General features: G+C 40.0%; 6 protein-coding genes and 1 pseudogene across 11 annotated transcripts; 2 read left to right on the plus strand and 5 right to left on the minus strand.

The window, feature by feature from the left end:
- Nucleotides 1-25,344: 25,344 nt before the first annotated feature.
- Nucleotides 25,345-40,096, minus strand: nomo (nodal modulator). Its single transcript, XM_041278561.1, has 31 exons — nucleotides 39,830-40,096; nucleotides 38,667-38,756; nucleotides 38,476-38,521; nucleotides 38,241-38,341; nucleotides 37,766-37,872; nucleotides 37,586-37,658; nucleotides 37,117-37,269; nucleotides 36,764-36,901; nucleotides 34,443-34,532; nucleotides 34,192-34,297; nucleotides 33,805-33,955; nucleotides 33,324-33,501; nucleotides 33,008-33,149; nucleotides 32,121-32,252; nucleotides 31,788-31,924; nucleotides 31,443-31,530; nucleotides 31,281-31,344; nucleotides 30,942-31,037; nucleotides 30,624-30,833; nucleotides 30,442-30,524; nucleotides 30,154-30,313; nucleotides 29,787-29,913; nucleotides 29,365-29,478; nucleotides 29,063-29,190; nucleotides 28,598-28,739; nucleotides 28,436-28,519; nucleotides 27,727-27,837; nucleotides 27,479-27,580; nucleotides 27,044-27,163; nucleotides 26,815-26,907; nucleotides 25,345-26,625 (listed from the first exon to the last, which is right to left on the minus strand). Exons 1-31 carry the CDS (start codon nucleotides 39,956-39,958, stop codon nucleotides 26,494-26,496), a joined length of 3,627 nt encoding a protein of 1,208 aa, XP_041134495.1. The 5' UTR covers nucleotides 39,959-40,096; the 3' UTR covers nucleotides 25,345-26,493.
- A 568-nt stretch (nucleotides 40,097-40,664) lies between these two features.
- LOC121331280 (dentin sialophosphoprotein-like) lies at nucleotides 40,665-49,240 on the plus strand. The gene is made up of 10 exons (XM_041278568.1): nucleotides 40,665-40,819; nucleotides 41,040-41,118; nucleotides 42,255-42,446; nucleotides 42,683-42,735; nucleotides 42,848-42,962; nucleotides 43,248-43,316; nucleotides 43,687-43,725; nucleotides 44,568-44,680; nucleotides 44,806-44,888; nucleotides 45,100-49,240. Exons 1-10 carry the CDS (start codon nucleotides 40,773-40,775, stop codon nucleotides 46,836-46,838), a joined length of 2,529 nt encoding a protein of 842 aa, XP_041134502.1. The 5' UTR covers nucleotides 40,665-40,772; the 3' UTR covers nucleotides 46,839-49,240.
- Nucleotides 49,241-51,825: 2,585 nt separating this feature from the next.
- On the minus strand, nucleotides 51,826-61,184 carry LOC121331281 (transmembrane channel-like protein 7). Of its 2 annotated transcripts, XM_041278569.1 has the most exons (17): nucleotides 61,026-61,184; nucleotides 59,720-59,999; nucleotides 59,226-59,288; nucleotides 58,691-58,839; nucleotides 58,130-58,285; nucleotides 57,933-58,018; nucleotides 57,442-57,587; nucleotides 56,964-57,111; nucleotides 56,403-56,564; nucleotides 55,819-55,973; nucleotides 55,561-55,672; nucleotides 55,352-55,449; nucleotides 54,673-54,856; nucleotides 54,306-54,436; nucleotides 53,931-54,086; nucleotides 53,552-53,630; nucleotides 51,826-53,061 (listed from the first exon to the last, which is right to left on the minus strand). In XM_041278569.1, the coding sequence occupies exons 1-17, from the start codon at nucleotides 61,039-61,041 to the stop codon at nucleotides 52,891-52,893; spliced, it is 2,292 nt and encodes a 763-aa protein (XP_041134503.1). In that variant the 5' UTR covers nucleotides 61,042-61,184; the 3' UTR covers nucleotides 51,826-52,890. The 2 variants fall into 2 exon arrangements, with proteins under 2 accessions (XP_041134503.1, XP_041134504.1); XM_041278570.1 differs by lacking the exon at nucleotides 59,226-59,288 and having other exon boundaries at nucleotides 61,026-61,183.
- LOC121331279 (transmembrane channel-like protein 5) lies at nucleotides 61,182-89,019 on the plus strand. Of its 5 annotated transcripts, none has more exons than XM_041278566.1 (23): nucleotides 61,182-61,265; nucleotides 67,496-67,661; nucleotides 68,164-68,390; nucleotides 69,662-69,820; nucleotides 70,635-70,760; nucleotides 70,996-71,098; nucleotides 73,014-73,098; nucleotides 73,312-73,563; nucleotides 73,863-74,035; nucleotides 74,748-74,892; nucleotides 75,390-75,545; nucleotides 75,848-76,017; nucleotides 76,231-76,312; nucleotides 77,334-77,431; nucleotides 77,714-77,809; nucleotides 77,993-78,068; nucleotides 78,301-78,434; nucleotides 78,704-78,880; nucleotides 79,222-79,300; nucleotides 79,884-79,994; nucleotides 80,164-80,367; nucleotides 81,706-81,751; nucleotides 88,654-89,019. In XM_041278566.1, exons 2-23 carry the CDS (start codon nucleotides 67,588-67,590, stop codon nucleotides 88,758-88,760), a joined length of 2,880 nt encoding a protein of 959 aa, XP_041134500.1. In that variant the 5' UTR covers nucleotides 61,182-61,265; nucleotides 67,496-67,587; the 3' UTR covers nucleotides 88,761-89,019. The 5 variants fall into 5 exon arrangements, with proteins under 5 accessions (XP_041134500.1, XP_041134499.1, XP_041134496.1 ...); XM_041278565.1 differs by lacking the exon at nucleotides 61,182-61,265 and adding an exon at nucleotides 63,768-63,851; XM_041278562.1 differs by lacking the exon at nucleotides 61,182-61,265 and adding an exon at nucleotides 63,799-64,022.
- Nucleotides 89,020-90,878: 1,859 nt separating this feature from the next.
- On the minus strand, nucleotides 90,879-94,755 carry wfikkn1 (WAP, follistatin/kazal, immunoglobulin, kunitz and netrin domain containing 1). Its single transcript, XM_041277380.1, has 2 exons — nucleotides 93,900-94,755; nucleotides 90,879-93,155 (listed from the first exon to the last, which is right to left on the minus strand). Exons 1-2 carry the CDS (start codon nucleotides 94,173-94,175, stop codon nucleotides 91,605-91,607), a joined length of 1,827 nt encoding a protein of 608 aa, XP_041133314.1. The 5' UTR covers nucleotides 94,176-94,755; the 3' UTR covers nucleotides 90,879-91,604.
- Nucleotides 94,756-97,849: 3,094 nt separating this feature from the next.
- Nucleotides 97,850-111,526, minus strand: LOC121331012 (ras-related protein Rab-40C-like). Its single transcript, XM_041278106.1, has 6 exons — nucleotides 110,607-111,526; nucleotides 105,211-105,271; nucleotides 103,166-103,226; nucleotides 102,711-102,788; nucleotides 101,449-101,671; nucleotides 97,850-98,437 (listed from the first exon to the last, which is right to left on the minus strand). The coding sequence occupies exons 1-6, from the start codon at nucleotides 110,758-110,760 to the stop codon at nucleotides 98,163-98,165; spliced, it is 852 nt and encodes a 283-aa protein (XP_041134040.1). The 5' UTR covers nucleotides 110,761-111,526; the 3' UTR covers nucleotides 97,850-98,162.
- A 7,810-nt stretch (nucleotides 111,527-119,336) lies between these two features.
- Nucleotides 119,337-125,452, minus strand: LOC121294102 (annotated as a pseudogene).
- Nucleotides 125,453-131,609: the final 6,157 nt, after the last annotated feature.

Below are 131,609 nucleotides of genomic sequence, written 5' to 3' on the forward strand. Positions count from 1 at the left end.
CCCTCTGCAATAAACAGTGCCTGTCCACCAAAGCACAGAGCTCTGACAAACTCATTAACACTGGATTGCTTGTCTCAGTTCACTTTCTTCTTTTAGTTTAATGTGTCGCTTACTTTCAGTACGTTTTAGTTTCTTAGTTTCTTATAGTTTCTTATAGTTTTCCCTTAGCATTCTGAGAGAACAATTTGAGGCTATGGATGGTACAACAACGGCATAGCAACGGTTCTGTACAAAGGGGCAATTGTAGCATAAGGGCAGCTACAATACAGGTTTTAGTACCATTACAGTACTGTGGTACAAAATCAGTAACAGTAAATGCAATGCGCTGCTGTGTTTGCAAATGGATTTGCTGGCATTTCTTCAGGCTAATACACCTGTATAAGTCCCAATTGGACTTAAAGGACATCCAGTTAACCCACAGTTAAGCTGCTGTTTAACTGCAGTAGTTTTGTAGCATTTCAACAGAAACAGGCAGTTGTGTGTGGAGCTGTAGTGACACTCTAGCCAGCAGCCTCCATCTCACTTCAACCCAGCTAATTAATTCAAGCTAATTAAACACTATCAGCAGAGACACGGCAAGGCGACCCACGATTGAAAATCCTCACTCTCACCCTTCATTAACCGTATGCTTAAAATAATGTCAAATAATTGAAAGGATAAATGATGTGTGCGTTTTTTTTCTTCTTTTTTTAAATGGATGTTAAACAGAGACCACAGAAGAGAGACTCCCTGGGTGTCGAGGAAGTTCAGAAAGGTGTGTTATGACCCACAGCTATGGCCAAACCTTTTGCATCACCTGCTGAATAATGTTACGTTAACATATTAAATTACATACCACTTTGTAGGTTTCCATATGCTTAACAAAAAACTGCCAAAATTGAAAAACTGACATTTCAAAATCTAACGTGAAATACTGTACTACTATTACGGCTTCCGGTAGACTTTTCCAATATCGTTTTATAGTTTCTTTGATTACATGATGTTAAATAGAATATATAAATTATGTTTAGAGGGGGTTTTTTTTGTATTTATTTATTTTTTAATGCTGTCTCAATCCAAACATTCTAGGTGATGCAAAACTGTATGTGATAAATTTTACTGGACTAACACTATACACTGCTTACCATATGTACTCCTGAGAACACTATGCACTGCTTACTGTAAGAACTCCTTGGAACATCGGCTCCAAACACACCTGGCAAGTGTGGTTCCCGGCAAAGCAACCTGCCCCATGCCCAGACTTGCCCAGGCTCAGCTTTTGTTTTAGAGAAGGAAACAATAGGGTGTTAACCTGTTGGCATGGCAACTCACCCATGACAGAGAAAGCCCTGCCATTGGTTCTTGTACAAATGTGTGCAGCTGGGACGCAGAATAGGAGACGCGTTGCTAGGCAACTAATTAAGCAGGTAGGATCCACTGGCGCTGAGCTGATCGGGAAGTCAGGATAGGCTGGGGGGTGTGCCCAGGGAGGCTGCACATCTCGAGACGACTGCACCGTCATTCTACACAGGTGCTTTGTTGACATCGAGGAGGAGACTGTCCACTCCCCAAACTACTATGAAACCCTTTAACTGGAAGACGGTGCCTGTGAAGGCTCTGCTCAGCCAGGACCGTCACAATGACCCAGAGTCGCTGGGAGGCTGGGACTTCGGGAGTAAGGTCAGTAGGTTAGTTTAGGGGATACTGATCAAACAGTATGGAGAGGGTTTGCGTAGTGTAGTAGGTTCCTGGATTGGGACGTCCCTTTTAATGAGGCTAGCACTCACCTTGTGTGACAAACTTTTATTTTTAGTTTGTTTTGTTTTATTTATTAATTCTGACAATAGGGCTACCATTGCTGGTACCCTAGTGGCAGCACTTGTATTGAATAAAATCTGCGCGTGTGTGCAGTGTGTCAACACCCAATGTAATGCTCTCTATCTTCCTGTCACGGATAGGCTTTGTGGTGACGTCAGACCAGGAAGCGACACACACAGTACTGAGAGGTATGAAGCGCTGAGGCGCATATTTATTATTAAATAAAACGTTTAAACAAACAGAACACTTATACGAAAACAAAACAGCACAGTGGCCAAAACAAACAGACAAACACAGTGAAGTATCGTGCTGGTGTAAAGCCAGGACCAGTAGCAAGTGTTATGTATATTTGTACCTTTAATTTCCGTTCCTCCTCTGAACTAAACCCAACTCCAGTAAGAGATCCCTGCCTCTTTTATGCAGCTGTTGCTGGGCTCAATTGCTCGTTAATCATTCAATTGGACCCTAACACATTTTGTACATTAACTGTTTTGGCAGGGAAGGCAATTAATCTGTGCACCCAAACATACATACAAATACTGGTAATAATAACACAACACAAAATAATACAAACTAAAACTAAATACCCACAGGGGAGGGGTGTAGCCCATCACACTGCCTCATTATTATTCCGTGACGACCCACACAAGTAACAAATCACCCTGTTACAGCATCACTTGCACTTTATTTACTATGTCACAGTTAATTAAAAACGCATTGGCATTTCAGATGTATTGACTGTGAAGTCAGCTGCCATTGGATTAAATTGGTGGATCGATTCTGCTGGCTTTACCAGCTCTGAATGCGCACGACAAACTCACTTCGAGCAGCCAGAATGACATTTATTCTGAATATCTTTTCCCCAGTCACAAAACCATTCTCTCCTGTTCATTTTTTTTAGTAACATTAAAACCTGCTAGATTCAAAACAGAGATCACAAAGCAGAAAACCCCAAACAGCATCAATAGGATATGGGGCTACCAGTGGCATCCAGGACAGAATAATCAACTTTCCTACATTTTGGAATGATATGTACTCTGTGGGGCAAGCAAATACAATGTTCACTTAGGCCTGACTGCAGCTCATCCCAGAACAAGGCAGCTATGCTGGGGGTTCCCATGACAACTGCTCAGTTCCATCTCCATAGATACAAGCCCTATGTCGTCAAAGAAGCAAGAGCCAGAGATAGCAGACCTTACAGAGACAAATACAAATATTAAAAAAATAAATAATGAAATGCCCTGCTTTTTAAAACACCAACACACATAAACACACACCGTGTGACTGAAAATGTCTGGATGGTAATTCAACCCTTAGTTTATAGAATGTGCCTCATATTTGATTGATTCTGATTTGATTTCAGGTCAGTTTGTGTCCCCTTTCCTTTATATACTAAATAGCTCAGTTGTCACTGTTGGTGAAAAAGCTTCCTTACAATTTTCTGACTGTACTTTAAAATTAGTTGTAACCAACAATTTATCAATAATTAACTCAATTAATTGCTACTTGACTTCATCTTGCATTCTGATCCTAATTATGGCATTTATTTTCTGGTTACATAGAACAGGCAGTGGTCATTCAACAATGCATACGTATTTTTAAGTAGTAATATAGTTTATCTGCAACAAAAACATGAAATGGTATAACATATATACTTTTTTCAAATATATACAGTAGTTATATGCAGTAGTTTATTTTAGTTGTACTAAATATAGTTTTAGCTGCCTAACTTTATTACTTTTGAGTGGGAGTAGTGCATGTGTACCTGGTAATTTAATATTACCAGAACTTCTAAAAATAGATTTTTATTTCCAAATGTGTGTGTGTGTGTCTACATACATACATACATATATATATATATATATATATATATATATATATTATATATATATATATATATATATATATATATATATACACACACACACACACATTTGGAAATAAAAATCAAGGAAGTGTGAACATCAGGTCATCCAAGTATATGCACCAAGCTATTCAGATGAAGAAGTAGAAGGTTTTTACGAGTACAAGAACTACACGAAAATGGGAAGAGCCACTATAAGTTAATCATTGGTTGAATTCATGAATTCGGTTGGCAAATTTGGACATGGCAACAGGAATGAGAGGGGCAACAGATTAATCGAATTTGTAGAGAACTAACTTATTTATCGTGAACATCTTCTTCCAGAAGAAACCCATCAGGAAATGAACATGGAGAGGAACCAACAGAGTGAAGAATTAAATTGACTACATACTCGCCAATAAGAAGCACACCGTACAAGATGTCTCAGTAATAAACAATTTTAACACAGGAGGTGACCACAGACTTGTAAGATGCAAAATACACCTAAACACAGCACTGGAGAGAGCAAAACTCATGATGACGAAATCCAACACAATCAACGTGCTGCAGAAGGAAAACCTGGTGTTTCAACTTGAACTGAAGAATAGATTCAGCGCTCTTCAAGATCTGCAATAAGACAAAGCAATTGAGGTGAACAACGTCTATGAGGAAGTGACACAACTAATTGTAGAAACAGCAAAAAAAACATTGCTGGAATACAACAGTGCAAAATATGACCAGAAGATCATACAAGACACAAAAGACCTCATGAGTTAAAGGAGGGAAATGAAACAAACAGCAGCTCTGAAGATTGAATACATTGAGCTCTGCAACACAGTAAGAAAGCACATGAGGATATATAGTCCTTCAACTGTAGGTTGGTAAATAAAACTACTGAAAACAACCAAAGCATGAAGAAAGCAAAACAGACTAATCTTTGGGAAAAAAACTGACAAACAAGAGGACAGGACTGTCATCAAGAACTGCAAATTGATTTTGAAGAGAGTCGAAGACATACAGAAAATTATATCAGGATGAAAAGAGCAACGTAGCAGTTGATGGACATGAGACGGAAAACTAGAGACGGCAACTCGAGGAAGAAGTTCCAGATGTTCTACCGGAAGAAGTTAAACATGCTATCAAACATATGAAGACAGGAAAGGCACCCGGAGAAGACAGCATAATGATTGACATTGTTAAATAACTGACTAAAATACTGTTGCATATTTTTAAAGATTGAAAGAAAGTGTCAAACGATTGTAACATCGCATCATTGATATTTTTACACAAAAAAGGAGATAACGAAGACCTCAGGAACTACAGACCTATTAGCTTACTTCATATAATCTACAACATTTTTACCAATATACTCACCAACAGACTTCAAGATAAATTTGACTCGGCACAATCAAATGAGCAAGCAGGATTCAGGAGTGGGTTTAGCACAATGGATCATCTTTAAGCTGTATGGCAAGTGATTCATTGACTATGAAAAAGCCTTTGACTCTGTTTACACAAGATCTGTATTAAACTCTCTGAAAAAACAAGGAATTGAGAAAAGGTACAGAGACTTGATCAGCACCATATACAAGAATGCAACATCCACAGTAAGACTCCATAAAAACAGCGACAAAATAAAAATTGAAAAAAGGAGTTTGTCAAGGAGATACAATTTCCCCAAAGCTCCTCCCGGCTACTCTAGAAACATTTTCAAAACACTGGATTGGGAAAATAAGGGGCTGAAGATCAATGGAGCCTACTTGAATCACCTACAATTTGCTGACGACATCCTCATATTTACAACATGCCCAGAAGAATTACAAACAAGAATAGAAGAACTACATAAGGCTAGCATCAAAGCAGGTTTGAAAATGAATCCGAAGAACAGTTATGTTCAATAAATATACCACTTCACAGGCATATAAAATCAATGGGATCAAGCTTGAAGAAGTCAATTACTATGTATACTTAGGACAGAACCAAATGTACAAAATCAATAGAAGAGCAAATATTGGGCTGGAGTGCCTTTGGAAGATTAAGCATGGTTCTGAAAGGGAAACTACCCTTATGCCTCAAGAGGAAAGTCTTCAACCAATGTGTGCTGCCATTGCTAACTTATGGAATGCGAAACCTGGACCCTCAATGTTAAAATGATTCAGAAATTACAAACGACTCAATGGGGTATAGAAAGATGCATGCTGGGAATAGCAAGAAGAGACAGAAAAAGAAAAGGATGCAATGTTGTTATAAGAGTGAAAAAAATGAAATGGCAGTGGGCTGGACATGCAGCAAGAAGAACAGACCATCGCTGGACCAAGGAGATACTAGACTGGATCCCAAGAGATATAAAGCCACCAAGGAGAAGAACTCCAGAAAGAAAGATGAAATTAGGACAAGCCGGAGCAACGTGAATGAGGGACACAGCAGACAAGCTTTTGTGAAAAAATCTTGGGGACGCCTTCACCCAGCAGTGGATTGAAAAAAGATGATCATGGTGATGATATATTTTAGCTCAGAGAGCCAGCTGCCCAATGTTTTGATATGTTGTACATATCTTTCTCAAGGGAGCATTGTGTTTGAATCAAAACATTGGACATATTTATAGGTTTTTGACAGCATGACAATGACTGCTTGTTTATATTCAAGTCCATGATTTATTCTTACATGGTGTAATGGTGTTCTATATATTATGACATCATGTTACTTATGTCTCTGAATCTGTATTAATTCTAACTAATATATATATATATATATATATATATATATATATATATATATATATATATATATATATATATATATATATATATATATAGTGCTTTGCAAAAGTATTCAGACCCTTCCTATGGTCTCCCATTTTCTAAAATTACAAAATGATGCACACACATTTTTTTAAGCATTTAACTTGAATGCTCAAACTGAAGCACCTTTGGCAGGAATTATAGAAAGTCTTTTTGGGAAAGTCTCTACCAACTTTACACAGGCTTGGTGCAATTTGTGCCCATTCTTCTTGTCAGATTTGCTCAAGCTCTCTCAAGTTGCTTGGGGATTGCTTATGGACAGCAGTTTTCAAGTCTTTCCACAGATTCTCAATAGGTTTCAAGTAAGGACTTTGACTGGGCCACTCGAGGACATTCACTTTCTTATTCTTAAGCCACTCCAGTATAGCTCTGGCCTTGTGCATTGTCCAGCTGAAAGGTGAATTTTCATCCCAGTTTTAAGTCTTTAGCAGACTAGAAAAAGGTTTTCCTCTAGCATTTTCCTGTACTTTGCTCCATCCATTTTTCCTTCAATCCTAACAAGCTTTGCAGTCCCTGCTGAGGAGAAGCATCCACACAGCATGATGCTGCCACCACCATGCTTGACTGTAGGGATGTTGTTGAATGGGAAATGTGCTGTGTTGGGTCTGCACCAAACGTAACACTTGGCATTTAGACCAAAAAATTCCAATTAGGCCTCGTCTGACCGCAACACCTTTTGACACATTTTTGCAGAATTACTCAGGTGCTTTGTTGCAAACTCCATGTGGGCTTTGAGATGGCTTAATTTTAGTAATGGCTTCCTTCTTGCCACCCTGCCGCCATACAGGCTCATTTTGTGAAGTGTTCTGGATATTGTTGACTGATGCACATTTTCTCCCATCTCAGCCATTGAACTCTGTAGCTCTTTCAAAGTTGTCGTTGGCCTCACAGTGGCATCCCTCACCAGTTTCCTCCTTGCCCAGCTGCTCAGTTTGGAGGGACGGCCTGATCTAGGCAGTGTCTGGGTGGTACAATGCACCTTCCATTTCTTGATGATTGAGTAGACTGTGCTCACAGGGATATTCAGAGACTTCGATTTTTTTTTTTTTACCCTTCTCCTGATCCGTGCTTTTCAATGACTTTATCCCTAACTTGCTTTGAAAGTTTCTTGGTCTTCATGGTTGAGTCTTTGCTTGAAATTCATTACCTGACCAAGGAACCTCAGAGAGAAAGGTGTTTTTTATTCTGAAATCATGAGAACCACTAATATTGCACACAGGCAGAGGCCATTCAACTAATTGTGTGGCTCGTTAAGGTCATTTTGTGCACTTGAATTAATTTAGGTTTGCCACAGCAAAGGGTTTGAATACTTATGCAATCAAGACTTTTCCATTTTTATTTCATATTAATTATCTATTTACTTCTTTTTGTTTTTGCTTTGAATGTGTGGAGTAGGCTGTGTATATAACACATATAAATTCCTATTTCAAAGTGTCATGACTGCAAGCTTTAAAACAACAAAATGTGTAAACTGAGAGGGTCTGAATACATTTGCAAGGCATTGTATATATATTAATCAACATTTTTTTTTACAGTTTAATAATGCAGAACTTTTTTTTGTATATAAAATAAAGCCAACCAAGATCTGCATTTTCTCTGTGGCAGTCCAATCATAAGTGAGCGGACATAAACAGTTGAAGGTATTCTCTGTCTCAGCTGATGGTCTTGGGAGTTTAACCAATGGGAATGTCAAAGATCTGCCCTGGTTTTGCAGCTGTCAAATCATTAGTGAGCAGTGGCGGGACATACATATGCTATGGTAAACGATGTAAAAATAGTTGAATTTTGCGTGATACTGCTTATTATAGTGTTACTGAGAATTGTATTGAGAACGTCAAAGTAATATTTTGAATTACTGTTTACAAATTAAAAACAAAATGTTATCAGACAACTGAGGCATCATAGTCAATTTGGTTACAAATCAATTTTCAAGAAGAACTTTCTCAGAAAATACCTGAACTGACACAGGAAGTGAAGGGATATACTCACCACTTCCAGTAGGTGTCAATTAAAAAAATAATATTGCTGGAACTGTATTTTGTTCAGTACAGAAAAGGTGATATGGAACAACACTGGCTACAGCAATCTAGAATATCTAATAAAGTCAGCACAAAAACATGAGTGTTCCCAAAGTCACTTGCGAGCCACTGTTACACTCAAAACTATTGGTCAAACCCAGATTGATGTTCAAATAGATAAGAAGAAGAGTTGATACAATACATCACAATGAGCAAACAAGAACTGGCTTTCAGAGGGTACAGTGAAGGCACCAAATCCTCAAATAGAGGTAATTATGTGGCATTAGGTTAAGCAATCACTTGTCAATAGCCACAGTATTCTCGGGTACCTCTAACAAGATTCAGACTGACTTCATCTCTTTGGTGTCTCAGGTTTTTCTAGACGCAATGAAAAGGAAAAGTACAGGAAGCCAAGTATGTAGATGTAATGGGAAACGCAGCTCAGCTGTCTCGTGTTTTCAGGTATGTGACTGACAGTGGCCCGAATGAATGGTTGTTCTGTGAAAATTTTTTACATGTACAAAAAAAAAAAAAATGCTTTTAAAAAGACCATATTCCCATTGGGCTTTTTTTTAAGATTCTATTTATTTAGAAATTTTACTATGCAGGACAGCCGCTATAAGATCTTTATCTTTATTACAAAGGTGGATAGATTAATCAGCCAATCAACTAATGCCCATAAATTATCCGATCAAACATTTTATTCTAGTGACAGCCCTAATATATATATTATAATGCTGTAATTGGGGGCCATAGTTAAGAGACCATGCTATTTGTGTTCCACCTTATAACGAGAATACTAGTGTTAGTGTAAATGGGAGCCATGACTGTACCACCTTATAACCTGTTCCGCAGTATAAAGGGTCACCTTATCATGGGGGCGTCATTGTGGTGTGTTGTGTGTGACAGTACACTCGCCACACCACACACCACACATATATATATATATATATATATATATATATATATATATATATATATATATAGATATATATATATATATATATATATTACAGACATTAAAATATATATATAGTACAAATAATACCTCTAGTGTTGTCTCTCTCGCAGTGCCTGCTCTGTTGATAAAGAGACAGACACATTGACAGGCTAGCACAACCATATTACAAACTACAAACATAGTTTCAACCCTCAGTGGTGTCAGTTCATCTCCTTAAACAGATACCGAATTCACCATGGGTTCAACTCTACCTGTATTGCTGATAAAGGAATGAACAGAAAAACAGGGGGCTTCAGTCCTTCACTCCTGATCCTCTTTAATTTTAAAATGTGTTTAATAAAATATATGGAACGGAATGGTCCCATGTTCTCAATTACAGCAAGTCATAAGGAGTTTTAAATATTAAATAGATTCATTATAGGACCTAACCTGATGCTCAGCTCCTCCAGACAGTTCTAAACCTAATCCTGGCCAGTATGTATCTCGCTTAGACACACATATGTCTGTACATCACATTTATAGTATTATCCATAACTTCAGATAAACATTTCAACCATTATAACATTTTGCTGTGAGATACTGTGGGAAAAGGACAACAAAACACAAGATAGTTTGATAAATCAGATACAGTATATATGGGAATTGTTAACCACACTACGGTAAGCATTGAGCATATGCATTGCAAAAGAAAGGGGGATGCAATATTGCCATGCAAGTTTAAAAAGTGAGGGAGGGAGATGGAGAGAGGAGTGAGTGACGGCAGCTGTCAGGACATTGTAGAAACCACAGCAGATGGAAATGTACATCTGTGCTTTCATGGATGAAAACGCAGAGTGCCCCATTTGGGCATGCGTTCAAAGCCATAGTTGCTAGCTGTTCCAGAACAGATTCCACACAGCTGACTGGACCACATCTGAGTGCCATGACTCACTGCACAGCTCCATCTTCTGCTGAGTCACAGAGCTGCAGCACATTACGTTCCAAGTCTGATTCTCAGGGAGATGTAGGCATGCTAAGGCGGTGATTTCTTTCCACATTAGACTCTGAAATGCACCATTTAACCACTTGCAGTAGTTGGATCGTGCAGTATTTGACTCACAAGTTTGAAAACTACCTTGGGGAATGTAAACAAACTAGAAAATCAACTGATAAAGTAAAATGCACAGAAGGCTAATCTATGTTGGACACAAATTAATTGATTTTTTATGTACAGTCAATTGAATGTGAAAATGAGTTTAGTGAAACTCTCTTCCAGACCCCAGAGTTTTAAAGCAGGAAAGGGTATGTGAAATGCAGTGAAGCCGTGTTGAAATCCGCATCCTCCAGTCACCTAGCCTGTCACTCATTGAATCTTTTTGCTGAGATCTCGGAGGCCACACAGTGCTGAGCTGGAAGGCTGTTGGCTTTAATTGTCTGAAGACAGTCTTTGGAAAGTGATTGATCGAATCGGGTCTTGTATCTGCTGAGCTGTCATTCAAACCAAGGGCAGCTGTTTTATGGCAAAGCTAAAAAAGGCACTGTGGAACTGTTTTGATGATTTAGATTATCTTTACTAGCCTCAAGCAGTTGTTCCAAAACTCAAGGCTGCTAGTGGTGAACCTATAAAACCTTCTGGTGTCTAAACCTAAATCGATTATTTTTTTTTACAACAAAAACACATCGAATCTCAAGCTTTATGAGAACCTGTCTCGGGTCCTGAAAATCCCTGGATTTTAAGTCCCTTAGATGTCAATGAAGGAAACTGATTATCTATTAACCAGCTTCACATACTGTACACACACACACTTCCACAAACACAGTTCTGCACAACAGGTATGTAGACATTGCATTGGACTGCAGTGCCGAGGTGCTGATTAATGTCTGACAGCTCCTAACAGCCAGGCCATTGCGATAAGATCCTTGCCAAAGATAAATCTCCTATCATCTCCCCGGCACATGAAGTGCTATCGGACAGCTGTCAAATCAGCTCTGATGGGGAAGCAACGAAGCACAATTAGAGCCTTTCAATTGATTTCAATCTCCTTTTTTTTATGAAGCTCTGCCACAATACTCAAGTTGTATGAATTTAAAAAGGATAATTACTGTTTTATTTTGGTAACTGGTATTTTGCCTATTGCATTTAAGTAGTATTTATCCTTCAGGCTGAAAGTATGCTTAAAATCCCAAATGACCAGTGCTTTTGTGTTAAAAATAGAAGGGGTTTCTTTTATGTAGCTAGAAATGTAACATTATTATGATTAAATTGTGAAACCACAGAAATACAATTGGTGCAATGGTACTACAGTTGAATAGCAACACAAAAGGAATGAGCTATTAGTAGTAAGATGCCACAGTAGCCAAAACACAGGGGGAGATGCACTTTTAAATGTTCCCTATAAAAAACATTGAAGCGTTTACATTGAAATAGGAAAACAAATAATAAATTGCTAAAGACTGACTGGAGGGCTGCCCTACATTACTGTTCTGGAAATTCCCAGCGTTGTTTAAGGATGAGAAGCTATTTTAAAGATGTCGTCAGGAATATATTCAGGTCAGTCCCAGGCTTGCAGCACGTTGAGTGCTCCAGTGGGCCTGTATGGAATAATCTGCATGTGCCAGGGTCTGTTCAACTAGGAAGCAATCACTTCCATCAGACCACATGGGCCTGTCACTATGAGTCTGTCTTATTGATTTACAGCAAAGAGCTATGCAATAGGGATGGGAATTTTAAATGTTTAAACATATAAACTCTAAAGAAGTGGTTAAACGTTGAATAATATGCTAGACGTATAACCGGTCACGTGACAAATTTCACCAAATGCATATTTGTTTAATGTATTCATTTTAGTATTTTATCATCATATACAGCAGTCCGTCGCACATCCGCTTGCTGTGGTGCCACAGTAAGGGCAGATATTATTAAAAGGAAGGGGTTTGGCAATTGCCTCCAAGTAGCTTTTCTAATTGGTGCAACAGAAAGATTGACACTGGGGCGGGTTTTATTCTCGATCTATCTGGCGCGTCATTGGTGCACTCTGTGTTCATGCTGCAGTAGGTGTGGTATGACAGCCCTCCAGTCCATGGGGGAAATACAGTTAGACAGTCGTTTTTTCTGACATTTGTTATATATTTTTTATAAAATGGCATCTCTAAACAAAGGAACGAGGCAAAGGCACGTTTGGAAGTATTTTGAGGAACTTACAAACCGTGGTATGTAAATAATTATGCTTCACCATTTGAAATCTTTACAATGTTAAAATGTCAATTGCTTATGTAGGGTTTATTTGCTTAGAAAATGTTAACCAGGCACAAAAAGTACTTAAAGCACATCTCTACTACTGTATGCGAATGTCTTTTAAATTACTTAAAATAAGGGAGAGGGCTACAGCAAACCATGATGGACAATATTTGGAGTTGAATATGGCAATGGAAAATAAAAGCTCCAAGGTCAAAGGTGGAAGTCTGAAAATACCAGATACACAGAAAATGTTTTACAGAATGGCATCCTTTTCATGCCTTGCCTTCCAGTCGATTCCTTCTGCAGTCTACAATGTACAAACCAGTCTGCAACCAGGACAGGATTTGTCTACTGCTATTTATTAATTCACCAACTTCTAGTATTACCCAGACATTAAAATATATTCACATCATTTTGTCCCCTGCAGTATGAGGGTTTTAATCCTGCCTTACTTACACACTAGACACTGATAAGTAACTTCGACAAAAAGTCGGAGATGGAGTTCTGTCAGCCAGCAACCCTATACTGTTACATCCGCTTTATTCCTTTTAGAAAATGTGTGTTTGCACTTGTTTTCAAATGGAGCCAAGGTTGTGAGTGTTGGAAAAAAAACAGGCAGAATGACAGTAAAGGAGACAGAAAGACAGGGGTGACAAAAATGACTGAGAAAGCAGGCAAGAGGTACAAAGAGGAGGATGAGATGCCATGTGAAGCGTTTAACCGGCTGCCTCATGTTTTTTGTGTGTTGGTTTTTGTAAATCAATTCTGTGTCAAAGCTGATAAAAATGTTAATATAGTGAAACTAAATCTGTGGCGATGCTTAGATGTTCAATAAAAATGTTAATAGAATGGAATCTCATGCTATGCTCACTTGTCCAGTCCTATCGTTCTAACATTTTAATCAATACATTTTACAGTTAATTATGAACTATTGTGAACTGCTCCTAGAATCTGTCATAGTTATTTGCTAGTTAAAATATGTTTATCTTGCATTCTTCTATGTTGTGTTGAACTGGACAAGAGGTCGATCAATAAAGGAAAATGTATCCTTAGCAACTCACAATCCATTGGGAAGGTTCAGGTGCAACTAAAGATTTAAGTGGAATAAACCATTAATATTTGGAATTTAGGCCAGATCCTTACCAAGTTCGGTATGGTACTCAGTTCAGGATCATGCACTTGCTAAATTATTTTGAACATTCAGTCCATTTGAATCTCCTGGAAACCATATTAAAACTCATATTCATCCCTTGACAGACTCAAGGGCAGGTAAATTTATCTTGTTGCACCTATAGTACCAGTGACTAGTAACCCTAATGATGGGACATTGGGGAATAGGTTTTAATAATAAAATCCCCCTTTTTTTTTAAGGGGGCATAATGTTGGCATTAAAAGTTCATAACCTGTTTAAAGCACATGTCCTACCTTTCATTAGCTTTAGTACTGTACCATCTTGACATCTCTGAAAAGCTTGACCATTGATAGAAGCTGCACGCATGTAATAATAATGATACTAAAACAGAAAATACTGATTCTTCTAAGATACCATAATTCTGTTATACATGCCTAAAATGTATTTGCAAGAATCTACTTGTTTATTTTTTAATAAGGTAGATAACTAAGTAAAGTAACAAAGCTAATTTCAGATTATTATTATTATTATTATTATTATTATTATTATTATTATTATTATTATTATTGATCAGGGGAGCTAGTATATCGATTTCAAATGCCAGGGGCAGATCGTGCAGTGAGGGCTGCTGAGAAATCATAAACAAGGACTGAAATGAAACAGTAGTTTAACTGCATAGAGACTATACTGGAACAGAAGAGCAAAATCACAAGCATAACTTCCTTGCACCTGCTACAGTTTGCTGCTGGAGTCTGTGCCAATGCAATGCTCTTTGGGTTTCCAGTGGGAATACAGCCAGTTACCTATTTATTTCTTAAACCTGCAGATTAATGTTCTGAGTCTGATCGTTATTAATGGCATTAGCAGAGACAGTTAATTAAGTCTTTCATTAAAAAGAGGCTCTTGTCTCATGTACTGCAATTGTGATGTCATTTTGGAATCTGACAGTGAGAGGAAGGGGTTGATGTTTAGGTGCCCTTGAAAAATGCCTGACTGAACTGCTTGAAAAACATCCATTCCAGGATCACATTTGAAGCCTGGCTTCAGCCACTGTAGGGACCCTCCCTGATGTGCTTCTAAAGTGCTCGTTTTGAAGTGTGGTACAGGCAGCCATGTTCTTCATGGCTGTTACAGACAGAAAGGGGCATGGAGCAATATGCAGTTTGTCTTCTAATGAAATTAGCACAACCACCAGGAAATACCATCGGCCAAGAATGTAAAAAAGGAAGCTGGGTTAGTCCTTCAGAATAGCATTGTACAGGGCTTTATACATGGTTTAAAAGCCTGAATTATTTAAGGTTAAATTTGAACCACTTATTGAAATGGGATTTTTAGCTGAACGCAACAAGAAATGATAATTCTGTTTTCTCCAGGCACACCTCGCCTCCCCCCCCATACTATTCCATCAATCTTTCTTTCTTAAACCCCTTTGTCTACAGCATTACCAAAACATTTGTCTACTTGACTTCATTTTTTGTTTTACTTTAGAAGCTGTCCTTGCTTACCAACTAAGAAATTGTGAACAAAAACTTAATCTAGCAGGTATATAAAACCCCAAAAGGCATGTCAGCAAACAGATTAATTTAGGAGTGTGGACAATAAACAATTGACTATGCACAGTTTTTAGACGGAAACAGATAGATACATAGATACCCTAACATAGACAGACAGATAGACGGAGAGACATTTATATGAGATGGCTGCAAACATTTCTTGTAAAAGGAGCCTGTCTCCAGGGTTTTTTCCGGCACGGACCTCTCCAGGGATTAAACATTGGAAAGTCATTATCCCTGATGTACAGAACCCAATCATCTGTCACATGCACATCCCATGTCAGGGCAAGGTGTAATTGGGATGCAAGATGGATTCGTCTTCATTAATCTCTCTTTATTTCTCACTGTGACCGAGAAAATTCCTTCAGCTGTATTCTGAACAAGCACTAATGGGCCATCAAAAAATATAGGTCTCAAGTAGGCAATTCCTCATCAGGATTACTTTACCAGTAAGTGGGTGTATTTTAGGTTATTTTCTAATAGAATGCAACCCTATTGAGTTAAACATTCCACTTAAATTACAATATTCAACCACCAAGTGGCGCTATCCCCTATGACAAGATTCTATTCAAATACAGGTAAATGAAAGTGAAAGACAAAATACGGTGTATCTAATTTTTTTCCCGACATGTCAAATTCAACTGTGAAAAACACGCAAAAATACTGGGGAAATGTATACCTCGAGGTCCACACTGCGAACTGTTGTGCACCTCCGAAGCATCTAAAAGGTTCGTCCCTACCTTTCCTTGCCAGATGCAGAGATACTCTGTCATGCATTCATCTCCTCTTGACTCGACTATTGCAACTCTCTCTATGGTGATCTTCTGCCATGCGCCATAAACCGATTTGCAGCTGGTTCAACATGCTGCTGCTAGGATCCTTACCAGATGTAAACAACATGATCACATTACCCCCTGTCTTGCCCAGCTGCACTGGCTACCTGTAAAGTTCAGGATTACTTAAAAAAATTCTCCTGCTTGCCTGCAAGGCCTTTCATTACACATGTCAAGAGTATCTCTCCAGCCTGCTGACCCACTGTGTCCCTGCACCTAAGCTGAAGCAAAAGTGCCCCACACTCGGAGAGCGCTCTTTTAGCTTCATGGCCCAGACTCTCTGGAACTCTCTCCCAGCTTTAGTGAGTGCAGCTCCCACAATCACTTGCTTCAAATCAGCTCTCAAGATGCACTTATTCTCTTTTGCTTCCAATGCTCTTTAAGCCTGGTATCTGTTATTAGCTGTTGTCTAAATTGCTATTCAGGTTTTTCATTTCATCTTATTCATGTGATTTCTGCATGACATATGCATCCACCATGTTTTGAATTTATATCCTGTCCTTGTATTTGATGTATTTAATGTATTTGCATTGCTTTTTACTGTTTGTATTTAATGTACTGTGTCCTTGTGTCAGAGATCGAATTATTCTTCGTGTTAGATCTCCCTCCTGTAAAAGGAACAGAGTACCCTTAACTAAATGGCATGACAATTTATTCCTTAGGGTAGGTGGAAGTCAGTCATTTAGGAAGGGGGCGAAGCTACAGCACCCAAGCTCAATGACTCGGACGGGAGACGGTGTGGCATCCAAGGATTGGAGGATCGGATGCACTCGTTAATCTAGGGGTCATGAGCGAGGGTATAAATAGGGGATCGTAGTGTAAGTGATCTGTTCCTTGGTAAATTTTTAGTGTTAACCTACAAGGAGTCTGTGTTGCTGTATTGTGAACCGTGAGTTTTGCCTTGTGTCTGTCAGTGTTTATTAACTGTTGTCTGTTTCTTAATAAACTACCAGTAGCACGATCGGGAGCTGTAACAAAAGCCAGCATAAACCAGGACATCACTCTCACCCCTTCGTTTTCAGGAAGAACTGTAATACACCACAAGCACTTATTCACTCTCCTTAAGAACTGTGTTTGTGTTCTGTGTTCAGTGTTGGTGTGTTAAACTGGACTTTTGGTTCCGTGTCAAACCTGTGAGATTTTTACAAACAAAGTGATACACGCCGCTGTATTCACTTCCATCATTTATTATTTACAGGTGTTTGCCATAAGGCTCTGGACATTGCATTAACTTCAGCAAACACCCTTGCGCCTGTTTGTAATTGTCTGTGTGATTCTTACCTGCACTGCACTGCACTACTCGCCACTTTGCCACAGTCCTGTATTTAATGTATTATGCATTGTTCCTTACTATCTTGTAAAGCGCTTTGCGATGGTGGTCCACTATGAAAGGCACTATATAAAATAGGTTGACTGATTGATTGATTGAAGTATTCCAATTGACGTGGACTATGTTTTTTTGTAAATGGCACATAAGAAAAAGAGTGAGGGGCATGCGACATCAAGCCTTGATATAAACAGGACTAGATTAAATAACAACGGGAAGTCATTTTAGCCATAATAATCAAACTAGAATCATTTGTACGAGTGGGGCTCTGACCTTGATCGAGAAATCTTTCCCTTTAATTCCAGTCTAACAGCCTTTACATCTGTCAAAGGGGTTCTGAAATACAAAAGAAGAAAGAAAGAAAACCACTGTCACATTGGTCTCTCGCAGCGGGAAGCCAGTGACTAGGGACAAACCTGCCTTTGCTAATTTGTCAAAAGCTTCTGTTGCTAACGACAACCAAACCCCTGCCGGGCCATCATTCAGGAAATGTATTATGTTATCATTTCACCCCTACCTACACTCAGATTCTTTCCACATAGCAGGATAGAGGGCTTAGGCGTGCCCAATATATTTACACAGACAAACCTACCTGACCGATTGGACACAAGCTGCGTGAGTGGACGGCGGATTCGAAAAGGACAGACTAGCTTTGGCGTACTTTAAACTAACTGACCATGTAAACCAGCCTGGATGTTCTGCACATGGTTAAGCTCCTGGCTTGGGGAGTGCGATGGTCAGTGGTTCACATCTAGCTGTGGCTTAATATAAACTGAATCCTAGTTTCCATCTTCTTCTGCCTCGGAATGAGAAACGAGTTTAACCCGAGAGGAAATTCCAGCTGCGCCAAAGAGGTTTTTTTTAAAAATTAAAACTCATCAGGCTTTGTTTTATTACCTGACACTGGGGTCTGACATGGCTGGGCTGAGCAGTGCAGGATGAGGAGTTGATTTATGAGAGGCCACTGGCTGAGCTCTGCAATATGGAGGAGACGCTAGTTCTCAATTTCATAAAGACTCAGACCAGAGGGGCACTGTGCGCTGAGCCTGGCTGTACTACACTGCTCTGAACACATCACCAACACCTTCAACAGTATCAACTACAGCTGTGACCAAACGTTTTCCATCACCTAGAAATTCAGGATTGAGACACTTAAAAAAAAAAAAAACTTATGTGAACATAATTTTGATATTTTATTTAACATCGTGTAATCAAACAATCTTCAAAATGATATCACAATTATACTGGAAGACATAATAGTAGTCGGTTTTTCATTAAATATATGGAAAACTACAAATTAATACGTCATTCTGTTAACGTAACATTATTCATCAGGTTTCATTCACAAAAATGAGTCTATAGCTGTTCATTATTCCTGCTGTCAATATTTAGAAACACTACTGAAACGTACTGCACGCCAGACAAATCCACCTTTCTACATATCTTTTGTACAAAAACAAGAAGTCAGAAACCAATCACTGATAGTAAGGAAGAGTTCTGGCACAGAGGAAATATCATTAATCTGAAATCCTCTTCCACATTAACAATAAAGAAAAAAATATCGCAAGAAACACTACTTTCAGCTAAAACAAAACAAAGAGGTTGAGAAGAGGAACAAAATACAGAAACAAAGTGGTCACATGTCTAATAAACAGATTCTCATTAGAATTGCAAGGAAGCTTATTAAAAAGAACATTTCTCCAGACAGTTTCATGGCAGCAGATAATCTTCAGCTTTGTGACCGGGGAGCATCTCTCTCGGATTGCTCTTGTTACTCTCAGCTCTGACATTTCTTTTCAGACAGAATGAATGTGCAGAGATGTCCCAGCAGCACCTGGCACAGTGCTCAGCTGCCACCCCAACCTCCTCTAACAAAATACCCGAGAAAGAAACTGTCCAGGAGAAAATATCACAGATATCGAAGCGCTGCAGAGGTGGGATTTGAACACTCAGGATGATCCAGGGGAAAATTTGACTCAATCTCCAAGACTGAATATTCTCTATATGTTTGAATCAGAGACACCTCCATTATTGCACAAATTTCTGTGTGCTGTATCGTGTCCTGTGACGTGTTCAGTGTCCATTCAAGTCAACAGGATCTTTCTGAATTCCGACTAGATGAGATGATCTCAGTTTCCATTCCCCTACAAGAAGCATCCCTGTGTACATGTGTGAGAGTGATCCAGGCGTGTGCATCTCTAATCTAGGAAAAGAGATTACTTGAGGGTTGAGTCTTTCCCCAGCGCTTTCATTCATTAGAAGTCATGTTGTCTTCAGACATCCCTACAGGTGACTTTACAGCACAGAAAGACGATTAATCCTGCCTGTTATAACGGCACTGCATTCCCAAAGCAAATTTAGACTGGCTCGTTTGTTCCTGCATGCAATATAAATATAAATTAGCCCTTAAATTGTCTATTCACTTCAGGGTACCATCTGTTGGATAGACATTACTTCTATTCAATTACAAAGAATCTCGTTGGAAATCGCTGAAGTGAAAGGAGGCTGTTGTTAGGCTATTTTTTATGCTATCATTCATGAAAATTATAGTCCAAAGGACAACAGAAATGTACTCCTCAAGTGAGCAAGTTGTTCCCAGTTCTACCACTAAATGGGAATTAGGCTTGAGATAAAAAATTTGCTCAATATTTCTCTATTCACTCTATACTCTATACTCACCACACTGCATCCCAATCCCCCAGCATTAACCATGTAGTCAAACTCATTCCCAGTCCCTCACATATTAGGCTACATTGCATCTCAATCTATCTGTTACTAGTATCATATAAAACAAACCGTAAATTGCAGTATAATCTGGTAACAAGCAATCCCAGATTATTGCATTTGCTTGGCACTAAAATCATATAGTATACCAAAGGCCACGTCAAGAGAGATAATTTGTTTCCATTATGAACTATAATTCAATATTGAACTATATTTAATTCAGAATGTTAGCATGTATGAAACAGTAAGTAATTTGAACCTTTTCTACTCCCCTACTTTATTTTATTTTGTCAAAATCTTTACATCCAACACTACACTATTTTTATTCATAAACTAGCAGGTTTAATCATTAACCCTACCAGGATTCTCCAGTTCTGCGATCACAGAAATTATTACAGAATTCACAATTCTGCACAGACATTTCCAGAAATTGTCTCATATAGGAAACCATTTATTATTATTATTATTATTATTATTATTATTATTATTATTTATTATTATTATTATTATTATTAATAAATCAGAAATGCAGGCATGTTGATTTGCTGTAATTTATTTTGGTGCCCGCAGCAGCTTCCAACAGCTTCTGTCTATACAGGATGAATTGTGCACACAGAATACAGCTGCAAATGTCTGTTCTGAATAGTACCCCAAAACCTTCCATGAAGAAGTGGCTCGTAACAGCCTCCGGGAGAAAAAAGTTAATTGAAGATTAAAAGATAATTAAGACAATAGCGATACCTGTTGTGAGGGAGGACACAATCTGAATTACTGGCACCGCACACCGGCAGCTACAGTGATACAAATGTGTAACATCTGCAAATATAAACGCAAAGGATATTATCATTGTTAAAAACAAAACAAAACAGGCCCATGTGCAGCTGTACCTGCTGCACCTGCTATTGCTCCACCACTGTAGGCCAATGCTCTTAAAGGCGAAGGGCAGCAAGTAACCCACACAGGTGTTTTGATGAAAAATCAAGACTTTGGTTGGATTCAATTGATACACCTTGGTATATCTTGCCCAGAGCATTTGTAAACGTCACATCCTGTAGCAGTGTACTTGTGTAATAAATGTCTCAGATCCATCATGTATAAACAAGAAACAGCAATGCCATTGATTAGAAGTTACTCTGGGAGCAATCTGACATGTGAATACAAATATCAAAAAATAAATCTGTGAAAAAAGGGACACAGTCAGGAGGTAGCCACAGAAAGCAGGAAGAAAGTTACGAGGTGTTTGCCAGCTCAGAAATATTGTGATTTATGAATGCCGGCCTTAGTTTCTAATTAACACTGATTACCAATTAACATGACTGTTACACTTGCACTATAACATATACCCAGCTAAGACTCTATAGACAACCCGGTCCCCGCCTGCCAAATCTGAGCTCAATATCCAAAGTGAAAATGACAGATACACAAATGTGCTGACTGTTCCATTTATTATTTAATGCTTCCAATAAATATTTGCCTGACCTGACACAGTGAGTAATAACTCAGGGCATCCAGCTTGACAAATTATACAACCCTGGAATTTCAAATCAGTCTCTCTCTCTCTCTCTCTCTCTCTCTCTCTCTCTCTCTCTCTCTTTCACACACACACTCACAAAGTGTCTTCATAACCCTTCACTGTTTAATATGTAGGTCTCCATACTACACAGCGCTAGGGGAATAGAGACTGAACTCTGCATGTCAGCAATCAGACTTCTCAATCTGCACAAGGCACAGACAGCAGTAATGCAAGGAGGCAGGCAGGAAGGCATTTTGAGGTGCAGAGCACGGCCATCACCTCCGCTAATGAATGTAAAAAGATACAGGGAGGGATTAGGAGCAGGCCACTTAACACGGCATACCAGCAAATGTACTGTTCATATGAATGTAAATCTTGTTTAATACAGCCAACCTAAAGTATCTGATGGAGATACATTAACAGTATTTAAAAAAAAAAAAAAAAACGGTGTCAGATTAGCTTGATGAATTCACAACATTACACTACACAATCTGTCACCTATTGTAATTCAATACACCTTAAAGGGTGTATCATATCCAGAATACTGCCTAATACAGATTTGTTTGGTCTTGAATTATCAGCACTTAGAATTGGGCTTCAGGCAACAAGAACTAGACCAAATGGTTGCTTAAAGATATACTTTATATTGACTTGAATTCTATTTTCAGGATTTGCAATTGACCTTGACCCCCCAACACCTGAATGTACACCAAACACACCTATGGATTTTATAAAAGTTTTGGAAAGGTTCTTAAGCACTTCTTGGAATTCCACTATACTATCTGCAACATCAGTGCTACATAGCATATCTATTCAGTACTTATATGGAGCCACTCCAATACTAGTGTTTTCCTTGTATCCTTCAATCAATTTGCATTGTCTAGCACAGCCCAGGCAGTATGGATCCTCCACGGAACAATGTCAGCTTTTTGGGTCTTACTCTGCCTTCTCAGCCTGCCAGCTGGTTACAGGAAATCTTTTAACACCTAAATGCAGCAGAGACTTAAGCGTTGCTGAATTACATTGCAGCAGGCTTTATAGCATGTACATTATGTTCGCTACAAACCAGCTACCTACACAACCTTGGCACTGTGACAGGAGTAATGCAGTTATGGAGTATATTGGCTCATACTAGTGTTGAATAAGTGCTGCAAAGACACAGCCAGATTAGGAAACCATAGAAACTACATTATTGTGCCAGGAATGTAGGTTTGGATCGCTTTACTCAGAAATGTGATGCAGTTCATCCAACAGGGACTCCGATTGCGAGTCCCTACTGTGCTTTTCAAACCAGTCTGTATCCATGTTGGTTAGTTCACATCCCCTTCCAGAAAAAACCCTGACAAAGAAAATTATTCACAATTCCTATACAACAGGGCACCTAATATATGTAAGCAAAACACACGGGAACTCTTCTCCTGCATGAGCCCGGAGCACAGTTATTCTATTGACACAAACTTAACCACAGCCTCGAGCCTGCTAAACATTCCCTGCATGAACATTATATTCTTGCAGGACTGTGTAGATTTTGATGTGCTATATGACTCATAGTGATCTTACTGTACAGCAGTTGATCCTTACAGAATTACTGAAATGTAGTTTAAAATTATTCTTAAAAGCTACTTTACTTAAATCATATAAAGGTATCATGTAGGTCATCATTTAAAATTATTGCAAAGACACGATTTTTTTTATTTTAATATCTTTATCTAGACAGGCACGTACAGCTGTCAGGTCAGTCTATAACAGCAACACTCTCTCTCCCTACTCAATATGTAGCAGTAGATACAATTACTGTTTCAGATCAAGTTTCTCGCCTCTAAAATCCATCTTATTATTCCTATGAATATTTTATGAATCATTTTTTACCACAACCTTAAAGGTGTCACCACCTAAGCTGAACATTGCCATTTCTATATTCCATGGCAATTTTCATCTTTAATGTTTATGTGACTGACAACCTGCAGCAATGCATAAGGCTTATTATCATAGCAATCCAACAGATATGAAAACATGCTTTTCAGTCAACAGTGCTGAAGTTTCAGTGGTGGTGCCTGACACTCATTTCTGACAACCCCCACCCTCCAGAAGTTTAAAACACATTCCAGCTAAGATCTGCCTTTTTGCCGTTGGGCAGTCAAATTACTTATCTGCTTTAACTCTTACGACAAAATCATAGAAGTGGAACAAACAGATAAGTATTAAGAAGTGGGAAGGAAAGAAACAGTTAATAAAAACAGTAAAATAAATTGAGAAAAAGTCAAAACATTATGTGGATAGATATAACTATCACATAAATAATAATAAAACAAAACACAAATATTTGATCTGGAAGAGGTAACTGGCCACCTATGAAGATGCAGGAGTAAAACTAGACAGGCAGTATTTATGTTGTGCAAGCTTGGGGATCGATCGTTAGAGGAAGGTGTCAACACTGCCTCCTGTAAACAGAGCACTGGTGGTGTTGGAGGATGTTTGATGCAACCAACACATCTGTAGCTTCTATAGAGACACCCTTGTGTCTTTCAAAGGATGAATTTAACATTTACACCTTAGATACCACCATCTTGTTTTGAAATGTAATAATTCGTCCCCCAATTCCAACCAAGTTTCCAAAAAAAACAGAGCGAAAAAAACAAACAGTTCTTATGGAGAAAGATGCCTCAATACCGTGCTTGAAAAATAACCTGTTCTTGCAATGAATGCTGGTTACTGTTTTTAGTAAAGACCCTCCTAATGGTTTCATGGAAAGCATTGCATTGTTTTGTACACACAGAAGCACTTAAACAACACACAATATGAATAAACATTCCAGAACATTTTTTCTGCCATGGCTGGAACATTTAAATACATGGCATGACTTGCAGACAAACACCAAGTCCACATGTTCATCTACACTGTATGTGTCCACCATGACACGTCTACTTCTAAACGTGAAACGAAAACATAAAACAGACATGCTTTAGAAAACACTGTTTTTTCTTATGGTGTTAATTTTAGGAAGCACCCTGTATGTACATTTTTAGCTGGTGCAAAGATAAACAGGTTTATTTAAGTCAGGAATAATCAGATATGAACACGGAAAACAATTACATTAATTCATGTTCAGATTCACAAGTGGTAACACCTTTGAAATAGTTGGACAGCCCCATTGTGGAAGGTGTGATTTTTAAACATGTTGTGAGGGGAGGATTCTGAAGCATTCAGTTGTTTTACACATTCCAGTGCACCGTCAACATTTAAGCATCATGTTGAAATTACAACTGAATATTCAACTGATTCAGCACTGTATTTTGAATCTGATAACACAAAAAAACCTTCTTTAGAAGTACTAAAACGTAGTGACTCAAGCAGTAACATGGATGAAACAGCCTTTTATAACTCATCCTGAAAACACTTGTTTTCAGCACAACACTGCCACCTAAAGGGGGTTTTGAGAAAGGTCAATTGGTTCATTGGCATTGCTACAGCTCCCTATTGTTTAGCTCAACTAAAATAGGTCTCATTTAGAACATGCCAATTTTCTTAAGTGGTACACCAAGAGCAGAGCACTATTCACGATGCAGAATGTTTCACACTTAAAGTAACATTTTCTAAAACAATTAAAAGATAAAATAACACCAGCTGAAAACCAAGGTCATTTTTATTGAGTTCAATATTACTCACATTCTTTCCCAAACAACCCCCTCCCCAAAAATGTGTTTTACACCAGTAAATCTTCAATGATCCCCTAGATAAAAAAAAAAAAAAAAACTTTCACATTAAATATTCCATGATCAATTTCCTTTACTGAAAAAGCAGGCCAAAAGGATATCAAATAAAGATCTGATCATTAAAAATCCATACAAACTGAAATTGAGGAAACTGAGTAAGCACAGTGGGTAATAGGAAGTGATTATACATTGATGTTGAGTTTTATTGAGTTCCTAGAAAGTTTTCCTGCAGGTTGGGACTTTAGAAAATATAAATATTTCATAACAAAAGCAGTAATGGCCCACCAAATTATTTTATTTATTTATGTTTTATTTCTTAAATCAAGGCTACTTCTCCAGTCCCATCCAGTCCTAGGAATACAAAGGTTTTAATGCCCCCACATAGAACCCTTTTTGAAAGGGCTTTCACTCTTTGACTTTAAGCAACATTATTCACCTCTATACTCACAAATACACGCACACACTATGGAGCAGTGAGCTAAATCATTAGCCTCTGAGACATTAGTATAAATTAGTTATGTCACTAAACTCAACACAATTGGCTGCCAGGTTTGAAATGGTCTCTAGACTAAAATGGCAAAGAGGTGACAGGAATGATGTACGCAACACATCATTCATGGAAAGCTCTGGTCTGACTATTTAAGAACAATAAATAAAAATAATAAAATATATAGACTAAAATACAGAACACGGGCTTGCAGTGCACAGGATCACCAATGCTGTGTGCACTGCAACACCGTTCATGACATGGACAGGAAGACCCAATACCACATTTTGGTCTATACACAAAAATTTGAATTAGAATGCACTGGAACACACTGAATACAGTAAAAAGAATTCACCTCACTGTGAGGTTTTGGGCAAGGTCAACAAGACAGATTAGAGGAACATTCAGTGTCAAACAGTCTCTCCAATACTACCGATCTCAACACAGGAATTCTCACTGTCACAATGGTGATATGTTCCCCTGCTTGGTGCAATGGAGAGGCAGAGGCTCCAGGCTCTGCCAAGTCTAGGCTGGGGGGGTGGGTGTGTGCGTGTCTCTTCTCCAAGCCCCCTTCTCATGTGCGCCTGATTTTCGCTCTCTTGGCCTGGCGTTTGGCGTCCTCAAGGGCGGCGCTGTCTCCTCCTGCCTGACCGAGCCCTCGCACCCCCTGAGCACGGCTCGCTAACTGGAGTAACACTGGGATCACCTGAAACAAATTTAAAAAACCATGATGCTGAGATGGAAAGATCACATCGCATCGTGGAAAAAACAATATTACAATGTCACAGTATCACCCTTGGAAACGGTAATATTGTACTCTCAACAGAAACATGTTTGCAAGAATAGCCATAGGTGACATGGATAATATAAGCGGTACTGAAGGAGACTGAAGTACCTTCTGATGGTTGTAGGCAGCCAGCAGAAGCAGCAAGGTGAGGGGCAGTGCAATATAGGAGCCCTGGGCCACATCCTGGTCAGGCAGTTTACGCTGGGGGAAACACACAAAACAGTGTTAAAACAATTCAAACTTACATTTGGACAACAAAACAACAGAGCTATCCTTGCAAAATAATCCGACCCCCCCCCCTTGAGTCAATCGGAGGGAAGGTCACTGGACAGCTCACCGTGGGGTTGAAGGTCAGTGTGAGATGCTTGTGGTAACCAGAGGAGGTGAAGGAGACCTGAGGCAGAGAGAAGTCGTACTGCGAACGAGAGAGTGTGGAGTCCAGCAACATCACATAGTTCTGCAGAGAACAGAAAGAGAGAGGGTCAAACAGGCGGTTTAGTGTACCTTAAAGTCACTTAGCAACTTCACATCAAGTGGTTTCTTGCAACCAAGAAGCTACAATTATGGTACATTGTTTGTCAACATAAGCTGTATTGAGCAATCGTTTTCCTGCAGTCTATTGAAAGCCACCCATTGGAGTGGAAACCTGGAGGGTCATTTTCTTCTAAACACTGGAGGAGCCATCTCCGCTGTACCCAGTTATTGACACGTGAAAAAAAAGAATAATCAAAAACAAAAAGGGCATGAGTGCAAGGTGTGTACTGTACTGTACCTCTCCGTCACGTAGCAGTGGTGGAAAATGGAAGAACAGAGACTGTCCCAAAGACACAGTCTGAACAGGATTATCCAGATTGTCACTTTTGTAAAGCTTCACCTGTTTGGGGATCAATAAGATATACATGATGAGTCATTCTTTTGCATTCTGTTTCAGTTGTTGTCTTGCAAATTAAATTGAAACTTAAGAGCACTGACCTCAAGTTAGCAGTCACAACTACAAAAAAAAAGAGGGGGTCCACTTACCCAGAGTGTGGGGAGGAAATCAGGAGAGGTGATCACATTGCCACTCAGATCAAATTGGTTGATCTGTCGGAAGGCAATGATGTTCACACCCTCAATGTCGCTGTTGCCAACCTGCAAAAATGTACAGCAGTCAGCTTAATGGCAAACTAAACCAATCCTGTATACAGAATGTTAGTTAAAAATATGAACATCCTATTACTTAAAAGTCTACATGGAAACTGTACTGACTATAAACTCAACCAAATAAAGTGTCATATACACCATACCAGACATATCCGGTCACAGTATGCAACTCAAGCATCTTTAGAATATCTGAAGTGACAGTTTCCGACTAACAGGTTCAGAGAAGGGTGTTAATAATTAACACAGTCTTTTGAATCTAACCGAGTTCATACAGAGTACAAACAATACCACATAGGCATTTTTTAAACTTTATTTGAACTCAATTTCACAGTCAGAATTGCTGCATACATTGTTGAATATCATCAGTCAGTTTAATTATTGCCTTAACATTCTATTGACAATCACTGCTGCCATTGTCAAACAAGTGATAATAGGCTTGTGATCCACAAGTTTGAGCTCAAATGCAGTCTTAGAAATGAGGGTCGTCCTTAATTTATTATAGCAGGTGGTGGGCAGAATTTCCCAATCTTTTTCATTACCTTTAAAGGGTACTTGGCTCTGGTATAGAAATGATTTTTGTACTCACCTCGATGGCTCGGTGCTGAGGCAGCGCTCTCTCAATGTGGTCATTGCCCTCCGTTCGCAGCTGGATCAGATACTTGCACCCTGGCTGTAGACACAATGTATTAAGTTAGAGGTCTGCGTTGCATCTCAGACTGTGACCTGTGCAAATGTCCCGTGTTCTCACCAGCAAGCCACGCAAGCGAAACTTGCCCTCCTCGTCCGTGACCGTGTCTTCAGCATATAGGCTGCAGTCACCCTGCCCCACCGCCTCCACAGACACACCCTGCTCAGCATCACCGCTCAGAGACGACACTGTGCCATAACAGCTGGGGGAGAAACAGGGGCAGAAAAGTGTTGGAGCAAGGACTTTAATATGAATTCATGATTACTCCTGTGGAACAAACAAAAGGAGATTGCAGTTCAGTCCCCTCCCCACACAGATTTGGTGTACAAAGGTACAATATAACCCTTTCAGTTCTGGGGTGATGTATTAAAAACAACTACATGTTTCAGGCAGGTTCCAGGAAACCAAACTTTGTTGTGCTACGGCCTCACATGGACTTGGATTCCTGCCATCTACTGTAAAGTGTTACTAACTCAGAAACACAAAGAAGACCTTGTCTGTGCTTGCCTCAGGTCTCCTGCTCACCTGTATGCAGTCTTGTACCCAGTGATGGCTATATTCAAAGTCTGCCCCTCCTCCACCTCGATCGACTGGGAAGCAGGTTCGAATCGGTACTCCTTCATCATGGGCTTGAAGTAATACTGGCCGGGGCTCTATGCGCACACAAATTGCAAGGACAGCTCAGCTCCCCATGGCATTTAAACACTGCAGCACATTAATATATCTCTAACAGTTAGTTTTAACTTGTTAAGCATGATCTTGGATAGGCTCTGGTCTCAATGGTCCCTCTCTTACTGGACACTAGAATTCAGTGCATGTCTACGTACCAGGTTGTTGAAGGTGAGGACTCCGCTGTCCTGGGTTAGCAGATTGGAGCGGAACTGCCCTCCACTCAGAGACAGTAGAACCCCTGAGAGAGGCTGGCTGTCCTCGGACTTGATCTGGGGGGGGGTAAATAAAGCAAATATTATCCACTAGGAGAAAAGAACATTGCTGTTTACTCTAAATGACCTTTTCTATTTCCAATTTGACAATTCTTTATATTTTTGACCACTTTAATCTCTATAGAGGCAAAGTCTGTAGGTTGATAGATATTTGCATGTGAGCAAACTTAAAAACAATACCTGTGTATAACTTTAAAACAGCCAATCCAGACTAGTAAATGTGTCTTTAGTCGAACGGACATTGGATTACACTAATCTTTGTTGTGATCCCTCTTTCCCATTGAGGTTGGGGTGCAGCTCTTTACCTCAAAGGCAACACCCGCCAGTGCAAAGGCCTTAAAGCCCCCCTGTGTGCCCTCGACCGGGCTGAGCACAAAGCCCTCCTTGCTGGCAGTGATACTGTACTCTAGGTCCCGGTGCAAGGGGCCCACACTGTGGAAAAAACAGCATGCAGCATTAGCTTGGAGTACCGATAAGGAAAGGAACAATTACACTGTAACAAAAATGCAGGGAAACATCCCAGATATGATATTTGTTTATATTTTATTTTGCATCTCAAGAGCGTTGCTTGCAGAAGCACGAAGGTTTGAAAAGATCTGAAACTACCAAGGAATTCTCGATTACTATAAACTGAACAACACTGTGGTGCACTGCATCTTTAAAACCTGATACCTGTAGGATCCCCCCTCGTTGGTGACGACAGTAATTAGCGGCGTGGCAGCCCCCTTCTCAGAGATGGTGATTTCCACTCCCTCTAGCTCTGGGTGGATCTGACCCTCCAGGAAGAGACCTGCCTTCCCCTCCACCTCCACCAGCTGACCTGGGCAGCTCTCTGGAAGGGCATCACGTACACAGGGAATAAGTACAATAGTACAACGCAATACAGGAGTCATCCCAATAAAATATGAACTAGCACTCGAGGGACAATATAATTGTGGAATGGTGGACATTATTCTTCACCTCCAGTGATGGTGGCCTCCACCTCAGGAGGGTAAAACAGCAGCTCTTTGGATGAAGGGGTTACAGTGATCTTCTCACCAGCCCTGAGAAACAAATACAAGAAAAATGACTGTCAGTTTTTTATCCTACTAGTAATTGAATGAGTTAAAACACAGGCACACAGACAATGACAACCTCGGTACCTAGCCCAGTAGGAGAACTCATAGCTGAAGGGGCCGTGCAGATCCTCGGCTCTCTCCTGGACGGGAGGGCTCTCCTTGCCTTCCCCCTCCCCTCTCCGCTCCCGCTCCTGTCTGCGCAACATAATCTCCTGCAGCTGCTGCTCCTGACGCTGCTCCTGGAGGGACTTGAGAGGGCCGAGCACTAGGGCTGGCTCACTCTCAATAGAGGACCTGAGACAGAGATAGAAACTGAATTACTACAAACGCGGACAGGGCTGCCCAGTTTGTGAACCAATGTGACAGAGGACTATATGGATTCCAGCTCTAGTTGGCACTCACTTGATGGTAACAGTGACGTCCATTAACTTGTCCGTGGTGATGACCCCAGTCACATGGTGCCGAATGGCAGTCAGAGTCAGGATACTTGGAGCAGACCTGAGGAAACACACAAAATCAGAGAATAGCAAAGTGCAATTACAATTTATAATGGTTAAAAACTATTGGGAAAACTTTTTTTTTTTTTTTTTTTTACTATTTTTTTATTTTTATTTTGTAGTTTTAGTTTTGTGATTCAGTACTTAGTCATTATAAAGCCTGTGCACACACACACAGAAACTCTTATTACTATAATCTTAACCCCTGGTTTGGTAATGTTACTGGAAGCAAAAGGATTCTTACGTGTCATAAGTGTAGAAGTCCTGCTCAAACTGATGACATGAGCGTGGAGTGACCTTGTACACACCTGAGAGGGAGCAGAGTGGGGACAGGTTAGTGAAATCAGTGCAGATGGAAATACCTCTGCAACATTACATTAGGAAGCAGGGGTGACTGCGGCAGTACCTGGCTTGGACAGACAGAAGCGATTGACTCCCTTGGACAGGTTGTAAACCCCCACATTCTCAGGACCACTGCCATCCTGGTAAAACTCCTGAAACAGATCAATGGGGGACCCAGTCAGAGTAAGAAAAGACAGCAGCATACATTACACTCAAAGTGCAACAGTGGCACTCACATTGCTAATCAACAGCCTACTCGGGATCCATCATTTAGCTGATGCTACGATAACGACCCCACTCACACAAGATGACCTATGCTACTGTTGCTGCCTATCAAGTTACAGAATATATAATATATAATTTCTGTGGCATACCCAGGAATCTGTCAAAGTAGTTTGCACGTACTGACCAGTGTGATGGCGTGGGACAGCGAGCAACGCAGCATGTATCCAGTCTGCTTAAACTCCACCCCCAGCAAGTCCTCCTCTAGCACCTCCACCTCCACGGACTTGTGTTTCCAGCACCACTCCTCGTGTCCAATACTCGCTGGAAAAAAAAGAAAAAAAAAAGTGAGAAAATCCTTCCCAATCCCGTCCCTTATGAAAATAGTTTTACCTGGGATAAACAAATGTTTACTTGCTGTGGCCTTGACTCTTCAATCAAGTACACAAACAACTAACCCTGAGCAGGTGTTTATAAAAAAATAAACAAGAACACTTGTACATCTAAATCGGGACCGTACCTTTGTATTTGCCAGGTAGGACGCTGTCGAAGGAGAACAGGATGGAGTCCCCTTTCCCAGAGAGCTGAGCGCTGCGCCTTTCACCCTGACGGCTCACTGATTGCAAGGTCACTGTGAGGTCACCGCAGATAGCTGCGAAAGAGGGCCAGTTATTACACAGATCAGCCTAGAGAACATTTCATTTGGACAAACATGGACAACCCTGGTCTACAGCAGCAATGTTCCAGTGATATATTAACCCTTTGCGGTTCATTTATTCAGTGCTCATCAGGCGCGTCAGGTCCAATTTATTTTCACACACGCTGTTTATTTTACATGTGCTGTAAATATTTTCTTTCAGAGTAAAACAGGTTTAAAAGGCATTGAATCGCAAAAAAACTCAGTACTGTATCTATAGCCAAGCCCTATGACTTGTTCGCTGTATTTTTCACATACCTCTTTATAGACATGCATACTGATAAATCCTCTCCTGATCACTCGTTTTACCACCAAACTCCTCAATAATGCGATCCAAGTCATTATTTTATTACTATAGCATCTCAAAAAGCTCTGCAAAATATCTGCAACATTTGATATCCTATATGCAGAAGCAGATACCTCCACTGTTATGTCTGTGTTATTTCTGTAATGCACGGGCCTATGAGATACACCCTTTTTTTTTGGTTTCATTTCAGCTCCTATCGGTCTCACTTGGCCATTGAAAGGTTTTCTCTGCTGTTTCCGAAAAAAACTACTACAGACTTGTGCTTTACGTCTTTTTGATGATGTCGGTCAGGGTCCGACATTGGACTGGTAGGGAAAATTGTAATGTGGGACCTGGTCTGACATAGGACTGCAAAGGGTTAAACTAGAATGGCTGTTCTTGACAGTTCTGGAGGCTAACTCACCCAGGCACGAGATCTTTCCAGAGACAGAGGCCATGAACTGAGTGAAGCGGAGATCCTCCAGGGGCCTGTCGACCAGAGACACAGACAAGGACTTGGGAAGCAGAGCCAGACCTGCCTTCACCTCTGACTCAGGCAAAGACACCTGAAGAGAGAGAGAAAAAAAAGAGGGTTAGAGAAGGGCACAGAATGAAAAGGGAGAAACAGAGTCTATAAAGGGCTAGGTATTGAGAATGAGTTGAAATGCCAAGATTTCTTGCATTGTGATACATAGAGACAGATAATAATGAAAGAGCAAAAGCATGTGCTCTCTGGTTACCTGGATGCTGTACTCTCCTGGCTTGGCCTGGAAGCAGAAGGCCCCCTGGGGGTCAGACTCGACGGTGCGGGAGCTTGTCGTCTCCTTGTCCTGGGAGGTCAGTGTCACCCTGTAGCGGCCCTGCTGCTTCATCCCCTCGGCCAGGAGCGAGATAGAGATCTGGCCACACACACTGAATCTGCAATGAGAGAGGGAGGTCAGGGCGGAGTACAGAATATACCTATCTTCCCTTTTCAAATGTGCTTCACCTCACAGTGATAAAATAATAGTGGTGGCACCCCTTCAATGATGCTTTGCCTTACAAGGACAAATCCCTTTGTAGTAACTTCACCAGTGGCCTACCTGATAATATACCCGTTTTTACTTGTTACATTCTAAATTAACCATATAAAATTTAACTGGCAACACCAAGTTTCCAGTACAATTATTGTTTCTGGTAGCTCCTATACTCCAGTTTAATCGCACTCTTTTAGTATCTCACCCTGCAGTGATGATGTCAGGGAGCTGGGGTGTGTTTGGAGCGATTTTGACAGTGATTGGCTCAAAGAACATACTCTTCTTGTTGGTTCGGATGGTGTAGGTCCCTGTAGTCATATTCTCCAAGCGGAAAGAACCGTCTCCCTTTGTCAGTACTGAAGGGCAGGGAGAGACAGGTGGCTACGTCAACCAATCACTTCTGCACACATTCTTTTCAATGACATCAATAGAGTGAAATGCATTCACACAGGGGTACAGGGCAATTCAATGAAAAATCTTCTCTGTAAAAATGCTCCAATCTGACGTTAAGGGGATTGCAATGAAGGAACTTAATGTCTTTACTGCCCATATTTATCATGTATTGCAATATAGGGGTCAGCAACCTGCTCACCTTTGATTTGGTCATTGAGGGTCACAGTGGCATCTGGTACACCCTCTCCTCCTGGGCTGTTCAAAACCCTGCCAGTCACAGAGAATCCCATCACACGAAAAATGGGCTGCAATTTAAAACAACAAAATATTTGCGGATGTACATTACATGGCATAGATCCATTCAACCTTCTAATCTGGTATGACATGGTAGTCAACTCAACTCTAGAAACCTCTGTAGTTCAGAACATAACATTTAGCACTGACACTCACCTCTAGTTTTAAACTGTTGTGCTCTACTTTGAAGTCCATCCGTGATGGAGCAACATCAAAGGTAATTCTCTCTCCTCTGTAGAAAGGTACCTATAAAATAATTTAGATCTGTTTATAAAGCATGTCTCAATTATCACCCTGTAGCACTTGACAATATCAGAATCACACCATTAACACTGTAAATTGCTGTCTTGCACATCCAAGAATTTCTCTGCTCTCCCAAGAAAGCATTCAGTTATTCTCTCTTGGTGTTAATATCTGAATGTATCAAATCAATCTCCAAAGTTTGAACTAATTGCTTTGTTGACATTGCCCTTTTAACTTGAAGGTCATGAAGGCCTATTCACTAGGGGTGCAACAATTAATCAAGCATCAATTAGATCATCTGTCCTTAAATTTCCAGAGCTTCAATTACATATTGGTGAATCGATGCATCAAATTAGAACCCAGTTTGAAGTCTCCTGTTGCCGGTTTCCATCAAAGTGAGTGTGTGAGAGTGGGCTTCTTTTAGTGCTAGTACGGTAGATTAACGTGTTGCTAGGATACACACTTTAGGCCTCTACATTCACGCCTGATAAACCAAATCAGAAGTAGGCCTATTGTATTCACGTTTTCTTGATTTAAAAATTAAGGCAATACTTTATGTTTGTTTTGTTTTAAATCAGTTAAATCTACCGATCACCTGAGTGTTTTTTGCGATTCAGTGTCTTTCAAACCTGTTTTATTCTGAAAAAAAAAAAATTTTAAACAGGATGTGTGAAAATAAATTAGACCTGACATGCTTGACAAGCACTAACAAATGGACTGCAAAGAGTTAAATTAAGGCAATACTTTTTTTTTGTTTTAAATCAGTTAAATCTACCGATTACCTTATTTTGTTTTAACCCTTTGTGGTCCTATGTCAGACTAGGTCCGACATTACAATTTTCCCTTTCCAGTCCGATGTCAGACCCTGTCCGAAGTAAAGCACAGGTCTCTAGTCGTTTTTAATCCGGAAAAAGCCGAGAATACCTTTCAATGGCCGAATGAAGCAGAAAAAAAAAGTGTGTATCCGATTGCTCCATGCAACACATAGATAACACAGACATAAACAAAGGAGCTAGCTGCTTCTGCATCCAGCACTCAAAGAATATCACAGACATTTGCAGGGCTTACTGAAATGACGCGCCTGATGAGCACTGAATAAATGAACTGCAAAGGGTTAAAGTATGTTGTGTTTGGATTTGGATTGGCAATATTATATAAAAAGCTAAATTTAGTACGATAGTTAAATTAGTCAGGAGGATTTGTGAGATTAATTCAAATGTTTTGCTTTTAGACATAAAATGTTTTACCGTTAATGAATAACCATAGTTCAGATAAAAATTACTTAAATACAGTATTTTTTACCATTATAACAATGTTAAAGGCCTTTGTAGTTCTTTTTTATAATCAGAAATGTTCTAATTTGAATGTAATTTGTGCCTTTTTGTTTAACAATTATGCACAACAGTGTTTATATTTATTCTATCTTCTGTTAAAAATGAATGTTCGTTCTTTATTTTGAAAAATAAAACGTCAATGCATCAATTATCGTTGATAAATGCCTATACTGCAATCCAATACAAAATGAGTGGAGCCGATTGCACCACTACTATTCCCACTGTAATTTTAAGTCACCTGGAGTAGATGACGGCAGTAACTGATGGTGTGCTCAGGGAGTCTGGTTATCTTATTAGGCACACATGGTTTAGGGCTGTTGTAAAACAGCAAATGTAGTCTAGCAGTGATCCCCCAAAGTGGTGCCCGCGAAGCCAGGCCATTGTGCCCGCTGCAGCTGTTCTTAAATTATGGATTGTACATTTCGGGATGTAGAATTTAATTTTTTATCTCTTTTTTTTTATTTCACCAGACAAGGGAAACGCTGTAGTATATTTAGTTACCTTCTCTGAATAATTGTACTGGAGATTAGCAATCTTTTGAAACAAAGCGAGACGCTATCTATCCTCTCATTTTAGTTTATTCACAGTTATCTGTGTAAGCATGCCATTTAAAAATATTTGCATTGCATATTTTTTGTAAATTATTTAAAGAATAAGCGTAGCATACACAATTACTGCCTGAGACATTGCTTTATCAGTGAGCCAAGAATAATTCCCATTAAAACTCATATACATATGTCATGAAAAGACACTGTGTACGATAAGAACCTATGCAATAGTCAGCGTGCCCGCAAAACAGCCAAGTAAGATCAATTTATCCCTGTGCCAAAATTACTTTGAGGACCACTGGTGTAGCAGAACCCTGAGACAGGCGACCATAGTGCCCAATGCTGTACTCACCACAGTGTACTCTCCACTGGGGAGGGTTGAGAAAGTGAAGGTGCCATCCTCTCTGGACAGCACGCTGCAGAGGTAGGCTAGTGAGTCTCCTTCAGAATCATAGCCTTCGACCGAGGCCAGGCTGCAGCCAGAGATATCCTGGGAATGAGCAGCACAGCCAGTTATACTCACTATAGCAGAAATAAACCACAACATTATACACTCATACTACAAAAAGTTATAAAGTTATAATTCCTACATAATGGAAATTAACCTATGTAAGCAAGCAAGCTAAAGACATTTTTGAAAAAGAGCAGTACCATGGCTCAGGTGACATCCTGCAGAATCTGAGCCAGTGACTCACGTATTCTCACCTCTTTCTTGACGGTGGAGGAGAAGAGCAGGAAGGTGACTTCCTTCATGGGCTCCCCATCACTGCGCACGGCTCCCGAGACATCATACCCGCCTACCACCAGGGGCGCTGCGGCCTGGGCATTGGCATTAGAAACACGTACAGAGGTGGTACCCTGCAAGAGAGAACCAGGGAGAGGGTTAAACACCCAGAATCAGGTGACCACGTTACTTCATTTGAAGCAAAGAGTTCTGGAACATCTGAAAAATTAAATAATTCTTTTTCTTCTACACTTTGGCATATGGAATATGCTATCCACGACTGGAGAGATGTGTGTTACTTTGGACATTAATAAAGACCAGTGATTACTTTCTTGATGCTAATAATGGCAAGCGTTCTCTCTCTTTGAATGGTTCATGCAGCCTAATATTTATGAAAAGTGAGTTGCATGCACTTTCTCCACTAGGGGGCAGAAGTTTGCAATCTCTTACCTGCTGCAGGGTCCATGTGGGGTGAGATGCAAAGATATCATAGTTACCAGGCAGCACCTTAGAGAATGTGTACCTGTTGGAGAAACAGTGTTACTGTATGCTTTCAAAACCCCATTTTTATTAAGTTGTTATTTAAGTCCATGTAACTGTGCTAGGTGGGTTGCTGGCTGGACTACTCACTTGCCCCCTGGCTGCGTCTGGATGGTTTGCAAGTCAGCTTCATCTCCAGACTTCCTCAAGGACACTCGAACCCCACCAGGCCCAGACTCCTGGCCCTTGCTCAGCACCTGAGGGTTACAATGGAAGAACACTCCACATTCACAAGGCATTCTCTATCCAATAGAAGGAAATAAACATTTTGTCTGTGGATGGCAGTACTTGCTGTGGACTTCTCTGTCAACAGATATCCAGCTATACAGGACTGGGCATGCAATACCATTTTTTGGTAAAAGCATATTTCTTCTCATTAATGTTACTATATGTGATACCACATCACCATGATTTAACTATTGACCTTCAAAAGCTTGAATGACATTGAAGGTCAATGTAATATGTGCTAATACTTTAAATTCTAAAATATTATCACTAATATTTTGAACATAATGATTCAAATGTTATGTTCCCTTAGTGTATTTTGTACCACACTACAACTTACCGTTCCAGAGACAGAGAAGCCAGTGAAGACAAAGTTGATGTCCTCTCCTTTGGTGCAGATATCAGTCACCCCATCCACATGGAGAGCAACACTGGTAGGCTCTGTAGTCAGTCAGTGAGAGTGAGCGAGTGAGTGAGGTTGAACACTGGTTGAAATGTATTGAGCATATATGACAAATCGGGGAGAAGCTTGAATATCACCTTGCAGAACATACAGATCTCAGTGCATTACTTACCGAAACTCCACCCAAGTGGAGGCTCAATCTTCAAAACAAAATCGCCCTTAAAATGAAAGTGAGAGAATTATTGTTTGAGAATGTGGAACTAGAATACGAATGCCAGGGACAGCAGAAATCGTAATACAGTATCGCTTTCTACCTGTAGCCATGTTTCTCAAATCCTACTCTCAGTCCTCGTTTTAGCTCACCTTGTCATAGAGTGGTATCATGAAGTATCCGTTAATGGGGGCACAGTCTGTCTGGTACTTCAGTGATCCCTGCTTAGTGTACAGCTTTATCTGAAACAGAGCCAAAACAAACAATGAAGCTAATGTACAGCAATAAACTGTGCAGAGAAGTAGCTGAGAGAAAGGGGATGTGAGGCCATCTCTCTCTGTATAAATATTAACAATAATAAAAAGAAAAGGTTGCTGACCACCCCATTTTTACTGGACTCGGGCACTTCAACAATAACTTCTAGCACTGACAAAACTTGAAGCTGGTTTCTTTTTAGCTTTATCATACCCAGCATGCTTGCATTCCTCCAGCAGTGAGGTACCCACACACAAGCACATCTGAATAAATCTTAAGACCCTTAGCAACTAGATAATTCTGGAAATGCTGTCAAACGTTGCCTATTTATTGACTCTGAAACCTAATCAATCTGTGAAAAGGGACTGCTTTGGAAAAAGCAGTAAGTGTACTGTTTAAGTCATGTGACATATTGGAACTGGACTAAGAATCCAGCTAATACCTGCACTAGACAACAGACCTAGTTAATATCAATTGTGTTACAGGAGCTCATAACGTGAAATAGATATAATAGCATTGGGACCAACGATCCATTGACTTTTAGATTTAGCCAGTTCCCCGCCCCCAGTGTAATCCCAGTACAGTTTAACTCCCTTACTCAGCACTCATTTGACACTATTGACGGTTGCGCAAAATCCCTTTACTGAATTCATACAAACATCGAGCCGTTGATTGAGGTAACGCAAACTGGCATGACATGGTTAACCAATTCAGGTTTGCTTACTTGCATTTGAGCTAATCAATCGTGATCGTAGCGTATGAAACGCAGACAAGAGACAGTGATAAAAAACAAACCAAAAAAAAAAAAAAAATCAACATTGAATTTATCACACCCGGGCTTTAGCTTGAATATAATAATAGAGCTACTAAGAAGGAGTCATTATCGTTGTTTCCCGAACTGGGGATACACAATCTGCACTCCCACCGTATTAAAACGGGTTGTTCTCTTAGTTTTATAATTAAAATAAACAACGTGGCCTTTTCTCATTCAAGCAGGGGCAAACACTGGGAGTCAGTGAGCGATGACTCGCTCTTGTTGACCCGCTGCGGGTACACGCACCTCGATTAGGGAATAATTAATCTCCAGGTCCGACTTCACGAATCCCCCGCAGCCAACGACGATATCCTCGCCTTTAATAAGAGCTAACTGTGTGCTCAGAGCCACCAAAAACACCCACGACATCGCCATCTCTACCAGTCTGTCTGTATTAATCTGTGCTGAATTTCCTTTCGGTGTTGCCCGTGTAGCCACTGCCAATCTCCGCGCTGTGCCTCTTGTCACTCGCTGTTGTGCATGTCCGAGTTTGCCGGTTCCACTCCTAGACAGTACCTTTCCGGGGCAGAAAGAGAGGAGTATGTGCGTGGTCTCTGTGTGAAATAGCGACATCTACAGAGCTGGAGTCAGCACTACATGCCAGATGCCTTAACTGGCAAGTGAGACATTAACAAACATCAGATTTCATTAAATTACATTGTTTCCTGTTAGTTCAGTGTGACAGTTGTTAATCTTTATGATGCGTGTGTAAAAGAAAAACCAATGGGTTACATGTTTGTATTTCTGCTGCAGGACCGATACTGAGAACATGTTGTGATACTGGTACTATCTTTATCATGTAAACGTCCATCCGTGTCATTGTTGTCCACTTTGTCTCCACAGTTTACAATGTCTGTTTTTTTGAAAAGGTGGAGCACACGCAAGGGCAAACAGACGCAAAGGAATTACATGTTAAAGTCTACATTTCAATTTAATAGTGAGACAGCCACAGCCAACACTAATTACAATGGCAGTGTTCAGGCAGGCAGTGACTGGTTAGCGTGAATACCCTACCCACTGTACTGTTGATACTTGGCAGCTTGTGCAGGCATTCAGTGTCTCCTAGGCCACACCTGGATACTGTGCAGGCAGGATAGAAACATCTGAGGGAACAACTTCTACACACAGCCATATATATTACTGGACTACAAAGTGTGCTAGTGACCTGTATCAAAGAATAGGCAGAGATATGCCATTGTCATCAAGGGATGTTACCTGTTCAGTGGCCAAGAGACTGTGAGTTTAACTGTGATTTTAACAAATACATCTCTATAAATTTTCCTTAAAGCTAATATTTCCTAGCTGATTGCTGAGGGGAGTTTATTTTAGCAGTGTTATTGAGATATGTTTGCTGTAGTCCCATGTATTTCTGTTATTGGAAGTTATCATGCCTCATAAAAGTCTGTGGCTTAATCCTATTATATCATTCATATTTTATTAATTTTTATCTTTATAGAAAATATTACATTGACATTGAGAGAAAAGAAGATGGATTTGATCTTTCTGTTGCTGACAGGACAGCTGTGAGGACCGGGGTAAGTTTGGGTAACCGTGCCTGACCTGAATGATTCCTAATATTAACAAAATAAGTCAATATAGACGTATATAGACATGATGTTAGTTTGCACTGCTGTTGTGGATAAACCTGCACCACAAAGCAATGAAACAAGCAAAGTCAGCTTTATAATCATCCAGTATGTGTGTGTGTGTGTGTATATATATATATATATATATATATATATATATATATATATATATATATATATATATATATATATATATAATAAATAAGGTAACACTGCATTATGGGTCTATAAACCAGGGATTGACAACAGGGCATATGACCAGTTTAAATTATACACTGTAAATCTTAGAATTTGACTTCAATCTGCATTAAAGGAAGTAAGCTGAGCTTACATTTTTATTGCAGCTATCCCCAGGTCCTCTGTATTACATTGCCTTATAGGAGCTGTAGTCTGGTGATGTCAGCGTAGTGCTTGAGCCCACAGCATGAGTCACACCCTACTCCTTAAGCATGTTCCTACACGTCTTAACATTTAACAAAATAAATGATTGGTTTACTTTCCTGAAAGACTTACTGGTGTATAAGTTATTGTTGCATGACAACATGTAACTGTTTATTCAAGGCACATACTGTGGTGTATGCGTGTTAGCTGACTTATACTGTCTATCATTCTGAATTATTGCCTCGTCAGTTGGGTAGTTGGAGAGGTTCTTGGAGTTTATTAATAGGAACTTTGTTATGCAGGCATCCTTTACGTATGCCACATGTACATTTTTACCTATATCTTTAAATATGCCTATCAAATTGTAATGGAACATGGATAGGGCATTCTTCAGTGCGTAACTTATTGAGTGTCAGAATGTGATGGGAAAATTATTAATGGATCCATCTATTTGTCTATCTGTTGGGGCAGTGGTGACTTTTTAACGATACTGGAGGCTCTAAATGTATATTTACAGCAGGGGATGATGCAAAATGCTTGCTTCTACTGTGTGGTGTATTAAAACCCTTGCCATGTACCATATACAAAGAGAACTTAAATTTGGATACATTTTAATGGCACCCCTTCTTATTTTTTTTGGAGAATTTCAATTAGTTTTTTCTTAAAGGGAAAATAAAAAAACTAAAAAAGAAATGTTTTCACAGTGCACTCTTCTGGCCCCGGGGAAGCAGCGTGACCGCAGTCTGAAGCATTACTTCAGGGACCCAGGGGAGAGAGCAACGCTGCGGCTGGACTTGGAGAGAAGCGGAGAGAGCAGAAAACCGGCTCTTAGTCTTGTCAGGCAGCAATCAGTCAGGAAGAAAATCCAGACTGCAATGACCAAGATTCAGTTCACTGTAAGACTAGGATTGCATTGCACACTGAATAATTGATTTTAATAGATCCAGTATGGCAGCAAACAGTCAAGTATTTAAAGTAACAGTGGGAGGTGTCAGAAAGCGTCTGTAAATGGTGCTTGGCCCCTAGCGGGTTCTAACTACATTACACTGGAAATCCTGAAATATCTGAGTAGGTGTACACAGTTTAGCAGTTTTTATATCTGCTTTTTAATATTTTATATCTTTTCTCTCAGAATGTTGTTCCCTTTGGTGCATACAAAGAGCAACCTTACACTGGCAGGAAGAGGTAAAATGATTGTGTATGTGTGTGAGTGAATTAGGATTCTGTGTGCCGTGTGAATTGACTTGCCACTACAGCTAATGCCACTGTAACAAACTGATTCTGTGCCCTGTTCCAGAGTACCAAGCCATTGGCCAGAGGCCTTATCTGTCTCGCGAGTCCCTCCCCCTTACGTCACAAAGGGGGAGCTGGCCAGGCTGGTTTCCTCAGCTTCCAAACTCATTGTGGCCACAGTAAGTTCAAGTCAACCATTCCTTACCTCTGCAGTAGGCTATGCATTGAGTAAACTTACAAATAAAACGCATGCATACTTTTTTAAAGGTGCAAGATATTCAATTCTAATGTCCTACCTTTTAGCTTCTATTTTCACTACTACCCCTACCTCTAATACAATTTTGTCTGTGTTTCCTTTATTGTACTTTAAGAAGTTTACTATGATTGTAAAATATAACTCAGCAAAGCTGAGTGGCCAGTAAAAAGAGATCTAAAGCCTTTTTTTATTATGTTAATTGAAACAGGAAGTGCTGACGCTTGGCTCTGGTGACCGAGGTGTTACCCATCTCTCAGCGGAGAGAGACCAATCAAAGGTTTGCCATTTTTGTATTTAATGTTTTGCTAAACGTGGTATGCAGATGAAAGGCGTTCTCTGATTTGCTAGAAGTGCACAGTGAGCATTGAGATAGGTTATGGTGGCAATGCCATGGTTCAAATTGCCTAAAACTTCAGGAGCACCAAATGCATACCCCCAAAACATCATTTTTAACAATAAACAAAGAGATAATGGTAAGACGAAATCAAGAAAGTAAAGGCCAGTGTATTAACGATGCTAGTGCACTGTGTGGAGACTTTCACTGTAATCTAGAATCAAATTAATCTAGGGCTATTTCTGTATATCACAAAACCAACTCTGATGTTACACACAACACTGAGATTTATAAAACTTCTTTTGTGTTTCAGAATTGGAACTCCTTACCACAAATACATATAAGGAAACAGGTACAGTTTCTCTCTCTCTCTCTCTCTCTCTCTCTCTCTCTCTCTCTCTCTCTCTCTCTCTCTCTCTCTCTATATATATATATATATATATATATATATATATACGAGTAATGTGATGGTCTGAATCAGGCAAGTTAAATGCAGCTTTATGACACTCAGGTGTTTCAAAGGTTGATGGCATTCAGGCTTTAATTTGGATCCACAAGTTACTGCTATATGTTCACCCACAGAGGGTCAGATCTGTGTGAGATAGTCAGTTACAAAATCAAAAGTAATAATATCCTTTGAGGGGCTCCTGAGTGGTGCATCCTGTAAAGGTACTCCGCGTGGAGTGCAGGATGCACCCTATAGCCTGGAGGTCACCAGTTCGAGTCCAGGCCATTCCACTGTCAACCGTGGAAGGGAGTTCCAGGGGTCGCACACAATTGGCTGAGGCGAGGGCTTAGGTTGGCTAGGGTGTCCTCAGCTCACCACGCAGCAGCGACCCCTGTGGACTTGCCTGTAAGCTGCCCAGAGCTGCATTATCCTCCAACACTGTAGGTGGCGGCATGGTGGGCCTGCAGTGTGAAAAAGCATACACTTCGGAAGTCAGGTGTGTTCGTCTTCACCACTCCCAAGTCAGCGCATGGGTGGTAGCAGTGAGCTGAGCCTTAAAATAATTGGCCATTCCAAATTGGGAGGGAAAAAAAGATAAAAACAATTGCGACTACAAAGTTTTATATATTTTTATATATAGGTATGTGTGTGTGTATCCTTGTGACCACAAACCTTGAAGAGAGCATGCGTGTTGTGGGTAGAGATTGCTACTTGCTAATCTCTTATTGCTATTTAATTTACCCTAGAGGTCAGACACAGCCTCTTCTGTGAGGAGTGAAGGTGAGGCTGCAGAGCAGAGGTGTCACCGCTCATCTCTCACCTCAACCCCCTGCACTCATGACAACACAGAAGAGGATAGGTGAGGGGATGGGGGATCACTTTTTATGCTCTTTTGTCAGTGTGTATATGCAATTCTAATAATCTTAAGGAGTCTGGTGCCTCTTTCTAATAATAATGTTCCCTGTTTTTTTTTTTTATTAAAAGAATTCAAGATTCACGTTTTTTGGTTGAGAATGGGAGTAAGAAAGATTATAGTGTACCGACCCAGCACAGAGATGATGGAGGAGGTAGGGTCTGTCATTCTTGTACGGTGCTTGTATAGACTGGATGGGATAGCATTAGATCAAGGATGAAGTATGTATAAAGGTTATAGCTCCATATGAATTGGGTGTATGGGGCTTGTCATACTGCTTTGTTCATCCTGTTTTCCCATTGAATGTCATCCACGAATAGCTCTGATGGCCCTACTTACTGTACTGTCTTTTTTGTTTTTTTTAGAGTTCAACAAGAAGGACAAACAAAAGCAAGTGGTGAAGAGGAGGGAGAGAACTGCAGCAGACACCACCAGGGCTCCATTGAGCTCATTTTCCCACTGCAGCTCAGATTCCAGCTATAATGCGCTAAGTGGGGCACCCCCAAGTACCGGGAGGGTTCACAGCAAACAGAAACAAAGAAGGCAGAGGGAGAGAAGCCTTGGAAAGGATGGGGTGAATCCCCATAGTGAAGGAAAGGGCAGTGGCCTGGCTGGGTCGGAGCAGAGAAATGCCCCTAGATCCAGAGCTGGATTCAGAAAGGGATCGGATCACAGATCCTGGCAGGGGTCACGAGGCAGAGTGGTGAACACTAAGGATGAACCGTGGCAGGAGAGTTATAATAGAGCTGGGGGAGAGGGTGGGGAAAGGGGAAGCGAGAGAGAGAAGCCATCAGGCGAAAAAGCGGAGGTGGCCAGGTCAGAGAACAGGCTTACTGAGTGTGAGAAACCTCACGGAAAGCAGGAGGGGCTGCAAACAGAACATGCTGAAGCAGGGGACCACGACAGAGAGCAGTGTAGACCTGATGGGGAGGAGGGCCTATATGATGGATTGAGTAAACAGCATATGGGTAATACAGGCGAGAATGCTCCTGAAAGAGAGAGAGAAGAGGGCAGCGCTGTGGAAAAAGACATGTGTGGGGAGGAGGTGGGTGAGAAATGCATACGAGATGACAGGAGAGATGAGATCCTGGAGAAAGAGAGACATGACTATGCTTGTGACAAAGAGAGGAAAGAGTGTAGCTGTGCAGTGGAGAAAGCAGAGAATGAAGGTAAAGAGGAAGATGAGTTACTCCATGTAGCAGACAGTGGCAAGGACAGGGAGGGTTACATTGAGTATGGAGAGCACCAGGTTGGTGCGAGAATAGAAAGGAATGAGTCAGAGGATCTTGGGTCCACCTTGAGACCAGAAACACCAGTTATTGACTCTGCCGAGTCGCTTCCTCAGATCCAAGCAGTTGATGAAGTTTATAGCAGCAGCACGTCTCCTGAGAAAGATAACCAGAGTGCTGTCTGCCCTGGAGATCTCCAGACTGACCCTGAAAGAATTGATCACCAAGACTGTCAAAGAAGACAGGATCACCAACCCAGGTTGGAAACACAAGACTGCAAGCTACCTGAGAAGGTTAACCAGATCCATAGTACCAGAAATCTTCAGGCTAGGCATGACGAAGTTAGAGAAACAAATATGTGTCAAGATCGTCAGCAGCGACAGACATCCGAATCAGAAAACAGTGCTGGGGATCAGAAGGGTAAGGCAAGGATCACCCCTGAGCCACTACAGTCCTTCCTGCACAGCTGCTTGGCAATGGCCTCCAGTGATACAGATTTCAGCACCAGCAGTCCAGGGTCCAAGGATGAGAGGAAAGATCGTGGTGGAGGACAAGTAGTTGCCAGTGTGATCACAGAACATTCCCTGGAGCAGGGAAAAGAGGCATATGGATGGAGAGAGGCTTCCTCTGGCTGTAATGATCTGACGCTGAGCCTTGATGAAGCGGTCTTCCCTCTCTACTCCCTTTCAGAAGATTGTGAGCCTCACACGCCACGCAAGAGAGACGAGGATTCAGACACTCTGAACTTGCTGATGACCGACACAAGCTCTGTGCTGTCAGATGTATCCGATTCAGAACTGTCGGCTAGAAAAGACACTATCGTCACCTCTGCAGTCTTCGAGAGTCCCAGCTGCTATCATACTTTTCATATCTGAACAGCCTTTTAAAAAAGCAAGACAGTGGAGCACATTGTAGGGCAATACAGTGGTCCAAGGGGCTGAATGCTGGGCAATATAAATGGTTAGCCATTGAATTATCATACATGAAATATCTAAAGGGACCACGTAAGACTCTAGTATATTCATGTGGGCTCTAAAAGATGAGGGAGTGATTTATGTTATGATTTGCACAATGTATGTTTTGGGGGCTTCAAGTCATAAAAGCTTAAATTATTGTATTTTTGGAGTGAAAACATACAACAAAAAGTAGATGGTGATTCTTTTACAGCCAAATTGGAAAGGACTAATAAGATTAACAGAAAAGATAGGACATTACTGTAACAATCTGTGACTTAGTGGACCATTTTTGGGGTCTCAGTTAGCAGATTAAACAATCAGTGCATCCTATAAATATAGTAACTGACCCCGTCATAGAAATGTTTCTCTTTTACCCGGGGTGCATGTACTGAAAATGTAATTAGTATTAAAACACATGCAGAGAGTACACTGAAGAGTATTACACAAAACCCTTTATTTCAGCAACCTGATCATAGTAAGGTAGCTGATGATGAGGGTAATAATAAAATTGAAATCCTTATTGCAAGTTGTAGGGACTGTTCTGGTATATCTATCCACACTCAGGGGCTGATTTCCAATAATCTTATTAAAGTTTCTTTAAATACAGTTACTCCTTTATATCAGTGCAATAAAATACACATAGCTCTACTTAATGTGCAGTCCCTGTCTAACAAAGCTCTTTTAATTAGTGATCTCATCACTCATTATAAACTTGGATTTTTATTTTTGACTGAGACCTGGCATAGTGTGGATGATAATACTTCTTTAATTGCAGCCTCACCCTCCAGCTATACGTTTATCCAGCATGCACGTGCTGGAGGGCGGGGAGGTGGACTAGCTAGCATTTTCCTTGATATCTACAATTGTAAACAGAATAGTTTTGGGGAATTTTTATCTTCTGAATCTTTATCCTTCATACTTGATAGTCGACTCCCTGTACTTATGGTAAATATCTATCGCACACCTAAACCAACACAATCTTTCTTACCAGAATTTTCAGAATTGCTGTCTATAATGTCCACTAAATATGATAGTATTCTTATACGTGGAGATTTTAATTTGCACACCTACATTAAACCTGATTCGACAGCTATGGACTTTTTAAGTCTATTAGATTCTTTTGAGTTTACTCAGCATGTATCAGGGCCTACACATAACCACGGTCATACTTTAGATTTAGTCATATCTCAAGGACTAGAAATGATCATGATCTCCAACTATTGATCCTGCATTATCAGATCATTTCTTAATTTCATTTGAGGCTATAGTGCCTCAATGTAAAAAGACTGTAGTGAGTTCTGTTAAAAGGTGCATTATAAATCCTGCAGTTGTTCAAAAGTTTTCTGAAGTAGTTAGTCTATGTCCACCCATCTCAACAAGTTCTCTATCAATTGGTGAGTTAGTTGACAGATACAACCATCAGCTAAAAAGTTCTCTTGATATTGTGGCTCCAGTAAAAATGAAAACAGTCTCTGTAAAACGTTGGACACATGGATGAATAATGATATACATCAAAAAAAAGAAATTGTCGCAAAGCAGAGCGTAAATGGAGAGATACAAAACTACAAATACATTACAATATTTTAAAGCACTCCCTATCAGTATAATGCACCATTAATGTCAGCAAGAAATGCTTACTTTTCCAGTCTTCTTGCAGAAAATAAGAACAATGCTAGAGTCCTTTTCTCAACTATTGATAGATTAGTAAACCCACCTCCTTCACCTGAATATTCCATTGTGGCCTCACCTATCAAATGTGAAGAATTTTGTAATTATTTTGATGGAAAAATACTTACTATTAAGAATCAAATTCCACAAAATGATTCTGAGCTCTATGTGCCACCAAAAACAATTGAAACAGAATTACATTATTTTTCTCTGATTAACTTACAAGACTTAAATAAAATAGTTATGACATTAAATCCTCTACGTGTCTTTTGGATCCTATACCAACCAGTCTGTTCAAGGAGGTGTTTAGTAAGCTGTCCAATGATGTCCTTGATATAGTTAATAGCTCTTTGTCATCAGGAAGGTTTCCTTCTTCTTTAAAAGCTGCCTTAGTGAAACCTTTACTTAGGAAATCGAATCTGGATTGTTCAGTTCTAAGTAATTTTAGACCTATTTCAAACCTTCCTTTTTTAGCAAAGGTACTTGAAAAAGTCATTTTTAAACAAATTAATATTTTCCTTGGAAATAATAACATCTTCGAGAAATTGGTAAATGATCTACATATAAGTACAGATTCTAAGTGTTTATCTGTACTGATCCTTTTTGATCTGAGTGCTGATTTTGATACTGTGGATCACAAAATTTTAATTAATCTCTTAGAGAATGGGTGGGCCTTTCTGGTAGTGTCCTAAACTGGTTCATATCCTATTTAATGAATAGACTGTATTTTGTTGCTTTAGGAGAATCTACATCTGGACTAGCTAATATTACATGTGGTGTTCCGCAGGGCTCCATTCTTGGTCCCATGTTATTCTCTTTATACATGCTGCCACTCAGGGAGGTTATTCGTAAACATGGGGTGAATCTCCACAGCTATGCAGATGACACACAGATTTATGTATCTGTTAAACCAGATGACACAACAGCTATCAATGCCCTTTTCAAATGCCTAGCCGATAGTAGCTGGATGTCTCAGAATTTCTTACAGTTAAATTCCAATAAGACAGAAGTCTTACTTTTAGTCTCTAATCAACAGATGGACTTGACAAATATTGAACTAGGTATGCTAAAATCAAATGTAAGTGAGAAACTGAAAAGTGAAAAACCTGGTGGTTATTTTTGATTCTGAACTTTCCTTTGAACCACATATAAAGTACATTACTAGAGTGTCCTTCTATTATTTAAGAAACATTGTAAAAGTTAGATTATTCTTGTCATTGGATGATGCAAAGAAATTAGTACATGCTTTTATTTTTTCTAGATTACTGTAATGCTTTATTCTCTGGACTTACAAGTCATGCTATATCACGCCTACAGCTAGTGCAAAATGCTTCTGCTAGAATGCTAACTAGAACAAAAATAGGGCTCACATCATTACATCTGTGTTGGCATCATTGCATTGGCTTCCTGTGCATTACAGAATTGATACATTTAAAATTCTATTTAAAGCACTGAATGGACTATGTTCACAATATCTAAATGATATGCTAATTCCTTATCAGCCTGAACGCACCCTGAGATCTGTAAATGCTGGCTTTTATGTATTCCGAGGGCGAATGGTAAAAGGATGGGAGAGGCTACTTTCTGTTTTAATGCCCCCACACTCTGGAACTTCTTACCCCTTTATCAGAGATTCACCTTCAATTGCAATCTTCAAATCTTGATTAAAAACATACCTTTTTAATATAGCTTTTCCATAACATTGTTATGTTTTATTCTGAGTTTTGTTACTTGTTTTTAATAACTGTACTCTTCTTACTGTATTTTTTTTTTCTGTATGTAAAGCACTTTGAATTGTATTGTACATGAATTGCGCTATATAGTTTAAATTATTATTATTATTATTATTATTATTTTAGTGGCTATGCAATCACAATACACAATAAAGGTGTTTGCAGTGTAACCCAATTAAAAAAATTAATTAATTAAAAAAACAAAAAAAAATGCGTGAAAGTATTTCCATTGGTTTCTTTTCTGGTTGTGTTTCATTCAACTTCTTGGCACTCACCACCATTCAATACCCAAACAATAACAGGCAAATAAAAAAAAAATGAGTAGATATAATAATTTACTTTTATACGTATCCGTATTCAAGGTTTGAAATCATTCTAATCTATTTATGGTACTTACTACGTGCTCTTTAATGGACTTTACTCATATAATATGATATTTTGTAATGTGATACTTTGTATTGTGATATTCTGTAACAACTGTAAGTCACCCTGGCTAAGGCATCTGCTAAGAAATTAATAATAATAATAATAATAATAATAATATACAGGTATGAAGAGATTGTTCCTGTGCAAATACAATTCGTTCTTTATTAAGAGTGAGTGATGTATTTATATGTGCAGTTAAACGACTTCCTCGGGCTTTATGGTAAAAGATAAAACATAAATAACAGTGGGAGTGTAGAGCAGTGGGGCAGGCTAAGCTGACTGCAACCAGATCTACTAAATTCACAAAAAGAAAAACAAGATATTTTTGTACAGGGTCTGGTGTCACAGGGTGGAGGCTGTGCATGATCCAGTGACCCTGTGCACCACAAGCAAGTCTCTCAACCACAATGCTCATCTGCATTGCTGGCTTTCAAGCTTTTAACCTCATCTAATCGACAGGGAACAGAATCCATAACAGCAGTGTATCAAACAACACTGCCTGTTACACTACTGCCAGTTTGTCTTACAATATTCAGAAAATTTGCACTGCAAGTGTTAAAAAACACAACAGTTTATTTCCCAAGCATTTGTTTTATAGCGGATTAAGCAACACCATTGTTCACATATATCAGTTATAACTTTGTATATTCTGACCAGTTTAGTGTTTTGTTAAAACAATAATAATAATAATAATAAAAAAAACACATTAAAAAAGGCAAATAAATAAACAGCAGTTATTAAAAACCATGTGTGTTTTTCCACACCACCTTCACCCAGTTATATATTCTATACTCAGAAGCAAGCTGCAGCAGGAATGTGTTCATCACCCATTTTTAGTGGAATTAAAAAAAACAGTTTTTACAATATTAAGTTTTGAGTCAGTAATGACCGTATTCCTTCGAATTTAAGATGCAGTCCAAATTTCCCACCCTCGACTTGAGGGGAAAAAAAATAAATAAATAAAGATGCATTTACAAGGATGCATCTACTCTCATAAGAAAACGACGCAAGGAGGCAGTTTGCAGCCATCTGCTGTCACACAGAGCATTACAGTTATGCTCTGCTTCTCATTTCCAGTTGTGATTACTTGCACACGTCTTTCTCCTTTTTGTGAACTGTGGTATTGCTTGGCAAGTAGACAAATACAGGGGTCTGATTAGAATTGAGCCTAATAACAAAACGCTGCTGCTGTGGAACAAAGGAAGGCTTTCCCGGTCCTAGTTGACCGGGGGGGCGTGCCCAGGGAGCCTACACCTGCTTAACACAGCAGTGCCAGTTTGAGGCTACTACAGAGCTACAGAGGCGGGCGCTGAGCGAAAGATTGCTTTGTTTACATTGAGGAGGACAGCGTCCTTTTTGCAGGATAACTACTAGAGAACCCATCAACTGCCAGTCAGTCATGTTGCTGTTTGTGTACTTGGGCAGTCATATCTTTGGTTGGCGATTTTAATACAACCATCACTATAATGTACTTGAATTTCAGGACGCAAGCCATTTTTTTGAAGAAAAAATTGGTAAAAAAGTGTGTCATAAATTTAAAGGAATATGGTACATACACAAAATAAAAAAGCATCTTTGAAAGAGCAAGAGAAGAGAGTCACTGGCTTGCCAGGCGTGGGTCAGAATGGACTAGACAAAAGGTAGAAATAAACATTCAGCTTCAACGTCACCAAAAAGCAGATTACTAGCTTTGTAATGGCAAGACCAGCTTTCTATAACTCTGTTCTGTTTCAACTCAATCAAGTGTTAAAAAAAAGGAGTTTAATTTTGAAACAATTAAACAAATACTTATATATTCTGAGCAGCTGTGGAAGAATGACCTAAATTAGTATTCCTATAAAAACTGGCCAGGTGACCACATAGTGTCAGATGGCATAAAGGCCACAATATTTATATATTGCATTTTTAGCCCCATTTAAAAAAAGCTGGCTTGCAGCAAGATACTTTAAGACTTGTAGCCATGGATATCCAGGACATGCTTTTCAGTTTCAATAGTACAGACAGGTAGATTGGCCCAAGAAACCTTTAAGAGAAATTGTAACAAGTGAATAAAGAGTCTGTCTTGCATCAGCACAAAACCGCCCATGTGTTCTGTTCTATTGCTGTGTGCCAGGGCAGTATTCGTGCCAGTCTGTGTCTCTGCGTCAGGCGTGTGTCATATTGGCCCCTGTGTGCTGCTCCAGGAACACCCCTGACAGCTGGTCTGACCCCCTTGGCTGGCTGATTCCTGAACCTGATCTGTGGTGTGGAGACATCCAGGACTCTTTCTGAGCCTGGTACAGCTTCTGGATAAGGAAGCGCTTGTCTCGCCCCTCCTGAAACACAGGGGAATTAAAAGCCAGGTTTGGCAGGTTAAAAGAAAGAACAGCGCTCAATGTGCTCAATATGCATAGGAAGACATCCAAATAATATTTTTTAAAAAAACAGTCAAAGAGGTTTGGATAGGTTTTAATACTAAGCTATTTGTCATCATGATCACATTGGAAAAATACTGAAGTTCAAACACCAACATACTATAGCTATATATGTATATTTTTAAACAAAACATAGTGTTCCACTTTGTGTTCCACTTTAGCTAGTGTAATGGCATTATAGGGCAAGTGGAAGCCAGGAGTGTACTGCCTGTTCTGCAGTATAAAGGACCACCTTATAAAGGGGGAGCACTGTAGTCTGTACTTGCATAGACAAACCATTGAAGTCATGAAAGAACTATTGTAATTTGTACAGGGAATATAACATTATTACTTAAGGTAATACTGTGAGACCACAGTGTTGCAGTGAGTGCAGGTAGTGTGCTGTGCTCACCATGACGAGCTGCTCTCTCAGCTGGTTCACAACGCGCTTGTGCGCTCCGGCCAGGGCGATGAAGTAAAACATGACCATGCTGCCGAACAACACCACAAGAAATATTAGGCCAGGAAATGCAAAAACGAGCTCTCAATACAATCAGGGTCTACAAAGTGAAACGTTCTTGGAAATGTTGTTGCTTACTATTGGTGGTTAAGATTTATTTATCTTATTAGAATTTGTGACCGGTGTGAAAAGTTATTATTGGAAACATACAACAGCAGTCTTTACCCTAACTTTACTTTTGAAAATGTCAACACTGGTTTACGACTCTCTATTCAATCAGTGGGGAGGTTTCTAATAAAGGGCTAAACCGCTGTGTTGGAGGGAGGCTCACCAGACGACCACGAAGAAGGGCACAGCAAAGGCCTCAGAGCCGATACCAAGGACGAAGGAGCGCAGGCCGGGGGGCAGTTGGTCTATGGTGTCAGGCACCACTGCCCACGAGGTGGTGTAGTTCACAAAGGGGCCACATGCCTTGGAGGAGTTGATCCTGTGAAACAGAGAAAGAGAGTAAAAGGGATACTGTGATTGTGGGCAATGAGTGTCTGTCATATTTATTAAAACAGGAGTCTAAGATAGAATCCCCTAGCCACGCCTAATTTTTGTGTCTCTACTTTTCATTGGAGCCCTTAACGAAAAATAAAACATATGAAACCAAAACAAAGTGAATCTCTCTCTCTCTCTCTCTCATACTCTCAGAGGGACTCACTCTGCAATGCTCACTCCCACAGGCACGCAGGCCACTGCTAGGCCGATCAGCAGCACAGCCAGGAAAAAGAAGTTGGAGCTGGAGGCCCGGAAAGGGCGAGTCGACGGGCGGCAGTTCTGCATCAGAGAGACCTGGGAGACACATAGGGCATGTGCGTTAGAGTCAGAGGCATTGCCCTGGGTGACAGCTGCCAGAACACGACCAATAGGGTTTCTCCACGGGGATAATCATTTGCAGTTGGGGGTGACCATTGAGACTTTTTTTTCTGAAATAATTATGCAACCCTTTTGTGAAACAAATTAAAGTCTTCCACTGAATTTTTAATTTTTTTAAAAGTTTGCAATGCACAGTTAAACCCAAGAGGCACCTTCTTGATGTAGAAGATGATGAAATACTTGATGGTACCAATGGCAGGCAGCAGGGGGCAGTAGAATGCTCCGATCCAGCAGATTGTCTGGCCGTAAACAATCTCCAGCACGTTCTGTGGGATGGCAAACTCCTGCTGACCCCACCACTGCGTCAGCGCACACGGGCAGTGCGTCACGATGAGTCTGAAACAGAAAAAGAGAGATGCTCCCAAGCGACTGTCTACTCAACAATGGGCCTGTAGAACAGCTCCAGATCCTAGCCTACACTTTACCATGTATTGGTTCTGTTGCCTCTGTATTGCCATTTAATAATTTTCCCTATCGTTGGCTGTCAACTGCTTAGCGACATCCCAGACTTCCGTTACCTCATTCCAAAATAACATGTACTACAACAGAGCCGGCTGAGTTGAAAGGTCACATCACATTTTGGAATAAAGAAATGGAAAATCAGAAGTCCAAAGCCAGCAGTTAATTGAGCTCAAAAGCTTCTTGGAGACAATGGTGAAAAAATAAATACATTTTTTGTGTGTGTGTGTGTGTGTGTGTGTGTGTGTGTGTGTGTGTGTGTGTGTGTGTGTACACATACATACATACACACACACACACACACACACACACACTAGACCCACTTTATTTCACTTTCTGTTTATAAAACAAAAGGCAGACATTTGTACTTACTTTCTTGGAAACTCTACAAATATTGTGACAGCTGCAATGATGATAAAATCAAATATCATGAGTTTGTACATCTCCTGGCCAACACGGGACTCCCAGCACTGCAACCAAAATCAAACAAGGGGTGGCATGTTAGAAATTCACTGTCAACATGATGGGGCTCAAAGAACAGTCCAGTCTCTCCTTCATACACACAACCCCCCTTCACTCACTGGGTAGAGCTTGTGGTTGTACCCGCAAGGGCAGGGCTCCACACAGTCAGTGATCTGGGACCAGAGGGAGAAGAGCAGGACCCCGATACTGGCCAGCCTGACAAATACACACCTGGGAGGGGAAAACACACAGACACACAATCATTGCTTCAGAAGTCCTACACCGTGACAGCCCTGCAAAAAGAAGCCACAATTCCAGCAATCAACAAGCGCGATGCAAGTCAACACATAACGAAGATGAGGAGCTGGACAGCTTACCTCATGAGCGTGAAGCGGATCTCAAAGGCAGGGGTGTAGTCCTCAAACTGGATGATCACATCGAAGATCAGCGGGGTGATGAAGTTGGCTAGAGTGATGACAATGGAGGGCAGGTACTCCATGATCAGGTCGAGTATAAAGTTTTGGGGTTTTACCTGTGCAGAGCAAAACAAATTGTAAACCTATAAATAGGAAGGGCTAATTGGTAGAGTAAGGTAAAGCACTAGCCATTCACCAATTGAAAGGTTTGAAATCATAAATTCAGTATATATAATATATATATATATATATATATATAATATATATATATATCTATATATATATATAATATATACAATCACACACAACAATGGTACTTTGTAGGAGTAATGTTCAGTGAACATGCCTGGCCACTGGCTCCATATACAGGAGTTTTTTTTTTTTTCAGAAATTGCGTAAATTAACTTCATATTTTTTCCCAGTAATAGATTACATTTCTTGAAACAAGAAAAAAAAAAAAAAAAGGTGTAAAACATAAAAAAATTAACATAAAATTTTATCTTCTGCTGGGGAAAGATTGTTGCTGTGCTGATGTCTGTATGCACCTGCTGAGAGTAAATGGTGGCTCTGTAGATGGCGTAGAAGCAGCCTGCCAGTACTCCCAAAACGAATAGATTGAGGACCAGTCTGAGCAGGTAGATGCGGCCCCTCTCTGCGCGAGTCCGCTCTGCAATCTTCTGCTTGATCCTCTCCTCCCCAAGGTCTGTCTGCAGAGGAGGGAAACAGTGCTGGTTGATAAGGTTTCATTAAAAACCATGAACGGATCAGAAGTGTACCTCCAAACCTCACCCTGCCCCTTTAAAATCATTTAAGTACCATAACTCACAATGGTGTTTCCATCAAATTCATTCCAGAACAGATCCATTACTGTGAGCTCCCAGTAAAATCATCTGATCATTTCAGTCCAATGGCTCACAAGACACATAACCTTCATTAGCTCAGCAACATGAAGAAACTCTACAGTAGTGCCATTAAAAACACGTACTAAAGGGTCCTTACCAAGGTGTGTGGCTTTCAAGAAATAGCTAAACCTATGCAAGTGTGCCACTTAACATTCTCTTAGCCGCTATACCTGTATAAACCAGTGCCACTCAGGCAGCTCTCACCTTCAGCTCGTACTGCAGACTGCTGTGTTTCAGCCGAGCAGCACTCTCATCTGTGATGCAAAAATCCCAGCCAGCAAAAATCTTGTTGCAGAAGCTTTGGAAGTGATCTTCATCCTGGACCAGATTCTGTTTGAACCCCTCCACGGATCTAGGGGTAAATAAATAAATAAATAAATAACCAGGCATCTAATGGTCAGGCTCCTTACCTACCAGGCTAAACATCCTCCCAATCCCTCAGCTCAAACAATCAGGCCACAGTGGGTGCGTTAAGTAAGCGGGAATTTTCTTGCTCACTCGGATCACTGATGAACCCTGCTCTGCAGCGCGTTGAGCTGCTCAGGGGGAGCGGAACTGAGCATGTGCCGTTAAGAGGATTCTTTCACCGAGCTGCTCTAACCACCTCACTTACTTACACTTAACGCATCCAGTGCCTTCCTGTCCCTAAGCCCAAACCTCCATAGGAAAATTGCAGAATTACCTTTTAACAATCCAGAGAAGACTGAGTAAGAGGTAGCCGATGGTCACTAGCAGGTAGGCCAGAGGAACATTGTAAATGAACTTGGTGAAGTGCACAGTACTGACTCTATAGAAGCCATAGAACAAGTATGTTTGCTCCAGAAAACCCTAAAAACAGAGAGGAATGTATTGTAACCCACCACTGGAAACTTTTAATAAACTCAGAGCATAATAAAGGATGACATAGGGTCTACAATATTCATACATACATTGCAATATTTTATAAAGTGCATTGTTTTCAGTGTTTCTAAATAACCTGTGTTATTACCCATAACAGGTGCTGTATTATTATTAAGAACTGCAATGCTTGTTTACATTCTGATAGCATCAACCAAGTTTCAGCAAGTTTCTGAAGACACAATCTTGTTATTAGTATAAAAAGGGTCAATTGTTTAAATTGTGCAAATCCTAGACTAATTCAAAAACAGATCATGTTTTTAGCCATGTATTTACCGTTCCTGAGAGCAGGTCTATTATGTATTGATGGAAGATCACCAGGCCTTGGCGTGAGCTGCTAGGGTACGTTGTGCAATCGCTTACTGGAGGACACAGGACACAGACAGGGTGTAACTACGTTATAGGCCTGTTTTAGCTAACAGCCGTGGACAAGGGCCCAAAGCCTTCTGTTATTGTCTTCTTTAAAGTCTTACCTTCTGTGTAGCTGTAGGTGCTGTTTCCAACTCCATATGAGGAGATGACAACTGGCAGGGTGATGAAGCCGAATATCAGGATAAACATCACAAAGTTCAAAAGGACTAGGAATCTCAAGAATGAGAAGTACGACAGTATTCCAGTACCAAATTTACCTGGAAAACGAGAAAAAGGTTGTCAGCTCTGAGGCTCAAAATACAGGCTAATGGCTGATGGACCAAAGGCAGAGCAAAGACCTAACTATGCCAGACCAGTTCATAACTTGTGAACACTGTTCAATCACGGTCCTGGAGGTTTAGGTTTAAACAGCCCAGGTTTAACAAGTAAAATTAGATTATCTACTTAAGGGTCTGGAAGGAGGTTTAATTGGTTCAATTACGCAGTTTATAACAGGGTTCGAACAAAGACCAGGAGTGGAAGAGACAACTCTGGCCACCCCTGCTGTGGATTCTTCATTCCAGAGCCAGGGCAGACAGCACCTCTTGTGGTTCTCTTACTCTCCCTTGTCTTTCTTTATCCCCCTCTCTCTCTCTCACACACACAAAAACACACACTCTCACCTTCTATAGTGTGGATGTCTTTTCTCCAGAGCTGCAATGTTAACAGCACCTCGTGGCTCTCGTCTTTGAATCGCCTCCAGGATCGTAGTCTCCTCAGGTGAAACTGCTCCCACCTGCTCAGGTCTTTACTCTGCTCTAGTCGCTCCTCCCTGGGGACCAGAGAAAGATTTCAGAAGGAGCAAGTGAGTAGATCCGTCAAGGAGGAAGACATTCTCTTTTCATCAACCTTCTAATTCTCAATCTCAACACTATACTTGGCACACAGTAACGCTGTTACTCTTTGGCATTTGGGTAAATGGGTTGGCGCCCTGTCTATCAATTTTTGGGTCAGGATGGAGTTGTGTAACTATAGAATTCGTTATAGTTATGTACCTGTACAATTTATAGAGAGTGGCAACAATGGGATATCAGGGGTTCAGAGAAAACAAGAAACACTGAAACGGTTATACAATGGAAATAACACAAACAGACCATATTAGTATTTCTTGTGAAATAAATCAAAAGGTTTACTAGTTAAGGTTTATTTTAGCTTCACCTTTCTTTCATAGTGTCATCAGGTGTCTCTGGACTGTTATTCTTTCTGAATGGTGAGCTCAATCTGGGCAGTGTATAGAACAATATCAGAGCCAAAATACAAATATACCTATACTGTATATGACAATTAATTCATGAAGCACAACACTCGGCTTGACTAGTGGTGAAGCAGTATTCATAGTTAGTGTTTAATATCTGTGGAAGCTGTAGCTTTAGGGTCAGGATTAAAGGCATGCCAGGTATACTCTCTAGCTTCTCATCAAGCTGGAAATTCAATAACAATGTGCTCACAGAATGGGCCTTGTGTAACCTGACCCACAATGCATTTCCTTACCACAGCTCAATCAGGCTACAATTACACCTGAGAATTACACAAATGAGAAATGGTCTCATCTTTTAAATGCAATTAGCTTCCCTTATGAACACACTTAAAAAGCTCAGCGTTGCTGTTTGGTTTGTTGTGTTATTATATCGGGGTTCAGACACTCTGCTCACCTGGCCAGGCGCCGCTTCTCCTTCATGTTTACTGGTAGTTCTCGGACTGGCCGTTGTTGGGTGGGGTCTGGGAGCCTTGCCTCTGTGCTGAACCCCGCCCACCTGCTGCTGGAGGATGATCCCACTCGCTGTCGAGAGGTGCTCCTTCTGCGATCCCGCCCACTGCCCCCTGCTGACGGCTTCCTGCGGTACAGCAGAGACTGGTAACTGGGCAGCTGGTCCAGCAGCGGGTTACTGGGAATACTGACCGGACTGCTGACAGTGTTTGAGTGGAACACAGCTGCAGGGAAAGGAAAATGTCAGTATTACAGGGAGACAAAGACAATCTGGTCACGGTTTATTGGTGTAGGAGCTTTTTATTAAATATCCTCAATTGACAATCCTCATTCCCTGGACTAATTTCCCCAACAGGCCACTAACTAAGTGACCACTCCTGGGAAATCTAAGGAATTTCGCAAACCGGGTATAAACAGGCTGAATAGGACCAGTGTGCATTAAAGGATCGTATATGCCTAAAGCTAATAAAAGTCCGATATTGAAGTTAAGCAGTCTTAAAAATTTGTTTTGTGGTTTTATCGTATTCACTTTTTTCAACATCTCCGCTTGCGAGAGGACCAATACTCAAATATAGGGTGGTCATTTAGGCCAGGGTCGTCTGTCTGTTTAAATCTCAGGCTTAAGGTGGACGGTAAGTGGCAGTTTCTTAGCATATAATAATAATTTTAAATATTACATAAAATTAAACAGTCCCCTTTAGTTGACAATCTACTTCTACTAGTAAGCCGTTCTCATAGTATTAAAAACAAAAATTAAATATTAGTGAACCTCAATCACATGGATTTCATTGGAAAATATTGTTTAGAATCATTTTGAGTGGACAAAAGGAGATGTAACAATTCGTAAACACAATCCGAAATAAAAAAAAAAATAAAAAATTAAATATAATTTAGAAAAAAAAAAAATTACAGATGTGTAAACAAATATAGCACAATGCCACATTTTATATTGGGGGTAACTGTCCAGGCTTGTCAACGACTCGTTTGGAAAATGCAATCCACCCAAGTATTTTATGACAGAACAGTAAACACAGTCTCGTTTAACACTACATTTGAAATATTATCGAACAAATTTATAAAATCTTTTTTTTTTTTTTTTTGTTTTGTGCAGTTTGTTTAAAACCAAATTTCCGAAACTAAAAAAGTTCGGTGTGAAATTCAACTTCCGGTTAAAAATACTTTCCCCCCGGCTACTAAGTTTGGACGGTCTGCGGGATGGGAACAACGGAGCGGGCAAACTGCAGACTTACCCCCGTCGGACTCCATCCTGTCTGGGTTGGTGCTGTGGCAGACTAGGGTCAATCGAAGTATAGGTCGGTTTCTATGAGTTTTCCGATGTGTGTAAAAAAAAAAAAAAAGCCTATTTTTCCTGTTGCGGTGCCCAGGTATTCAGTCTGCGGTCTCTGCTCCCCCCTTCTCTCTGTCAGGACAAGACGTCAGTGCCCCGCCTGGAGAGGAGGAGAGTCGGGGATGTGACACAACTAGCTACAGTAGGCTAAAATTACCTTTTCACATTTCAGAAGCCAAAATGTATGAGGATATTCCATAATTCCACATTTTACAAAACAGTACTTCTGTTTGTCTGTTTGAGTGTGCTTGTACAATTGAAGGCAAACATTGAGGCAAAAGTTTAGTTTTGTCTGAACTGTATGGACCAAAACGTTTATTTTAATTTAAGATTGATATTTTATAGTTTAAGGATAAATAGAAAACGAATTTAAACAATAAAATTAACATAAAGCCATACACTCTTTAGGAGAACAAAAGCACAGTATAGCTGGTCTAGTGAAACAAATGGGCACTTTTAGTCCTAAAACAAAGATGAAACAGCTATTGTTTTAATTAGCCCGATACACAATGTTGATTTTAGAGAGTATCCTTTTACAGGAGCATACGTTGCAATGGGCTATCTGAAAGGGGGTTCAAATTATTACATTTGCTTTGACTGTTTACATTCTATAATCGGAGTTATTCTCTTGAGTTTTGTGTTGTAATAGGTGTAGGTTTCATTATTCTGATATTTGTTCTGAAGTTGTTACTGTAAGCCTTATAAATGATTTTTGTTATTTTTATTTTGCTTCGCGGACTGTTGTTTCATGTACATTATAATCGAGCACTGCCTATATCCTTTGGGGACTGTAGACCTGTGACAGGCTGGCTTCAGTGGTGACGTCAGACCAGAAGAAAACACACAGCGCTGCCAGTGATATGTTAAATGCGCTTGATTGCGCGGTTTATTGCAAAACAAATAGAAGATTTAAACAGAAACGGCACTTGATGCCAAAATGAACTGACAAACAAAACAGACTAACGCTTAAACTAACAGACAAACAAACACGGGGAGTCAAAACAGTTCCATTTACATTCTTTTACTTAGTTTTACTCTCCTCCACACCCGTTCTCTACTCCAGAACACACAACCTCGAGTGAGGGAAAACATACTGCTTTTATGCAGCTGTGCTGAGACTCGATTGCTTATCGATCATTCAGTTGGATTCTTGGTAGGTGAATTAATTTAGTGCAATGTCCCCTGCTCACATATTACATTTTACCTGCACGTGAAGTGCTGTGCAATCCTCCTGCCTAAATACAAATATACATTTTAAATCCCTCGTGTTACACAGACCGTGTACCAATTACTATACACCAACACTAACACACCACACGCAACATATAACACACAAATAAATACACACAGGGGCGGGGCGCTCTATCACAAGACCTTACCCAAGATCCATTACCATTGAGAACTGCTCAGGGTTCTGAATCTTGGATACAGTATTAAGAACTGTCCAGGGTTCTGAATATTTACTGAGGCTGGCTAAGAAGTTCCGAATCTATGATACATTGGAGAACTCCGCAGGGTATTAAAACTGAGTATTTAAACTGGTTTCTTTCAGGAGGCAACAGCTCGTTAACATTGAGAGGGAAGAAGAAAATCCAGACTATGAATTTAAAATGGCATACAAAACACACTACTCGAAGTGTGAGTTAACGGAACGAATTCACGGAATGAATGGGGAACTGTTTGTGCTTGTATATTCGGTGATCACGCCACGAGTAACCACAGCGGAACGCCTACGTGGCTCCAGTCCCCAGTGGTTAAAGGAAGGGCAATTCAATGAAATGCAACACCGTGCTGTTCTTCGCTTCACTGGTTCAAAGAGCTTATATTCTAGTCATTTTGTACATACAGGGGAGGGAAGAAGGCATTCTATACCTATGTTTACCCAAGCAAAACAATAACGTGTAATTGAACTACAGTTAAACTGCGCTATAACAACTACAATGAAACACTGCTGCGTGTTTAAAAAAAAAAAAAAAAAATGTAATAGACATTTATCCCAGTTCATCTGAAGACGTACGCATGCTTTGCAAAGATTACCTTTAGTCCCAGTCATGTAAATGACATGAAAAGGCGTGGCAACCGTCCAAGTACTGTGTTCGTGTGTGTGTGTGTGTGTGTGTGTCTATATATATATATATATATATATATATATATATATATATATATATATATATATATATATATATCATCATCATCATCTTCAGCCTTTTTCAAGCCACTGCTGGATGAAGGCCTCCCCAAGATTCTTCCACAAAAGCCTGTCTGCTGCGTCCTTCATCTACGCTGCTCCTGCGCGTTTCCTAATTTCTTCTTGATATGAAGTGCTGTACATGTATTTATTACAGTTTGTATTTAACATAAAAAAATAAAAAAATAATGTTTTCAACAACAAAAAGATCTAACGATAATATCACTTTAGGCAATCTACTGGATAATTCAGTGAAAGGGACGAGTCCAAGGGTTCTTTTATACTGTAACAGTATGAGCAGTTGAATTCGCGAACAACTACAATCTCTGATTACAGTACGTCATATTCTATAGCATGGTTAATGGGAATGGTTCTAGTTGTTTATTACAGCGGGTTTTTTTTTTGTTATCAGAGTTCCGGGAGGTGTAACCCGATATGATCCGTTTTAACTGTGGATGCCTTATCAGCTGTAGAAATAAAGTTCAACACTGCAGATCGCTATAGGCTGCTCAGGAGAAGTAAGAACGTTAGCGCTAGCAGGTATGGTTTTTACAGCCTGTCTAAACGGACGTGGATATATTAAATCGGCTTTTACTTAAAAAAAATTTAAACAAAATTATAACAAAGCCGGCTGCTTCTGCTGCAGAGACCCTAACAGTAGGATCGCCGACCCAGCAGGCTATCTTCATCTCGGTAGCAACACAGGTACAGGTGCGGTTGCCTCTTACCGCTTTCTTAGTGAAAATGTACATCAGGCTGAACAGGTTGTTTTATTTGTATTGAAATGTGTAGTTGGAGAAACGGTAGCTGTGTTTCACAGCTGATTTTTTAAATTCTCCTTTGCATGGTATTTGAATGTATATTTGCTTTGTGTTTTTTTTATGATCATTCGATGACCGGTGGGTTATTGTTGTGTGTGTGTGTGTGTGTTTGTTAGTGTTTGTTACAAGTTGAATTAGAAGAGATTAACGTACACGGTTCTGTTGTTCAGCAATCCTGTCATCCTGCTTGAAATTGTCATAAGAATTTCATTTTCTACACTAACAGTTTTTTTTTTTTTTAAGCGAAATGTAACTGAAAGTGGAAAACAAGCAAGGAAAGGTTTCATAAACGGCCAGTTTGATTTAATTAATCAGCATGGTATTTAAAAAGACGTTTTGAAATTTAATTAATAACATGGTATTTAAAAAAGACACTCCGCCAACCAACCATTGGTCTTTAACCCATTAAGTGCCATTGTCCTTATTCCGAATGCTATTAACATAATTGAAATTGATTTTAATATAAAAAACTCTAAACACAATATAAAACTCTGAGACGATCCTCCTTTTGCTACATCCTCCATTAAATTATATGTAGGATAAAATATAAATATATATATATATATATATATATATATATATATATATATATATATATATATATATATATATATATATATATATATATATATTATATCAAAGAGCCAGCTGCCCAACGTTTCGATATGTTGTACATACATATCAAGGGAGCTATATACACACACAACATATTTCTCAAGGAGCCTATAGACACACACATATAGATATATATATAAATATAGTATATATATATATATATATATATATATATAATTATATATACAATTGAAGTTGACATGTTGTTTCGGTTTACTGTAAACAAAAAGTCTCTGAATCTTGAGTAAACATTTTTGTTATGAAAGGAATTAAATATAAAGTAATAAAAATGGTCGTATTGAACTTACTCCTGTATGCAAATGAATGGTCTGACGTCATATGTTAGTATCAGACTTGAAAACAGGACATACATTGTATTTTTTTTTTTTTTTTTTTTTTATCATAATAGTACAAGCCTTATGCCTTCAAAAAAACCAACATGTGTACATCAGATAACAACTGACACTGGGCTGCTGCATGCCACGAAAATCTAAACCCATAATCACAAAATAGAGAGTTCAGGTTATCTTCTGAAACGTACTGTTTGAGGATGTTTTATTATCCGTGTATTATGATAATGTTAGAATATGACCGTTGTCATCCACACAGTGCTTGTCTGACAGAATTTTACATTTCTCATCAGAAACAACTAGCCAGCAGAGAATTAAATAAATACTAGTTAAAGGTATTGTATGTGACTGAACATTTTTAACCTACAGATCTGTATTTCTAATGAGAATAGATAATAATGTAATGTCTAGTGAGATCTTTAATACCCTAAGATGCTGCAATACTTTGTCATACAAAATCTGGTTAGCACCAAACCTGTGAGATTCAGAAATTGAATCTTATGCTATGTATACATACTCAGATGTATTCTCTTTAAATACAAGAACAGAGGTTTGGCAAAACAGTGAATGGAAGTTATTTCACCTGTGCAGCTTCCTGATTTACAAAAAAAGTTGACTCCAACAATTCTAACAGAAACTGTGAAAATAGAAATAGCTGTACAAATTAGGGGTAAGATGAAGGGATTTCCAAACCTTAGATATTTCAAAGGCAAAGCTTATTTGTAGTGTTGTATTTTAAATATTATCGTGAATTAAGAATCAAAATATTCTCAGCAGAATAAAAGGGGGACCAGTGAACATTTGCTCTTTAAAAATAAACTATTGTATAAAAACACACATTAGGAAGTAACATTCTAACGAGGAAGTAATTTTCCCCACATCTGCACAGTGTTGTTGTTACGCGTGGACTGTGTTACCTGGGAGGAGCTGAATGAAACAGGATCTCCACATGAATCTGTAATGGGTTGCTCTGTGAGGCTTCGATTTCTTTCTGGCTGCAAGGTGTGGGTGGACTCAGTGCTTTTAGGAACTGTTTTCGTCAGTACATACTCTAATATTAGGACTATAAAGTATCCTACCTTTTAAGGTGTAACAGTTTACATTTTTTTCTAATGGGAAATTTAAAAGCTGCTTTTAAAATTGTATTTATTATCTTCAGTCAAATCATTGCTTTTTCTGTTGTAGTTACCCAGGTGCGTTTTTTGTCCTATTTATTCTTAGATTTAAATGTACACTCTGTTACAAAACCTTTTTTTTATATGATACAAGCACTATTAAGGTAACACAAATGCTGTATAAGAACAGACCATCGGAGAGGGCATAATTACATACTTTGGTCTGTTCCTTTATTTTCAATGTAAACAAAAGGAAACCATAGCAAAACCTTAATCAGACCACTATTACCAGCAAAGACAACACATTATATTTGGAAAAACTGTAGTCGTGATGGAAGCCTGGTGTTAAAACTGTAATTATTAGCAATGATTCATTGTGCTATTATTGTCACATAACACATAACCATTGAATTGCCATTGTAATCCCCTGCATTGCAATTGAATGATTCGGTAAGTGTCAATCTAGTCAACAGAGACAGAAGACGTTGTTGTCTTTTACAGTGTATGTTTTATGAAAGTGAACATGATACAAGGCATTGTGTTGCATTGTAAGTATAGATCATCTGTAGAATCTGTACTTTTCATTAAGCTGACCTTTATATTCAACATCAAAGGGGACTCAAGTTCCAGTTCCATGAAATACTAACATGCCCACGCCTGTGTTGTCATTGTTACCTCCTTGTTTCAGTCAGCTTCCAATTCCATTCTCTTCGTCATTCATGCCTGCTGTACCAGTCTGTCTCCTAGCAAAATAGACATACATAACTTAACCCTGAGCTATGTATAGAACTGATTGTTAGGTAAAATTGTATCCTACAGCAGTTCAGAAAATTTACCCTGAACTTCAGTAGCTAAAGGCAATAGTAGCACAGGAGGGAGTGGGACCAGCCATTGGTAGATTGATATCACAGTAACTTCAATGAACCATTATCCTTGATATATATAGCAGTACCATGCTATGAATCAGTAACAGTGTGCTACTGAATAAAAATGTGAATACATTATCAAAACAGTAGCATAGTTTACGATATACAACAATACTATACAGTACTTACAGCAGTTCAAAGGGATGTTTGCTATGCCCCAGACTGTCTCCATCCAGATTCTTTCTTCATGAATGTCCACAAAAGAGGTTTTTATTTAAATACAACTACAATAAAAGAAGGAAGTAACAGATATTTGTTCAAATAAGAACTTCGACTAATACAATGGATATACCAGGCAATATTGTGTGTTTGTTTTCTTCGTTCATGTTCCTGCTCTAACCCCAGTATATATGGCAGGTGTGGACTGACTGACCTGAACCCTAACTCTGGATACTGGACCCCCAATGACGCTGTGAGGGAATTGAGGTGCTTCGAGAGGGCTTGAGGTCATGTCACAGCAAAACAGGGATGGGGTGTTGAACCCTGCGTATCACCACTCCGAGACCCTGGAGATGGACAGAGGGTGCGTCCCGACTCACTTTACATGTCATCAATTCACAAACATTTTAGTTTACATTGTCCTGTTGATGTTGACCCCATAGTTATTTTCTATGCAAATCTAATTTCCACAGATTTAAGCCTTGTGCTGTTGGTAGTAAAAAAAACAGGATTTTTGTCCTCCCAGCGTCTCAGCTCTACTGGACTAGATTACCCTAAACCCCAGTCCCTCAACTCTAACCACTAAGCCACATTTCCTTCCAGTCCCTCAGTTCTAACCAATAAGCCACATTGCTTCCTAGTTCTTCAGCTCTAACAACTAGGCCATATTGCTTCCTAGTCTTTCCACCCTATACACTAGGCCTCATTGCCTCCCAGTCCCTCAGTTCTAACCACTAGGCCTCATTGCCTCCCAGTCCCTCAGTTCTAACCAATAAGCCACATTTCCTCCCAGTCCCTCAGCTCTGGCGACTAGCCACACTGCCTCCCAGTCATGTCTCAGTGTTTACTCTTTTATTTTCCTGCAGCTCACCTCAGAGGTCACAACACCAGAACCCCTATGCAGGTGACGACTTCAGGCCACAGCGGGACGGGGTACCGGCAGGGAGGGGCGGCCCGGAGGTGTTGCCCCCCTACGATATGGAGCGGGGCCCCTGGATAACTACAGATACCATCCCAATGAGACCCCTACCGTCTGAACAGGATTTTGGTGGACCGTACCGCTCCCCATTTCCCCAGGACCGCAGCGGGTTTGGTGAGTGTGCTGGTTTTCCACGGAATTAAGAGAGCAGTATATCTAACTAGCACAGTAAGCTAACAATCTGGAGGTGTTTATGAAGAATCTGTACATTGTTAATACAGTTTATAACTTTCTAGTGTACATAGTCAATTATGAATACCTTTGACATGTCATTATTATTGGATATTAATCCAGTGATAGAGCCATCCAGTCAGATCTATTTCTTAGTCTATAATTATTATTATTATTTCTTCACTTTTACTTGATCAAGCTTATTGAATTTTCTGTGGAATAGCCCTTTCATAACTCTTCAAGGGAGTTTATGAGTAGTATCTCATGCTTAATGGGATACCTGTCCACATGGGTACACTATGACTGTGCTGTTAAGAACTGTAATTAAACAAAGTGAAAATCAGCCATTAAGATAATCATTCATGGGTAAAGAGATCTACTAATAAATGAGTAACAAGAATTTCTGTAGCATTCATGTCCCCTACCCCAACTGAGCTAGCACTATGAAAACATCCATCACCATGATCGACATCCACAGTATGTGACTTAACACTGACAGGCATCCCGATATATACCCACATTCTGATACTTTCAATAAGCTGGACAGAAATTGAAGTTTCTTCACAACTGCACAAGCAATTCTCTAGACAGGACATTCTAAATGCGACATGCTTCTGCACTTTGTGCCCCATCCCCAGGGATGTTAAATAGCATGCTGCAGAGTTGTCGTCTGATTACTAACGACTGACCTCTGTGTATTTATTCTTAAGACAGATTGCGTTACGAGACTGATAACAAACAACAAACTAATCAGTTTATAAGATGAAAGAGTTATAAGGGTGAGAGTTTTAAAGCTTGATGTATCTTGAGGCAGGGCTACTACTGTGGCTAGTTAGAATTAGAAATGTGTTGCATGGAGACTATCAGTGTGATTCAATATAGGAACAGATGTTATGGGAAATCTAAGGGCTATCTCCACTAATTCAATAGTTTGAATGCCGTTCTTTTTATGCTCTGTTTAGAATCTAACATCACCTGCAAAAATAATGTAAATATTAGTGATATAATAGAAGGCAGTATGTTAAACTTGACTCACTTAATCGTTCACATAATAAATATGTGTGCTTATTCAATGCATTTTGACACCTCAGTGTCAATATTGATGTTGACTTTGACATCAACAGTAAATGTTGACAGTAACCATGTGATATTTCCAAATTCAGTGTTCATCTGACACCCTCCTCTCTATCATTCTCACTCTCTCTTATTGGCAGCTAACCCAGGGTTTGAGTGGGAACCAGCCAATGAGAACAGTTTGGCACCCCCAGGCTGGCAGCGAAACTCCCTTGAGGGCCATCAAGAATACAGACAAGGAGGTGAACAACAGCCCTTCACTGGACCCCATTCCCAGTCCCTTGGACTACCTTCCCAAGGTCAACACAGACACCCCCTGTACCACACACATACATACACAGGGTTTTCCTTGCAGAAATTTCCTCAAAGACACTTTTGGCACCTCCGTGATGTTATTAATTAACCGTACCAGGAAGACGTGGAGTTCACAGGGAAATTCTCATATGTACTAACATTTCCAAAAAACAGTTCCTTGTAATTATTCAGCTTATAGATATAGTTGGGTCTTGCATAGTTTAAAAATAAAAGTGTCTGAAGTACATCTACACATATATATTGTAATAGTTATGACATAAAGAATATATATAACATTGGCAAATAAAGGCTGTGTATATTTTTTGTACATTTCGATTATATTTTTGTTTCAGCAAATTCAGTACCGTATAGAGAACTCAGCACTGGGGATCTGAGAGACATTAAATGCAATACGTTATAGAGAACTCTGTGTTGAAGGGCATTCCACAGTTCAGTTTAGCAATGTTGTTGAAGCAGCCCTTTTAGTGGACAAAAGATTAACTGAAGAGAAGAAGGGATTTGTATAGAGCCAGGGTTATTAACCTTTGATCCCACAGCACAGGGGAATTGTCTCTTTTGAGAAATAAAGCCCAGAGCTCAAAGTCCAAGGTAGTTTTAACTGTAAGATCCTACTGGTATACAGGAAATCCACTCTTGTCAAAATGTAATAAACTGCTGAATCCTTTCCTGTCCCTGTCACTCTGTTGCTTCCTTTTGTGTTGTGCTTTGGCTTTTGATGCTTTTAATATTTGAAAGGTGAGGCAAAGGTGCCAGGGTGTAGGGGAGATTACGTTTGTAATGCCTGTGTTCTGCTGGCAGGAGAGAGCTTGGTGCGGCAGCGAGGAGTACGGAGGTACAGCCAGTTCCCTGCTGGAACGCTGAGCAGCTCCGCACTTCAAAGGCTGGGATTTAAAGGGGATGAGTTTCAGGATGTGTTGGAGGAAGGTACGGTAACACATTCTATTATTGACTTCCACGCTGTAAAAAACTCAATCACACACACAGCAATGTGATAATCCCTATAGAAACACCATAGGTCTGTTAGATGACTGTTTGCTCAATAAAGCACAGTACATTTATAGCATTTAAATAGAATGGCAAAAATGGCTGTGCTGAACTCTTCTAAGTGTAACACTGAAGAGACAACATAGTAATTATCTTAATTCTCTTATTTGTCCAGAGAGACAGGATCTGATCAGAGAGCTGGCTGCCATGTCCTCCAGGGATTGTGTCCAAGCTGTTCGCCAACTACCCATGAACCTCCAGGAGAAGGACCAGATCAGGTGGGTGGGCCACACCAAAGGCTACCCCTCAGTTTTAGTTTTCTCACCGGCATGAACTGAAGTGAAGCACACAGTCCCTAAATATTGTACCCAAGTATCGGATAGCTAATAACATCTTTGTAGGTTTTATCTGGTCTCCAACAGGACCAATGTTAGCAAAAGTGGCCTGTTACACGAACCTCTTCTCATAAATGCAAGTCATTCTCATTGTGCAAACACGGCCTTTTTAGCTACAGTGCTTTCTAAATGACTTGTCTGCTGTGGTTTAATAATTAAACAGCAGCTTATGTTGCTGTTTACACACAGATGAACACAAGAGTCACTGAGTAACTGCTGCTCGGTGAATCAATTGTGTCCAATAAGTGCTGATCAAGTTACCTTCTAGAGCAGCGGTTTTCAAACTGGAGTACACGTACTCCTGGGGGTACTCGAGTGCTCCTCAGGGGGTACGCAAGAAAAATCCTGTAGTGGCATACATCAGATTTTTATATATTTATTTATTTATTTATTTACCACATTGTAGTACTTTGCAACTTGGCAATCGAATTAACAACGTTGAATCTCCTTTCAAATAAAACCACAGCCGTGCTGGTGTACGTTTCCTTTCTGCTGGGCAAGGTTAACACCCAACCGGCAGCCAACAGCGAGTGAGCGTTGAGCGCACACATGGCTAAATTACATATTTAAATAGCGGAGCGGTGGTTCTGCAGTCTGTAGGCTAAAAAAAAAAATAAATCACTGTATGATCTTGCTTCTTTTAAAAATGTGTAGTATTTAATGGGTACGTTTACTTTCTGCAGTTTAAATGTTCAGTGTTTGTAGTTTAGTTTAATCAGTTCAGTGTGTTTTATCTAAGTTTGTTTTTAAATAACAGTATTATTGAGTTTAGCAGGCAGCTGTGCCGCCCTACTTAGACAGTGAAATCACTGTGCTGGAGCGTACACGACTGTGTTTTCTTTACTTGCAATGCTTTATGTGTTTTTTGACTAATTCGTTGAAGAACTCCTTTGTCGAGTAATTGCTTTAGCCTATGCATGTACGCCGCTAATTATTAGGCTAATAAAAGCAAAAAGCACTGTATTATTATTATTACAAAAATAAAATCGCATTTTTAAAAAATAAGTAAATAAATAATAAATCCCTAACTCCTGGATTGGGAAGTGTCTGAAATTGGATTCCCTATGCAGACCTATTGAGTGTTTTCATATCATATACTGAGTGCCCATCAACAAGCTGTCTGGCATTTGATTAACATGAACAGACGACTGCACTAAACACTAACATGTAAGCATTTTGCTAAAAGTCATTTTTGACTGCATGATATAAATGTCACCTTTCTACATTAATCAAATTTAGTTTTTGGAAATATTCACTTCAAAACAGTGTGCTTATTCTGGCTGGATTCGATACTGCACAAGACACACATAACATTTTAAATGTCCAGCTCAAGTGTTAAACCATAACATTCGAGTTAAATAAATTAAAAAAAAAAAAAAAAAACAGTCACATATTTAATATGTTATCTGCATGCTACCACATTTCATTTTGGTGATTGTTAGTATAACCACTGCTGAAACCTGGGCAAGTATTTATTGGTCATCAGGAAGTATGCTTCACAAGAATCGCTTGCAAGTGTGTTTACTGCTTAGGAGCGAGACATGGCAAGCAGAAAGTCTTCATTGATAAAACAAACATACGCAGCCCACATGTGTTCTGCACTATATATATATATATATATATATATATATATATATATATATATATAATATATATATATCTATATATATATAATATATATATATATATATATGATTCAGTCAGAATTGGGTAAGACTGCAGTTAGGATATATTTTGATAAAGGCTGGTGGTACTTCTCCTATCTTATGTTAATGATCCCCTGTGGTGTCATTCCTAGGAAGGCAGTGCTGCTTATGAAGACGTCTAAGAAACAGCGGCAGGAATGGAACTGCTGTATGGACTGGACACAAAATGTTTCAATGGTGAGAGCCAGAGAGACATACCTATACACTGACCAAACATGCAGCCAGTGTAGAAATGCAACACCTTGTTTATAAGGCTGGCCTGCCACAGTTTGAAATCCGGTCCTGGTTTCTGTGACTAACTGGCATAGAGCTCTGTGCAGGTTGTGGTTTGTTAAATGAGCACTGCTCCTGTACTGACCCTCCTCTGCTCTCCATCTCTCTCTCTATCAGTCTTTTAGGAGATGCGGTGCCAGCCTCTCTGCCGTGCTCCAGGCTCTTCAGCTCTGGCAGGGCACCCTGAAGGAGATCGGGAGCAAGTTTGGCACCAGTGTCCTCTCCTACTTCCTCTTTCTAAAATGGCTGCTCATGTTCAACATCTTCTCCTTCCTGGTTAACTTCGGCTTCATCACTGTGCCACAGCTGCTTGACCACGAGGCCAAGAACACCGGGACCTTCCGGGGGCTGGAGATACTGACTGGAGCTGTGAGTCACCAAATAGCACTATGGGTGTGAGTCTGTGTGAGTGAGTCTAGGGGTCCAGATTTGGAAACCTTGTGTTCTAATGGGGTCTATTCATTTAATCTTAAAACTAGCCAATCTAAATACAGATAGGGCTTACGTGGTTTAAAGTATATTGTGCATCCGTGGTATAAAAGCCAACATCTAATAACATCAATCTGTAAATTGCCTTTATTTTTATTGTTTAAATGAAAGAAACCTGTGATTCAGATAGTGCTCTTGGTATATATTTTTTTACAGTATTTGTATATCTCTGTCTCCAGGGTTATTTCAGCGACTCTGTACTGTATTACGGTTTCTACTCTAACGGCACAGTGTCTGGGGGCAGTGCTAGCGGTAACTCCACGTCCAGTATGCCTCAATACAACATGCAGCTGGCATACTTCTTCACCATCGTAGCCTACCTGGTTCTGTGCTGCATCAGCCTTGTCTACAGGTGAGTCACCTACCCTACCAATCTATACCTTTTGCTATCATAAGAATTAGCTATGTTTGACAGTCTGAAAATCATTTTTGTGTTGAGGATAAGGAATGGCTTGGATCCTAGACAGCTTGTGCAGTAAAACAGAAGTATGCATTGTTTCTAGTCATCTGAAGCTACATGCTTTTAAACGATTCCCTTAACACTGCAAGAAGATTACTGTTGTAGTATTGCAAGATATCCTACTCATGTAACAGGACAGAGGCTAGGCACTAACCACCAGGTCTGCGCACCTCAAGGACTTTCTTAACCACAGTGCAAAAGAGCCAGTCTCGTAGCATTCATGGTTTTAGAGCTTTTAACCTCATCTCACTGACGGGGGACAGAACAGAATCCACAATGGCAGTGTATCACACAACACTGCCTGAAACACACACATAAGACAATTTCCTATCCCATTGCCCTTTACTAGTAACACTGGTAGATCAGTGGAATTAAATGTAAACCAAAGATGAGCAGTGAATGGAAAATGTGGTTAAAAACATTTTCTGTTGTATTTTACTTATACTTGAGAACCAGAGGGGAGCTGTGTAATAAGGTGACACTAGTATTCTGAAATGGAAACATTGTACATTAGAAACATTGTCAGAAGATTCTGTGGCAATCCAGAATATTATCGTTTTAAAAACTGACCTCTCTCTCTCTCTCTCTCTCTCTCTCTCTGTAGCGCTGCACGCTCGTTTCGGAAGAACTTCATGCTGGCTGGGGCTGAGGTCAGCAATGCTGGGAGGCTGCTGAGCAGCTGGGATTTCAGCGTGAGCAATGAAAAAGCTGTGCGTCTGAGGCAGGACAACCTGCGCACACAGCTCAAGGTGGGGCAGCAGGAGGGAGTATAGCTCCCAGTTCTCAAATACCCAATACCTTTTTATTTGTTTGTTTGCAATTACCAAAATGCCATGTCTGGGTTAAGGAGCTTCAGTTGTAGTTACTATAGATAGGCAATACACTTCTGTGGACAAGAGGATACTGCCATTACAATAAAGAGCCTTTGGCTGATCTATCCTGCGTAACACCTGTCTATGCAGGCAACTAGAAGAGAAGAGCAGCTCCTGAACCAAACAAAACAGAAAAAAAAAACGTTTTGGAGCTTGGTTTTGCAGGTGTAATGTAACTGTTTGATTGAATGTCTCTCAGATCAGTTCAATTCAATAACGCTTTTTAGGTGTCATCACGAAATGTGTATCATCAAACCTATAATATAACATAAACTTGACTTAAATGAATGAATGAATAATAACAAGGCTGTGGTGTAGACACACAGCCCTCTCCTCATCGGTGTCTTTCACACTCATGCTCTCTCTTCCTCCAGGAGTCACTGGCTGAGAAAATCAATGAGAATCTTTCGCTCACGTTCTCCCAGAAACTCGCTCGCTTTGGGATCCACGTGGCCGCTTGGCTTGCTTCCACAGGGATGGCTGCAGGCTGCTGTGCCGGCGTCTACTTCCTGTCTCGCTACAACATGAATGTGAGTCACTTACTGAGCAACACCCTTGAGGCTGATTCCCTGTCTCCCCTGTTGGAGTCACTTCCTTAAAACTGACACCTGGTGAAAAATGGGAATGAAAATGGAAACTTTCATAGCGATATCATGAGGTATTGTAGTATGATGGGAAATGCACATCCCACCTGTATCATTCCAGCTCAAGTGGACCAAATCCTGGAGAGGTGTTTCCTTCATTTGTGCTTGAGTTGGAATTTATTGCAGTAATGGAATTATTGTGTCTGTCCCAACTCAGTTTCTTACCCTCTCTGTCTGTGGTCTCTCAGTTGATCAATAAGTCCCCTGCATCCCAGAGCCTGACAGCCGAGGCAGGGACTCTGCTCCTTCCCATTGTGGTGTCCCTCATTAACCTGGTCATCCCACTCCTCTACTCCCTGTTCAAGAAGGTGGAGCCCTTCACCTTCCCCTGGCACCAGATCTACGCTCTCATCATTAGGTATGTGCATTTCCCCCTCCAGGATTTCATAGTAGCTCTTCTCTCTCCCTTCACCTTCACTGCAAACAATATTAATAAATCCATGCTAATTAACTTGAACTCATTCGCAGATAATTTACCTTGTTTTGAGTTTAACTGAATAATCAGTTTGGGTAACTCTGCTGTATTCAGCCTTCATCTCTTACCCTGTCTGTGTGTCTGTCCGCCCCCCAGGAACGTTCTTCTGAAGATGTCCATCTTGGCTATGCTCTGCTACTTCTGGCTGGAACAAGTTGTGGAAAACGATAACATAAATGTGCGTATACTGTAGAAACATAATAATGGAGCCACACAGGTAAAAGAACAGTATCACTCACGTATTTTAGTCAAACTCAACGTACCTGTCTCTTTTTTTTTTAATACATTGTCATTCCTGCACTTCTGACAAAGCAGTGTGTGCAATGTGGGAGTACTTACTTATGAAATCATCCCTTTACAAACCTTTCAACTGTATGTCTTTCTTACTATAACTACATATACCACCATGTGTTGTATTGTTAAGGTTGTGTGGGAATGTTTATGAATGGTGCTGAGCTCAGTGGTTTGTGATGTGGTCTGCAGTATTGTATTGTTATGGTTGTGTGGGAATGTTTATGAATGGTGCTGAGCTCAGTGGTTTGTGATGTGGTCTGCAGTATTGTGTGTTGTTAAGATTGTGTGGGAATGTTTATGAATGGTGCTGAGCTCAGTGGTTTTTGATGTCGTCCGCAGTGTTGTGTTAAGATTGTTTGGGAATGTTTGTGAATGGTGCTGAGCTCAGTGGTTTTTGAGCTGATGTCGTCCGCAGTGTTGTATTGTTTGGGAATGTTTGTGTGGTGCTGAGCTTGTTTGATGGGAGTGTTGTATGTTTGTGAATGGTGCTGAGCTCAGTGGTTTTTGATGTCGTCCGCAGTGTTGTATTGTTTGGGAATGTTTATGAATGGTGCTGAGCTCAGTGGTTTTTGATGTCGTCCGCAGTGTTGTATTGTTTGGGAATGTTTATGAATGGTGCTGAGCTCAGTGGTTTTTGATGTGGTCCGCAGTGTTGTAGCTCAGTGGTTTTTTGTTGTCCGCAGTGTTGTATTGTTTGGGAATGTTTATGAATGGTGCTGAGCTCAGTGGTTTTTGATGTCGTCCGCAGTGTTGTATTGTTTGGGAATGTTTATGAATGGTGCTGAGCTCAGTGGTGATGTTTTTGATGCTGAGCTCAGTGGTTTTTGATGTCGTCCGCAGTGTTGTATTGTTTGGGAATGTTTATGAATGGTGCTGAGCTCAGTGGTTTGTGATGTCGTCCGCAGTGCTGGGAGACGTTCGTGGGGCAGGATATCTACAGGCTCATCATCATCGACTTCATTTTCTGTCTCCTGGGCTCCTTCTTCGGGGAGTTCCTGCACAAGTGAGTACTTGCATGCTATTTAGAAATTGCTACATGATGTGTATTATACATTTTAGTGTTTAACTTTGTCCTCACAAAGTTTCCTTTTTATAGATTTCCCCAAAGCAGAGCAAAATACTGATCAAATGCTGTTCTCAAATACATAACATCCTCAAATAAAGTTCTTTGTTTAGTGGCACAATTATTATATGCTGAATAAGAATTATTGTGTAGTGTAGCTATTATATTGAACATTATTGTGTATAATTCTATTATCATCTCCCACCTCCTTCCCAACTTCAGTGTGATCGGGACAAAGTGCCTGAGTAGTCTAGGAGTTCCAGAGTTTGACATTGCACGGAACGTTCTAGACTTGATCTACGCACAGACTCTAGCCTGGTAAGCTTCTCTCCATTTTTAGCTGACTAGCAGCTCCTGTGCAGCAGTGCCATCTAGTGGCAAGTGTGATTTTTTTTTTTTTAAGTTTCCACCAGTGCAAAGTTTGACTCCACTAATCATGTTCATAAAACTTTGAGTTGATCTAGTAACAAAATGTAAGTATTATTATACTTATTATTGCAGGATTGGGATTTTCTTCTCTCCGCTGCTGCCTGCCATTCAGATTGTAAAACTCTTCCTGATCTTTTACCTTAAAAAGGTAAGATGTGTGAAAAAATACTTTTTTTTTCCAGTAGGGCGACCTTATTTCTTTCCTTTATGTACTCTGTTTTGTCATTAGTCAGTGTACCAGGTTATATGTCAAACCATGAAAGATTACTTGTTTAATAGCTTGTGTCCCAAGTGGAAAACTTTTTCAGAAGTCTGAAGTATTTGTAAAAGTTGATACTGCAATTCGTTTTTTTAATGCCTGATGCCTTTAATACATTAAGGTGAGCTTGATGCAGAACTGCCACCCTCCTAAGAGATCGTGGCGGGCGGCTCAGATGATGACCGCCTTCATCCTCCTCCTCTTCTTCCCGTCCTTCTCTGGGGCGCTGTCCGTGGTGGCATTAACTGTCTGGAGGTAGGGCTCTCTGGACACACTGGCTGCTCTGTGGGATTCAGTGCAATAACTATATAGCACTACTCTGAAAGTAGATAGTATGTTGCTCATTTTTGAAGATGATTGTCTATTAAGGGATATCAGGATATTAAGTGAGCAAGGGATCCCCTTGTCATACTTGCTATGCTTGCTGTTACACTTGCTGGGGTGTAGTGCATGACACCGTTGAAGCGACTGAATTAGTCATGCCTGCCTCTTCCTGTCACTCTCCCTGCCCTCTCCCGTTTCAGGAGAGCCCCCTCTAAGACCTGTGGCCCGTTCCGAGGGCTGGCTGTCCCCTACGATGCTGTGTCTCAGTGGATGGATTCAGTGGATATCGACTTCCATGGGTCCAGTTGGGCTGTGTGGATCTACAATAACCTGATCAAGAGCGTTCTGTTCTTCCTCATCATCACACTCCTCGTCTTGTGGGTACCTGTTGATTAAATACAGGAGCTACTCCCCTTATCAGGGATGAAAGCATTTAGATGGATTTCTCTTAAAAATATTAGTGTTTTTAGCACTGTTCTGCTGTTTGTTTGCTAATTTAAGCGTTTAACCTTATGTATGTTATTAAATTAAACAAGGATTTAAAGATCGGTTTGAAATCTGCAGTATTTCACTGCACGTACAACCAATTGTGATACTTACTATGTGTGTTTTGTCTGACTGTAGTGCTTATATAACATATATACACGCTCTCTCTCTCTCTCTCTCTCTCTCTCTCTCTCTCTCTCTCTCTCTCTCTCTCTCTCTCTCTCTCTCTCAGAATTCTGATCTACCTCTACTCACAGATCGTAGCGGGACACAAAGTCCTCATCATCCTTCTTCAGGAGCAGATCTCTAACGTGAGTCTGTTTCTCATTCACAAGTTCCTTTTTGCAATTGCTTCCTTGATAACAGTTTGCTGTCCTCATAAGCACGCCTGTTCTTGTTCAAAATGCCCCAAAGGTCATTAAGGCTGAGACAGGCATGTTTCTGCTTTCTCCTTGACATCTCCTTAAGATCCCCTTATATACATTCACCGTGGTATTTTGCGGTTTTACCATGTATTTACCATAGTTTTCTGGTTTGCCATGTTTATTAATATGCCTTACCATACCTTACTATTCTTTACAATGTTTACCCATGCTTTACCATGCTTTCACTGTTTTATTACACTTTGCTTTACTATGGTAAACTTTTATAAAGGTCTTCACATTCTCTTATAGCTCAACAAGCTATTGACAAGGCCTACTTCTATTCCGATAAAGCTGAGTGTGCAGAAGTCTAAACCATGTAATATAGTGATAAGACACCAATATTTACTTAAGTGTAAAATAACATGATTTTGGTAGCATTTTGTTCTTCCATATGAATTGCATTGAGTAAGAAAACACATACAATGGGGACTTGTAATGCTGATCCGGGTGTCCGTGTCTCTCATTTCAGGAGGGGAAGGATAAGATTTTCCTGTTGGAGAAGATAGAGAAGCTGAAGGCTCAGAGCAGCGCTCGAACCGCACTAGCCTCTGACAGAGAAGCACAGAGAGGAGGGGCAGAGGTCAGTAATCCTCACCAGGGCCAGGGAACAATGCTTTCTGCATGGCAGTCTTAACAATACACCATGGACAAAATTAAAACTCACCAAAGTCAAGCAAACACTGGAGCATTAACTTTCACTAGCTAATAGAGTTGTGCCTCAAAGTTCACATAGCTTTTTCTCCTTGCAGGTGAGTCGCCACACCGGTTCGAGAGGTTTCCAAAGGAGCCAGAGAAGGAGTCAGGATCAGAGTTCAAGAGGCTTAGAGAGAGGGAGGGTGTTAACTGTTGACCAGGATTCAAGAAGCTCTGGAAGGGGCAGGATGCCGGAATATGAGCCGCGCTCCAGAGGACGGGATACAGCATTGCCTGGATATGTACAGGAGGGCCTGCTGGTAGGTATGAGGTGGGGCAGGGCAGGGCAGCCCAGGGCAGAGGGCCTCCACACAGCTAGCTTAACAGCATGCTGCTTCTGCAGGTAGAAAGACAATCTCCTTTACAAGCTTTTAGAACAAGAGCTACACTATAAAACATATTATCACTCCAAAACTGTTGATTTCATGTCTCTTGATTTCAGTTTAGATGTCTTGTTTTCTTACCTGTCATTTTTGGGTTTCTTTTTACTATGCACGAGTCATTTTAAAAACAATGCTATGAACTTATTAAAAAAAAAAAAAATAATAATAATAAAAAACTATTTTTTCAATGTCATATGCAAACACACATCTAAAAAATATATAAAAAACTAAAATTCATAAAGGTTCTGATGATTTTCCATTTGTATTTTTTTTTTTTTTTACCACCACTGCCTCTAAAAGTGGTCCAAGAAAAAGAACTCTCAAAACAAAAAATGGACACGTGACCAAGTCCTGTCTTGGCTGTTCATTGCACATTTCTGCTTCATTTCCAACCACTGTGGGCTTGAACTTTGCCTTTCTTTAATTTCGAGGCTTGCCTTGCAGCACTTTTGCAAGTGGATTGTAAATGGTAACACAAAGAACTTGAGCTCATTAAACCCAATCCAAAGCACCCATAATCGCTGCTTGTATAGTGTCAGGGAAAATCTTTACTGCATGTATTTTATTGTTGAACTTATTACAGATCCTTTTGGAGCAGTGGAATGTGATGCAGCTAGGTTGCACACTATACATGGGTGCTATGACCTGCATTCATATACTGTCTGCAGCTGATAACCAAGGGCTCAAAAGGGTGAAGTGTAACAGATTACATCGTTAAAAGGCTCCCTAAGAGATGTTAGGTAGCTGGTTTGCAGCAGACTCTGCCAGATTCAAATTAAAGTTCCTTTAGTGCAGGGCTTCTCAAACTCTGTCCTGGGGACCCCCCTGTGGCTGCTGGTTTTCATTCCAACCGAGCTCTCAATTACTTAAAAAAAAAAAAAAAAAACCTTAATTGAACTGATAATTTGCTTAGATCTTTTGTTTTGACCTACTTGTTTTTAGCTCTTGAACAGTTGCATATTTCAAGTTAGCTATAGCATATTATAAATAACTTGAACTGCAACTGTTTAAGAGCTGAAAACAACCTAAAAATTCTAATTAAGGGACTAGTTGAGAGCTCAGTTGTAATTGAGAGCTCAGTTGGAATGAAAACCAGCAGCCACAGGAGTTTGAGAAGCCCTGCTTTAGTGTGTGTAGGCTAGTGGGCTGCCATTGTTTCCATGCATGGCTAGCCTTACCATTATCCCATGGACTGAACCCCCTTTACTTTTTCAGGGCTCGGAGAGAGGATATCCAGGAAGAGCCAATTATCTGCAGGAAGGTGAGTTTAAAACGCCTGTCAATGTGCAGCATATATTCCAAAAGCATTATTTTGAAAACACAATGAAGTGAAATCTTTTTATTATTATTTTTTTATTTAGTGACAGATTATTATTTGTATTTATTTTCCCCTCAATTTGGAATGTCCAATTATGTTTTTTTCTCCTCACCTCGGTAAGTCCCCACACAGCACAGACATTCTGAGGGCGTGTGAGCGTCCTCCGATCTCACAAGCCTAAAGCCAGACACCGAGCAATCCAGAGCAGAGGTGGGCTGGCCACCAATCCCGGAGAGCAGAGACAAGCCCTGCCTCTTATCCACTTTGAATGTGTCTGGCCAATAGGGTTCGCTGTTGAGCAGTGAAAAGAAGCAATCCCTGCCGGTTTCGCAACCCCCACCACGTTAGCGTTCGAGCCAATGTGACGCCCGTTTCAGAGTCCCCAGCAAAGTTTGGCCTCTTTGGACAGCTCAGACGTGAACTGGCGCTTTCCAAGCTGTGTGACTCATCCTGTACTCCCAGCGACAGCACTTAAACTGGGTGAGCCACTCGGGATCAGTGAAGTGAAATCTTGTACTCTGAGTGGTAGGAAGGTGTACATTAACAGTGAACTAATGTGCACAGATGTGTACAGCTGTGGTTCCAGAGTTATTCTAAGTTACAATGTTAACTGTTCAGCTCAACAGTATATATATATATATATATATATATATATATATATATATATATATATATATATATATATATATATATACACAGTGCCGTGAAAAAGTATTTGCCACCTGTCTGATTTTATGATTTTCTGCATTTTTGCATATTTCTGACACTGAATGTTATCAGATCTTCAACCAAAATCTAATATTAGACAAAAGGGACCCTGAGTGAAGAAATGACACAAAATGTTGATACTTATTTAATTTATTTATTAAATAAAGTTATGCAACACCCAATGGCCTTGTGTGAAAAAGTAAGCGCCCCCTTAGACTCAATAAGTGGTTACGCCACCTTTTAGCAGCAATAACTGCAACCAAACGCTTCCTGTAGTTAATGATCAGTCTCTTTCAGTGCCATGGAGGAATTTTGGCCCACTCCTTCATGCAGAACTGTTTCAACTCAGTGACATTTGTGGGTTTTCGAGTATAAACAGCTTGTTTCGGGTCCTGCCACAACATCTCAATGGGGTTGAGGTCTGGACTTTGACTAGACAATTCCAAAACTTGAAATTTCTTGTTCTTCAACCATTCTGATGTAGACTTGCTTGTGTGTTTTGGATCATTGTCTTGCTGCATGACCCAGCTGCACTTTAGCTTCAGCTCACGGACAGATGGCTTAACATTCTCCTGTAGAATTCTCTGATACAGAGCAGAATTCATGGTTCCTTCAATGATGGCAAGTCGTCCAAGTCCTGATGCAACAAAGCATCCCCAAATCATGACACTACCACCACCATGCTTGACCATTGGTATGAGGTTCTTACTGTGGAATGCAGTGTTTGGTTTTCACTAGTTTTTGTAACGAGGCCCATGTTGGCCAAAAAGTTCGACTTTTGACTCATCTGTCCATAGAACATTGTTCCAAAACTCTTGAGGATCATCCAGGTGCTTTTGGCAAACTTGAGACGAGCAGTCATGTTCTTAGTGAGCAGTGGTTTCCGTCTTGCTACTCTGCTATGAATCCAATTTTTGCCCAGTGTCTTTCTGATGGTGGAGTCAATGACCACATGTTCTAGGGTTCTTCTTTGTGACTTCCTGGACAATTTTACTCCTTGCTCTTAGAGATTTTGGCAGGACAGTCACTCCTGGGAAGATACACTACTGTTCCAAACTTTGTCCATTTGGACAATATGGCTCTGACTGTGGTTTGGTGGAGCTCCAGAGCCTTAGAAATGGCTTTGTAACGCTTTCCAGACTGATAGGCATCAACAACTTTTTTCCATCGGTCTTCAGGAATTTCTTTTAATCGTGGCATGATGTGCCTCTAGAACCTGTATGCTGACAACTTCACTCTGATGGTAAAGGCCAAAGTTAGTCAGATTTATATTGGGCAGGGCTGGCCCAAATCAGGCATGATTGTTAACCAAAGTATTCAAACAGCTGACCCTAATTATCCCTTTTTAATTTGGTTGAGTTAACTAGGGGGGGCAACAACTTTTTTCACACCTGAAGATTGCATGTTTGGTTACCTTGCAAACCAAACAAATGAAAGAAGCACCAAACTTTGGTGTAATTTTTTCTCTCAGACTCCCTCTATATACTACTAGAACCCATAAAAAGATCTGACCAAATTCAATGTGAAAAATGTGCAAAAATGCAGAAAATCAGACAGGGGGCAAATACTTTTTCACTGCACTGTGTGTGTGTGTGTGTGTGTGTGTGTGTGTCTGTGTCTGTGTCTGTGTCTGTGTGTGTGTGTGTGTGTGTGTGTGTCTGTGTCTGTGTCTGTGTGTGTGTGTGTGTATATACACATATATATACACAGCTCTGGAAAAATTAAGAAACCACTGCAAAATTATCAGTTTCTCTGGTTTTAGTATTTATAGGTATGTGTTTGGGTAAAATGAACATTTTTGTTTTATTCTATAAACTACTGACAACATTTCTCCCAAATTCCAAATATAAATATTGTCATTTAGAGCATTTATTTGCAGAAAATGACAACTGGTCAAAATAACAAAAAAGATGCAGTGTTGTCAGACCTCGAATAATGCAAAGAAAATAAGTTCATATTCATTTTTAAACAACACAATACTAATGTTTTAACTTAGGAAGAGTTCAGAAATCAATATTTGGAGGAATAACCCTGATTTTCAAGCACAGCTTTCATGCGTCTTGGCATGCTCTCCACCAGTCTTTCACATTGATGTTGGGTGACTTTATGCCACTCCTGGCACAAAAATTCAAGCAGCTTGGCTTTGTTTGATGGCTTGTGACCATCCGTCTTCCTCTTGATCACATTGCAGAGGTTTTCAGTGGGGTTCAGGTCTGGAGATTGGGCTGGCCATGACAGGGTCTTGATCTGGTGGTCCTCCATCCACACCTTGATTGACCTTGTTGTGTGGCATGGAGCATTGTCTTGCTGGAAAAACTAATCCTCAGAGTTGGGGAACATTGTCAGAGCAGAAGGAAGCAAGTTTTCTTCCAGGACAACCTTGTACTTGGCTTGATTCATGCGTCCTTCACAAAGACATATCTGCCCGATTCCAGCCTTGCTGAAGCACCCCCAGATCATCACCGATCCTCCACCATATTTCGCAGTGAGTGCAAGACACTGTGGCTTGTAGGCCTCTCCAGGTCTCCGTCTAACCATTAGACGACCAGGTGTTGGGCAAAGCTGAAAATTGGACTCATCAGAGAAGATGACCTTACTCCAGTCCTCTATGGGCCAATCCTTATGGTCTTTTGCAAACCTCAGCCTGGCTCTTCTTTACTTCTCATTGATGAAGGGCTTTTTTCTAGCTTTGCAAGACTTCACCCTGCCCATAGGAGCCTGTTTTGAACCGTCCTCGTCGTGCACTTCACCCCAGCTGCCATTTGCCATTCTTTTTTAGGTCACTTGATGTCATCCTACGGTTGCTGAGTGACATTCGAATGAGTTGGCGGTCATCCCGGTCAGTGGAGAGTCGTTTTCGACCTTTGCCGGTCTGTAGCTTTGTTGTCGCCAGTGTTTGCTGCTTGACCTTGTTCTTATGAACCACCATCTTTGAAATTTTGAGGATGGAAGCAACCCAAGCTCACTGTATCCCTCTGCCAGTAAAGCCAGAATTGAACCCTTCGTTTCCTCACTCAAAATTTTCCTTTTCAACTCTTTGGGCATGGTCAATAGTTAGTTTTTGATTCCCATTACTTTTTAGGTACTACTAGCACTGTTTTGCCATCCAGTTGGTCCTATTGCAAGAGGATAGTGATGACCACAGGAGTGGTTTTTATACTTTTCCTTGTTAAATAAGATTTGGTTCAGGTGATCCCCTAATCAGTACCTCATTCAGTAGAATGAGGTGTGCCTGTGTTGGAATTCACTGGAATGGAATGGCTGCCATACATGTAGAGATGCTGATTTAAGAAAAAATTGCAGTGGTCTATTAATTTTTTCCACAGCTGTATATATATATATATATATATATATATATATATATATATATATATATATATATATATAATTACTGGGGTGGAGACTTATCTTTCAGTTTTGTGTTTTCTTCTCAATAAAAATGTTCTTCCTTAACAATGTGGAGTATGCTGTGTAGATAAGTGTAAAAAAAAATATATAGGGCTGGTATGTGATGTAATCACACACAAAGACATAAGCCTGATATATGCTCCTTGCAAAGAAGCCGGCTCTTTTGTACAGCGGTATCGGCGCTATGCTTTAGTGCGAGAGGTCCCGGGTTCACACCCGCCCTCCGCCTGTGTGTGGATTGCCTCGCCCTGTGTGATGCGCCTGCCTGCGGGAACTGAGATCACTACAATATATATATATATATATATAAAAAAATGATTTCCATTACATGAGAGTAGATGTTGAACTTCATGCTGCTTTGAATTCTGCTCTCGGCAAGATAAGCACCAACTAAGACGTAGCTTTGCAGTAAACTAGTGTGATCCATCTGCATCTCCATCCATTTGCGTTGTTTTCCATCTGATGATGTAGATATCCTTCTGTCTGGTGTTGATTGCTGAAGTGTAATGCTGGCTCCAGGGATCAGCTCATTTTGCCTCCCCAACGCATCAGCACACACAACGGCTGCGATGCTGACTCCGGGGATCAACCCAGTGCGGTCTCCCCTGTGCATCAGCATGACAACCGTCTGGATTGAGCTAAGTAGGGTACATCTCTTAGAAACTGGGTTGTAGAGTGTGCCATAAATCCTCGACAACCCATCTCCGCTGGGTAAACTCGGACTCTTCATCCTCGCTGTTCCGCTTCAGCAGCTAGTTGAGCATACCGAAGTTTCTTCCTCTCATACGTCTCATCCACAGCATCTTCCCATGGCACTGTTAACTCTACCAGATGAACAAAGAATGCTTATCCAGACCACAAGACAATGTCTGGTTGAAGGTTAGTGGTTGCAATCTCAGGTGGAAAAATAAGCCTTTGACCAACATCTGCTAGCATATTCCAGCCTCTAGCAGCTTCCAGTTGTCCTGAGCGAGGCTTGATTTTAACACCTTTTCTTGGTGATTGCTCTCCTGGATGGAGGATTATTGTATTTTGTTTGTAATGCTTTGAAAGAACTGGTGGCAACGTATTGGTCAGGTTACACTTGTTTTCCAATGCTAAGGCCAAACATCGCAGCACCTGGTCATGGTGCCAAGTAAACCGTCCTTGGCTAAGACCCACCTTACATCCTGTCAAAATGTGCCTTAATGTTGCAAGTAATGAAGACAAAGGACATGAGGGATCCTCACCCACCCAGAGGTTTAGGTTCTGTGGTGATGGGAGAACACCATATGCTGATCTGATGAGAAAACTGATCCTGCTCTGTTCCATTGTCCATAAGTCTTGCCAGACGATCTTGCGTTGTTCCACACTCTCCCATCTCATCCATTGTCCCTGCTTGGCCTGGGAAACGGCCTTTATACACCTGATCCTCTCCTGCTTTTACACCTCATTGACTACCAGCTTCCTCCTTTGAGCTGGGGTTGCCTTGTGCCATGTAGGAGAAGCTAAACTGAGACCAAAACCTCCTTTTCCATGCTGAACTTGCCCCAAAATATCTCAGATTCAAAGGGCAGCCTTAGCATCTTTCACAGCTTTCTTTGCCATCCATTTTCTTCCAGTTTTCAACACAGGTGCTGCCTCCCTTACGCATTTGTCACGTGAATCTACTAATGTCAATTCCAGTCAGACTTTGGCGCACTTAAACACCTCGGTTAGAGCAGAGATTGGTAGCTGCAGTATTCCTTTACCATAAAGTTCCACTCTGCTGAGGCAGCGTGGAACTCCCAACCATTTCCTGATGTATGTACTGATTAAAGCTTCCAGCTTCTGAACTGTTGTCAAGGAAACCTTGTACACAGTCAGTGGCCACAGCAGTCTTGGCAGTAGACCAAACTGAAAGCACCAGAGTTTCAGTTTGCCTGGTAAAGCGCTGCTGTCTATGCTGTTCAACCCTGCCATTACTTGTTGTCTAACTTTTCCTATACGAACTGTCCCCTTTAGATCCCCGTCATACCATCTCCCAAGACATTTCACTGGCTTTTCGGACACTGTTGATATTGCCTCACCATTAATATAGACCCTTTTATCTATTACTTTGCCTTTAATTATAGAGATGCTCCTTGATTTTGTGGGCTTGACTTGCATTCTTGCCCATTTAATGTTATTGGCTAATTTGTCTAATAACCGATTAGTGCAGGCTATTGTTGTAGTCGTGGTTGTCATGTCATCAGTGTATGCTTGAATTGGTGGTAGTCGCATTCCAGAAGCCAAGCGCTCTCCTTCCACTACCCATTCTGATGCCTTTACTTCCATTACCATGGTAAAAGCCAGTGGAGAAATGGAACATTCTGCCATTATTCCAACTTCTAGGCATTTCCATGTAGTTCTGAATTCTGAAGTTGAAAAACTAAATTGTAAATCTCCAAAGGCGGCTTTCACTAAATTTGTTATTGTCATCGGTACGCTGAAAAAATCAAATGCTACCCAAAGAAGTTCATGTGGCACTGAACCGTATGCATTAGCTAAATCCAGGAATGTTACATGGAGCTCCTTCCTCTCCTTTTATATAATATTGTTTTTTACTACACTATTACACAAATCGTTGACTAACAATAAAAACACAAGAGACAGCAGATAGGTCTAGTGTAAATTAATGGTAGGAAGCTTGCTTCAGTGAAAGGCACCCAATGTGTAATCTCAAAACTTGTCATAACCTTTTAAAATGTGCAATATCTCTTTCTCTACAGCTCCGTACTCCCAGGAAGACGGCACAGCACCCCCTGTCCCCAGCGCACTGGTGCAGGCTCTTCTAGCCCGGAGGCAGGCTGAGGAAGAGGATGAAGAGGGATATTAAAGAGAGTGGATTAATTCAGCACTTTAGAAAAGCTGCACAGTTCTCTTCTCTTGCGTGGAGCAACCTGGTTGTATTCAGTACGTCTTAGCACCAGTGTCTGGCTGACCTAGCATAGCAGTTGATAACGTTCATTATCAGAAACTCCCATTTCTGTACTTGAATGCTTTAAACCTGATTGTCTTCCGCTTATAGAGATTTCGTTTTTTGAATTGCAAACAGAATGTCGATTTTGAATTTATTTCTTTGAAACATATTTAAATACAGCACTTTAAATGTGAAAAGTGTGTTCGTGGGTTTTTTTTGTTTGTTTTGTTTTTTATTCCCAAAATGTACACCTTCTTTCTAAGCTTTAGAATAAGTGGATGATTCCTTAAGAGATAAGAAAGTGTTGATACAGTATTTAAACTCTGAAGCAAAGGATATAATTTCAAAAGCGCTGACCCACATGTGATGAAACGCTGACATTGGTAACTCATTGAGACTTCTTGTTCTCATAATTCACATACCTGATTGGTCGTTTGTATCTCTCATTCCCATTTGTTGCATTTCATGTATCTTTGTACATGTTATGGATGCAGGTCATGGGCAGGTATCTGATCACAACTGCAGTGTATAGAGGTTGTGTCTCCATGATGGGGGGGGGGGGGGGGGGGGGATTTGTTTGAGAGAGTAGATCCAGAACACATCCATCTTCAACCTGATTGGCTGTCCCTGGTCATGTTGCAGCCATCCCACTGATTATATTGAGCATGTTCAACTAAAATAACTACTCAATTCAGACTGTGTGTTCTTCATCTGAATACTAACCCCTTGTGACATGGTTATCTATCTAATACAAAAATAAAAAAACAAAAAAACATTATAATAGACGAATCCCAACCAACTCAACACCACACGACCATCATGACAATAGCCTGTACTTCCCGAAGGTAAGCGTCCTCACACATTGAGAGAGTTTCATATTTCATTAATTTTTTTATAAAATAGACTTGGAAGAATTCTGTCAGGAGAGTTCCCTCTGGTGGACAAACCAAGGCACCTCCAGAAATGTGTTTTTTTAAGTATCTGTATTTTTGGCTGATGGGAGGCTGATCCCTATTTTGCAACCACTTGGCACACTGTCGCTCAGCTCCCACCACTAGAATTCCCTGCCTATTGTCTGCTCCGACTCCCTGGTAGGAATCCAGAGTGGGGTTTGCGGGACACCTCCCTCCTGGGAGCGCTAGTGGAGCGGAACAGAATGTTTCGAGAGAGTGGAACATCTTTTATTTGGGTCATTCCTGTTTATCTGTCAGCAAATCAACCTTTTGTTGTACTTGGAGCCTGGAGTCATATTTGTGTCAATTTATGGGAGAGCTAGTCGTCAGACCTAAGTATAAACCAGCTTTTGTCAGGCTAGAAGTATAAAAGAATTTAGGCAATTTGAGGTACACAAAAGGGTTAAATGATAAAAATGTATCACAGTACTGAAACAGCCCTTGCCAAGGGCTGTTTCAGTACTATGAAGCAGCCTAAAGCCTGATTGAAGAGGTTCATAGAGTTTCTTTATTGAACATGATTAGGGGACAGCTGGAATGATCCTATTTTTAGAGGTGTAATTCAGAGTAGTTTCTCCCGTGACAGCCTTTTTCATAAACATCTTTTTCTTGATTTGCAGGTGGACATGCCAGCCAATAACAAGTGCCTCCTCTTCCGTAAAGAGAACACACCATAGAAACAACAGAATTCTGATGCACAGTCTACAAGCTGTGCATCAAAAATCCCAGAAATCCAAGTCATAAAACACTGCACTCACTCACCCCTGGGCTTCTTTCTGAGTCGGTATTCTTTGTTTTCTGTTCAATTGGTCTGCTGTTGTATGAAGTGCATCTCTGGTAATGAAACATTAGTGTTGATGGTTCTCTTCCAGGGAGAGCAAAAGTACTGTTAAGACATGAAAACTGAACATCACTCCTGGGGACCATTCAACCTTAAGCAAATAAACCAAGAAGCCAAAACAGTGCTCCATATTTAGTAAGCACATACTGAAATTAACTCAACAGGATTTTCTGTGTTATGAGGTAACAAATGGACTTTTGCATTGCCAGACAAAATTGCTACAATAAATCATAAACCAGATAAGGGTATTTTATACAATTTATTTCATAACACACAATAAAGTGCGTGTTTTTTTTAATTGTTTATTCAGATGTTAGTTTACAAAACCCTAATATAAATGCAGTATACACTGTGACACTATGCTTGGCGAACATGTTGAACTAGGTAACACAAATTCTTTGTCAGGATATGCACTACAATTCTCCTATCTCAAAAAAACTATTCTTTTAACACTTTCAATACTTAATCTGAGGTAGGCTTAGATCTGAGGTACAATGACAGGGGTATTACTGCATTAGCAAGTTTGATGTAGCTGATACAAACAATTACAGCAAAACATCTTCCTGGCCAATGCAATAGCAGGAAGGGTTAAGTTATTGACACAAAAAAGGCTAGCCAATCAACATCAAATTTTAATGTTTCCCCTAGTAACAAACAAAAACCTAATTCCTAATTACTTCTGCAATATTGACATGTTATCTATTCCCTAAAACTATTAAATGTGCTACAGAATGGCCCTCTTCCAGTGAATGAGGTAACTGATTCAGTGCTTGCCAGTGTCTCTTCACACACAGCTATACACCATAGGGTGAGTAAGTTTCATAGTCCTGTGTATTCGTTTGTCATTGAATCCCCTGAGGCAGCCCATGCCACAAGCCTGGGGATTAACCAGCCATTTCAGTCCACAGGGATACTTTAGTCTCTATGGGGTTTCCATAGAGATGTAATTTCCTAAGCAGCTACCGGCTAGTCCTGGAAGCGTTGTAGCAATTCACAGGTCTTCTTGTCCAGCACCTCATGGATCTTCCTGAGACGCCGGTCGCTTATTGGCCGCACATAGCTGTCGGGCTGGAGCACGGCCATGCCGTCCTGAACCTCTCCCATGACCAACAGGGGGCCCTCTTCCACAGTCACATTGGGGCAGGGGCATCTCCAGTCAACCTTGGCCAGGGTCACCTCCAGGTGGCGGGTGTTGAAGAAGGCCAGGCCCATCTTCTCATCGCGGAGGACTTCCTCCAAACTGAAGCGGGCGATCCCCGAATCCTGGTCCTCAATCAGCTCAGTCAGCCGGCCCACAATGGCAAAGTCGCTACGGCACAAGCTTGGCACCATCTTGCCCCTGGGCTTGCAGGCTTTGCAGGGCCTGCCCTTTCGCTGGGGGCAGCTGTCCTCACACTCCTCCCGGCTGTGGAAGCTATTGCCGTTGCCCTGGCAACCTCCGTAGGCAAAGGCCTGGCACTGCTTGATCAGAGAGTTGTAAGCCCAGCGAGCCTCCCAGGCTTTGCACGGCCCCTGAACAGCGGGCAGAGAGCAGATGCCCATGCCCTCCCACTGACAGGCAACACGGCACTCCTCATACGTCTCAAAACGGTTCCTGCTGCCCTGGCAACCCCTGTGGGTGAACGTCAAGCAGGCGGCCTGCTTGGAATCATAGTACCAATCCACATGCTTCTCCCCACAATCCCTCCTGTTAACCTCTTCCAGGCAGTCCCCGGGGGAGAAGGGTCGATCTGTCCCAGGGTTGACATCACTCTCCAGACTGTCCTCTGATGTCTCCTCCTGGGTACGCCGTATCACAGACAGCGGGAAATCTGCGCGGAGGATCCCGGCAGTGTTACGGGCAGTGCACGTATAGATTCCAGTGTCTCCAGCCTGGGCATTGTAGACCACCAGCTGACCGATGTTGGTGATCACCAGGTTGCCGTACATCTGGTCGGGCCTCATGATCAGGCTCTCGCGATGGTCTGTCTGCTTCTCCCAGGTGATGTCGGGCTTGGGGTTGCCTACCACGTCGCAGTGGAAGCTAACAGTGCCCCCCAGGTAGACAGACTGGTGTCTGGGGTTGTTGTAGAGGGCTGGGGGCAGGGGATCCTCCTGGGCAGAGGTGGGGGTGGGGTGGGCAGTGGTGTCCACTGGTATAGGGCTGGTGTGGGGCCAGGCCAGGTGGTAGCGGCAGGTAACCACAGTGAGGGTGGCCCCCCGGATGCAGGCTTCAGCATCCATGTAGCAACGGTTAAAGTAAGTAAGGCCGTCAGAGGCGCAGGTGAAGCTGGGCTCCTTCTCACAGCGGTCCCGGCACTTGCAGACAGGCTGGCCCTCCCACATGTCGCAGCTTGCCCCCTGCTGGCTGCACACAAAGCTCTGGCAGCTCAAGCTCCCATCTCTGCCTGCTGCTCCAGCCCCACCTCCTCCACCCTGGCTGTCAGGCTGAGCAGGGGAACCATCGGAGAATCTAGCTGCCACACAGCTCAGCAGACCACACACATTTGTGCAGCACTTCTCAAAGCCAGCACAGTCCTGGAGGAAAGCAAGGGGAAAAACTAGCAATTGTGAATTTTCATTCTTATTAAAACACATAAATATCCAATGTATAAGCAATGTTTATCACAAACTGTTAATTTCACAAAAAAATGGTGCACATTGAATTAAACCTAATGTTAAAACGCATTTAACAATGTGATTCCGTCAGCATGAAAACAATAAATGTTTTTTTTTTTGTTGTTGTTGTTGTTTTTTTTTTTTAATGACACACATATATTCTGGAACATTCTGTCGAGTTTACAACTGCTACCAAATGAATACCCGAAGTGTACCCTATGTTTCCCTAGTGCATAGGAATCCGTGCAATATGATTAGTTATTTTAACACTCAATGTTTTAATCTAGCACAATACATACACACAAAGGTTTCAATGTGGTTCAATAAAATACATTGTGCTATTAGGATAATGTACTTTAGCTTAGAGAATGTCTGTGTATGAAATGTCTATATGATATAGTCACGACCGTAATTATTCACGCGATTAACCAAATAAACAAAGAATATAAGAAATCGGTAACACGCTTTATACTGTGTTTTTTCTACCATTATTGGGAGCAAGTATTGAATACTCATAGAATATCATCATTAATGTAGGATACTCAAATTTAGCTGCGGCTAACTAAATGTAGCCTATGCTGAACATCGCAACACAGTACAGTTGTCTGCCTGTCTTCAGTTTGAAATAAGCTCTGGTTCAAACAGAAACACACAGAGACTCACCTGGTCAACAAGGCACTCCCTTTCACAAGTGCTTTGAGCGTCAACCCACAGGTTAGAGTTCAGCTGGTTGGGACAAACACCGAGGTGGCTTGGTTTGGATGAAACGAGGCTAGCGCCTTCTGTTTGTGGGACCAATAAAGTAGAAAACGCCAGCCCAAGAAGAAGCGACACAAGTACTCTGCGACTGGACAAACTCCAAACCATTGCATATCCCCGGCGGCTGATGGAATAAAGCTGAACCCATGTCTCACGCTGTTTCAGAACGTAGGTAGTCATTGTGAGCGTTTTATTGTACAGGAACCGAGTATGGAAACTACGTCTAATGACATTTCCAAATACAGAAATTTCAGCAACGGCAAGGTAGCTACAGTATAAAAGTCAACTACAGGCATTTGGTTTATATGAAAACAATTTAAAAGAACTGCATAAGTTAAAGTCCCGTTTTTAATGTTAATGTTCCATGCTTGCTTTCCTATATGTTATATATTTCACATACCATTTGGAAAATGATTTGAACATCCAGTTCGAACGGCAGGGATGGTTGGATTATTTTTTTTTTTTAATCCATCAAGTAAAAATAAAAGCATATTACCAGTATTCATTTATAAGACAAAATTTAAATGTAGCGAGTAAACTGTATTCCGTAACTGTCTTTGATCCTGGCTTTGAGTTGAATGTACGAGCTTGGGCGAGTTTCAGTAGACTGAAAAGAGCAAATACGGTCCTCGTGTACCATGAAGCAGAAAGGGCTGCCCCCCCTAACCGCCCTCATTAAACTTCCAAGCGTCTGGGACTTTTATTAAAAAAAGAGAGACCGCACCGAGCGACAGGACAAACATTGTTAAAGGATCAAAGAGATGGCCTGATCCGCAGGGACTCGGTCCCACAGTCCACTGCAGGGGCTGCCTTGGCATCCCATTCTTCAAAGCTGTGGAGTTTTGGAAAATGTTCAGTTCGCCGCTGCTAATTGGGCACCAATTAATTGAAACTGTCTAGTTTTTCTGGAGAGGGCTATCATGTCTGGAATTACTTTGCAGCATGAACATAGAATTAACTATTATATACTCATTCAGTGGCATTTAACCCTTATACATTCATAAATGCCTTGTACTCAGGCCAGTTGCAACACAATAAATCTAGTTACCTTGTTTAGACATGTCAGTGACAGTCAAGTTCATCCCATATGGCCTAGATCGAGTTCTATTTGTTGGGCAGGTCAAGGTTAAGTGTGAGCCCTACCTGAACATTCTGGCAAATGCAGTTTTCAAGAATACACCATTTCTTTCCTTTAGGAGATTTACTTGTGCATTCAGCTATCTCAATCTAGCTGGACTTTTTTTTTTTTGCTATTGTGTGTATGCAACTTGCTATCTTTTTTTTATTTTTTATAAAACATCAATGTATATTGTAGCACCTTATTGCCATGGGTATAAATGTGAAAAACAATTGTTTGTACACAAGCTAAGGTGTGTGTGTGTGTGTGTGTATGTATATATATATATATATATATATATATATATATATAATAGCAGACTTTGTGTTGGGGACTCCTCCGTTCAGTCACATAAAGCCTTGAGATGCCTCATTCTGGTGCTAAAAAGTTCAGAAAGAGATTGACACTGTACTGCTACCCTGCTTTGTCTGCTGACCTCTGGGGGGAGGGGAGGCTGGGAGATTCTGAGAAGTTATTTCCTCCTCTTTGATCCAATATGACCTCTCGACTTCTCTGTGACTCATGCCCTTTGCTTTTGTAAGCCTGGAGAAGATACTTGGCTAAAGAAACACACATCAATTTTAAACAAAGGCTGATCTATTCAGTTTGTCTCCATTTTAATGCATTTGGAGAGGCTACTTTATCCAGTGGAAAAACAAAAAACACAAGTAGAAAACTAATTTATTTAGACTTGAGCATGGAATGTTCAAGTAGTTAAAAGGGGAAGTGTGAATGAGTCTGAAATTGTTTCACAATAGGTTCTACTGTGGTTTTTTACTTCCCATCTAGTGGTCAGTTATTTAAAAGTTCTCTATTTTAAGCACATTTTAGGGGAAAAAAATTAAAATCAGCAATACCAGAAAAGACAAGAATGCAGACCAAAACAAAATCATCCCTGCTGAGAATAAAAATGAACACAAGTAACACCCTGAAGGTTACGAGGGAATAAGAATTAACACAGGACCAAGGTATACTGTTAACTGTTATATTGTAAAAAAGGCTGTACTTCACAGTCTGTAATAACATTAAAACTGTACAATCAAGAATAAAAAAACAAGGGCTTTTTTGAAAACACCTAAAAAAAAAGCATTTTTCATTAAATTCACCCAGCAGCTTCAACCAAAAAGAAATAGTGTTTACACATTAATAAAAACATACTAGTTTTGTTCCCTTTCTCCCCCTTGCAGGGAAGAATTAAAGAGCTCCAGTGACTCCTAAAACATCTGCAAGGAATGTGCATACATTACCAGAAGGTGATACAAGTCACCCATCTTGAACAATAAAACCCAACAAAGAACACTGCTTTTTATTACTTTCTGCAAAATCCCTTTACATTGATTGCATTTGCCATAAAAAAATAAAAAAATAAAACCTAACCCTGGACTATTCTGGCTAATATCACATTCCTGTTATGACACTGTTTACCTTTGATTCGAATAGGAGTTGTACATACTGCAGCAAAAGAGAAACCTGGTGTAAAAAACACTCCTCTGAAAGGAACCCCTTGACCATAATACCAGCAGCTGTCAATTTAGCCAATAAGGTAAAACAATAATTTGATATGGGACAAAAAATACATCAACTTCCCAACATCTCCCTTTTCTCTGTGGTGCTTCACTTATAAACAGCTTTCATAGGCCATCAGTAATTAGGAGGTGTACAAATTGAGAACTTTGTGACCCTTCAACAATTTTCCTTTGTTTGTATTAAGCTAAATTTTGGCACAAGGAGATGGCATTGAGTATAGCAGGCTGCTGTCTCTATATCAAGCTCCAATATCAACAGTTCTGTGAGATTTACTTCACCTGATTTAGTACATAGCCAGAGTTTCAAATAGAATAGACTAATTCCTTCATTAGGCGTCTCTTTTACGGCCCCCAAAAACCCATGGCAATAATAAGGCATGCTAAATAAATCCTATTTAATATTAACTGTTGAAAACAGCGTCAATGGAGCCCCAGCTAGTGTATTTTAAGTAGTCCTTCCTATTTAAAATTGTGAGGACAATACAGTATTATCCAAAAGAGAAAATTAATCAAATAGAACCGAATATGAAACTGAAGGGGTTGTTTGGGAACGTGGCTGTATGAAAAAAAGACAAGTTTAACCATACTGTATGTACAGAAACCAATTCTCCACAGCATAAAATTGAAATGTGTCCATCTTGTTAAGGTTAAAAAGAGTGTTCAAAAACTGTTACAAATACAACAAAGTGAAAAATCATTTGGACCCAGTTAAACAGTCCCACCATTTTGTGGAAATCGTTACAGTATTCAATTTTTGTGATTCAGTGATTCATGCAGTGTATTTTTCTATTGCAAGGAGTATTGCAAAATGGTGGAAACTAATTACCAGTGCATTAATTTTAAGAATCAGGCGAGTGTGTATCACTCAGAACTCCAGAGACGGAGAGAGTGAGAAAGAGAGAAATAAAAACTAATGGTAAAAAAACAGCAAGGCTTTTTGTTTCAAAGTCCAGGGGATGATGCTTTTTGATGCAACTCCTAAACATCTCTCATCAGTGGCTGAAGCTCCCCTGTCTGTAAGGCTAAACAGAATCCTTCAAGGCAGGATTGGTTGCTACATTTTATTGCTTCAGCCACTGTGCTCACTCACACATTCGCACCTCCCTTTAACATCTCAAGGAAACACCAGCGGAAAGCAAAGCAGCACACAGGAATTTCAGTGTAAAAAAACAATGACAAGGTCTCTTGTTTCTCCAAAAAAAAAAAAAAAAAAAAAAAAAAAAAAAAATACAATAATTAAATAGTACAATTTAAAAAAATGATTTCAGGCGCATTGCTTTCTGGCTACGTCGAAGAGACACTATGGTGATTCTTGATTGGATTCAGGGGAGATTGGAGGAGCTAGTGCAGGTGGAGTCTTAATCCTGATTGGTAGCATGGGAATGTCAGTGGGCACAGATTTCAAAATCTTGTCTGTGGTTGGGTGGGGAGTTCTTCGTTATGACTGGGCGCAACCAGAACATGCCTAAACGGGGCTGGAGTCTGTCTTGCAGAGGTCTGATGGCTCTGGTCTACACCTGCATGCTAAGAGATCTTGCAGTTGTTCCTGGCAGAGTTCTGAGGAGGGCTCTGGGGGGGCCTGATGGATTTGGAGCGTTTCAGGCTGTTCCCCTTGCTGCCCCCCGGCAGGTTAGCGAGAGAGTAAGAGCGACCATGCATCATTACAGCGTTCATCCCATTGGCCATGGAGAAGGACTTGAGATGGCTCTTGATGGCCACGGGCAGCGGCAGCTTGTCGATGAGGTGAACCGGGGTACATGACACAATGGCTCGGCAGCACAGGTCCTGCAGGGTGAAAACTGCACAGTGGAAACAAACACACAAATAAGCTATTACACACACAACCTCCCCCAACAGACAGCACTTCAAAATGCTTATTCCCTTAAACAGGACTGATTTTCACACACACACACACATACAGGAATGCACACTTGTACAGTGACTTGCATACTCTGCAGTACAAGGCTGTGTTTCACTCCCTGTTATAAGACCTGCATAATAAAATACTTCATTTTTTTTTTGAATTCTTTTAGATACTAAAATAAAAGGTCTCTTCCAAAGTTAACATGAAGTCATACAGTGATTTCCACTTATCCACTAGAGGGCAGTCACGTTGTACTGCTGAAATCAGACAAAACTCTTACAACACACTTATTTCAGGATTCATAGCCGTTTGGGGGGGGGGGGGAATAAATAAATAAAAAGCCCACACAAGTGTTAAGTGCATAAGAATGTAGTAGACCAGAGTTAGGATCAGTGTAAATCAGGCTAAAAGAAATCCAGCAAATGCATTGTTTAGCTTTTAATTCTGGACTAAGTGTGCAAGTGTCTTTTGTAACTAAAGGGAAAACTAAATGGGCTGGCTACTGTCTGCACTGTTCTAGCAAACATTATCAGCTGTTGGAAATCCGTCAGGTGTTCCAGTCACTCCACTGCTATCAAGTCATTCTGTCACAGTGGTGTGGGGTAGGTTCAAAGCTGGCCACTTCCACTCCAAAAAAACTCAATCAGTTCTTAAAGCAGTGGTCCTCAAAGTCGTGCTCGCGAAGCCAGGCCATCGTGCCCACGGCAGCTGTTCTTAAATTATGGGTTGTGAACACATTTTTGGCGGTTCGTAGCGTGGGAAAATGAAGAAAGCTTTAAACACGTTTTCCAACAAAAGCGCCACAGCAGTCTGTTGACAGCGCTGCTCGCTTATGCTGTGCTTGTACGTATGTGACTTTTTTTTTTCCTGAATGGCTTTTGCGATACGATCAACCAAATGAATATCTGCATTGTCTCCGAGGTAGCCCAATCATAACTTAGCTGGGTGAGACATAAACTGTGTCTGTTTCAGGTGCAAGTACTAACTGTAAGATTAACCAATAGGAGAGTCAACCATCTGCCAAGTTTTACGCAGCTGTCCAACCCTAAGCAAGCAGAGGCTGTTCACGGTATTCTGCATGACAATTGAAGGTAAGCGAGTAGCCAGATGAAAAGTGAAAGATCTGACAGCTGTCCAATCATTCGTGAGCAGGCGGGGTGTTAATATGCTATGTTAATAAGCACTGAATTTTGCCGACTGTTACTGAGAAAAATAATACATTTCAGTGTTTAGAATTTAATTTTCTATCTGTATTTTTTTTATTTCACCAGACAAGGGAAACACCGTACTATATGCAACGGGGTCACCCACGTCACTATTTAGGCACGTTTGATTTTGTTATTGTAGTATATTCACGTTTTGATTTGTCACGTTTTATTTAATGTTTGTTTTACTTTAACACATTTAACAGCACGTTTATTTTGGCACGTTACTTTGTTGTAGATTTGCACAGATCTCACTGGCACATTGATGTTCTCCTGTTCTCAGCCCCTATAGGTGCTAATTGAATAATTAAGAAGCTGAGCACCTGGTATAAAAACTCATGATTTCATCCATTCGAGAGATTGGATTTGGTCATTGTGATGTGAACCCGGGTTTGGAGTGGAGGTTGGACGCACAGTCAGCAGGAGCAGACAATGAATTAGACTTGTTTGTGTTCGACAGTGGATTGGGGAGAAAAATTAAAGAAACAGCCGCCGACATTTACAGCAAGACTCTTGCTGTGCTTACTGTCTCTCTCCGTGTGTGTATGTTTCTAACCGTTTCAGAAATGAGTATTTTAAAGGAATTGGGGTTTTAGAGGAGTGCTGGAGACGGGGAGCTTTTAAATTATTGGTTTTGTTGTTGTGTTAGTAAGCCCCGTCTCCGCAATTGTCTCCAGCTGCACTGCACTTTGTTTTTAATTATAATTGACCATGTATTGTTTTTATTGAACAGTGCAAACCCCATGCTGTGACTGTGTATTCTTATTTATTAAATATAGTTAACCACCTGTATTTAATAAAACGATGTTCATTGCCCTGTATAGTATTGTGGTTTTTAGTTTATGCCCTTCTGGTATTCTGCCTGGCTGATCCCACCCTGATTGAAAAGAATGAGTGCCCCTCCCAGGTGCTACATATACTTAGTTACGAATTCACTTTCTCTGAATAACTGTACTGAAAAAATTTGTCAAATTGAAACAAAGCAAGACGCTATCTATACTTTATTTTATTCACAGATATCTGTGTAAACATGCTATTTAAAAAATATTTGTATTGCATATTTTATGTAAATTATTTAAAGAATAAAGCACAGCACACACAATTGCTACCTGAGACTTCCTTATTAGAATGCCTTCTCGCAACATATTATATTTTACATATATATTAGTCAGCGTGCCTGCAAACAGCCAAGTAAGATTAACTTATGCCCGTGCCAAAATTACTTTGAGGACCACTGTCTTCAAGTATTCTCATTGGCACTTATAAACTGGAAGATAAACAGAGTGGTGCATTAGTCGCACTCAGGCAGTGCCTATAAAGTAAAGTCTCTAATGCTGCCTAATGTATCTAGAGCAGATGCTCAGCCAACAGTAGACAGTACATTAGAATGGGAACATGTAATTCTGTGGTGAAATCAGGAGCATGCTGTTACTGGACAGTAATGGGAGAGTTTTGCTGAATGCAACAAAAGGTATGTTATATACAATATTATATTTACTCTCATTTTGTGGGCAGATGCCAGCTTTTCGTAAAGCACTAACCACAGGCTTAAGGTATAGTGCAAAGGATCACCTGGAAATCTAGGCTGAAGCAGATGCTATAGGTGAAGTGAAATACACGCATTTGCATTATGGAATCATTAATCATTCTGTCACCCCAATTCTTATCTTTTACCCCCTCACCCCAATACTGCTCAGACTATTCAAACCAAACACACTGCACAAACTCTGCAGACCCTCACCTCTATTGGGTTTCCAGAACTTCTCCATGCCGTGCCGCATCAGGACAATACGCGAGAGCTCTGTGAAGGACTCTATGACATTGAAGTTGCAGAGGGGGCTGACCTCAAAGAAGGTCATGCTGTTCTTCTCTGCGTAGGTGCGTGCCTGCTCCGTTGGCACCTGACGCTTGAATGCCAAGTGAAGCCGGTTTCCTACAAGGATCCGTGGCACTCCAGGCGCATGCTGGCAAAACAGACATACAGGAGTTAAGGGGTGCGGATTCTCTCTAGAAAAAGGTGTGGAGGATTTCAAAAGGACATTCTCCACAAGTCCACATAGAACATTACACTGATGAATGTACTAGCCGATACGGATGTCATCTTATTTTTTTCCTGACAGTTGTTTAAGTTTTACTTAAATATTCCAAGACGTGAAGCCCCCTTTAGCACTGGTGTTCTTCTGTGTTTAAAAAGTGAGGCACTGATAATACCAGTATTTCCCAGACTGCTCGAAACCTAGTGCTGGGATCAGCACTGATACAGGACACAAACTGCCCCCACTGTCTGTACAGAAGCTTTCAAGCTGTGGAATCCTGTTTCTGAAATCTAAATGATATCGCTAAAGGCCCTCCATGGAGGTGCAGCAAGTTGAAGTGTCTGTCTCAAAAAGGAAAAGTTTAAAATAACACCCCCACCCCCACCCCCAAACAAACAGGGTATCCTGGAAGGGAAATGGAAAAGCTCCTTTGGCAGAGGCAGGAAACAGAGGGGGCGTGAACAGGCATTAAAGTATGTGTCTTTGAGCAGAAGGGGAGCTAATGCAAATCCACAAACTTTGTTTTCAAATTACTGAACTGACTTGAGGAGGGGTGTAGCACCACAGGGGTGGGAATTTCAGAAGCCACACAATAGTGAATATCAGCTCACACCAGTCACAGACATTGTCCAACAGCAGATGTAGGGGAGCCTGCCAGCATTATCAGTTCTTTCATATAATTCAGAATGAAACAAAGCAAACTATCCATAAATACAAACTAAAATCTGAATCTCAGACAGGAATGTAATTTAAGTTCTAAACTGAAATGGAATTGGTGTGCAGCCAATAGCACATATATCAGAGTAGACAGGGAGAAGAGACAGGCAGGACAAAGATAATTCAAGTCAAGAAAGGATGAACTCAAATCCTAACAGATGGCAGTGTGTCTGTGTGTGAATTCCAACTCAAACCAGAATTGACATGCGTAAGACAAGAAGTGCAAACAAGTTTCTTTGCAACTCCTTACCTCGTCTATCTCTCGGATCCAACGGTCAATGCCGTCAAAGGACCAGCGGTTAGTGATGTCATAAACCAACAGGATTCCCTTGGAGCGAAACACAGATACAAAAACAAAAAAAACCACTTACATCAGGGCATCATTACAAAAGGATAATAAAACTGAAACCACACACTCCTTTCCAAGGGGAAGATTATACCACAAGTCACAACACCCACTTAGCAGCCAGTAACAAAGACCTCACCTAGTGTTCCTCAAGATAAAGCCTGTTGTCATATCATTCTCGTGTTATATTACACACTACTTTATCTGCATGACTGGTTAAACCTGTTCTAGTACCTGACTTGTCTTTCATACTAAATGGTGCAAAGATGTGTTTTCAATTAATATGTCTACTGTTCATTTTACCAATTGATGGACCCACCCTCCCCAACTCCCTGAACAAAGAATGTAGCCCCCCTTACCTGCGCCCCTCTGGAATAGGATCTGAAGATGGTGCAGAAACGACCCTGTCCTGATGTGTCCCTGAAACACAAACAGAAAGTTGGTCAGATACAAAGGAATGATGAAGAGTTTACAGAACAACAGCAGGACTGTTTGGGGATAAATAAAAACAGAAATATACTGGACATTGCCATCATCCCCAAAAACCATTCTTCCATGATACTGCAATCAGTAATTTCTTATGATAAATTATGCGCAATGCAACTAGCAACTGGTTCCAAAACAAAATATAATTTTATGATCTGAGAACCAGTCAAAAATCCACATTCCTTAATACCATAACTCACTAATTGGAGACCTTGAATAGCCAAAGCCTAACATCCTATATAGAGCAGGAATTACTGCAATCTTACAATTCGAAGTCAAACCATACAGCTGGTTTAAGATAAACATTAAGCCTTTTAATAGATGCTTATAAAAATGCTGTGAAACTTTAAAAATCACTCTCAATTGTATTTGTTACCATTCTGTAGTTTCTTGTTTCATTTTCTACAACTAATCTTTAAACAATTGCCAAACATTAACCTAATTTTACAATAAAGACTTTGTTTCCACTTTACAATTGTTCTTCATTAGTGTCACCTGGAAGCACTTTAGTTTTCATAAGGAGTTGGAATCATACCACCACTGTGAGGCAATAATTGCAAAATATTACTGTGTTGACCTAGTTGGTCTGGATACTGAGGCTTTTGTTTTTAAGGAGTGTCTGCAACCCACATGTTTCCAGGAGCATTCCAATTGATTTTTAAAAATGCAATAGATTTGAATAAGATGGATGGGAAAGAGCTGAAATGCTCTGATTGTATACATGTAAGGTTAATTTTCCCCAGTGTGGCCATGAAAGCCAGTGATGGCAAATGACGCTGCTAAATAGTCGCTCAGCTGATGTTAGTTTTTGACTAGCTGTCTACTGTAATTAGAAGCTGTCGGGAGTGGCACATAGCTTTGAAGTGTGCTAGGTGACTTTTCACAAACAGGAAAGAAACTAAAATACTGGACTGAGGTAGGGACATGGCTAATGTGAACACTGAAGGCAGTGGAGCAGGAGAAAAGGGCCCCCAGTTTTGTTATTTGAAGTTCATCCTTCAATTTTCTTAAAAACTAAATTAGAATCCTAATGAGAAACTTGGTTGTATTGTTATTTCAAGTCAGGTTAAATTGAATTCTTTGCTACACCTCATAAAAAAGACAGGAAGTTTAACCCACATAGCCCCCTCACAACTGTGGGTTTAAGCTACTCTTGACCATACACTTTGTCTTTAACCAAGAAACACTGAATGCATACAATTATAACATACATAATGCAGTTAGCATTGCTTGTCCTCACAAATGCAACAGGTTATCACTTAACTTTGAGACCCAGGAAACAGTGCTGGAGGAGGGCATACTTTAAAATGTGCCAAAGTGTCAGACAAATACATTCTGTTGAGCAGACCAAAGCTCAGCTCAGCTTGTAGTTCTGCCATTACAGGACATATAATACTGAAAGTGTAGACCTAACTATCTAAAATGTGCTTTTAAAGCATTGAATGTCAGTAAACCAAAATGGCAAAACATCTCCAGTTGCAGTGCTCATCGGCGACTTGCCAACATCCTACATCTGATTCAGACCGTTTATTCTGTTTACTGCATGCTTTCACATTCCAGGAAATATACCCAGACAAAACAGAAGAAACTCTGGATTAACAAAACACAGATGTCCTCTTTGCCGGAACAGTAATGCAGATTGGAACCCAAAATTACCAAGACATTATTAGTTCATCTTACTGGTGCTGTTCAAGTTAGGTTAAGATACAATATGAATATAAGATAGCTTGACTGGAGGAATTACCCACAACCAATACTGTAAAAAACACTGTTTAATATTGTTTCAATTTTTCAACACATCTTTCCTAACAGAGCACTGTACTGTATATAAACTTACATTTAAAGAAAATTACATCACACACTTGAGTGGTAAAGCTTACAGACGGTTTACACAACAGAACACTGATATAGCACTGACCAGAGTTCCAGTTTGACACGTCTCCCATCCAAGAGGATTGTAGTGGTCTTGTAGTCAATTCCTAGAAAAAAAGATGAATTAAACCAGAAAGCAATGGAAAATCAAACCACACCCCCCCCAAAAAAAACAAAACAAACAAAAAAAAAAGTGTCAGCTTATGGAAGCCAGGTCAGTAAAACATCATAAAATTGTTTATCATACTGTGTTGTCAGGACAAAAAACCTGGCAGTAATCTAATGACTCTGTCACTAATAGATTATACATTTCAGTTTTGGTCACATGTGATGGCAGTACTGTGGAACTTTAACCACAATTCACAGCTCTACAAAACAGCCGACTGAAAACAGCTTGTAAACTTGTCTATTCAACTGAAAATGTGAATTCACACTAATTGGAATAAGAAAACATTGGCAACAGAATGCATTTTTTTAATATATCGTATTATTTATATATCTCCATCCAGTTGTGGCATTAGCTACTGGTTATAGCTGGTGGTTATTGACAGTTTACCAGGGGAGTGTCAGATTTCAATATTTGGATTGTTTTAGCTAAATATGTTAAGCATTATTAGCACACAGTTTGATTTTATCCTAAAGGTGCTGCTAGGGTGTTCCTGTAAAGGAACGAAGATTTAAAACCACCCCTGTTTAAACATATATTTGGTAAATATTCCGAAACAGATGATTTACATCATTGTAAAGGTTGTCATGATTGAGACTTAAGTAGTTTACAACTGTCATGCTACCCTCAGTTATAGAACTGCACACAACATAATAATACAATTGCAAAAACCAATACATCAGTAACACATGAAAATTTCTAACAGGAAAAACAGATCTGGAGACAATAATATCACATACCATCAAAACACAACTACAGTTATTTCTCACAACAGAGATATACATACATACACACACACAGCGTCTGTTTTACGCTGCACAGCTGGTGTGAAAGCCTCCACAAGATGTACAGTATTCTAAAAAAAAGAATGTTATGCTGATGCCAACGTTTTGATGCAATGTGCTTAACAATCCCCTCCTATTAACAGGGTCTTCAGACTTTGTTTCTTATGTCTGTCCCCTTTAGGAAACCCAAAGCTGAAAAACTTAAAAACAAACAAACAAACAAAATCCTCAAAAAAAAAAAAAAAAAAAAAAAAAAAAATTGTGAGAGGCAGCCTTAAGGCTGCCTCTCACAATCACATTTCAGTTCCTCTCCATAGTCCATTAAAGCTGTTCTTTGTTCTCTCGTTATATTGTTTTATTGCTCATCAAGTCACTTATTTCAAATGCTCAGTAAATGTGAAGAATTGCATTGTAAAAAAAGAAAATCACAAATTTAGAAAATTGAACAATCAAATCTCGCAAAACCTTGCAAAACCAATTTGGCAGATCTGATTTTGTTTTGAACTAGTTATTGGGCTGCCAGACATCCAATTAATTCTGGTGCAGCACAGTTCTCTATACTCTCAGACTGGGACTTGAGTCCATTCAGCCCCTGTGCTGTACAATGAAACCTGGCAAAATTGCTTCATTCCAGAGTCTGAGGCTGTTGGCCACCCTGTTACTTCATTTAAGCCTATTCTATTAAATCTGTCAGTCCTGCTAAATTAATCTCAGAGCACCAGACTGTTGTTCTTTTTTTATCTCTTACGCAGCAAAAATCATGTTCAGTTTTTAGATAGTTCTCTTGGCCTTTTACTGTAGTTTCCCACAACTACCATTCATCAAGCCAGGGCATGTTCAGTATATCTTTCAAAAGACTTTCCTAATTGCACAATATCTTAATTCAACTCTGACTAGTCAAGGCAAGTTTTGTCCACTGTTTTAGAACTGTAGACCCAAGCTATTTGTAGCAGGTGCAATGCAAATAAATTATTATACTGTATCTACTATAAAGGTGGCCTGGAGGAGAAAATGGGTCTCTATGCCAATCTACTGTGAAAGTCAGTCACTGACTACTTGGGGTGATAGGATACACATCCTCATTTTTCTCTGCCACAACAATGTGCTTTAAAAATGAACTTCAAAATTTCCTGCAGTTCTGTCTTTTGGCAATGTGTTACTTAACTCAGCCATCTGAACTAATTGGAATTTGGTCTTAACTTAAGCCTGTGACAACTATCAAATCTTTCTTATTATTCACAATCTGAGTCAGTATCACCAACAGGTAAAATGTCTACATCACTTGGTCAGGATGTGTAATTTGATCTTTGTTTCCTTTTACCCGAGGAAAGCCAGCACTAAACACAAGGATCTGGATCAAACTTTTCAAGAGATGAGCCCCCTGCACTGATTCTTACAAGATCTTAACAGCTGCCACATTGAGTTGTGTATGTTGGATTTAATTCTGTTTTGTGCAGACAATCCACATTCACATTGAGCGGCTGATATTGGCAGCACAAGCATGATTTCCACTAAATGTAGAAGATTTGTTTTTTAATCTGTGCAAAAGGGTTCTTTTATTAGCATGACCTCCCATAAAACAATGTAGGATTTATCCATAAGCTGACTGAAATGTGTTTCAAGCATTCTCCATTCTAGGTGAACTGCATCAACATTGCATCCATTCCTTGCTAAAAGATTACTATACCAATTCAGTGAAGCATCTAACTGTTCATCACCAAAGTCCACAAGATAATCAGGCCGTGCATCATGGCAGAACACTGATTAAGTTGGGGTCCTCCCGAAACCCTCTCCTCACCAGAAAGCTTAATCATGTTGCCAAACCTGTACTCAAACCCCCAAACTGATTTCAACAGTTGTTTCAATATGTGTCTTTAGGTCATTTTCTAAAATGTCATGAGTCTGGGGGCCCTTAAGTTTAATATCTTGAAATCTATTAATGCCTTTTCCCTCATACTTTTAACTGTCGAGACACAATTCTCAATTGCTTCAACAGCTTGGGGAAGAATTAGACTCTTATTTTGGAGTATACGGCTAACCTTTGACATCCCTGAGATGAGATAATGTAAAAAATGACAAAACCCTACAAAAGCAAGTCCTTCCATTTCCTGTACATGCTTTGCTTTTCCATGAAGTCTGTTTTTGGAAGTGGAAGTAAGGTGCTCCATGAAGTGATGCACAGCAGTATATTGTCCCTGTCCAGTAGCAAGACTCTCAGTTTTGATTTTCAACACTAACTGAGTCTATATCTACTGTAGATGCAGACTCTCCAGTACCACTAGTGCTAGATGCAGCAGACAAATGAGACCTGATATTTTAATTTGACATGACTCAAAGCCTTGGTACTACACCAGCAAAGTCTACATTGGTTTACTGGAGGCTGCACAGTTCACAAAGAAACCTTTATCAGCTTGATATGGTAACCTTTTCAATTCCACATTGCTTTTTTGTTTAATTCTCGACCCGTTTGTTCTCAAGACCCTTATTAATAAACGTTCTTAAAAGTTTTTGGGGCATGTTTGAATGGTACTTTTGCAACACACACCCGTTTCCACGTTCAGACACTTCACAGCACTACAGTTCAGTATTTTTTGTACCTCCATCTCAGTTCCTCAAACCGATGTTTAGTTTTTCATATTTGATCAGAACATTCTCACATTAGCTTAAAAAGGTGTGCACTGGCATTTTGTAATGGAAATCATGAATTTGAATAAAGTCAGTGAAATGTTGGAAATCGATGTAAACACCAATTTAGGCGCTTCCTTTATTTCCTTTAAAAAACGCAGCATATCATGCACTGAAAATAGAAAGCAGCGAGTATCTGTAAATTGTTTGGTTGTGTATGCACGCCGCTTTTACATGTAGTTATGTAGGTCAGTGAAAGAGGTAGCTGAGTGAGCCTGTAAATGGGTGACAGCTAAAATACAAAAAAAAAGTGTGAGTGAGCCGTTTTGTGTAAACAAAAGAACAACTGCATCGGAGAACAGACGTTTACCAATTACAGAGGCTGTTTTTACAGCATGCCGTTTCAGAATCGTGGAAAACACTAAAGCCTGGTTCATACTTCTTGTGCAGCTTCACTACTTGCTATATGAAGGACACGTCGTGTTGCAGCCCTTTTGATTATGCAAAGCGGTTGCAGCCAGCGCTCCAGCTAAGGTTTTGAGTCTGGGGATTAACTTACCCTCTAATTTTAACACTGAGAGTAAAATATATTTTCAGGGGGTAAAACATTACCTTGAAGTCATGAGTAATCTCAATAAATACCGTACAATCTTTAATGGTAATGGGGTAGGCAGTTAAAAAAAAAAAAAAAAAAAAAGCCTTCCATTTTAAAAGTAGTTACTTTGAGATACTGACTGTACAGCAACTGACTCACCGCTGCTACCCCTGCACTAACTAGCGTCCACTTTTTTTTTTTCCTCCCGCACTGCAAGATGCCACAAAGCCATTGCAGAACTCCAGTGTCGGAGGACCACTCAGTTCTGAATTGGCTGCACTTGGCCAATTGTGCACCGCCCCCTGAGAACTTCAGGCCACAGTCGACAGTGGCATAGCCTGGATTTGCACTGGCAAACTCCAAGCTACAGGGCGCATCCTGCACTCTGGGCGGCGTGCCTTTACTGGATGCACCACTCGGGAGCCCCCACGTTACTTATACTCATTACATTCTTAAACTCAGTCAACATGCTAAAACTTCAATATAAAGCAATACAGATAAATAAAATAAGGACATGCATTAATATGTTATAAAACAGTTTGTTTAATATTATAGGCACCTTTTTTTGGCGGACGATGATTCTAGTTAGATCTGGTCTAGGGTGTTCAAGCTTCAACCTGTGCAGCTTAATGTGATTGGCTGCAATGACAACACGGCTAGCCAGAGATTGAATAATGTTTGTTGGGATGGTTTTTCTTGTGTACAGTTTCCTTGTAACTGAAGACATCGGGTGCGTTCAAGGAGATCATTCTGAGCACATTCTGTGCAGATTCTGACCAACTTGAACGCACCCATTAGCTAAATTGGTCAGATTCTGCACAGAATGATCTTGATGAACGCACCCATTGTCAGCGGAAGTTTTAGGGCAGAAATCACCTGATTGCCAGCAGCAAGGCTTTGGAAATTAGGATTTGGACTGTGGTTTCAATAATGCCTATTATGATTATTAAAGCTTGTGTTAACCATGATAGTCATCACAGTGAATAGCCTGTATTGTACAATACTAACATGGACCTATCACCTTAAACCTAGTATGACTGATTGAGGATAGGATTACATTAATAGAAATCCTGAACACACCTCAGATACACACTACAAAACAGTTTTACCTGAAAAATACATGGATCCTAACTTGGAATCGGCCATACTAACCTCTACAGCAAACCACCGCCTCAGGTGGTGTGCAGTATAGGTTACATAAATAAACGGTACCCTACATGTATGATGTGGTGCTAATCAGTGAAATGTGACGATTGTTTTGAGTCACTCACCGCTGCTGTAGGCATAGGGGGACTCAGCCGACCCGTCCTGAAGACTGCCCAAGATCTCCACTTTCCCTACATCGCTGTCTCCCACCAGCAGGAATTTTAGTAGATAGTCATAGCTCTTGACGGGGCTGCCTTGAGTACCCATCCTTTCTCGCATCGGTACCTGACAGCAAGCTTGGAGATATGGGTGCACCCCCTAAGAAGTACACTCTATCACTCCTGATCCAAAGCACAGGCTGAAAGAGAGTCCTCTAATATCCTTGGATCGCAGCTTTCAAAGACCCTTGTTTATTCCTATATGGGGGGCCCCTGTGGCTCCGACAGGAAATTTTGCCTCTGATCAGACCTGAAAGCTCCTTAGGCCAATAACACAAAAACTGATAATGTGTTCGTTGACACATTCGATTTCTATCATGATATGAATCGTACCCGTGACGTTAAAAGTACAAACGTGAAGCCACGTACACCACAGGCAGCTCTCTAGTAGGATAATACACAATACAGACAATAAAAATACACAATGTATTTATCTTCTGATCCAAGTCCAACTTCGCTTGCTACCGGCAAATAACCAGAACACTGGTTTTGATGTGTAATCGACCAGCCCTGCTATTAAAAACATGATTGTTGCTTAGCAAGAAAACTGGATATGAAACGCAGAATGCAATCCGGTACCCCACCTCTCCAAGGGGAGAACACACATCGTTGTTTTTTGTGATGATGCGGTCCCCTGGCAGTCTTAATTGTTCTCGTTTTGGGGTTAAAAATTATCAACAAATGAAGTCTTTCACAAATACTCAAGAAAATGTTCCAAGAAAACTCGGCATAAACAATAGCGCAAATGCTAGTTTTAGTCTAGGAAAAAGCCATCTCAGATCACATGCCGTACAAAGAAATCACAATAGCTTATGCTTATACACACACACATATATATATATATATATATATATATATATATATATATATATATATATATATATATATATATATACACACACACACACACACACACACTGCTTTAACTACAGTCCCGATATTCTCCGTTATGTAAAGAGCTACTTTACTGAAAAACTCGTATTACATGGACTGCCTACTACTAGATGCAGCACTACACTAGTCTCAGTTGCCTATTCAAAATAAAACAAACATTTTTAAGAACCCTTATAACCGACTGTACTTCCTTGTGTTGAGCTCTATGATTTTTTTCTTTAAATCAATAATGACATCAACAGGAATTCTCTCCTCCGAGCCAGCAGATGGAAATGCTTGAGTGTAGTCCGCTCAGAAGCGCTTAAAACCCGGCCACTGCTGTTACTTGCATCCGGGGTCTGAGTGAGGCCCTGAACAACAAAAGTTGGAAAACTCAGACGCTATTAATATCTTCACCAACTTGGTTTCGTTCCCCCCAGGCTGAGAAGCCCTCTTATATCACATCTGAGGGGGGGAGTGTGTTGTAAACTTTTGAGCCACTCCATTTAATATATATATATATATATATATATATATATATATATATATATATATATATATGTGTGTGTGTGTGTGTGTGTGTGTATATCTATATCTATATTTGTCAAATGCATATGTATTACTATACACTTTCTCTTGTGTCCACACAAACACTATCCACCAGGTATCAATATACACTGACACTCCGAAAGCTAGTCAGCTCAGACAGAGCGATCACAAAACCCGCCTCCTGCCAACTCCATTGGCCACAAGGTTTAAACTGCACTCAGATAGGTGCAAACCGTTATCAATCACAGGACCTAACAACGCCTTGGGAACCCAGGTGGAACCGTGGTTATTGTCATGTACAAGGTTTGCTTTGATTAGCCCAACCTTAGTTCTGCAATGAGAAAAACAAATAGTGCATGAAAATGTGTACCACAAAATTGATAAGCACCACAAAAATTGTTGAAATGAATAATGCATACTACTGTACATAAAGGTAATTCCCATGGGCTGCCTAGGCTATAGCTAAATTTGAGGGGTGTCTAGTGTTTTTTTTTTTTTTTTCTAGCAACCACTATTTTTCACCTGAGCATACAGACAAACTGCTAATGCAAATATTTAATCAAATTTTCTTTAAAATGAAGATACTAAAACAAAAGAGTGGACTGTTAAAAAGACATTGGCAGTAAACTAACAGACTAAAGTATGGATTCAAATTAGGTGGCAAACACAACATACATTCCAAGATAATTATTCATCTAAAATTAAGATAATATCAAAGGCGTGTCTCCAAATAAGGCTAAATAACACACAACGCAAACAACCCCTTTACTTTACAACCTGTCTATCAAAATTGTTTAAACAATCTCTTCATTTATTTTCTTAATTTGTGTACTACAGTGTGACTGTAGTCTTCAATTTGTAGGTAAACATTAACAACAAGGTACGTAAACAACATGTTACAAGTATATTCTTGCAACAAATGTCCATGCAAAGCTGAGGAAATGATTTTGAAGAGCTAGCCTTTTTTAGTCCAACCAATCACATAACAGAACTCCTATAAAAGGCAGACAGTATGGTTCTGATAATCCCAAGAATTAGTTTTTATACCACATTTGATTTTGTGAACAACCTCTGGTTTAGATATAATTTGCAATTTTAATAGCATGGCTGGTTGCTGATGGAGTTTCTCCATCTCGTAACCTGCTGAAGCAGCCTGGTCCACTTCATGCAAAAGACCATGTTGTGCCTTTCAAATAAAACCCAACAATGTTCATGTTCAAATTACATAGTGGGTTTTTTTTTTTTTTTTTGGAATAGCAGCATGACCCTGGAACAATGTGCATTATTTATACACTGCCCAAGGAATTTGTTACACTGTACATTTGCACAATCAATAATGCATGTAGTATAGATCTGCTGGTGGCATGCACAATAATATCGCTGCTGAAAAGTGTTCTGAGGGCGGTGAAATGTTTCCTGCTGTTTCTGCTTACTAGCCTTGGTTTGGTAAATGTGTATAATAATTTGATTAGTTTACCATTATTTCACAACGTCTTTCTATGCAACCATGATAATAAGCAATACAAATATCAAGATCACCTATAATGTATGGAACTGATACTCAAGGATATCAAATTAATTGCTTGCCCAAAAGCATAACACAGAGAGCCGTGATCTGAGCTGGATCTTTGCCCTAAACGTTAGGCCACACTGCTTAGCTCATACATGTTGAACACAATTTGTAAGACTCTCAGAGATGTAAGCTCCTAACAAAAGCTGCTCTTTTTGGGTAGGATTCAATTGAAAATGCATTTTACTGCCTGCGTTATCCCTATTTAATGATCATTGGGAGCCTTACTTTGACCTCCTTTCAATGAGACATTGTAAATTCAATTTCAATGAATCTAAAAACGTTCAACAAATTGTTATTCTACTCATGCCCAGACGAGGTAACCTCTGGTTTCATCATAGTAAAGGTCAATGTTGTATAGCCCTGACAATAACACTGCCAATATAGCCCCCTAATTGCAATACGTATAATTGCAAATATATATATATATATATATATATATATATATATATTATATAGAGATATATATATATAATTTATCGTATGATTAACAAGAATGTTGTTTTCATAAGGGTGATATGGGTCCAGTGTACTATAATTCACCTCTGCTTACTGTGCCTTAAATCATTTGTCAGCCTCTACTGCTTTATACATTGGATGTCCTTTTGTGTATGTTTCTTATTCCTTTGTTCTATTCATTGTGCTGTGTGTAGATCATGTGCCCTGTCAACTTCTCCAAGGGCATTCTTGAAAACCGGATGTGATCTTTTCTATTGATTTAAAATAACTAACTGTCCTCCTTACTGAAGTAGATACATTGATATTAAATGATGTCTTCACAAAGCAAGATTCAAATAACCCTAAACCTTTGTTGTAGTATCAAGTCATAGAGGGAAGACTTCACTGGACTGGTCTGCTCAGATTCAACCTGCCCAGACAGTGCGAGTCTGGGATGAAAGGCTCAATCTCTGGAGCACTCCTCCTCAGAGACCCCATCCCTAACGTTGGGCGATCTGCTGACTCAGCAAGTGCTTTGTGAATAATGGATGAACTGGAGAGTCTAGATTGGGCTCCACAGCTCATCAAACAATTCAAACAGTGACAGTTCAACACAGACAGCAAACCAAAAGTCTGTCAACTGGAATCTGGAAGGAGGTAGTGTGTGTATACATATGCAAAATGCTTTGTCCAACAGTTTTAAATCTATCAGGGTTGGATTAAATAAATGATAAACATATGCAACATATATCAGTCTATTTACTTTACAATGTACTGGAGAGTATTGCCTCAAACCTTAAAGATCGATATTCCCTCTTAAAATTATTGGTTCGACTCACCTTTCCATCACTTCCTCAATACTGGATTTGCTTTAATTTATTAACTAAATGAGTAAAAAAAGAAGTCATTTAAAAAACCAGAGTCTAATTTCATCAACATCCAAACTTGATTGTGAAACTATATAAATGACATTACTGTGACATATTGAGACAGGTGACCAAAACCACAACATATCCTGCTTTACAAGTGTCTAATGTGATCGCTTGTCTTCCAAAAGTGTAGTTTTTGTTGTGTTTTGCAAACATTACCAGCAACATGATGGTTTTAGAACAAATATTGCATGCTGATACTGAGTTTGGGCTATACTTCATGATACAATTATGATTTTAGTGGCAATGCCAGTAACATTGAAGATCATTTGGTAAGGACTCTCACATTTAAATACACATTACTGTGAGTTCATGTTAGTTATGTCGACTGCTTTCTACTAAAAATACCAAACTCATTTCACTTTGAACTGAGTCGAGATGAAAGGGTAGCGAAATAACCTTTAGCAACAGCCCCTGAAGATGAAAACTTTAGAAAGTAGAGCAAATTGTAATCTGGCAGCAGCTTGTGCATACAGCCCCACCCTCCATCCACTGGATTGATTGCATTTAATGCATTTATTTCCATCTTGCCTATCGACTGCACTTAAATCTATCACTGTATTATTCAATGCCCTTCCGGGCCAGGCTTAGCATTGTATGTAGCGCTACTACTCTGAAAGGCAGTTTGTGCAGCTCATTAAAATGCAGAACACTTTTTAAACAGCTTATTCGAAAGGTTTTAAGGGTTTCGAAAAACAATATATATTTTTTAACTGGAGAGCTAGCTAATCGAAAACTGCTTGTGATTATGCATAATATAGCAAATAAACCTTTTTTATATTATGAGTATATAAAAAGTGCAAAACTGTAAGTGCATAACTATAAAAAGAATTGTAAGATATATAGTGAAACTAAAACAAACTAGTACAATTGTTTGACAATGTTGTCAGTTGGATAATCAATAAGAAGCTATTTTAACCCATTTCAACTGCTCCTTAACTCTTGATATGCTACATTTAGGATCTAAGTCATCTTGTTATAAAGGATGTACTGTATATTAAGCCATACATTACCAAACTTTGTTTTAGCTATTTTGAGTAAAGGTGCTAGACATGAATATCTGTCCTTCACTATAAAATACACTTTGTTGTAGCTGTATTACTCAGATGTCATAGGGATCTATTCTTTTCTTTCAGTAAAGATTGTGGAAATTGAGATTAGCAGTAAATATGCAAACAAAGACCAACAGCAAATAGGTTCCATATCTAACCCTATATATTGTTCAGGGTTCTGATTGGATGAATACAATTTGCACGGACATTTTAAAATGAATTCTTTGTTGGAGGGGTGAGATAAACCTGTCAGACCAGATCTAACAGTCAGGCAATATTCTTGACTCATGTGCTTATTGTGTTGTATTTAATTAAATATACACCTGGCACTTTCACTGTTGATTTTACTGAGTTGCTTGGTTCAGAAAGTAAGCCCAGATCCAAAAATACAAATTGGAACGCACAGTACTCAATCCCTGAACTTCAAACACCCAATAATAAGATATGTAAAAATGATGCTTGTCATTGCCTTTTGTGATATTAACATAAAACTGTATAATTTTGGTTTGTTTGTAATTATTTCAGCTTTTCCAAAACACAAAGCCATAGATTCACTATCAAAAAACTGTGATATTAAAATTCTTGAAAAACAGTGAAACTAGAAAGTATTCCTTTGAGTTACCATGAGTTTTAATAGCTTTAAATGTCTACAGCCTATATAGATTCAACCAATGGTAATCAACTATTGAAATGTACTGTAACTGTCTGAGTAATAGTGTCTGTACATGCTGGATTGTCATGACGATTTTAATAATAGTGTCCGTACATGCTGGATTTTCATGATGATGTTAACGATTGATATTGCTAAACAGATTGCATCGTGGTGTGAAAGAGCACCATGTAAAAATCAATAAGCAGGGAATACAGGGTTAAAAAAGGAAGAGGTTCTAATGATGTTTACTGCATATGCTGCAGCAATTTCACCACCCAAACACCATCAGCCATTTCCTCTTGACACTATAAGAACATATTCTGGCAAATGAATCACAATTAATGTCTTTTGATAAACGTGCTGTACCTGTACAAACATATATATGGTATAGCAACAACTGTGCAATTAAACAGAGAAATGTGTATTGTATAGTAAATATTATCATTTTAAAAATATATACATTTTTTGCAAGATATTGGTTTGCCATGTATTAACGCAATGGTTTTTAATGTCCAAAGCTGGTTGTATAACATTAAAATAACCGACAGCAAAACTGAAAAGGGGTGGCCTTCAGTTTGTTTTACCAAACAGTTGTTGTTATCCTGATAAAAATTTACAGGAAGTTTTATTTTTGACTTCCCCAGTGTTCCTTTTGTTTGAAGAAAATATAAGAATATATATATATATATATATATATATATATATATATCCAATATATATATATATTATATATATATCTATATTTCTATATCAACACAACATTGGTTGGGTTTTCTGTCCTTAAATACACTTTATACCAGATAGCACTAGTCTTTGTATATTACAGTACTGGGCGCCATTGACATTTCAATCCTGTTCCTTACCAATTACCACAGATATTAAGGGGTTAACAGAAAGGCTAATGGAAGCAAGGCTAAGTGCTTAGTGAAGAGGAAATAAAAAACATGGCATAGATTAAAATGGAAATTAGGAAAGGTTTTCTTTGTGTCTGTCCATAGCAAAGAGATGTCCCTTGGGAGGGTGCCCATCTGGACCGAACTGAGCAGTCTATACAGACTGATGACACACAGACATGCACCCCTGGAGTTCCTAGCAGAGGCAGGATCACTTACAGCTCCTCTTTCCCTCATTACATTGCAGATGGCAGGCTCTTACAGTTCATTATCCCTCTCCTGCACCTCAAACAAAGAGAATCTGTCCCAAGGACGAGGGGACTGCTCAAGCTCCATCAGCTTCTTTCCAATGATCACCACAAGGGAGAATCAGCAGTCATTCTCGACACTTGCTTTGTGTAATCATCATTCTATTTTACCTTTTACCAATTAATTTCTATTATTTAATAAGCATTAGTAATTAATTCAGAAAACAAAGTGATAATGAATTCCATGTTATTCATACCATTGAAATAGGGCTATATTAATTAAAGAATAATATTAACTGTGGTAAGATTAGGAAGTATATTTTGATGACTTTAGTTTTATTAAATAGGTTATTACTTCATCTTTTATTTCATCAGAAAGTTTTTACTTGGACCCGTTTCAGAAACAGGCTAAATCAACTCTGACCACCAAGAATTTGAACTAGGTGTATAACGATAATCCCAAACCTGTTCAGGCTTATGAAAAACAGACATCATTGTCTTTGTCTTTCTCGATGGGAAATGATTGCTGACGATCTAAGACTACCTGTGATTGATACACGGCTAGCATTACTGATGTGACAGATTAAAGGAGGGTACAGCTGAAGATCTATTCATTTGTGCATGTCCACAGGAGATTGCTTAATGAGACATGCAGCAATTGAGACCTCCACCGGCCCCCCTTTGGCATTCCACGGGGGGCAGCAGCTGAATCATCTTGAGCTCTGTAGGGGGTGGGGAGAAAATGAAAAATTAGTACCACACAAGCCTGGGCAATGACGTGACAAACAGGAACAAGGTAGGCTATTTTCTATTCTTTTATTTTAATCATAAAGGTTATTTCTCACTCATCTACAGAGTGCACATCAGCAGGATGCAGTATGTGTATTGCTGATTTGAGCAGCTGTCTTCAGATGGTGTTTCTTTATGAATGCAGTCATTAATAATGATGAATAAGGATGTCCTCTGGCCAAATCACTGTGTACTAGAAAAATGGATCTCTCCAGGCAATTATATGACACATGTTGTAATGAAGAATTAGAATCTACATCCACAGAATAAGGAATATAATTTTGTAACATTTGCACATAATTTCACCAACAGTTCCCAAGATATAGCTTTCAATAGCATTGCCATTGAAGGTGTCAGCAAGTTTCAAAAGGTTCTATAACTTACAGGGGCTGGACACTGCCAATAGTGTGTATGGTCACACTGAGCACCAGCTCCATGTGACAAGTGTGTTTAAAATGACAACCACAAAAAAACTAAGCAAGATTACAAATGTATATCACAAGGCATTTTTATTAAAAGATCAAGAATGGAAAAAATGGAAAGGTTGGAAAGAAAACATGATTTGAAAAGCATAGAGCAACAATACTTTGCAGTCAAACCAGCCACTGGTTGGAATGTATTGGACAGTTTTGCTGTGTGTGTTATTCCAGACATGTTTACTAGCCTAGCTAACATTATGACACTAAAAGATAATTCAATACTAATGGTGGACCAGACAAGCGCAATGACCCAGTGCTAGTTTTGCTTACTAGAAAACAACATGTTTAAACTGCTTGTGAGGAACTAGATTTTTTGGAATGCAGCCATAGCTTTTCAACAGAGACTTCTATTACAGCTGTAATAAAACAATACACACAAAAGGGGAAATAATGAACATCAATGTTAGTCTAAAAAAGTCTGTTTTTGCTGAAGCATGTACTGTGACAATTTTATTTTTATTTTAAAGGAAACTACGCTACAAAAGGGATCTGGTCAAAAATCTTGAATCATGACTATAAAGTAATTACTATAATGTATAGAAATTAAAGTTAAAATAAATTAATCCATAACTGCACAATAAGATCAATCATGAGGTATTAAAACGACTATCCAGGATTTATAGGGCAATAATTATAATAACAATCCCAATATGATTTTGAACTCAGTTCGCTGTTTCGCAAAGATGCTAATTGCATTGCTCCCTAGAATATTTTTCTTATTCAGGTGACCATCCTATCCCTTTCTAAAACTTCATTAAAAGCACCATTAGCTTCATTTTCTAATTAACAGGAACCAGCAGGGGCTTTAGACATCTAAACAGCCTCAGGTTTGAAAAGTATTTGTTCTACAGAAGAGATCAGTCTGTTTTGATGTTCATGTGTTTCCAGGGATAAATGAGCTCCCCGACGAACGGTTTCTTGCACACCGCCCCCCCAGGAGTCCTTTGGGTAGCAGCTGTATGTCAGTGTCCTGTACCACTGCAGAACTGCGCTGTACATCAAGGGATTCATCTGGGGGCACACAGTAGGAAAATGCGTTTAGGGGTCAAATCTGGAAATCCTAATTCTGCCACAAACAGAGAGGGGATTTTGTTAAACGGCAAACCGAAACATTAATGCAAACACTGTCCAGCATGATAATGTAACTGCTGAAAATGTTATTGATTTACAAACACGCTGGTTACTGCATTTAAATACAGATCCTCTCAAATTGGCATGAAGGAATCTAAAAATCCCTAACTCTTTACATACCACCATTAGTAACTGAAACGGCCTCACTTGTTCCAACACACGAAACTTCACTCCAGCTGTTAAAACAAGGAACATACAGTACTACACCCCGAATGCAATGTAATGACCACTCCAGTATCCACTGCGATGTATTAGGCATTCATTTTCAGGTTTGTTTTATTGATGATGATGATGATGAATAATTCATAATATCTATTTATTTATTCTTGTATCACTGTATTTAAAGTCAATTAACTGCAGCTCAAAGGTGAGATTAACCAGTCTATAGGATCTGCAGATCCTGAGCCCCATAGAGAACAGAGGGAATGGGTTTATAAAATCCACACAAAGGTGAAGCAGACCCTGGAACCACACCACCAGCAGGCGGCGCTAGAGAGTCAATGGAATAGAAATTGAAAATACATTCATGTAGTTTTGGTCATTCAATCAATATCTGCTTAAAATCGCTACCCTCCTTCTAATAATGATCATCTACTAAAAACTATTAAACAATTACCTTGAACACCACCTTTGAAAATGTTTGCATGTTTGTTAATGAAATAAAAGATGCTACCTATGAATGCACTGTTCAGAAATGCTAAACTCAGTATAAAGCTGACAATAATGACAAGATGCATTCTCACATGATAGAAATGGCCTGCCCCTCTACTCCCCCTTGCGGAGAGCAAGTGTAGCCCAGTACATACCAGTGTGAAGATCAGGTAATACAGCACTGTGGTTGGCAAAAGGAACAAGAGAATGGTGAACAGCAGGGTCCCAGTGAACAGCTGAAAAACACAAACAATTTCCTGGCTGTAAATGTATGGACATTCAACCACTCACATTTCTAATCAAATACCATCTGAATTTTGTAAACCTACCCACGATCAGGGAAGGTTATTCTGAACCCGAAACTCCATTGTACTGGCATTAGGGCCATCAGTCCAGTCTCCTGTCTGGACCACAGGAGACACACACCCAAGTAAGGAAGCTCTTTGTTTAGTTCTACCAATTACCTAGTCCAGAACATAGGAACAGGAGTTCACACGTTGCATCAGCACATTCCATTTATTTCCATGAAACAGCCGCCACAAAGAGATGAGCCCATAGACCTTTAGACAGTAGAGTCTGAACGGAGCAGCAAAACACAGTTTAGGGTACTTACGAGGATGATTACAATAAGCTGAGAAGTGTTTGACTTTTATAACATACTCCAGTGCAGATTTTTTTTTTTTTTTTACACAATCACAATGGTTTTCATATTTTATCTACATTAATAGACTTGGTCTAGCTACAATTTCAATGGTTTCACAGAAGCATGCAGCAATAAATCATTAATAAAATGGGCTGGCTGGTGGTGTTCCACAGCAATACTGCACTTTCTCCCAATACTGGATCTATTGTTTTCTCCTAATTTAGGTGCTATTATATACTCCACCTAACATCCCCAAGCTCCATTGTTCACAGGGGAAGTACAAGTTCCCAGTGATAACTCGCTACTACTGCGTTACAGACCAAACAGGATTTTCCCCATTGAAGTACAACTATCAACAACACCAACATGAGTGTTCATGCAACTCAGGTTAGTCTCACTACCCACAAAATCGAAAGCAGACGAGACCTCTGCACAGAAGGAGAGTCGTTTCACAGGGCTCAGAAATTAGAATTGGTCCCTACTGATAAGAACTGTAGCTACATCACAGTTAAATAGAACTCATGAATATAAGCAGAAAGATCTATTTAGGGGTTCAAGTGCCCTCTGCAGGCAAGATCTTTACACATGAAAGAAGGATTTAAGAGACAGGTGTAACTAAAAGATTTAGATCGGTTTAGAACTTTAAAAAGTGCTGTCTACTGGTGGCGACTATACCTTTAAAAATGAAGGCATGTTTGAAAGACTGGAATAACTATAATAATAGGAGACAGATTTTGAGCGGTATGAAATATCCAGTGTTTGGGGGTGGGGGACAAGCAGCTGCCACCTCTTCCAGCAGTCCTTATGAAGAGGTAATAAGCAAGGGAATACTTCTGGGAAAAGTGGGACAAACTGTACAAAGCAGGTCTCATAGTTTTCATTGCAGTTCATTTCCTACCTAGCTCCATAGACGTAAAAGCAGTAAATGTGGAAGGTGAGCAAGGCAACAATATCAGAGAGGACAGAGAGGGCAAATGTCAGCCCCATGCAGGCAGAGAGGCCCACGTACCACAGGATAATCCCAATGAACGGAGACAGCAGGTGAATATAACCTGCAATCCAAGGGTAAGAAACACATTTAAGAGAAAACATTTAGAGCTGGTAAAAGATGTTGGATGGACAGCATTACAGAATGATCTTTTTATCCTTAAGCCACAGAAGAAAAATAGACAATTTTTTTTCTCTTTTCCATCATTTTTACAATTCTCCCTCAGATATAATGAGAGGTCCCTAAATGTCTTAGTATTGTCCACCAGTTCCATCAAAGCATTACACACAAAAGACAATATTCCTTCGTCTAGGAGAACAACCACCAAGAAAAGCTGTTAAAACCAAGCCTCGCCCAGGACAACTGGAAGCTGCTAGAGACTGGAAGGTGCTGGCAGATGTTGGTCAACTTTATTTTTCCACCTGAGATTGCCACCACTAACCTTCGACCAAACATTGTCTTGTGGTCTGGATCAGCACACCTTATTCATCTGGGAGATTTAACAGTACCATGGGAAGATGCTGTGGATGAGACGTATGAGAGGAAGAAACTTCGGTATGCTCAACTAGCTGCTGAAGCGGAACAGCGAGGATGGAGAGTCCAAGTTTACCCAGTGGAGGTGGGTTGTGGAGGATTTGTGGCACACTCTACAACTCGGTTTCTCAGAGATGTTGGGTTCAGTGGCCAAGAGTTACGTCGCACAGTGAAGAACTTATCTGAAGCAGCAGAAAGGAGCAGCAACTGGCTGTGGTTGAGACGGAAAGATTCTGGATAGGGATCTCAGGCACAATAGAAAGAAAGCAATGTTGATGTACAGGTAAGTAAGCTCAGCTGAGCGGAGTTGGGGATGGAGGGGGGTGATGCTGGGATGCCAGAATCAATATTGAGCCCTCGAGGTGTCGTGGGCTAGTCAACGAAACACCAAGGACGGAAGGTGCCCAACATCTACTCTCATGTAATGGAAATCCTGGTATTCACTGATCCACAGATGGATGTGGTACAGGAAAAATCTCCCCAGCACATGGTCCAAAGCCCGATTCATCTTCAGCCCAGCTGGTGCTCCCATCAGCCACTTTAGCAGCTCCTAAAGCTCCTCTGCGATGTGCTGAAATTGAACCACAAACAGCATGTTTGAAACCAGAGAGTTTAAGGTAGGGTCTCCCTAAGTTCAACATATAGAAACTACTGTTGCATCTTTTATAGCTTTCCTGGTGAAAGTCATCTGGAAGCATTGAAGCACAGACAAAATGCCAACACAGATTTGTAATACTTGCCAGATCTTAGCATCTAATAAAAAAGGAATATATAAAGAAATGCAAAATCTTTTGACATTTGTAAAAACGGTAGACAGTAACACTGACCTGATCTCAGTCTTTATTTTGTCATAGTGTTGACTTTGTACAGAAGGCGATATTGATTTATTTTACAATAGAGATACTGTATATTGCACTTACTACTTCCTTTTAGCTAGACGTTTTAACATCTATAGGTTAATGGGCTTACATCAGTAACAGGAACCAGAGCGCCAGCAAGCCGCACGATTCGATTCTCTCTGTAGAGCCAGGAGATGAATAGGAGCCCCAGAGCCACATCAACCAAGAACGAAACAAAGATATTCGCCTTTCTGAAGAAGGGGAATCAAGTAAAGATCAATAAAAGGGGCATTTCCAGAACAAAACTTTGCAGAATCAACAGTAAACATGTTTAAGGAATAACTAAGCTCATCTGGTATAAAATGGGAGGGTACCTCATGAACTCTGTGTGGTTCTCTGCCTTCCTGGCCATGCTGATCGTCTGCAGGTGCTCTGCCTGATGACTCAGTTGGATGCAGGAAGACAATTTGCTGGACATAAAACGCATTGGCCACAGGTTCAGAATCCTAAAGGAGTGGGGAATTGAAGGAGTTTTGCAATAAATTATCCCTAAATCCTCCCTGGGAAAATATTCTGACCAATCTGCACCCAGGGGCTAAGCCTGCTCTCTCTGGAATGGCTTATTCCCTCAAGTCTACTTTAATTAACTGGGATACCATTTAAAGGCCTTATACTCTACAGATTTACTGTATAACCAGGGAGACTAAGCAGGCCAGTACGTTGAATATGTCACAAAATTAACGAAAACGCCATTTACAAGCAGAAGAAATCAAGTTAGCCCATTCTGACCCTTAACAAACCCCTTGTTTCCTCACCTGCTTTTGCACACTCAGTACCAGATGGACAGCAGCCATGCGAGTACCAGACACACTGGCAGAGGCTTGCTTGGACAGCTCCACTATAATAATGCCCTCTCTGCCCTCTGACTGCCAGTGGGTGAGCTTAAATGGCCCTTCGTCGTACTTGTCTATATAGAAGAGTGCCTGGCTCTGGGATACAGTCTGGAAGACCAGCCTGAGCTCGGACAGCTCTGTCTGGGGTTGAGAATCCCTCCCTGGGCCGGGTGCAGCTGGGACAGCATGAACTTGCACTGATCGTAGTGGACACATATCACCTGATTACCCTGGTCCTCCTTATCCCCGGACTCGATCACATTGCTGTCTCGGGAGTTCACCTGGCAGCTGAAGTGCTTCTTCCCTTTCTCACTGCTCAGCTGGAGCCAGCGTCCATGCGGGAAAATGGTGCTAAGATCCTTCGGAAAACTCTGCACTCCCTCCTGGCCCTCTGAAGGCTTGCACCAGGAGCCCAGAACAGTCAGGTCGACCTGGGTCAGACTCTGGAGCTGCTTCAGGTACTGCTTTACCTGTCCCGGTATGAAGGGGAAGTGGATCACAGCCAGCACAACGGCAGAGTTATGTCCTGGAAGCCACCAGCCGATCAGGAGGCCACTATCTGCCTCGTTGCAACACTGAGGGAAGAAGATCTTCAGCACCATGATTTCTGATTCCTTCTGCCAACAGATCCTCTAAATACTGCTGGCAAAAAGTAGAATAGCAGCAATTAGAATTTAGCCTACCACATGAAATTACAATTCCACCAACAGTACACATTTACAGTATTCATTTTGGAACATTTTGCATTCAAATTATAAGCTGTGGTTGGGCAACATAACTGGATTCCTAAATCCAAAATTAAAACAGATTAAAGACCTTTGTGTACAAATAACAATGGCCTAATACCTAATTTCACTAATTACCTGTAACCATCAAAAATCTTTTGATTCTGTCCCAGTTGCTTCATTCTATAAGATGTGCATTACTTTATGATGTAATAAAAAACAAAGGGTAAAGCTTGACATTAAATCTATAAACAAAATGCAATCAACTCTTTGAGCTGTGGAATGTGGAACACTACCTACATTTATACTTTTCCTGCCACACACTGAAGAAGAGAACAGAATTATGTGCAGTGCTTTATCTAGAACAGTGCACTGTATATTGGTACAGCAGTAAACTGCATCAATGTCACGGTCAAACACATGTGGAATGACCCTGTAACTCCCCCAGTCACAAAGGAAATCAGATATGCTGCTGAAAAATGAAAACAAGGTCACAAACTTGCCCCATGGCTGGTTGATTGCCATCCTGTTACCAACCTGCTAATAACACACTTTCAGATCTGTATTCCAATAGATGAAAGCATGATCATGAAACACATATATTAGTCTGATAATAATACTATGTACAGTACCAGTCAAAAGTTTGAGTACACCTGCTTGAAACCAGGTTTTTCATGATTATCTGCTTTTAACTGTATAAACTTGTCTAACAACACTTAATATTTCATTATATGATACGTGTACTTAATAAGCTGATAATCATAAGTGAATTGCATTCAAAAATTTAATTTTTAAATGAAAATGTAAATCTTGTCAATTTCAATGAAATAGTCACCCAAAGCAAGGGGATTTCAGTCTGAAGCCCAAGTCAGTTAAAAGTCTGAAATGTGTATAACACGGTGTTAGAACACTGGCCTAAGTACAAGTGTCTTTGTTAGATGTTCTCTGCGTTAACTAGCATGTTACCTAATTAATCTTTTGTCACTGATTATTGTTAACAGGTGAGGGTCCATGATTACTATAAATATAGGTAGCATAGGCACACGTTTGTCTCCTGAATGTAAGGGAGCAGAAAATGGCAAAATACGCTCAGTTAAGCAAAGAAAAAAGACAGTCTGTAATTACTTTAAGAAATGAAGGTCAATCTTTAGGTCAATCGCAAGAACTTTGCAAGTGTCTGTAACTGCTGTGGCCAAGACGATCAAACGATTTGAAGAAACTGGCACTCATGAGGACTGGCAGGCCAAAGGTGACCTCAGAATCAGAGAACAAGTTCATTCGAGTCTGCGAAACCGGCGATTAACTGCCCCTGAAATACAAGCTCAGCTAAATGCTACTAGAAGTAGAGATGTTTCAACATCAACTGTTCAGAGGAGATTGAGTGAAGCTGGCCTAACTGGAAGAATTGCTGCAAAGAAATCATTGTTAAGAGTGCAGAATAAGAGGTAGAGACTTGCCTGGGCCAAAAAACACAGAAACTGGACATTTGAGGAGTGGAAGTCAGTCTTATGGACCAATAAGTCAAAATTTGAAATATTTGGGTCCAACCGTTGAGTATTTGTAAGATGCAGAGGGTGAGCGCATGAGTTCTGCATGTGTGGTTCCCACAGTCAAGCATGGAGGAGGCAGTGTCATGGTCTGGGGTTGCTTAGCTGGTGACAGAGTTGGTGATCTTTACCAAGTCCATGGAAAGCTCAACCAGCATGGCTTTTATAGCATACTTCAGAGGCATGCCATTTCATCAGGATTACGGCTAGTTGGGCAGTCCTTCATTCTTCAGCAAGATAATGACCCGAAACACACCTCAAAGTTGTGCAAGAACTATCTGGCAAAGAAGGAAAGTGAAGGACAACTCAATCTAATGACCTGGCCTGCCCAGCCTCCAGACCTCAATCCCATAGAACTTGTATGGGACGAACTGGACAGAAGAGTCAAAGCAAAGCTAACCACAAGTGCCCTACATCTCTGGGAATTGCTGCAGAAGAGCTGGGAAGACATGTCAGGTGATTTCCTGCTGAAACTTGTTAACCGAATGCCTTGTGTTTGTGAGGCTGTTATTAAGGCAAAGGGTGGCTTTTTTGAGGAATCCAAGATTTAGAGACAATTTTCAATTTTCTCGAACATTTCTTTGATACTCCTTATGTTTTGTTTTGTATATTGTAACATGTGTTTTCATTTTCAAGTATTTACAGAAACGTATACGATGTAAAACATGGTCAATTATGAAAAAATCTAGTTTCCAGCAAGTGTACTCAAACTTTTGACTTGTACTGTATACTCTGATGGTGGTCCACAATGCACTCATTAACGTTAACCACGTTTTCATTGTATTGCAATCAGTGTCCTTTCTGCCCTTCACACTCTGACCGTTTCTGTAGAAACGAAAAAAAAAATGTTATGGGCAAAACTGTTAACTGGTTGATGGTCGACAACACAGTTCTGAAACACTCAAAAACACAAAGTTCTACCTTGTCTCATCTTTGACCTCTATTATATTAATATAAAGAAAAGCAATTCTAAACTTATTTACAAAAATATAGTAAAACAAAAATAAAGTTGTACCATTACAATACATACAACTACGACTCTCGTTTTTTTAAGAACCCAAACAAAAAACAACTCAAGATAGGAGTGTTGGGGATACAACAGCTATCCGTAAACGGGATATCTTTGACAAATGTGGCAAATCATATTTTTAAAACCTTTTTCCTCTTTAACTAAACGTCATGCTACTGTATCATTCACAATTACTAACAACATTTATTTGTCCATGCACAACTTCAGTCCGTGCTACGTCATATGGGATTTACACCTTACTCCTAAACGTAACCCCTACATCTAACTGTACTAGTATTATTAACACCGTTTGTTTCGCGCCCTCTAGTGGCTACTATATCCGACGTTCGCCGCCTGAACTAAAAGGTAATATGCAGTAATATTTTCACCTGTATTTCATAAATAAATTCATATATTTCTGTATTTTCCTCTTTCTACATTTTTAAAAAATAACCTATTAAAGCTTAACGACAAAACATTTTGCAGCGCTTTCTATTTTTGAGTGTGTGAGTTAAGCGTACCATAACCACCCTTCTTTAATCAAACATAAACCTAATATTCAAAATTGAAATCTTTTATAAGAAATGTTTAAAAAAAGCCAACCTGTTTTTTTTTGGGCTACTGTCCTCAGTAGGTCCACATTCTCGTTCCTGTTTTATTTTTCTCGAAAAAAATATATAACCAAAAGTATATATTATAATGATTTTATTAAAAGCCGCAAATGTATTTGAACTTAAATTGCCCCTTGACTTATATGCGATTGCAATCCTTTCCAGGATTTTCTTTTGTTGTTGTCGTTAAGGTAATATACAATAAGAAATAAGTATCTGCGTTGTTATTTGCAATAACTACTGTTGTCGTTCACATATTTAATAATGCATACTGCCGCACTACGAGCAGGAACGATTCAAGTCCGGTTAAATGAACTGGGAGCCGCTATATTTGTTGTTATCTGAATGGGGTCCGTCATCTATACAGCTCCTGCCCTCTTTGCCGACTGCACTGCAGGATGTGGTTCCGACTACAAATGAATCTCACAATTTTACTCAAACAGGTGATCTTTATTTTTCCAAAACGAGGGTGAACCCTTGTGGAATAGGTAACACGAGCTTTTTAGTTGACCTTTTCTTACAAAGGCCAATTCAAAATAGAGGAGGGAATCTGATCATTTCAGAGAATACAATTGTACAAGGGACTTTAATGGTTTCTCTATGCTTATACTTTCCACATTTACCAGTGATTTTATTTTACCATCCTTAACCATAGTTGTTTTACTACAGTTTCACTAGGTAATGCACTTTACTATGTTTTTACTGTACAATAATCACCTTTTAAAATGGAAAACTCTAACTTAAAGAAGACATAACTTTCCACAGATGTCAGTAGTGGAGCAATGCTAACGATCTCCATATATTGGAGATATCCGCGCTAGCCCTGAGGTTTCTTGCCTGTTTAATAATTAGAGGTGAAATACTTTTGTGCTCACCTGCAGTGCTCTGTGATATAAGGGGCTCAGGGTGTCTCCACTGCAGTGTGAATGTCAAAATGCATCTGTGTGTGTCTGAAGGATTCTCCTTGTACAGTACTGTGACTGCAGTAAAAAGAGCGGACTTGGCATCAGTGTCTAGAAATGCTATGCCCTCCTACTTTGAGAAAATTCTATTCTATCTTGCTGTGAAGAAAACAAACATATTAGAACATGGAAATCATTTTAAGTGGATTTAATTACAGGGGATGCATGTATCCGTTAATCAGTGAGCAACATATTTAATAAAAACATAACAAAATGAGATCCATAAAAAGAATTATTTAGCACCGGGACTGTTTGATTATTTTCCCCTGTGAGATTGCATTCTCACATAGTTTGCATTTTCTCGATGATAAGGATGGAAAGTCAAGACCCCTTAAGATACACCATGGTTTCTTCTTAAAATACACTTGTGAGTGACTCAAGTGTAGCAAGGACCAGATCCAACCTGCCAGTAAATCTTAAACCCACTTTGTGCACCTTATTGCTAAAATCAGAACGTTAACATTATTTTTATTTGTGGGACACATATACCCTTTGTACCTCAAAGGGTTAAACATGAGCCCTTTGGCAAGCATGTTTGATTTCAGAAAGAATACCGGCTAATATAGATGATGTAATGGCTGGTGTGCCGACTGTCTGTTTCCAGAAAGTGTCATTGCGGTTCTCTGGGTGTGTTGCTCAAGCCTTCCATTCTGATATAACGTTATCAAGGTCTCCCTAAGTCACGGTGTATTAACAGAGACAGCAAGCGCACTGCTCAAAGCTGACTTATCTATCATGGCAAACCTGGCCAGCAGTTGCTGACTCCCCTAAACGTATACAATGCTCTACTGCCTTGATGCTACCAAGTTGCAGGCTGCTAACTTACTCCCTTAAATTAGCATTCTGAGTTTGCAAATAGGCCATGTTTCTACAACCTAGAGTGACAGGTTATGGTGCACATTCATCAGAGGTATGTTTGTGTATTCTGTGATGGGGAGAGATTTTTTTTTCTATAAGAATAAACAAAACCTATGCATTTGTGAAACAATTGTGTAAATTACAGTTTATCTTATATTTTTCCAGGGAATTTAATTTAATTTAAACATAGGTAAAAAATCAGGAAATAATTTTCAGTACAGTATAGACACTTTACATGTTTAATATGATGCTTAACAGTTCTGGTTTCTAATTAAGTTTAATGTCCCTGGCACATTTTGCCATGCATGATGACGAGTTCCATGTTCAGGTCGAGGCCACATTTTCCCAAGTTTGCTGGTACTTTGCGAAGGTTTGGGCAATCGCTGTCCTAACAGATCTAGTATCTGCTAAAGGTATGAACATGACATCAGCACAAAAAGGTTTATTCGCCTTGAAATCATAAAAAAGAAAATTGACAGAACTGGACGGCGCAAGACATCGGGAGACGCATCAAAAATCACACTGGACATTTCCATCAACGAGTTCCATGTTATCAACTAAAGCATCATCATTCTGTCAAATATTTATAAGTAAGACTGTCGGCGTTAGGCAGTGTTTTATCTGATGTGATGGCTACTGTCGCACGAAGTCGCCACACCCCTCTGCAATAAACGGTGGCTGTCCTCTAAAGCAGAGCTCTGACAAACTCATTAACACAGTCATGCTGCGCTATCGCTTTTATCAAACCGCGTACAAAAGCCGCAGAAACTGATTGCTTGTCTCTCAGTTCACTTTCTTGTTTTTAGTTTAATGTGTCGCTGACTTATGTTCCTTTCATCAAAGTCAGCGCGAACATGTACCTCAAAGCAGCAGTAGTCAATGCACCCTCCACCTAATCCGGCCTTTTTATGCCAGTGGATTTTGAATATCCATAAACTTATTTACGTTTTCCCCCCATTCCTCATCCACACAAAATATTACATTTCAATTTATTTTTGATCAAGCTGCTACACCCATCACCTGCCACAATAATCAGACTTTGATCGA

Source organism: Polyodon spathula, chromosome 18 (genome assembly GCF_017654505.1).
Source record: "Polyodon spathula isolate WHYD16114869_AA chromosome 18, ASM1765450v1, whole genome shotgun sequence".
Lineage (NCBI taxonomy): Eukaryota > Metazoa > Chordata > Actinopteri > Acipenseriformes > Polyodontidae > Polyodon > Polyodon spathula.

Excerpts from the sequence above, each read along its gene's own strand:
- LOC121331279 (XM_041278566.1), top strand. The coding sequence starts at position 67,588 with ATGTCACAGCAAAACAGGGATGGGGTGTTGAACCCTGCGTATCACCAC. Across the intron at positions 73,564-73,862 it reads TGGAGATACTGACTGGAGCT|GGTTATTTCAGCGACTCTGT; the intron begins GTGAGTCACCAA and ends CTCTGTCTCCAG. Across the intron at positions 78,069-78,300 it reads TGATCTTTTACCTTAAAAAG|GTGAGCTTGATGCAGAACTG; the intron begins GTAAGATGTGTG and ends TAATACATTAAG.
- LOC121331012 (XM_041278106.1), bottom strand. The coding sequence starts at position 110,760 with ATGCGAGAAAGGATGGGTACTCAAGGCAGCCCCGTCAAGAGCTATGAC. Across the intron at positions 102,789-103,165 it reads CCTATTCCAGAGGGGCGCAG|GGAATCCTGTTGGTTTATGA; the intron begins GTAAGGGGGGCT and ends TTTCGCTCCAAG. Across the intron at positions 101,672-102,710 it reads GGATCCGAGAGATAGACGAG|CATGCGCCTGGAGTGCCACG; the intron begins GTAAGGAGTTGC and ends CTGTTTTGCCAG.
- LOC121331281 (XM_041278569.1), bottom strand. Across the intron at positions 54,087-54,305 it reads GTGGGAGTGAGCATTGCAGA|GATCAACTCCTCCAAGGCAT; the intron begins GTGAGTCCCTCT and ends TCTGTTTCACAG. Across the intron at positions 53,631-53,930 it reads CCCTTCTTCGTGGTCGTCTG|CATGGTCATGTTTTACTTCA; the intron begins GTGAGCCTCCCT and ends GTTGTTCGGCAG.
- wfikkn1 (XM_041277380.1), bottom strand. The coding sequence starts at position 94,175 with ATGACTACCTACGTTCTGAAACAGCGTGAGACATGGGTTCAGCTTTAT. Across the intron at positions 93,156-93,899 it reads GGGAGTGCCTTGTTGACCAG|GACTGTGCTGGCTTTGAGAA; the intron begins GTGAGTCTCTGT and ends GCTTTCCTCCAG.
- nomo (XM_041278561.1), bottom strand. The coding sequence starts at position 39,958 with ATGGCGATGTCGTGGGTGTTTTTGGTGGCTCTGAGCACACAGTTAGCT. Across the intron at positions 34,533-36,763 it reads CCAGTGGAGAGTACACTGTG|GTACCTTTCTACAGAGGAGA; the intron begins GTGAGTACAGCA and ends ATTATTTTATAG. Across the intron at positions 27,838-28,435 it reads CTCAGCACCGAGCCATCGAG|GTTGGCAACAGCGACATTGA; the intron begins GTGAGTACAAAA and ends ACATTTTTGCAG.
- LOC121331280 (XM_041278568.1), top strand. The coding sequence starts at position 40,773 with ATGCCATTGTCATCAAGGGATGTTACCTGTTCAGTGGCCAAGAGACT. Across the intron at positions 40,820-41,039 it reads TGTTCAGTGGCCAAGAGACT|AAAATATTACATTGACATTG; the intron begins GTGAGTTTAACT and ends TTATCTTTATAG. Across the intron at positions 44,889-45,099 it reads GCACAGAGATGATGGAGGAG|AGTTCAACAAGAAGGACAAA; the intron begins GTAGGGTCTGTC and ends TGTTTTTTTTAG.